Source organism: Mobula hypostoma, chromosome 30, assembly GCF_963921235.1.
Source record: "Mobula hypostoma chromosome 30, sMobHyp1.1, whole genome shotgun sequence".
In the NCBI taxonomy this organism is placed as follows: Eukaryota; Metazoa; Chordata; class Chondrichthyes; order Myliobatiformes; family Myliobatidae; genus Mobula; species Mobula hypostoma.
In genome coordinates this window covers 10,622-154,800 of record NC_086126.1, presented here as the reverse complement: position 1 = coordinate 154,800, position 144,179 = coordinate 10,622, and positions in this window count along the sequence as shown.

Sequence of the window (144,179 nt, the reverse complement as noted above, 5' to 3'; positions counted from 1 at the left end):
GTTAAAATCACCTGCTATAACAACCTTACATTTCTTGCAACAGTCTGCGATCTCTTTACAAATTTGTTCCTCTAAATCCCTAGGACGGTTGGGTGGTCTGTAAAATTTACATGGTCATACCTTACTTATTTTTACAGTTCCACCCATAACGCCTCACTAGCCGAGCTCTCCAGTTTGTTCTGACTGAGCACTGTTGTGACATTTTCCCTGACTGGTAACACCACCCCTCCTTTCATCCCTCCCTCTCCGTCACGTCTAAAACAACAGAACCCCAGAATACTGAGCTGCCAGTCCCGTCCCTCCTGCAACCAGCTCTCACTAATGGCTACAACATCATAATCCAGGTGCTGATCTGCCCTGAGCTCACCTGCCTTTCCTAGGATATTTCTTGCACTGAAGCTGAGGGGTGACGGGTGGTGTTCCTACAGGACTGCTGATGTTACCAAGCCGAGGATGTCACTAGCGTCTGGCGTTTCATTAGTGCCCTGGATCTCACTAGTGCTGGGGTTGATATAGAGAGGCTCAGGGGTGACAGGTGATGGTACCAGAGGACTGGGATGTCACTAGCAGTGAGGGGTGACAGGTGGAGGTAGAAATGGACTGGGATGTCACTAGCGGTAGGGGTGATATAGAGAGGCTGAGGGTGACAGGTGATGGTACCAGAGGTCTGAGATGTCACTAGCAGTGGGGGTGATATAGAGAGGGTGAGGGTGACAGGTGGAAGTAGCAATGGACTGGGATGTCACTAGCGGTGGGGGTGATATCGAGAGGCTGAGGGGGTAACAGGTGATGGTACCAGAGGACTGGATGTCACAAGTAGTGAGGGTGATAACGAGAGCGAGAGGGGGTGACAGGAGATGGAACCAGAGGACTGGGATGTCACTAGCAGTGGGGGTGATATCGAGAGGGTGAGGGGTGACAAGAGATGGTACCAGGGGACTGGGATGTCACTAGCGGTGGGGGTGATATAAAGAGGGTGAAGGGTGACAGGTGATGATACCAGAGGACCTGGGATGTCACGAGTGCTGGGGATAATTATATCGAGAGGCTGAGGGGTGACATGTGATGGTACCAGGGGACTGGGACGTCACTAGCGGTGGGGGTGATATAAAGAGGCTGAGGGGTGACATGTGATGGTACCAGAGGACTGGGATGTCACGAGTGCTGGGGATAATTATATCGAGAAGCTGAGGGGTGACATGTGATGGTACCAGGGGACTGGGATGTCACGAGTGCTGGGGATAATTATATCGAGAGGCTGAGGGGTGACATGTGATGATACCAGAGGACTGGGATGTCACTAGCAGTGGGGGTGATAGCGAGAGGGTGAGGGGTGACAAGAGATGGTACCAGGGGACTGGGACGTCACTAGTGGTGGGGGTGATATAAAGAGGGTGAAGGGTGACAGGTGATGATACCAGAGGACTGGGATGTCACGAGTGCTAGGGATAATTATATCGAGAGGCTGAGGGGTGACAGGTGATGGTACCAGGGGACTGGGATGTCACTAGCAGTGGGGGTGATATCGAGAGGGTGAGGGGTGACAAGAGATGGTACCAGGGGACTGGGATGTCACTATCACCCAAGGGTGCCACTCATTCAGCAGTGACCAAGTAACAATTTCAATACATTGAAATCAGCTCTAAAACGTTTAAACAGGATGATGAGGAAGACTGTGTTCTCTTGCCCAGAGAGGACTTTAACAAGAAGGGAATTAATGTGAACATAAATTTGAAAAACTGCAGATGTTGGAAATCTGAAATAAAAGTAATGAAGACCATTAATGTCCTTGGTAGAAAAGGGGGTGTAAGGATAATCTTTAGCTGAGCAGTGGGGATTTGGAGAAGAAACGTTCATCACATTAGGAAGCTATCTACATCTGCATGAACTTAGATTCCATAATCAACACAAAACTGCCCAAGAGGAGGGATAGAGGAAGGCTTTAGAATATAGAACAGTGAAGCAATGGACAGGTCCTTTCACCCATTGAGAACAAACAGTACAGCCCACAGCCTTTGGCCCATAATACAGTACCGAACCAATCAATTTAGTGATCAAATAGACAGCTGAACTAATCATCTCTGCCTACACATTGTCCAAATCTTTCCATTTTCCTCACATCCATGTGCCAATCTAAACTTTTCCTAAACTTTCTCTTTTATAATCGTGGATACAACAGTGTGAATGGCCTCAGACTGTGCTGTAAATTCCAGCTGAGATTGTCCAAGTTCATCACAATCTTTGCAGTACTCTGCTAAATCCCATTTTTAACCTCAGCTATCATCACTCACAGACAGTCTCTTCCCAGGTGCACAAGGAGGGAACTGCCTGCACCTTTCTCCTGGTAAGTACAACCACCTGCAGGGGCAAGGTTTACCTTGGCATCAGGCTACCTTACCAGCCAAAATGTCTGGGGAGATTTACAGTGGACAAATAACTGACCATCCCACACGTCTGGGTGATTTACAGTGGGCAAATACCTCACCAACTCACACGTCTGGGAGATCTACAGTGGACAAATACCTCATCAACTCTCACAAAAGACCATAAGACATAGGAGCATAATTAGGCCATTTGGCCCATTGAGTCTATGCCATCATTCAATCATGGCTGATCCTTTTTTTTCCCTCTTCAGCCCCATTCCCCGGCCTTCACCCCATATCCTTGCTGTGTCCAATCTACAACATAAATCTCTGCCTTAAATACACCCAACAGCCTGGCCTCCACACCAGCCTGAGGTAACAAATTCCATTAATTTACCACCCTCTGGCTAAAGAAATTTCTCTGCAACTCTGTTTTAAATGTACACCACTCTATACTGATGCTGTGCCCTCTTGTCCTTGGCTTCCCCAACAAGGGAAACATCCTTTGTACATTTACTCTGTCCACACCTTCCAATATTCAAAAGGTTTTAATTAGATCCCCCCCTCATCCTTCTAAATTCCAGTGAGTACAGACCCAGAGCCATCAAAGTTCCTCATATGATAACCCTTTTATTCCCGGAATCATCCTTGTGAACCTCCTCTGAACCCTCTCCAATGCCAGAAATCTTTTCTCAGATGAGAATCTCAAAACTGTCACAGTACGCAAGGTGAGGCCTCACCAGTGCCTTTAAAGCCTCAGCATCACATCCCAGCTCTTGTATTTAAAACCTCTTGAAATGAATGCTAACATTGTATTTGCCTTCCTCACCACCAACTCTACCTGCAAGTTAACGTTTAAGGTGTTCTGCACAAGGACTCCCAAGTCCCTTTGCATCTCAGGTTTTTGGATTTCTTCCCCATTGAGAAAATAGTCTGCACATTTATTTCTACTGCCAAAGAGCACACATTTTCCAACATTGTATTTCATTTGTCACTTTCTTGCCCATTCTCATAATCTGTCTAAATCCTTCTGTAGCCTAGCTGCTTCCTCAACACTACCTGCCCCTCCACCAATCTTCACGTCATCTGCAAACTTGGCATCAAAGCTATCTATTTCATCATCTACAGCATAAAAAGAAGTGGTCCCAACACCAACCCCTGCAGGACACCACTAGTCACTGGCAGCCAACCAGAAAAGGATCCTTTTATTCCCACTCACTGCCTCCTATCTATCCCTCAATGCTTGAACCATGCCAGTAACTTTCTTTAACTTGTTAAGCAGCATCACGTATGGCACCTTATCAAAGGCCTTCTGAAAGTCCAAATATACAACATCCACTACAGCCCCTTTATCTATCCTACGTGTAATGTCCTCAAAGAATTCCAACAGGTTTGCCAGGCAAGACCTTTGAGGAAACCATGCTGACTTTGTCCTGTCTTGTCCTGTGTCACCACGTACTCCATCACCTCATCCTTAACATCTTTCCTGCCACGGAGGTCAGGCTAACTGGTCTACCATTCCCTTTCTGCTGCCTTCCTCCTTTCCTAAAGACTGGAGTCACATTTGCAATTTTCCAGTCCTTTGGCAACATGCCAGAGTCCAATAATTTTTGAAAGATCATTACTAATGCCTCCATAATCTCTACTGCTACCTCTTTCAGAACCCGAGGGTGCAGTTCATCTGGTCCGGGTGACTTATGTGACGTTAGGTCTTTCAGCTTTTTGAGCACGTTCCCCCACGTAATAGTAACTGCATCCACCTCTCTTCCCTCACACCCCTCAACATCTGGCACACTGATAGTGTCTTCCACAGTGAAGGCTGATGCAAAGTACTCATTTAGTTCATCTGCCACCTCCTTGTCCTCTGTTATTATTTCTCCGGCCTCATTTTCTAGCAGTCCTATATCCACTCTCACTGCTTTTTTATCTTGCATACTTGAAGAAGATTTTACTATCCTTCTAAACCTTCAAAGCGATTGTGCAACCTCCAACTGCGACTTGAACTCCAGGCCGGGTCTTCACGTGCTGCTATTGTGACTCCCATCTCCCCTTCCCCCACCACCGGCTCTCATCCGTGCCGGGTCTTTACCATCCCCTCCGACCTTCCACTCTCTGAGGCAGAGTGCTCTGTCCTCAGTAAGGGCCTCACCTTTATCCCTCTTCGCCCACACCTCAGCGAGTTCCGTGTTCGCCATGACACGGAACTCTTCTTCTGCCAGCTCCGTCTTCGAGCCTACTTCTTCGGCAAGGACTCTTCCACCCCCACCGATGACCCCTTCTCCCATCTTCAACCCTCCTCTTCTTCATGGACACCCTGCTCTGGTCTTCTGCCTGCTCTGGATCTCTTTATCGCTAACTGCCGACGGGACATCAACCCTCTCAACTTCACCGCACCTTGTCCCCATTCCAACCTCACTCCTTCGGAACGCTCTGCTCTCCACTCCCTCCGCACTAATCCTAACCTTATTATTAAACCCGCTGATAAGGCGGGTGCTGTTGTAGTCTGGCGTACTGACTTGTACTTTGCCAAGGCACAGCGACAACTCGCGGATACCTCCTCTTATTTACCCCTCGATCGTGACACCGCTAAGGTACAGCAGGCTACTGTCTCCCAGACCATCACCGACCTTATCAGCTCTGGGGATCTCCCATTCACTGCCACCAACCTCATAGTTCCCACACTTCGCACTTCCCGTTTCTACCTCCTACCCAAGATCCACAAACCTGCCTGTCCAGGTAGACCCATTATCTCAGCTTGCTCCTGCCCCACCAAACTCATTTCTGCATACCTCGACAATGTTTTATCCCCCCTTGTTCAATCTCTTCCCACCTATGTTCGTGACACTTCTCATGCTCTGATTTTTTTCAATGATTTTAAGTTCTCTGGCCCCCACCGCCTTATTTTCACCATGGATGTCCAGTTCCTATATACTTCGTCCCCCACCAGGAAGGTCTCAAAGCTCTCCGCTTCTTTTTGGATTCCAGACCTAACCAGTTCCCCCCTACCACGACTCTCCTCCGTCTAGCGGAATTAGTTCTTACTCTTAATAATTTCTCCTTTGGCTCCTCCCACTTCCTCCAAACTAAAGGTGTAGCCATGGGCACCCGTATGGGTCCCAGCTATGCCTGCCTTTTTGTTGGCTTTGTGGAACAGTCCATGTTCCAAGCCTATACCGGTATCTGTCCCCCACTTTTCCTTCACTATATCGACGACTGCATTGGCACTGCTTCCTGCACGCATGCTGAGCTCGTTGACTTCATTAACTTTGCCTCCAACTTTCACCCTGCCCTCAAATTTACCTGGTCCATTTCCAACACCTCCCTCCCCTTTCTTGATCTTTCTGTCTCTATCTCTGGAGACAGCTTATCTACTAATGTCTACTATAAGCCTACGGACTCTCACAGCTACCTGGACTATTCCTCTTCTCATCTTGCCTCTTGCAAAAATGCCATCCCCTTCTCGCAATTCCTCCATCTCCACCGCATCTGCTGTCAGGATGAGGCTTTTCATTCCAGGACGAGGGAGATGCCCTCCTTTTTTAAAGAAAGGGGCTTCCCTTCCTCCACCATCAACTCTGCTCTCAAACGCATCTCTCCCATTTCACGCACATCTGCTCTCACCCCATCCTCCTGCCACCCCACTAGGGACAGGGTTCCCCTGGTCCTCACCTACCACCCTACCAGCCTCCAGGTCCAACATATTATTCTCCGTAACTTCCACCACCTCCAACGGGATCCCACGACTAAGCACATCTTTCCCTCCCCCCCTCTCTCTGCTTTCCGCAGGGATCGCTCCCTACGCGACTCCCTTGTCCATTCGTCTCCCCCATCCCTTCCCACCAATCTCCCTCCTGGCACTTATCCTTGTAAGCGGAACAAGTGCTACACATGCCCTTACACTTCCTCCCTCACCACCATTCAGAGCCCCAGACAGTCCTTCCAGGTGAGGCAACACTTCACCTGTGAGTCGGCTGGGGTGATATACTGCGTCCGGTGCTCCTGATGTGGCCTTCTATATATTGGTGAGACCCGATATAGGCTGGGAGACCGTTTCGTTGAACACCTACGCTCTGTCCGCCAGAGAAAGCAGGATCTCCCAGTAGCCACACATTTTAATTCCACATCCCAGTCCCATTCTGACATGTCTATCCACGGCCTCCTCTACTGTAAAGATGAAGCCACACTCAGGTTGGAGGAACAACACCTTATATTCCGTCTGGGTAGCCTCCAACCTGATGGCATGAACATTGACTTCTCTAACTTCCATTAATATCTCTCCTCCCCTTCTTACCCCATCCCTTATTTATCTATTTATTTATTTATTTATTTATTTATTTTCTTTCCCCCCCCCCCCTCTTTTTTTCACTCTCTGTCCCTCTCACAATTACTCCTTGCCGCCTCTCCATCTTCCTCTGGGCTCCCCTCCCCCTTTCTTTCTCCCCAGGCCTCCCATCCCATGATCCTCTCCCTTCTCCAGCCTTGTATCCCTTTTGCCAATCACCTGTCCAGCTCTTGGCTCCATCCCTCCCCCTCCTGTCTTCTCCTATCATTTCAGATCCCCCCCTCCCCCTCCCACTTTCAAATCTCTTACTATCTCTTCCTTCAGTTAGTCCTGACGAAGGGTCTCGGCCTGAAACGTCGACTGTACCTCTTCCTAGAGATGCTGCCTGGCCTGCTGCGTTCACCAGCATTTTGTGTGTGTTGCTTGAATTTCCAGCATCTGCAGATTTCCTCGTGTTTGATATTGTTTGCAAGCTTGCTTTCATATTTCATCTTTTCCCTTTCTGTAGGTTTTTAAAAGCTTCCCAATCCTCTGTCTTCCCACGAACTTTTTCTTTGTTCTATGCCCTCTCTATTGTTTTTACATTAGCTTTGAGTTCCCTTGTTAGGCACGGTTGTACTATTTTGCCATTTGAGTATTTCTTCATTTTTGGAACACATCTATCCTGCACCTTCCTCATTTTCCCAGAAATACGCCATTGCTGCCCTGCTGTCATCCCTGCCAGCAGCTCCTTCCAATTTACTTTGGCCAACTCACTCTCATACCACTGTAATTTCCTTTACTCCACTGATATACTACTACGTCAGACTTTACTTTCTCCCTATCAAATTTCAAGTTGAACTCAATCATATTGTAAACATGAGGAATTCTGCAGATGCTGGAAATTCAAGCAACACACGTCAAAGTTGCTGGTGAACGCAGCAGGCCAGGCAGCATCTCTAGGAAGAGGTACAGTCGACGTTTCGGGCCGAGACCCTTCGTCAGGACTAACTGAAGGTTACTACTCTTCCTAGCTCTTACTAGCTCTTCCTTCAGTTAGTCCTGACGCAGGGTGGCGGCCCGAAACGTCAACTGTACCACTTCCTAGAGATGCTACCTGACCTGCTGCATTCACCAGCAACTTTGATGTGTGTGGCCTCAATCATATTGTGATCACTGCCTTCTAAGGGTTCTTTTATCTAAAGATCCCTGATCGCCTCTGGGTCATTTCAAAACACCCAATCCAGTATAGCTGATCCCCTAGTGGGCTCAATAACAAACTGTTCTGAAAGCTATCTTGTAGGCATTCAACAAACTTACTCGCTTGAGATTCATTACCAACTTGATTTTCCCCAAACAACTTGCATGTTAAAATCTCCCATGACTACCATAGCATTGCCCTTTTGACATGCCTTATCTAATTCCTGTTGTAATCTGTGGTCCACATCCCAGCTACTGTTGGAAGGTGTTGCGCAGAAGGTATTACTCAGACACGAAGGGAGATCACCTTTGAAAGTCTTTATTTCAACATGATACGCATCGTGGAGAGTTCAACCTCTTAAAGCAGATTTCTTGAGACTGCCTGAGTACACAGACTTTTCTCATTATAGAGACATAGTGTACGTTATCAAAAGCTTCTAAGCATGTTTGTGAAATACAGCATGCAAGCAGATAATTCCTTTACTCAATAATCTTGCTTTAGCACAGTACAGAAAAAGGTATAATTAGGTTACTATTTCCTTATCTGTTCGAAGGCTCCTTCTGCCTGCAGCCTTGAAGCAAGGACAATTACACGGTACAACTAAAGAAAAACAGAACATCACGTGAATATGCTTTGATTACTCTTTCTCAGGCTAGTTAGTCATTTAGCAGCCCTCCAGGAGATTGGTCAGTATGACGTTGTTGTAATCACTGAGTTGTGGATGACAGAAAGCCATAGTTAGATATATTTTGTATCGCGAGGACAGGCAGGAAGGCATAGACAGTGTTGGTAAGAGATGGAATTACAGCTTTAGGAAGAGGTGACATAGGGTCAGAGAATGTTGAATTTTTGTGGGTGGAGTTAAGCAACTGCAAGGGTGAAAAAGCCATTATGGGGGTCATATGTCAGCTTCCAAATAGTAGTCAAGATGTAGGGTTGAGATTGCAAAGGGTGCTGGAAAAGGCATGTAATAAGGGTAATGTCACAATCATAATGGGGGGCTTCATTATGCAAGGGAATTAGGAAAATCAGGTTGGTGTCAGATCGCAAAAGAGAGAATTCGTTGAATGTATACAGGATAGTTTTTTAGGGCAGCTAGGGTCTTTTAAGAGACTCCTGGATAGATTCATGGAGCTTAGAAAAATAGAGGACTGTGGGTAACCCTAGGTAATTTCTAAGGTAAGAGTATGTTTGGCCTTTATAAATCAGAGCATTGAGTATAGGAGTTGGGATGTAATGTTGAAATTGTACAAGGCATTGGTGAAGCCAAATTTGGAGTATTGTGTACAATTTTGGTCACTGAATTATAGGAAAGATGTCAACAAAATAGAGAGAGTACAGAGATTTACTAGAATGTTGCCTGGGTTTCATCACCTAAGTTACAGAACAAGTTGTGTCTTTATTCTTTGGATCGTAGAAGGTTGAGGGGGGACTTGATAGAGGTATTTAAAATTATGAGGGGGATTGATAGAGTTGACATGGATAGGCTTTTTCCATTGAGAGAAGGGGAGATTCAAACAAGAGGACATGAGTTGAGAGTTAAAGGGCAAAAGTTTAGGGGTAACATGAGGGGGAACTTCTTTACTCAGTGAGTGGTGTTACGTACCCCGTAACTGGGTTGCCAAACCAGCAGAAATGGATCACTCAGTTGGAGTCTGGATTACTAGAACTAAGAAAGTTTTATTAAAGAAACAAGCAACACAGTAATCGAAAGGATAATAAATGCAACAGTTCAGCAATGATAAACACACATGTGCACAGAATTAAGATAACAGCATCAATCAAGCTCTATCGTTGTCTAGGGGTAAATGACCAATTTCAAAGTGACACAAAGTTCAGTCCAATTTAGTTCAGTTCGCATTAATCATTGCCATGGCGATGGACAACGTGGGGGGAGGGAGAGAGAGAGAACGAGAATGACTGATCATTCAGAACGGCTTCCACTTACAGACCGACGATATTGCTCACAAGCAGCTTTCGGGCGGGTCCTTTGTGATGTCACCTGAGGTCACCGACTGTGACCCCTCCTCCAGATGCGGTCGATCCTCTGCAGTGAACCCGGCACTCAAGCAAGGGTGGACACACACCGGGTTCCCGCTGATCGTACCTTTCCACCCTGTGTGTTTAAGGCTGATCCCCCGATCAGCCGGCCAAGAGCTTCCCACCGACTCATGAGAGGCGCACCGCTTCCAGGGTCTCGTTACCTCGAGTGTCGTGTGTGTCCTGCCTTAGCGAACCGGTCCCTTTTTATCCCCCTGCTGGGGTATCGCCTGTCCATCACTTCAAACAGTTCAGGGTTCAAAGGGGGAGCCGCTGTAGACATCTCTCTCTCCCGTCCCTTCATTACACATCTCCAGATGCTGCTTCATTGTGTGCCTTATCTCTCCCTCCCCTGAGGACAGGTGGCAGACCAACTGCTAATGCCACTGGTGCTATCCCAGGCCAGCAAACATCTTAATTTATGTGTATTCTCGTCACAGTGGTGGCTGTGTGGAACGAGCTTCCAGCAGAAGTGGTTGAGGCAGGTTCAATATTGTCATTTAAAGTTAAATTGGACAACTATATGGACAGGAAAGGAATGGAGAGTTATGGGCTGAGTGCAGGTCGGTGGGACTAGGTGAGGGTAAGAGTTCGGCACAGACTAGAAGGGCCAAGATGGCCTGTTTCCATGCTGTAATTGTTATATTCATTCGTAAGGCCAGTGATGTTGTGGGGATGGAACTGGACTCTCTGACGGTGCTGTCTGACAAGAGGATGCTGTCTAAGTTGCATGCCATCTTGGAAAATGTCTCCCATCCACTACATAATGTACTGGTTGGGCACAGGAGTACATTCAGCCAGAGACTCATTCCACCGAGATGCAGCACAGAGCGTCATAGGAAGTCATTCCTGCCTGTGGCCATCAAACTTTACAACTCCTCCCTTGGAGGGTCAGACACCCTGAGCCAATAGGCTGGTCCTGGTCTTATTTCATAATTTACTGGCATAATTTACATATTACTACTTAACTATTTATTATTTATGGTGCAACTGTAACGAAAACCAATTTCCCCCGGGATCAATAAAGTATGACTATGACTCTGACTATATGGTTATATGTTCGGCACAGCTTTGTGGGCCGAAGGGCCTGTATTGTGCTGTAGGTTTTCTATGTTTCTATATTTTCATCTTTAGACTATCTTTAATCTCAGCATATCCCGACTGGAATACTTTTCTAGCCATCTCATATGTGTCTTGTTACAGAACCATATTGCAAACTGATAGAACATTGATTGATACATCATTTGAACACATAGATGTTCTAATTAATTTACATCTCAAGGCAGTAAAATGAACAAAGACTCTCAACCAAACTTGTGACCCTAGTTTGCCTAATGTACACGATAATGTAACTTGCTGTTGAGTCCTTTGCTGGAAAGTTGCCAAGCATGACATTATATGTGCCAACTACTTCACCAATTATTTTGCATAACATCAGCTACAATCAAACAAGTGATTTGGTTTCACTTGCTTTGATCCGTCCTCATCCATGTAAAAACATGTATGTTGTCTTCGTATCACCAATGCTGACATGATTCAAATAATAAAGCCACTCTACTCTCCTCCAGTAACATTCTTTCCTGAGACTCGCTGTGAGGGCATGTGTTTCAAGATTTACAGATATCTATGTCCATTATTTGTGCACGTTTATAAAGGTGGAAACCTTCGTACAGGTTTATAAAGGTGGAAAACAGCAATAAAAAGTGGGGTTTCAGAGGGTAATTTTTGGATCAATTATAATTCATTATTTCAAGTCTCTCCTTTAGCAACAGTAAAATATTCACATTATCACACACTAAAGGTGTTGACGATCAGCTTGAGGAACTGTTAGAACAGGAAATCAGAGTGCAAAATATTCTTCAGATGCCGCGAGATTATTGAATGCTGGTGTACAGGGAGATCTGGGCATTGTTACTCAATGGTTCAGCTGCATACACACATGTAACCAGCCTGGTAATTAAACTTTTTGATGTTGACTGCAGGTAGGATAGAGTACGACTTGCTGTAACAGCACAGATTTGCTGTGACTTCGTCCCTTTTTCTCACAAAGTCCAATTCAGCAGATCCAGTGCCGTATTGTTGGAGACAGCAACTTTGTGGCTCCCACAAAGTCCAATCCAGCAGATCAGTGCAGTATAAGACCATATGACCATACGACATAGGAGCAGAATTTGGCCGTTTTGCCCATTGGGTCTGCTCTGCCATTCAATCATGGCTGATCCTTTTTTCCCTTCTTCAACCCCATTATCTGTTCTTCTCCCTGTAACCTTTGGTGTCATGTCCAATCAAGAACCTATCAAGCTCTGCCTTAAATACACCGAACAACCTGGCCTCCACACTGCCTGTGGTAACAAATTCCACAAATTCACTACCCTCTGGCTAAAGAAACTTCTCCGTATCTCTGTTTTAAATGGACACCCCTCTACCCTGAGGCTGTGCCCCCTTGTCCTAGACTCTCCTAGCATGGAAAACATCCTTCCCACATCTACTCTGACTAGGCTTTTCAACATTTGGAAGGTTTGGCAAGTACAGACCCAGAGCCATCAAACATCCCTCATATGATAACCCTTTCATTCCCAGAAAAATCCTTGTGAATGGCCTCTGGACCCTCCCTAATGCCAGCACATCTTTTCTAAAATGAGGGGCTCAAAACTGTTCACAATACTCAAGGTGAAGCCACAGCAGTGTTTTATAAAGCCTCAGCATCACATCCCTGCTCTGGTATTCAAGACTTCTTGAAATGAATGCTAACATGGCATTTGCCTTCCTCACCACCAACTCAGCCTGCAAGTTAACCTTTAGGGTGTTCTGCACAAGGACCCCCAAGACCTGTTGCATCTCAGATTTTTGGATTTTCTCCCTGTTTAGAAAATAGTCTACATATTTATTTCTTCCACCAAAGTGCATGACCATGCATTTTCCAACATCGTATTTCATTTGCCACTTTCTTGCCCATTCTCCTAATCTAAGTCCTTCTGCTGCCTACCCATTTCCTCAACACTACCTGCCCCTCCTCTAATCTTCGTATCATCTCCAAACTTAGCAACAAAGCCATCTATTCCATCTTCTAAATCATTGATATACAGCATAAAAAGAAATGGTCCCGATACTGACCCCTGAAGAACGCCACTTGTCACCCGATTCGGATATGGCCCAAGTGCAGAGTGGTAGACGCTGAAGCGGGTCGATAGTTCACAGACTTTCATGTGAACAATGTTAAAGGGAAAGAAAACAATAAATGCTAGGCCAACCAGGGCTGTTAACTAAAACTCTCAAATAGAAAACAAAGCCTACACTGTGGCTGAAGGGAACAACTAAATATAGTCTTCAGAGTCAGTTGACTGACAGTCCAATTTCTCAGGCAAGGCCAAATGCAAACAGGCAGCAAAGCGTTGTTGTGCTGTATCCAAGTCTTGACAACAACTACGACAAAATGAATGGTGTTAAATACTGTCACAATGAAATTTTAATTAGCTGACATGTGCATATTCACGAGCACAATTGCCGTATTAGCTGTGCTGCCGAATCCGTGGTTGTGACACCACTAGTCACTGGCAGCCAACCAGAAAAAGATCTTTTTATTCCCACTCACTGCCTCCTACCAATCAGCCAATGCTCTGATTATGCCAGTAACTTTCCTGTAAGCAGGTACAGAGGAGATGTCAGGGGTAAGTTTTTTTTATATATAAACGCAGAGAGTGGTGAGTGCGTGGAATGGGCTACCGGCAACGGTGGTGGAGGCAGACACGATAGGGTCTTTTAAGAGACTCCTGGATAGGTACATGGAGCTTAGAAAAATAGAGGGCTATAGGTAACCCTAGGTAATTTCTATGGTAAGGACATGTTCGGCACAGCTTTGTGGGCTGAAGGGCCTGTATTGTGCTGTAGGTTTTCTAATACTTTTAAAGCAGCCTCACATGTGGCACCTTGTCAAAGACCTTCTGAAAGTCCAAATATACAACATTCACTGCATCCCCTTTTGTAATCTCCTCAAAGAATTCCAACAGGTTTGCCAGGCAAGACCTTTAAGGAAACCATGCTGACTTTGTCCTGTCTTGTCCTGTGTCACCAAGAACTCCATAACCTCATCCTTAATGATTGACTCGAACACCTTCAACTTTGTGTCTCTCACCAAGTCTGATCCAGGAGTTTCAGTGCCACATTGTTGGAGACAGCAGCTTCCAAACAGATCCTGATGGGAGTTACATAACAACTCCAAACTCTAGCCAGGGTATGTGGTTCAAACTACAACAGGAGAGAGAAAAGGTATGTGAAAAGGGCAATGTTACAATGGGCTTGGGGGATTTTAATATGCAGGTTGATTGGGAAAATTGGATTGGTGCTGGATCCCAAGAGAGGAATTTGGAGAATACCACCGAGATGGATTTCGGGCAGCTTATGGCCAAACCAGGAAGGAAAAGTCAATTCTCGATTGGGTGCTGTGAATGAATTAGATTTGATAGGTGTCTTGAGGTTAAACCCTAAGAGCATAACGTATGAAAAATGTAGGAGAAGAATTAGGCCATTCGGCCCATTCAGTCTGCTCTGCCATTCCATCATGGCTGATTTAATATCCTTCTCAGCCCCATTCCCCTGCCTTCTCCCTGTAACCTTTAATAATCAAGAACCTAACAACCTTCACTTTAAATATACCCAAAGACTGGTCTTCCACGACCATCTGTGGCAATGATTTTCACAGATTCACTACCCTCTGGCTAAAGAAATTTTTCCTTATTTCTGTTCTAAATGGTCACCCCTCATTGTCGTCTGTGTCGTCTGGTCCTAGGCGTTCCCACCATAGGAAGCATTCTCTCCAAACCCACTCGATCAATGCCTTTCAATATTTGATAAGTTTCAGTGATATTCCCCTCATTCTCTAAACTCCAGTGAGTACAGACCCAGAGTCATCAAACACTCCCCATATATTAAGCTTTTCGTTCCTAGGATCATTCTCGTGATTCTCCTCTGGGCCTTTTCAATGTCAGTACATTGCTTCTTAGATAAAGGGCCCAAAACGGCTCACAACACCCCAAGTGTGGTCTGACCAATGCCTTAAAGCCTCAGCATTACTTCCTTGCTCTCTCGAAATGAATGCTAACATTGCAGTTTCCTTCCTTACCACCCACCCAACCTGCAAGTTAACCTTTAGGGAATCCTGCACATGGACTCTCAGATCCCTTTGCATCTCTGATTTTTGAACACACACCAAATGCTGGAGGAATTCAGCAGGCCAGGCAGCATCTATGGAAAAGAGTATTTCAACATCTGCAGATTTTCTCGTTTCTGATTTTTGAATTTTCTTTCTGTTTAGAAGATGGTCTCGGTTTTTATTCTTTCTACCAAAGTGCATGACCATTTACTTCCCTTCACCATTTTCCATTTGCCACTTCTTTGCCCTTTCTCCCAGTCTAGCCATATCATTCTGCAGACTTCCTGCATTTTCAACACATCCTACCCCTCCACCTATCTTCGTATCATCCCCAAACTTAGCCTCAAAGCCATCAATTCCATCATCCAAATCTTTGATGTATAACATGAAAAGCACAGTCTCCTACAGAACACCACTAGTCACTGGCAGTAAAGCAGTAAAGGCTCTTTTTATTCCCACGCTTTGACTCTTGCCAACCAGTCAATGTTCTATCCATGCTAGTATCTTTCCTGTAATACCATGGGCTCTTATCTTGTTAAGTAGCCTCATATGCAGTACCTTGCCAACGGCCTTCTGAAAATCCAAATAAACAATGTCTACTGACTCTCCTTTGTCTGCTTGTTAATTCCTCAAAAATTCTAATTGATTTGTGAGGCAAGATTTTCGCTTAAGGAATCCATGCTGACTTTGCCATAACCTCAGCTTTAACAATTGACTCCAACATTTTCCCAACCAATGAGGTCAGGCTAGCTGGTCTATAACTTCCTTTCTTCTGCCTCCCTCCCTCCTTAAAGAATGGAGTGACATATTCAATTTTCCATTCCTCTGGAACAATGCCCGAATCCATTGAGCCTTGAAAGATCATTACTAATACATCCACAATCACTTCAGCTACCTCTTTCAGAATCTTAGGGTGTACAACATCTGGTCCAGGTGAGTTATTTGCCTTGACTCCTTTCAGTTTCCCAAGAACCATCTCCCTAGTAATGGCAGCTTCACACACTTCTGACCCCTGGTACTCTTGACCTTCCACCATACCGCTAGCGTCTTCCACAGTGAAGAATGATGCAAAATACTTGTTCTGTTCTTCCTCTATTTCTTTGTCCCCCATTACTACTTCCTCAGCATCATTTACCAGCATCCAATATTCACTCTAATCTCTCTTTTACTCTTTATATATCTGAAAAAAAATTTGTATCCTCTTTTATATTAATGGCTAGCCTAACTTCATATTTCATCTTTTCTCTCTTTATGGCTTATTAGTTGCCTTTGGTTGGTTTTTAAAACCTTTTTCTAATCCTCCAACTTCTCACTATTTTTTTCTCTATTGTATGCCATCTTTTCCTTTTATGCTGTCCTTGACATCTCTAGTCATCCATGGTTGTGTTGTCCTGCCTTTTGAATACTTCATCTTTAGGATGCATCTTTTCTAACCCTTCTGAATTTTCCCTAGAAACACCAGTCACTGCTATTCTGTCATCATCTCTGCTAGTGTCCCCTTCCAATCAACTTTGGTCAGCTCCTCTCTCATGATTCTGTAATTCCCTTTACTCCACTGTAATACTGATGCATTTGACTTAAGCTCCTCTCTCTCAAACTGCAGGGTGAATTCTATCATTTTATGATCACTGCTTTAAGATTCCTTTACCTTAAACTTACTAATCAAATCTGGGTCATTACATAACACCCAATCCAGAATTATCATTCCCTTAGTGGGCTGAAGCACTCTGCTCTAAAAAGCTATTTCATATGCACTCTACAAATTCTTCCTCTTGAGATTCAGCACCATCCTGATGTTCCCAATCACATTGAAAACTCCATGAGTATCATAACATTACCCTTTGACACGCATTGTCTATCTCCCATTGTAATTTGTACCCCACATGCTGGTTACTGTTTGGAGGCCTGTATGTAACATCTATCGGAGTCTTTATACTCTTGCAGTTTCTTAGCTCTACCCACAAGCATTCCATATTTTCTGATCCCATGTCACCTCTTTCTAAGGATTTGATCTCAGTTTTTTTTAACCCTCAGAGCAACCTCACCACTTCTGCCTACCTGTCTGTTCTTTTAGTATGACATACATCCTTGGATGTTAAGCTGCCATCTACAATCTTCTTTCAGCCATGGCTCAGGGATGCCCACAACATCATACCTGCCATCTCTAATTGTGCTCAAGATCACCTAATTTATTCTGTATACTGTGTGCATTCAGAGACGCAGTAATGGGGAATAAAGAAATGGCAGATGAACAGAATAAGTATTTTGCATCGTTCTTCACTTTGGAAGACACTAGCAGAATGCCAGAAATTCGGAATTGTCGGGGGGGACAGATGCACCTAGCTGGTATTACTGTTTGGAAAACTGAAAGGGCTGAAGACCAGATGGACAACACTCCAGGTTTCTGAAAGAGATAGTTAAAGAGACTGGAGTAATGATTCTTCAAGAATCAATTGATTCTGGAATTGTTCCAGAGGACTGGACAATTTCAAATGTCACTCCATGCTTTAAGAAAGGAGGGTGGCAGAAGGGAGGACATTATTGGCCAATTAGCCTGACTTCAGTGGCTGGGAAGATGTTGGAGTCCATTATTAAGAATCAGGTTTCAGTGCGTTGGAAGCACATAATAAAATAGGCCAAATTCAGTACAGTATGGTTTCCTTGAGGGAAAATTTTGCCTGACAAATCTTGTTTGAAATAGTAACAGGCAGGATAGTAAAATGAGAAACGGTTGATGTTGTGTATTTGGATTTTCAGAAGTCCTATGACAAGGTGCCACACATGAGACTGCTTAACAAGATAAGAGCCCATGGTGTTACAGGAAAGATACTAGCATGGATAGAGCATTGGCTAAATGGCACGAGTCAAAGACTGTGAAATAAGGAACATAATGCAGTTGGCTGCCAGTGACTAGTGGTGTGCTGTAGGGACCGGTGTTGTGTCTGCAAGTTTTCACATTAATGATTTGAATGACGGAATTGATGGTTTTGTGGATAAAGGAAAGATAGGTGGAGGGCCAGGTAGTGTTGAGGAATTAGAGAATCTGGAGTAGGATTTGAACAGGTTGAATGGGCAAAGGAAGTGGTAGATGTAATGTAGTGTAGGGAACTGGTCACACACTTTGGTAGAAGGAAGAAAGGTGTAGACTATTTTCTAAATGGGGAGAAAATTCAGAAATCAAAGTTGGAAAGGGACTTGGAGACCTAAATGTTGACTTGTAGTAAGGAAAGCAAATGCACTATTAGCATTCATTGCAGGAGATCCAGAATATAAGGCCATAAGACCGTAAGATATAGAAACATTGAGTCTGCTCCATCATTCCAATGCCAGCACACCGTTTAAGGTAAGGGGCCCAGATAAAAACAAGGATGTAATGCTAAAGTTTATAAGGTATTGGTCAAACCATATTTGGACTATTGTGAGCAGTTTTGGGCCCAATGCCTAAGAAAGGATCTGCTGGCATTGGAGAGGGTGCAGAAGGGTTTCGAAAGAATGATTCCAGGACTGTATCAAAGATTAACGTGTGATAAACAGGAGAAAGTCTGCAGCTGCTGGAAATCCAGAGCAACTTACAAACTGCTGGAGGAACTCAGCAGTTCAAACAGCATCTATGGAAATAAATAGAAAGTTGACATTTCGGTCCGAGACCCTTCTTCAGGACACATATGAGGAGTATCTGACGGCTTTGGGCCTGTACTCACCGGAGTTTGGAAGAATGAAGTGGCGGGGATCTCTTTGAAACCCATCAAACATTGAAAGGTGTAGTTGACATGGAGAGGATATGTCCAATAATGGAGGAGTGTAGGACAAGAGGGCACATCCTTGGAATAGATGACGTCCATTTAGAATAGAGATGAGAAGGAATCACTTTAGCTAGAGCATGGTAAATCTCTGTAATTCATAACAATGGATGGCCCCGGAGGCCAAATCAGTGGGTATATTTGAAGCAAAGGTTGTTAAGTTTTTGACTAGTAAGGGTGTTAAAGGTTATGGAGAAGGCAGGAGACAGGGGTAGAGAGGGATAATAAATCAGCCATGACAGATTGACGGAGCAGACTGAATGGATGAATCTTGCTCCTAACAACACACTCCAACTCAGCTGGTCGGGCAGCATCTAAGGAAAAGAATTAATAGTCAATGTTTTGGGCTGAGGCCCTTCATCAGTACTGCAGGAAATAGATGAGGTCAGAGTTTGAAGGTGGGGGGAGGGGAGAGGAGGAAGAAATTCGAGGTAGTAGGTGATAGGTGAAACCGGGAGAGGGAAAGGGGTGAAGTAAAAAGATGGGAAGTTGGTTGGTGAAAGAGAGAAAGGGCTGGAGAAGGGAGAATCTAATAGGACAGCACAGAAGGCCATGGAAGAAAAGGAGGGGGGAGGAGAACCAGAGGGAGGAAATGGACAGGAATGGAGACAAGATGAGAAAGGGAAATGGGAAGGGGAAATGGTGAGGGAGGCGGGGGGGGGGCTGCAATTATCGAACATTCAAGAAATTGATGTTCATGCCATCATTTGGAGGACGTCCAGATGGAGTATAAGGTGTTGCTCCTCCAGCCTGAGTGTAGCCTCATCGTGGCAGTGGACTGACATGTCGGAATGAGAATGGTGGCCACTGGGAGATCCTGCTTTTTGCTGGCGGATGGGGCGTAGGTGCCTGGCAAAGCAGTCTCGTATTCTACGTCGGTTCGCTCCAATATGGAGAAAGCCGGATAGCATGAATATCGATTTCTCAAGCTTCCGTTAATTGCCATCCTCCCATCCTTCTCTGTTTCCCTCTCACACCATACCTCCTTCCCTGCCCACCACCTCCCACCGGTCGCCCTGCCTCTTCCCTTACTTCCATGGCCTTCTCGCCTCTCCTATTAGATTCCCCTTCCTTCAGCCCTGTATCTCTTTCACAAATCAACTTCACCCCTCCCACTCCCGGTTTCACCTATCACCTACTGCCTTGTATTTCTTCCTCCCGTCTCCCCACCTTCTTATTCTGACATCTCATATTTTCTCTCCAGTCCTGATGAAGGGGCTCGGTCTGAGGTCTTGACTGTTCACCCTTTTCCACAGGTACTACCTGACCTCCTGAGTTCCTCCAGCATTTTGTGTGTGTTGTTTGGATTTCCAATGTCGGCAGCTCTTGCTTGTTTGTAGTTTTGCTCCTTATCTCTTCTGCCTTATGCTCTGATCAGCCAGATAAACCAAAGGTGAGTGGCCTCCTTGATAAAGGATTTCATTCAGATGGAAGTGAAATCGTTCGATCCAAAACTGCAAAACCAAATCTCAAAAAGGATTACACTGGACAGACCAGGTGAAGGAAAGTTGTTCCCAATAGCTGAGAATTCAGGGGCAGGGACTGGGAAAGAATTGTGTTGGGCCGTTTTAGACATTGGTATGAATCGTGGCTGAAAGAAGATTATAGCTGGGAGCTTCACATCCAAGGGTACACATTGTATCAGAAGGACAGGCAGGTAGACAGAGGGGGTGGCGTGGATTTGTGGTAAAAAAAAATCAAATCAAATCATTAGAGGTCTCGTAGGGTCAGAAGGTGTTAGAAACATAGAAACATAGAAAACCTACAGCATAATATAGACCCTTATGTTAGAAATTACCTCCACCACCGTCGCTGGCAGCCCATTCCACACACTCACCACCCTCTGCGTAAAAAACTTACCCCTGACATCTCCTCTGTACCTACTTCCAAGCACCTTAAACCTGTGTCCTCTTGTGTTAGCCATTTCAGCCCTGGGAAAAAGCCTCTGACTATCCGCGTGGAATGGGCTGCCGGCAATGGTGGTGGAGGTGGATATGATAGGGTCTTTTAAGAAACTCCTGGACAGGTACATGGAGCTTAGAAAAATAGAGGGCTATGGGTAACCCTCGGTAATTTCTCAGGGAAGGACATGTTCAGTACAGCTCTGTGGGCTGAAGGGCCTGTATTGTGCTGTAGGTTTTCTATGTTTCTATATCCACACGATCAATGCCCCTCATAATCTTACACACCTCTCTCAGGGTCACCTGTCATCCTCCGTCACTCCAAGGAGAAAAGGCCAAGTTCACTCATCCTATTCTCATAAGACATGCTCCCCAATCCAGGCAACATCCTTGTAAATCTCCTCTGCACCCTTTCTATAGTTTCCACATCCTTCCTGTAGTGAGGTGACCAGAACTGAGCACAGTACTCCAAGTGGGGTCTGACCAGGGTCCTATATAGCTGTAACATTACCTCTCGGCTCTTAAACTTCATCCCACGGTTGATGAAGGCCAATACACCGTATGCCTTCTTAACCACAGAGTCAACCTGTGCAGCAGCTTTGAGTGTCCTATGGACTCGGACCCCAAAATCGGTCTGATCTTCCACACTGCCAAGCGTCTTACCATTAATACTATATTCTGTCATCATATTTGACCTATCAAAATGAACCACTTCACACTTATCTGGGTTGAACTCCATCTACCACTTCTCAGCCCAGTTTTGCATCCTATCAATGTCCCGCTGTAACCTCTGACAGCCCTCCACACTATCCACAACACCCCCAACCTTTGTGTCATTCAACCTTGTGTTGAATTACTGTGGGAAGAGCTGAGGAACTGCAAGAGTAAAAGGACCCTGATGGGAGTTATACACAGACCTCAGAGAGTAGTAAGGATGTGGTTTACAAATCACTGTGGGAGATAGAAAATATATGCAAAAGTGACAATGTTACAATAGTCATGGGGGATTTCAATACGCAGGTAGATTGGGAAGATCATGTTGGTGCTGGATCCCTAGAAGGAGAGTTTCTAGAGTGCCCATGAGATGCTGTTTTAGAGCAGTTCATGGATGAACCATATAGGAATCAGGTATTCTGGACTGGACGTTTGGAAAGGAACTGGCGTTGATTAGAGAGCTTAAGGTAAAAGGACGCTTCGGGGAGAGTGATCATAATATGATAGAATTCACCCTGCAATTTGAGCACGAGAAGCTAATGTCAGATGTATTACAGTGGAGTAGTGGGAAATGTAGAGACATGAGAGAGGATTGGCCAGAATTGATTGGAAAAGTACACTGGCAGGGATGGCGACAGAGCAGCAAAGGCTGGAATTTTTGGAAGCAATTTGGGAGATTCAGGATATGGAACCTAGAATAGTACAGCACAGTACAGGCCCTTCGGCCCACATTGTTGTGCTGACCCTCAAACCCTGCCTCCCATATAACCCCCCACCTTAAATTCCTCCATATACCTGTCTAGTAGTCTCTTAAATTTCAGAAGCTTTTTCCCAGGGCTGAAATGGTTGCCACAAGAGGACACAGGAGGACACAGGTTTAAGGTGCTGGGGAGTAGGTACAGAGGAGATATCAGGGGTAAGTTTTTTTACTCAGAGTGGTGAGTGCGTGGAATGGGCTGCTGGCAACGGTGGTGGAGGCGGATACGATAGGGTCTTTTAAGAGATTTTTGGATAGGTACATGGAGCTTAGTAAAATAGAGGGCTATAGGTGAGCCTAGTAATTTCTAAGGTAGGGACATGTTCGGCACAACTCTGTGGGCCGAAGGGCCTGTATTGTGCTGTAGGTTTTCTATATTCTATGTTTCTATATACATCCCCAAAACAAGGAAGTGTTTCAAAGGCAAGATGACACACTGTGGCTAACAAGAGAAGCCAAAGGACTTCATAGAATGCTTTCTTGAGCAGCATGTTAGTGAACCTACAAGGGAAAATGCTATCTTAGATCTAGTCCTGTGCAATGAGACAGGTAAGATTAACGATCTTGTAGTCAGGGATCCTCTTGGAAAGAGTGATCATAGTATGATTGAATTTTGCATACAGATGGAGGATGAAATAGATCTAAAACTAGTTTATTATGCTTGAACGAGGGAGACTACAATGGGATGAGGGAGGACTTGGCTAATGTGGATTGGGAGCACAGGCTGTTTGGTAGGACAGTTGAGGAATAGTGGAATACTTCTTCACAGTGCTCAACAAAAGTATATTCCAGTCAAAAGTAAGGACAGTAAGTGTGGGGAGAGCCTGCCTTGAATAACTAAGGAAATAAAAGATAGTATCAAATTAAAAGCTTGTGTACAAAGTCACAAAGAGTAGTGGGAGACTGGAGGATTGGGAAAACTTTAAAAAGCAACAGAGAACAACTAAGAAATAAGGAAAGAGAAGATAGAGTATGAAAGTAAATTAGCACAAAATATAAAAACAGATAAAAAAATATAGATTTTATATTAAATCTATAAAGCGGAAGAGGGTGGCTGAAGTCAACGTAGGTCCCTTGGAAGACGAGAAGGGGAAATTGATATTGGGTGATAAGGAAATAGCTGAGGCATTGAACAATTATTTTGTGTCAGTCTTCACGGTGGAGGACATGTCTAATACGACAAAGAATGATGTTATGGATGAAATGGGAAGTGAGGACCTCGATAAAATCACTGTTACTAAAGAGATACTGATGAGCAAACTAGAGGGCCTGAAGGTAGATAAGTCCCCTGGTCCTGATGGGATGCATCCCAGGGTGCTGAGGGAATTGGCAGAGGTTATAGTAGATGTGTTGGTAATCGTTCACCAAAGTTCTCTAGACTCTGGGCAGGTCCCAGCAGATTGGGAGACAGCAAATGTCACGCCACTTTTTAAAAAAGGATGTAGGCAAAAGATGGGCAACTATAGGCCAGTTAGCTTAACATCAGTAGTCGGAAAAATGCTTGAATCTGTCGTTAAGGAAGAAATAATGAAACATTTAGAAAGGAGTGGTTCCATTAGACAGACGCAGCATGGATTCAGAAAGGGCAGGTCCTGTGTGACAAACTTACTGGAGTTCATATACTTGGATTTCCAGAAGGCGTTCAATAAGGTGCCACACAAGAGACTTATAAATAAGATATGGATGCATGGAGTCGGAGGAAGTGTATTGGCATGGATAGTAGATTGGTTAACCAATAGAAGGCACAGAGTTGGTATAAATGGGTGTTTCTCCAGTTGGCAGTCAGTGGTGAGTGGGGTGCCACAGGGGTCGGTGCTGGGCCTGCAGCTGTTTACCATTTACAGTGATGGTTTGGAAGACGGGACTGAGTGTAGTGTAGCAAAATTTACTGATGACACTAAACTGAGTGGAAAAGCAAATTGTACAGAGGATGTGGAGAGTCTGCAGAGGGATGGGTAAGTGAGTGGGCCAAGGTCTGGCAGATGGAATACAACATTGGAGATAAATTTGAGATAATCCACTTTGGAAGGAATAATAGAAGAGCAGATTATTATTTAAATGGTGAAAGATTGCAGCATGCTGTTGTGCAGAGGGACTTGGGAGTGCTTGTGCATGAATCGCAAAAAGTTGGCTTACAGGTACAACAGGTTATTAAGAAGGCAAACAGAATTTTGGCCTTCATTGCTAGAGGGATTGAATTCAAGAGCAGGGAGGTCACATTGCAACTATATAGGGTACTGGTGAGGCCACACCTGGAGTACTGTGTGCAGTTCTGGTCTCCATACTTGAGGAAGGATATACCGGTTTTGGAATCAGTGCAGAGGAGGTTCACCAGGTTGATTCCAGAGATGAAGGGGTTAACCTATGAGGAGAGATTGAGTCACCTGGGACTATACTCTCTGGAGTTGAGAAGAATGAGAGGGGATCTTATAGAAACATACAAGATTTTGAAAGGGATATATAAGATAGAAGTAGGAAAGTTGTTTCCATTGGTAGGTGAGACTAGAACTAGGGGACATTGTCTCAAGATTCAGGGGAGAAGGTTTAGGACGGAGATGAGGAGAAACTGTTTTTCCCAGAGAGTGGTGAATCTGTGGAATTGTCTGCCCAGGGAAGCAGTTGAGACTTTTTCACTCAATATATTTAAGATGCAGTTAGATAGGTTTTTAGATAGTAAGGGTATTAAGGGTTATGGGCAAAAGGCAGGTAGATGGAGCTGAGTTTAAGGACAGATCAGCCATGATCTTATTGAGTGGCGGGGCAGGCTCGATGGGCCGGATGGCCGACTCCTGCTCCTATTTCTTATGTTCTTATGTTCAAAGCCAACACAAAAGCCAAAGAGAGGGTATATAATAGAGCAAAAATTAGTGGTAAGTCTGAGGATTGGGAAGTTTTAAAAACCAACAGAAGGTAACTAAAAATGTCATTAAGGAGGAAAAGATGGAATATGAAGGTAAGATAATAATTTTAAAGAGGATATCAAAAGATCCTTCGGGTACATAAAGTGTAAAAGAGGGGCAAGAGTGGATATCCGAAAATGATGCTGGACAGGCAATAATGGGGGATAAAGAAATGGCAGGTGAACTGAATAAGTATCTTGCATCAGTCTTCACTGTGGAAGACACTAGCAGTATGTCAGAAATTCGAGACTGCCAGGTGCAGAAGTGTGTGAAGTTGGCTTCACTAGGGAGAAGGTTCTTGGGAAACGGAAATATCTGAATATAGATAAGCCACCTGGACAGATGGTGTACACCCTAGGGTTCTGAAAGAGGTGGCTGAAGAGATTGTGGAGGTATTAGTATTGATTGTTCTAGAATCACTGGATTCTGGCATGATTCCAATAGACTGGAAGATTGCAAGTGTCATTCCACATGCAGAGGGGTAGAAGAAAGAAAATTGTAGGCCAGTTGGTCTGACCTCAGAGGTTACGAAGATGTTGGAGTGGTTTGTTAAGGATGAGGTATCAGGGTACTTGGACGCACATGATAAAATAGGCCATTGTTTCCTCAAGAGAAAATCTTGCCTAACAAATCTGTTGGAATTCTTTGAAGAAACACCAAGCAGGATAGACAAAGAAGAATCGTTGATGTTGTATACTTGGATTTTCAGAAGGCCTAGAAGGTGCCACACATGAGGCTACTATGCAAGCAATGAGCCCATGGTTGAGCTGGAAAGATACTAGCATGGATAAAGCAGTGGCTGATTGGCAGGAAGCAAAGTGTGAGAAAACACACTGGTTGGCTGCCAGTGACTGGTGGTGTTCTACATGCGTCTGATTCTTTTATGTTATTTATCAATGACTTGGATAATGGAATTGATAGCTTTATGGTGAAGTTTGCAGATGTTATGAAGACGAGTGGAGGGGCAGGTAGTTTTGAGGAATTAGAGAGGCTGCAAAAGGACAGACAGATTGGGAAAATGGGCAAAGAAAATGCAGATGGAATACTGTGTATGGTCTTTGTTAGAAGAAATAAAAGGGTAGATTATTTTCAAATGGAAAGAAAATGCAAAAAATTGAGGCTCAAAGTGACTGGGGATTTTTTCTGTAGGATTTCCTAAAGGTTGATTTGTAAGTTGTGTTGGTGGTGAGGAAGGCAAATACAATGTTAGCATTCATTTCGATAGGATTAGAACATAAAAGCAAGGATGTAATATTGAGACTTTATAAAGCACTGGTGAGGCCTCTGTTGGAGTATTGTGAGCAGTTTTGGGTCCCTTATCATGGAAAGGATGTACTGAAACTGGAGAGGGTTCAAAGGAGGTTCAGGATTAAACAGCTTGTCATACAATATAAAGAGCGTTTGATGGCTCTGGGCCAGTACTCACTGGAATTCAGAAGAATGAGGGGTGACCTCATTGAAACCTATTGAATGGTGAAAGGCCTTGATAGAGTGGATGTAGAGAGGATGTTCCTATGGTGGGAGAGTCTAAGACCAGAGCACACAGCCTCAGAATTGAGAGGCATTCTTTTAGAATGGAGATGAGGAGGAATTTTCTTAGCCAGAGAGTGCAGAATCTGTGGAATTCATTGCCCCAGGCAGATGTGGAGGCCAAACCATTGGGCATATTTAAGGTAGAGGTTGATAGATTCTTGATTAGTCAAGGCGTGAAGGGATATGGGGAGAAGACAGGAGATTTGGGCTGAGAAGAGAAATGGTGAGGCAGACCCTATGGATCAAATGGCTTCATTCTGCTCTTATATATTATGGTTTTATTGACTTATTTAGGCTTGAGATGAAGTGAAACTTCTTTCAAATCAAGTCTAGTCAAGTCAAGCTTATTGTCATTTAACTATATACACGTATATAACCATATAATGTATACAGAAACGAGACAATGTTTCTTTGAACCAGGGTGTTAAGCACAGTAGTACACATAACACACAATAATTTATGAAGGTAAGGATAAAATCTACAGATGAATCACACATAAACAGCAACAAACTAAAGTGCATTAACATTAAATATTGTAAGGTACAGAACAAATTAACCAGTGACACTTTGAATACGATATGGCAGGGAGTTCAGAAGCCTAATATTCTGCGGGAAGAAGCTGGTTCCCATCCTGACCGTTCTTGTTTTTACGCATCGGAGTCTCCTGCCCGATGGTAGGAAGTCAAAGAGGATGCTGGATGGATGGGTGGGATCCTTAAAACTCCTAAGGGCCCTGCGTACACAGAATTACTGATAAATGCCCCGATAGATGGTAGGGAGACCCTTATGGTCCTCTCAGCGGTTCTCGCAGTCCTTTGTAGGGACTTCAGGTCCGATGCCTGACTGGTCCCATACCAGATGGAGATGCAACTTGTCAGACGTTCTCCATGATGCACCTGTAAAAACACAGTTAAGATGGGGGTTTGGAGCCTTGCTTGCCTCAATATTCTTAGGAGGTGTTGCTGTGCCTTCTTGTTCAGGGGGGTGATATTAAAGGACCAAGTGAGGTAATCCGTGATGTGAACTCCCGGGAACTTGGTGCACTTAACCCTTTCTATGGAGGAGCCATGTATTCGGAAGGGGAATGGTACATCTGCAACCTTGCTGATGTCCACAATGATATCTTTTGTCTTCTCCATGTTCAGGCTAAGGCTGTTCTTCTCACACCAATCTACCAGCCACTCCACTTTCTTTCTACACTCCGTATTGTCGTTGCATCTTACACTCTTGTTTCTTAACCATCTCCTTATCCTTCTCATATCTCCACCATCTCTTCAACCTTTTCTCTCTTAACCAAGACTAATCATTTCTCTTCTCCATCTTTGTTCTCTCCCCTGAAAAATGTATCAGTCTCATTTCCTCCCCCTCTTCTTGCTTTCTGCTTCTTTCACTCTCCCCCTACCCTGTATCCTTGCTGTCTACAGCCTTACACCACCATTTTTCTCACTTTCAGTTTTCTCCCGCCAGTAGACCCTTCCCCAACTTCCCATCACTTGCAGTTCTCTGCCTGTTGCCTAAGATGACTCTGCAACCCCTGCAGAACCGGTAAGGTCCAGCAGACGGCGATACTGTGCCGCCTGCTGAGTAACGGCCACCAGGTGGCGGCATTGTCCACCCATTCGATAGACGACATCACCCAACCCTGGGCACCTGGACTGAGGAATTTTCAAATGTTTGCAGAGACCAGCACTGATCACATGGATAAATTTATCGCAGACTTTTCTTTCTCCAGATATTCTCACATTGATTTGAATAGATTTGAATCTTGCCATAGAGGGAGTACAAAGAAGGTTCCCCAGAATGATTCCTGGGATGGCAGGACTTTCATATGATGAAAGACTGGATCGACTAGGCTTATACTCGTTGGAATTTAGAAGATTGAGGGGGGATCTGATTGAAACGTATAAAATTCTAAAGGGATTGGACAGGCTGGATGCAGGAAGATTGTTCCCGATGTTGGGGAAGTCCAGAACAAGGGGTCACAGTTTGAGGATAAAGGACCGAGATGAGGAAAAACTTCTTCACACAGAGAGTGGTGAATCTGTGGAATTCTCTGCCACAAGAAACAGTTGAGGCGAGTTCATTGGCTATATTTAAGAGGGAGTTAGATATGGCCCTTGTGGCTAAAGGGATCAGGGGGTATGGAGGGAAGGCAGGTACAGGGTTCTGAGTTGGATGATCAGCCATGATCATACTGAATGGCAGTGCAGGCTCCAAGGGCCGAATGGCCTACTCCTGCACCTATTTTGTATGTTTCTAATAGGTTAGGTCTTGGTGCGTTCTACACTATCTAAAATGATTCTCTTCTGCAGCTTCTACCTCCAGCGCCTCTCCCACCCTGTGAGAGTTACCGAACCTAATGCGATCTATGATTGGCAACTTCACAGGAGCAATCAAAAGTTTTCCCTAGAGCACAAGATAATGAGGGGTATAGTTTGGGTGAATGTTCGCAGGGTCTGGCTAGACTTGAACAATAAGTCCGAGGATAAGGGTGAAAGGTGAAATCTTTAAGGGATCCAGAGCCGGGGGGCTTCATCACTCAGAGGATGGTGAGAGTACGGAACAAGTTACGTGTGGATATGGTGGTTGCAGTTTTAATTGGAACATTTGTCAGGTTTGGGTAAGTATATGGATGGGAGATGTATGGAAGATTGTAATCCATCTGCAGGTTGATGGGACTAGGTGGATTAGCAGTTTGGCATGGACTACACTGTAGTGCTGTAAGACTATACCTTAATGGGCCAATGAGCCTAACTCAGTGCTGTAGTGTTATGTTTATGGGACTAGGTCGGACAAAAAGCCTGTCTCTGTCTGTTGTGTTCTATCTCTGTGACTCTAGTTGGGCCAAAGGGCCTGTTTCTGTCTGTTATGTTCTATCACTGTGACTCTAGATGGGCTGAAGGGCTTGTCTCTGTCTATTACATTCTGTCACTGTGACACTTGATGGACTGAAGGGCCAGTCTCTGTCTATTGTGTTCTATCACTGTGACTCTAGATGGGCCAAAGGGCCTGTTTCTGTCTGTTATGTTCTATCACTCTCAGGTCATTTTCTGTGATGTTAATTCCAACATACAAACCAGTGATCGAACAGGTCAAATGGGTTCTAACGGTGGAGAAAACCTGCCCTGGGGGTGCAATCTCTGCACTGCAGGACTGCTTTGATAATACGAACTGGAGAACATTCAGGAAGGCTGCTACCAATGACACCATCACGTGGAGTGAGCTGAAGATGTTACCATCGCGAAACACCTCTGGATATGGGCAAATCAGGAGCCAGGGATTACCGCTGTGGTTTGGGTATGGCTGAGGTGTCGTCATGAAGCCACAAGACATATTAGCAGAATTAGGCTATTTGGCCCATCAACCCTGCTCCTATCCTCAGCCCCACACCCCGACCTTCTCCCTGTAACCTTTGATACCGTGTCCAATAGGAACATAACAAACTCTGCTTTAAATGCACCCACTGTCCTGGCCTCTGGAGCTGCCTCTGGTATCATCTTCAACAAATTCACCACCCTCTGCTAACAATGTATTTGCCTTCCTCACCACCAACTCTACCTGCAAGTTAACCTTAAGGGTGTTCTGCACAAGGACCCCCAAGTCCCTTTGCATCTCAGATTTTTGGATTTTCTCCCTGTTTGAAAAATAAACTCCACATTTATTTCTACTACCAAAGCGCATGACCATGCATTTTCCAACATTGTATTTCATTTGCCACTTTCTTGCCCATTCTCCAAATCTGTCTAAGTCCTTCTGCATCCCACCTGTTTCCTCAACACTACCTGCCCCTCCACCAATCTTCGTATCATCTGCAAACATGGCAACAAAGTCATCTATTCCATCATTTAAATCATTCATATACAGCATAAAAAGTAGTCCCAACACAACCCCTGCAGAACACCACTAGTCACTGGCAGCCAACCAGAAAAGGATCTTTTTATTCCCACTCGCTGCCTCCTATCAATCAGCCAATGCTCTAACCATGCTAGGATCTTTCCTGTAATACCACGGGTTCTTAACTTGGTAAGTAGCCTCGTGTGGCACCTTGTCAAAGGCCTTCTGAAAGTCTAAATACACAACATCCACTTCATCCCCTTTATCTATCCTACTTGTAATCTCCTCAAAGAATTCCAACAGGTTCATCAGGCAGGATTTTCCCTAAAGGAAACCATTCTGAATTCATCCCATCTTGTCCTGTGTCACCAAGTGCTCCACCACCTCATCCTTAACAATTGACTCCAACATCTTCCCAACCACTGAGGTCAGGCTAACTGGCCTGCAATTTCCTTTCTGCTGCCTTCCTCATTTCTTGAAGAGTGAAGTAAGATTGGCAATTTTCCAGTCCTCTGGCGCCATGCCAGAGTCCAATGATTTTTGAAAGATCATTACTAATGCTTCCACAATCTCTACCGTTACCTCTTTCAGAACCCGAGGGTTTAGTTCTTCTGGTCCAGGTGACTTACGTACTCTTCAGTCTTTCAGCTTTTTGAGCACCTTCTCTTGTAATATTAACCACACTCACTTCTTTTCCCTCACACCCTTCAACATCTAGCACACTGCCAGCGTCTTCCATAGCGAAAACTGATGCAAAATACTCATTTATTTCATCTGCCATCTCCTTGTCCCCCGGTATTATTTCTCCCTCCTCATTTTCTAGTGGTCCTATATCCACTCTCATCTCTCTTAATTTTTACATACTTGAAAAGCTTTTATAAAACACTTTGATATTGTTTGCTGGCTCACTTTCATATTTCATCTTTTCCCTCCGAATGATTCTTTTAGTTGCTCTCTGTAGGGTTTTAAAAGCTTCCCAATCCTCTGTCTTCCCATTAACTTTTACCTTGTTGTCTGCCCTCTTGTTTGCTTTTACATTGGCTTTGATTTCCCTTGTCAGCCTCGGTTGTACTATTTTACTATTTGAGTATCTCTTTGCTTTTGGAATGCATCTATCCTGATCCTTCCTCATTTTTCCCAGATACTCAATCTTTGCTGCTCTGCTGTCGTCCCTGCCAGCATCTCCCAGTTGACTTTGGCCAACTCCTCTCTCATACCACTGTAATTTCCTTTACTCCACTGAAATACTGCTACATCAGACTTTACTTTCTCCCTATCAAATTTAAAGTTGTACTCAATTATACTGTGATCACTGCCTCTGAAGGTATTATACGGTGGGCGTTGATGGCAGACCCAAATGCAAGACACAGACACCAAAGTACTAGGAACAGGACTAGGTGGGTCAAGAAAGCAAGGGGAGTGGGGAAGAAACGACGCTGGACAAGACACAGGCCCTGGATGAGACTAGGATACAGGACCTGGGCTAGGACTAGACTAGGAAAGCGGGACCTGGATGAGGAACAAGGAACTTGAAACCTGGAGGAAGGACACCGAGCCAGAGACTGGACAGGAACCTGGGTCTTGACTTAGGCTTGGACTCCAGATCTAGGCGAGGACAAGACGTGGGGGCAGGGCACAGGACCCCAGAGCAGGACTGGATGAGGACATGAAGCTCAGACTTGGTCTTGGGAGACAGGAACGCAGAACACAGAGCCAGGACCCCTCCTTGGGAACAGGACATAGGGCTGGGACTCATACACAGAATACTGAACACGACAAGACAGTTCCCAACACAAGGTAGTGGCAAACTGCTGGACCTACCTAGTGAAGGCATGGACAAGAGACAGTTCGCAACACAAGGTAGTGGCAAACGACCGGACCTACCTAGCAAAGGCGTCGACACAGAGATGGTTCCCAACACAAGGTTGCAGCAAACGGTTGGACCAACCTAGCGAAGGCATGGACACAGGGACAGTTCCAAGCAATGATAGTTCCTTATCTGGACACAGCAAGGCTCCGGTCTTGCTCTGGCAATAGATCTTGACGGCAAGAATAGGTGAGGACACAGGCAAGGCTTCAGGCGAGGGCTGCAGAAGGAAGAGGAAGGGAAGGGAACAGTCCATAAAATGAAGCTCTCTCTCTCCATCTTGTTTTATGGTGGTTGCCACCCAGCTTAATGGTGAATCGCCACCACCTTCTGCTCCAGAGTGTGCAATAGACTTACATTCTAAATCCTTTCACCAAATCACATACCCTAAAGCAAATTAAGCTGAACCAAGGAGCTATTTATGTAGCCAGCCCAAAATGTGAATCAGGTGCCACAATTAGAGCACCCAACAGAACAAGGGAAAACCATAAAACCTGGAATAAGGAATGATGGGCCGGACTGTGAACCGGAATGCGGATGTCACGGACCGGACCATACCATGACAGAAAGGTTCTTTTACCTGCGGTTCATTACGGAGGATTACTTGCTACAAGTCTACCCAGTGCATCAGTGACCAGGATGCTTCACTCCTGCTTGTAAGGAAGACAACCCTGCTCTCGGGAGCAGACATTCTGTCTGGCTGAGGATGAGGGAAGGAAGACAATGGCCAGAGTCAACCAATGCAAAGCCGAGGGGCCCAATAATATATTCAGTTGGGTTCTGAAAGACGGCACAGCCCAGCTGATGGAAATGCTGGTAGATATATTCAACATCGCTCTGGATGTTCCAGCGCCAAAGAAGGCCACAGTAACCTGCCTAAATGACTATAGTCCCGTGGCATTAACATCAACCATTATGAAATGCTTTGAGCAGCTGGCCATGGAGCACATTAAAGCCTTTCTCCCAGCTACACTGGACCCTTTCCAGTTCACTTATCACAAAAATCGATTCACTGCTGATGCAATAGCCTCTGCCCTCCACTCTGTCCTGTCCCATCTGGAAAATGGAAAATGCCAGACCTCTGTTTATAGACTTCGGATTGGCGTTCAGCACCATCATAACCCAGAAACTGGTGGGGAAACTGTCCTTGCTGGGTCTCAACACCTGTCTCTGAAATTGGATACTGGACTTAACAGTAAGGCCACAGTCAGTCTATGTGGGCAGAAACGTCTCTTGTCCCATTACACTAAGCACTGGCGCTCCCCAGGGTTGTGTGCTCAGTCCGCTGCTGATCATACTGCTGACGCACAACTGTGTCGCAGGACCCAGCTCAAAACACGTCATCAAGTTGGTCTCATCACGAACGATGATGAGACGGAGTACAGGGAGGAGGTGGAGTGGCTGGTGGACTGGTGTGAGAAGAACACCCTAAGCCTGAAAGTGGAGAAGACAGAGGAAATCATTGTGGACTTCAGGAAGGCAGACAAACCACCCCCCTCTGCAAATACATGGCTCCTCCATGGAGAGGGTTAAGTGCAGAGAGTTCCTGGGAGATCACATCATGGATGACCTCACCTGCTCCTTTAATATCACCTCCCTGAACAAGAAGGCACAGCAACGCCTCCACTTACTAAGAAGATTGAGACAAGCAAGTCTCCCGCCCCCCACCTTAACTGCATTTCACAGGAGCAGCATAGCGAACATCCTCACAAGTTGCATCTCCGTGTGCTAAGTGAGATAAAACGCTACGGCATTACAGGAAAGATACTGGTATGGACAGAGGAATGGCTGACAGGCAGGGGGCAGCAAGTAGGAATAAAAGGGGCCTTTTCTGGTTGGCTGCCGGTGACTAGTGGTGTTCCTCAGGGGTCAGCACTGGGACCATTACTTTTCACATTGTTTATCAATGATTTAGATAATGGAATTGATGGCTTTGTGGCAAAGTTTGCAGATGATAGGTGGAGGGGTAGGTAGTGCTGAGGAAGCAATGCGATCGCAACAGGACTTAGTCAAATTGGACGGATGGGAAAAAAGTGGCAGATGGAACACACTGTTGGGAAATGTATGATAATGCATTTTGGTAAAAGGAACAATAGTGCGGACTGTTATCTAAATGGGGAAAAAATTCAAACATCAGAGGTGCTGAGGGACTTAGGAGTCCTTGTGCAAGACAAGAAGGTTAATTTACAGGTTGTGTCTGTGGTAAAGAAGGCAAATGCAATGTTGGCATTTATTTCAAGGGGAATAGAATATAAAAGCAAGGAGATAATGCTGAGCCTTCATAAGACACTAGTCAGGTCTCCCTTGGGGTATTGGAATACTCCTAGCAGGAAGGAGCTTAAGAATGAAATTAGGAGAGCCAGAAGGGGCCATGAGAAGGCCTTGGTGAGCAGGATTAAAGAAAACCCCAAGGCATTCTACAAGTGTGTGAAGAGCAAGAGGATAAGACGTGAGAGAATAGGACCAATCAAGTGTGACAGTGGAAAAGTGTGTATGGAACTGGAGCGAAGATACTCAATGAATACTTTGCTTCAGTAGCCACTACAGAAAAGGACATTGGCGATTGTAGGAATGACTTACAGTGGACTGAAAAGCTTGAACATATAGACATTAAGAAAGAGGATATGCTGGAACTTTTGGAAAGCATCAAGTTGGATATGTCACTGGGACCGGATGAGATGTACCCGAGGCTACTGTAAGAGGCAAGGGAGGAAATTGCTGAGCCTCTGGCGATGATCTTTGCATCATCAATGGGGCAGGAGAGATTCTGGAGGATTGGAGGGTTGCAGATGTTGTTCTCTTATTCAAGAAAGGGAATAGAGATAGGCCAGGAAATTATAGACCAGTGAGTCTTACTTCAGTAGCTGGTAAGTTAATGGAGAATATCCTGAGAGGCAGGATTTATGAACACTTGGAGAGGCATAATATGATTAGAAATAGACAGCATGGCTTTGTGAAAGTCAGTTCGTGCCTTACAAGCCTGAATGAATTTTTTGAGGATGTGACTAAAGACATTGATGAGTTTAAGAGCTGAGAGGTAATGTTGCAGCTACATAGGACCCTGGTCAGACCCCACTTGGAGTACTGTGCTTAGTTCTGGTCACCTCACTACAGGAAGGATGTGGAAACTATAGAAAGGGTGCAGAGGAGATCTACAAGGATGTTGCCTGGATTGGGGAACATGCCTTATGAGAATACGTTGAGTGAACTCAGCCTTTTCTCCTTGGAGCGACTGAGGATGAGGGGTGGCCTGATAGAGGTGTATAAGATGATGAGAGACATTGATCGTGTGGATAGTCAGAGTTTTTTTCCCAGGGCTAAAATGGCTGCCACAAGAGGGCACAGGTTTAAGGTGCTTTGAAGTGGGTACAAAGGAGATGCCGGGATAAGTTTTTTATGTGGAGGGTGGTGAGTGCGTGGAATGGGCCGGTGATGGTGGTGAAGGCGAGTACAGTAGGGTCTTTTAGAGATTCCTGGGTAGATACATGGAGCTTAGAAAAATAGAGGGCTATGGGTAACCCTAGGTAACTTCTAAAGTAAGTACATGTTCAGCACAACATCATCGGTCGAAGGGCCTGTATTGTGCTGTAGGTTTTCTATGTTTCTATTGTCAACAGTTTTGAGCCCCATATCTCAGAAAGGATATGTTGTCATTCGACAGAGTCCAGGAGAGGTTCATGAGGGTGATCCCAGGAATGAAGGGGTTAAAATATGAAATGTGTTTGCAGCCTTGAACCTGTACTCACTGGAAGCTAGAAGAATGTTGGGGGGGCGGTTTTCATTGAAAGCTCTTCTTGTTGGTCCGCCATTAAGCTGATGTGACCAAACACATTGATAAAGGTAGAGCAGTAGATGTAGTGTATATGGATTTCAGCAAGGCATTTGACAATGTACCCCATGCAAGCCTTATTGAGAAAGTAAGGAGGCATGGGATCCAAGGGGACATTGCTTTGTGGGTCCAGAACTGGCTTGCAATCAGAAGGCAAAGAGTGGTTGTAGACTGGTCATATTCTGCATGGAGGTCGGTGACCAGTGGTGTGCCTCAGGGATTTGTGCTGGGACCCCTACTCTTTGTGATTTTTATAAATGACCTGGATGGGGAAGTGGAGGGATGGGTTAGTAAATTTGCTGATGATACAAAGGTTGGGGGTGTTGTGGATAGTCTGGAGGGCTGTCAGAGGTTACAATGGGACATTGATAGAATGCAAAACTGGGCTGAGAAGTGGTAGATGGAGTTCAACCCAGACAAGTGTGAGGTGATTCATTTTGGTAGGTCAAATATGGTGAGAAAATATAGTATTAATGGTAAGACTCTTGGCAGTGAGGAGGATCAGAGGAATCTTGGGGTCCTTGTCCATAGGACGCTCAAAGCTACTGTGCAGGTTGACTCTGTGGTTAAGAAGGCATACGGTACATTGGCCTTCATCAACCGTGGGATTGAGTTTAGGAGCCGAGAGGTAACGTTGCAGCTATATAGGACCGTGGTCAGACCCCACTTGGAGTACTGTGCTCAGTTCTGGTCGCCGCTCTGCAGGAAAGACATGGAAACCATAGAAAGGATGCAGAGGAGGTTTACAAGGATGTTGCCTGGATTGGGGAGCATGCCTTATGAAAACAGGTTGAGTGAACTCGGCCTTTTCTCCTTGGAGCGACGAAGGATGAGAGGTGACCTGATAGAGGTGTACAAGATAATGAGAGGCATTGATCGTGTGGATAGTCAGAGGCTTTTCCCCAGGACTGAAATTGCTAGCACAAGAGGGCATAGTTTTAAGGTGCTTGGAAGTAGGTACAGAGGAGATGTCAGTGGTAAGTTTTTTACGCAGAGAGTAGTGAGTGCGTGGAATGGGCTGCCGGTGACTGTAGTGGAGGTGGAAACAATTGGGACTTTTAAGAGACTCCTGGATGGCTACATGGAGCTTAGAAAAATATAGGGCTATGGATAAAGCCTAGGCAGTTCAAAGGTAGGGACATGTTCAGCATAGCTTTGTGTGCCGAAGGGCCTGTATTGTGCTGTATATGTTTTCTATGTTTCTAACCCTTATCATTACATCAGTTCAGCAACACTGTGAGCACTTTGATCACCTTGCACTAAAATAGACTTTGGTTAACTTCTTGTTCTAATTGTGTTCTTTCGTGTAAAAAAATGTTTTTTTAACCCTAAGCCCAACCCTGATGCTGTTTCTCAGTGCATCTTTGCACACATGGACCTGTGCACCTAACAATTAACTCAACACTGACTGGGGCCTTCAGTGAGTGATCAAACCCGTAGAGTTCGTTGGTGATTCAAAGAGTGAGTGAGCTCCATCGGGAGAACCGTAAATTCTCCAGAGGTTAAAGTGCTCCACCTTCAAGTGGCTCATCATATCGATCGCACCTTTGATAAAAGGTGCTTCGAAAGAACACTGGACTCTGATCTCCACTGGATGAAACTAAAACAGGTGGACTAAACCGTCCAAGACCACTGAGGTGGACGCAGAACTGTGGTCGATGGGACTTGGCGGATTAATAAGTTAGTGCCAACTTGATGGGCCAAAGGGCCAGTTTCAGTGCTGCTGTTTTCAATGACTCTTTGAGTTCCATTTGTAGGAAAGGGAGATGGAGAGGTTAAGAGCAGAAACTCTAAATATCAGCGTCTTTTGCTGACCATAGTGGTATCATTAAATTTAGAGGTGTATGGAGATCAGGATTAGATGATAGACCATAAGACATGGGAGCAGAGCTAGGCCATTTGGCCCGTCGAGTCTACTCCACCATTCGTTCATGGCTGATCCTTTTCTCCCCTCCTCAGCCCCACTCCCCGGCCTTCTCCCTGTAACCTTCGATGCCATGTCCAATCAGGCACCTATCAATATCCCCCTCAAGTACACCCAACGACCTGGCCTCCACAGTTGCCTGTGGTAACAAATTCCACAAATTCACCATCTTCTGGCTGAAGAAATTTCTCCACATCTCTGTTTTAAATGACCACCCCTCTATCCTGAGGCTGTGCTCTCTAGTCCTAGACTCCCCCCACCGTAGGAAACATCCTTTCAACATCTACTCTGCCTAGGCCTTTCAGTATTCAGAAGGTTTCAATGAGATCCACCCTCATCCTTCTGAATGCCAGTGAGTACAGATGCAAAGCCATCAGATGTTTGTATGATAACCTTTTCATTCCCAGAATCATCCTTGTGAAGGCATACGGTGCATTATCCTTCATCAATCGTGGGATTGAATTTAAGAGCTGAGAGGTAATGTTGCAGCTATACAGGACCCTGGTCAGACCCCACTTGGAGTACTGTGCTCAGTTCTGGTTGCCTCACTACAGGAAGGATGTGGAAGCCATAGAAAGGGTGCAGAGGAGATTTACAAGGATATTGCCTGGATTGGGGAGCATGCCTTATGAGAATAGGTTGAGTGAACTTGGCCTTTTCTCCTTGGAGTGATGGAGGATGAAAGGTGACCTGATAGAGGTGTACAAGATAATGAGAAGCATTGTTCGTGTGGATAGTCAGAGGCTTTTCCCCAGGGCTGAAATGGCTAGTATGAGAGGACATAGTTTTAAGGTGCTTGGAAGTAGGTACAGAGGAGATGTCAGGGGTAAGTTTGTTACGCAGAGAGTGGAGAGTGCGTGGAATGGGCTGCCGGCAGCGGTGGTGGAGGTGGAAATGATAGGGTCTTTAAAGAGACTCCTGGATGGTTACATGGAGCTCAGAAAAATAGAGGGCTATTGGTGAAGCCTAGGTAGTTCTAAGGTAGGGACATGTTCGGCACAGCTTTGTGGGCAAAGGGCCTGTATTGTGCTGCATGTTTTCTATGTGTCTATGAACCTCCTCTGAACCCTCTCCAATGCCAGCACATTCTTTCTTTGATGAGGAACCCATCCGTATCTGTTCACAATACTCAAGGTGAGGCCTCACCAGTGCCTTATAAAGTCTCAGCATCACATCCCTGCTCTTCTATTCTAGACCTCTTGAAATAAATGCTAACATTGTATTTGCCTTCCTCACCATGGACTCTACCTGCAAGCTAACCTTTGGGGTGTACTGCACAAGGTTTCCCTAGTTCCTTTGTATCTCAGATTTTTGGATTTTCTCCCTGTTTAGAAAATAGTCTGCACAATTATTTCTACTACCAAAGTGCATGGCCATGCGATTTCCAAAACTGTATTCATTTGCCAATTCTCCTAATCTGTCTAAGTCCTTCTGCAGCCTACCATTTCCTCAACACTACCTGCCCCTCTACCAATCTTCATATCACCTGCAAACTTGGCAACAAAGCCATCTATTCCATCATCTAAATCATTGATATACAACATAAAAAGAAGTGGTTCCAGCACCGACCCCTGCAGAACACCACTAGTCAACTCAAAAAAGATACTTTCATTCCCACTCATTGCCTCCTAACAATCAGCTCATGCTCTAACCATACTGATAGCTTTCCTATAATACTTGGCAAGCAGCCTCATGTGTGGCACCTTGTCAAAGGCCTTCCGAAAGTCCGAATATACAACATCCACTGCATCCCCTTTATCTATCCTACTTGTAGTTTCCTCAAAGAATTTCATCAGGTTCATCATGCAAGATTTTCCCTTAAGGAAACCATGCTGTCTGTGTCCTACCTTGTCCTGTGTCACCAAGTACTGTATAACTTCACGCTTAACAATTGATTCCAACATCTTCCCAACCACTGACATCAGGCTAACAGGTCTGCCTTCCTCCTTTCTTAAAGACTGAAGGGACATTTGCAATTTTCCAGTCCTCTGGCACAATGCCAGAGTCCAATGCTTTTTGAAAGATTATTACTAATGCCACCACAATCTCTATCATTACCCCTTTCAGAACCTTATGCTGCAGTTCATCTGGTCCATATGGTTTATGTACCCTTTTTGAGCATCTTCTCCATTGCAATAGTAGCTGCACTGGCTTAGAGGACTGCAGATACTTGAGAGGAGCATGGGAGAGATCACACAGAACTGGGAAACACACATGTGAATTTTACACTGTGATAGTGTTCCTGCAGCAGCCACAAATTTCAGGGACAGACAAAGTAGAATATGCAGATCCAGACAAAGTAAACTGAAGTGGTCAATTTGACCCTGAAAATTCAAGCCATAGACTTGAATTTTCATTTGATTTAATGAAGGTCATGTTAGTTATCAGAGGAAAGTGATATAATCAGCCAGAGCGACTTTCGACATTTGCTCACAGACAGATTCAAGGGATTCAAGGAATTCAACTACTCACATTATTTGCAGAATGTTCCTTTTCATAATGAGTAGACAAAATATGAACATGTTATCAGGACACAAAAGGATATTATTGACAAAGACACAAACTGTAAGATAAGCTTAGTTGCAGTGGGAAGAAGCGTTTTGGGAAAAAGGCAGAGATACATAACCCCCCAGTCCAGTTCTGTATTTCTTCTGGCCGACCCTCTTCAGAGGGAACAGGTAAAGGAAAAATTTACTCCTTTCCCTTTATGTCAAGCCCATGTCTGTCTCAGAAATGTTTGGGAATCCTCTTCGTGTCATAAAGGAATTAGCTCATAGGTCAGTTGCTGCAATGGTGAAATAGGTACAGAGTTCAAGGAGACCCATGATGATATTAACCACTGTTGCCCCTCCTCTTGGGGCAGTGAAGATAGAGCTTTTCTCTGAGTCTAAGCCATTTAATTATAAAATGTCTGCTTCTCCTATCATCTCAGAGTTGAGTCACATCCAGCTGAACCACAGAGATGTTCACATCACATTTCATGAGACGTCTCTATTTATAATTCAGGTCAATTTGACAAGAACGATATCTTTGCTGAACTCTCTGAAGAATTGTCAGAAAGTCATGTCAGCCCAACGAGCCTGTGCTGACTTCAGCCATACATTTACATTAATCCAATGTTTTAAAAATATGGCCCCCACTCCTCCAGAGTCTGACCTTCGCCCTCACCTGAGGCCAGTTAACCTTTTGGTGGTATTACCAATCAATTAAGTAATATTTCAATGCTATCATCCCCTCAAAACTGATCAATAAGCTTCAAGACCTTGGCCTCCTTGTGCAACTGGATCCTCGATTTCCTCACTTGCAGACCCTAGTTAGTTTGGATTGGCGACAACATCTCCTCCACAATAACATCTTCTCCTCGCTGACGATCAACACTGGTGCACCTCAGGGGTGTGTGCTAAGCCCACTGCTCTACTCTCTATATACCTGTAACACTCAGTTATATTGGCTCGTATATGTCCAGGGGAAATCCCACCCAGCACCTGCCTCAACGCTTCCCACTGAGTCGGTTGCCGCCCGAATCAATCCCAAACATCAATCATCAGCCAGCACACCCAATACGTTTTACCAAGTACACTTTATAGATATCACTAATTCTATGACATTGATATAAATTTGATACAGAAAAGGAAGTAATGGGAAAAAAAGGCGCCAAACTTATCAAAGTCCAAGTTCTTCGCACGCTACCGTTGGAGCTCAATCGATTCCCGATGACCACCCGGATCCTGTCGACTCACGGCTCGGGATCACCCGGAGTGATCGACCGGAGCCTTTCCGCACGTCTGCCGTCCTCCCCGTCTCTCCTCCGACTCCCCGCCAAAAACCCCGTCCACCGTCCTCCTCGTCTCTCTTCCGACTCCCCGTCTCTCCTCCGACTCCCCATCTCTCCCCGACCCCTGTCTCTCCCCCGACCCCCGTCTCTCCACTGACTCCCCGTCTCTCCTCCGACTCCCCGTCTCTCCTCCGTCTCCCCGTCTCTCCTCCGACTCCCCACCAAAAACCCCGTCCACCGTCCTCCCCGTCTCTCTTCCGACTCCTCGTCTCTCCTCTGACTCCCCGTCTCTCCTCCGACTCCCCGTCTCTCCTCCGACTCCCCGTCTCTCCTCCGACTCCCCGCCAAAAACCCCGTCCACCGTCCTCCTCGTCTCTCTTCCGACTCCCCGTCTCTCCCCCGACCCCCCGTCTCTCCACTGACTCCCCATCTCTCCTCTGACTCCCCGTCTCTCCCCCGACTCCCCGTCTCTCCACCGACTCCCCGTCTCTCCACCGTCCTCCCCGTCTCTCCTCCGACTCCCCGTCTCTCCCCCGACTCCCCGTCTCTCCACCGTCCTCCCCGTCTCTCCTCCGACTCCCCGTCTCTCCTCCGACTCCCTGTCTCTCCTCCATCTCCCCGTCTCTCCTCCGACTCCCCGCCAAAAACCCCGTCCACCGTCCTCCCCGTCTCTCCTCCGACTCCCCGTCTCTCCTCTGACTCTCCGTCTCTCCTCCGACTCCCCGTCTCTCCTCCGACTCCCCGCCAAAAACCCCGTCCACCGTCCTCCTCGTCTCTCTTCCGACTCCCCGTCTCTCCTCTGACTCCCCGTCTCTCCCCCGACTCCCCGTCTCTCCACCGACTCCCCGTCTCTCCACCGTCCTCCCCGTCTCTCCTCCGACTCCCCGTCTCTCCCCCGACTCCCCGTCTCTCCACTGTCCTCCCCGTCTCTCATCTGACTCCCCATCTCTCCCCCGACCCCCGTCTCTCCTCTGACCACCCCGTCCCTCCTCTGACTCCCCGTCTCTCCACTGTCCTCCCCGTCTCTCGTCCGACTCCCCATATCTCCACCGTCCGCCATCCTTCCCGTCTCTCCTCTGACTCCCCGTCTCTCCCCAACCCCCGTCTCTCCTCTGACCCCCCCGTCTCTCCTCCGACTCCCCGTCTCTCCCCCGACCCCCGACTCTCCTGCAACCCCCCCGTCTCTCCTCCGACTCCCTGTCTCTCCCCCGACCCCCCGTCTCTCCACCGTCTCCCCGTCTCTCCCCCGACCCCCGTCTCTCCTCCGTCTCCCCGTCTCTCCTCCGACTCCCCACCAAAAACCCCGTCCACCGTCCTCCTCATCTCTCCTCCGACTCCCCATCTCTCCTCTGACTCCCCGTCTCTCCCCCGACACCCCGTCTCTCCACCGACTCCCCGTCTCTCCTCCGACTCCCCGTCTCTCCTCCGACTCCTCGTCTCTCCTCCGACTCCCCGTCTCTCCCCTAACTCCCCGTCAAGAACCCTGTCCACCGTCCTCCCCGTCTCTCCCCTGGCTCCCCATCAAAAACCCCGTCCACCATCCTCCCCGTCTCTCCTCCGACTCCCCGCCAAAAACCCCGTCCACCATCCTCCTCGTCTCTCCTCCGACTCCCCGCCAAAACCCCGTCCACAGTTATATGATACAGCATTGTCATCCGAAAACAAAACGATACATGACCATCCATTGGCTAATAGCACCCTGCTGTCTGTGTTAACCCAAGCAAATGTCTAGCTCGAGACTTTCTCAGCATTTAACATAACATAGAAGCATTCCCCAGTATAACTTAACAAAGAAGCCATTTTAAATTTAACATACAAAAAAAAGACCCCGTACATACACATGACTGTGTGGCTCAAATGCCATCTATAAATTTGCTGATGATACAACCATTGTTGGTAGAATCTCAGATGGTGACGAGAGGGCGTACAGGAGTGAGATATGCCAACTAGTGGAGTGGTGTCACAGCAACAACCTGGCACTCAACGTCAGTAAGACGAAGGAGCTGATAGTGGACTTCAGGAGGGGTAAGACGAAAGAGCACATACCAGTCTGGAGTTCTTTGAGGACATAATGAGTGCATTGGATAGAGGGGAACAAGTGGATGTCGTATACTTAGATTTCCAGAAGGCGTTCGATAAGGTGCCGCACAAAAGACTTATTATTAAGATATAGATGCATGGAGTCGGAAGAAGTGTATTGGCATGGATAGTGGATTGGTTAACTAATAGAAGGCAGTGAGTTGGTATAAATGGGTGCTTCTCTGGTTAGCAGTCAGTGGTGAGTGGGGTGCTGGGCCCACAGCTGTTTACCATTTACATGGCAGAGGGGACAGAGTGTAGTGTAGCAAAATTGGCTGATGACACTAAACTGAGTGGAAAAGCAAATTGTACAGAGGATGTGGACAGTCTGCAGAGGGATATAGATAGGTTAAGTGAGTGGGCCAAGGTCTGGCAGATGGAATACAATGTTGGTAAATAAGAGATCATCCACTTTAGAAGGAATAATAGAAGAGCAGATAATTATTTAAATGGTGAAGGATTGCAGCATGCTGTTGTGTAGAGTGACTTGGGAGTGCTTGTGCATGAATCGCAAAAATTTGGCTTGCAGGTACAATAGGTTATTAAGAAGGCAAGCAGAATGTTGGCCTTCATTGTTAGAGGGATTGAATTCAAGAGCAGGGAGGTCATGCTGCAACTGTCCAGGGTACCGGTGAGGACACACCTGGAGTACTGTGTGCAGTTCTGGTCTCCAAACTTGAGGAAGGATATACTGGCTTTGGAGGCAGTGCAGAGGAGGTTCACCAGGTTAATTCCAGGGATAAAGGGGTTAACTTTTGAGGAGACATTGAGTCGCCTGCGACTATATCCTCTGGAATTCAGAAGAATGAGAGGGGATCTTCTAGAAACATACAACATTTTGACAGGGTAGAAGTAGGAAAGTTGTTTCCATTGGTAGGTGAGACTAGAACTAGGGGACATTGCCTCAAGATTCAGGGGAGAAGATTTAGGACGGAGATGAGGAGAAACTGTTTTTTCCAGAGAGTGGTGAATCTGTGGAATTCTCTGCCCAGGGAAGCAGTTGAGGCTTCTTCACTAAATATATTTAAGAAACAGTTCGATAGGTTTTTACACAGTAGGGGAATTAAGGGTTATGGGGAAAAGGCAGGTAGATGGAGCTGAGTTTACGGACAGATCAGCCAAGATATTATTGAATGGCGGGGCAGGCTCGATGGGCGACTCCTGCTCCTATTTCTTATGTTCTTATGTAATCGTCATATAGGGAGCAGAAGTGGAGAGAGTGAGCAGCTTCAAGTTCCTGGGTGTCAAGATTTCTGAGGATCTAATCTGTTTCCAACATATCGATATAGTTATAAAGAAGGCAAGACAGCAGCTATACTTTATTAGGAGTTTGAAGAGATTTGGCATGTCAACAAATACACTCAAAAATTTCTATAGATGTACCATGGAGAGCATTCTGACAGGCTGCATCACTGTCTGGTATGGAGGGGCTACTGCACAGGACCGAAAGAAGCTACAGAAGGTTGTAAATCTAGTCAGCTCCACCTTGGGCACTAGCCTACAAAGTACTCAGGACATTTTCAGGGAACGATGTCTCAGAAAGGCAGCGTCCATTATTAAGGACCTCCAGCACCCAGGACATGCCCTTTTCTCACTGTTACCATCAGGTAGGAGATACAGAAGCCTGAAGGCTCACACTCAGTGATTCAGGAACAGCTTCTTCCCCTCTGCCATCCGATTCCTAAATGGACTTTGAAGCTTTGGACACCACCTCACTTTTTTAATATACAGTATTTCTGTTTTTGCACATTTTTCAAATCTATTCAATATACGTAATTGATTTACTTGTTTATTTATTATTATGTTTTATTTTATTTATTTATTATTTCTCTCTCTGCTACATTATGTATTACATTGAACAGCTGCTGCAAAGTTAACACATTTCATGTCACATGCCGGTGATAATAAATCTGATTCTGATTCCATCATCACAGGTTCACCACGAGGCAGTGTGCTTAGCACCTTGTTCTACTCGCTGTGCACATATGACTGTGAAGATAAGCACATCTCTGATGCCATATTTAAGTTTGCTGACAGCACCACAATCATAGGCCAAATCTGGGTGGTGATAAATCAGCATATAGGAGAGAGATTGAAAATCTGGCTGCCTGGAGCCCCAACACCAACCTCTCACTCAATGTCAACAAGACCAAGGAGCTGATTATTGACTTCAGGAGGAGGAAATCAAAGGTTCTCATTGGAGGATCAGAGGTAGAGTGGGTTAGCAATTTTAAAATCCTTGATGTTATCATTTCTCTGCTTCCTTGGGAATTTGTGAAGATTCAGGATGACGTCTAAAGCTTTGACTAACTTCTATATATGTGTGGTGGAGAGTATATTGACTCGTTGCATCATAGCTTAGTATGAAACACCAAAGCCCTTGAATGGAAAATCCTACAAAAAGTAATGGATATGGCCCAGTCCATCACAGGTAAAGCACTCCCCATCAGGAAGAAGGTACAGGACCCACACCACTAGGTTGAGGGACAGTTATTACCTCTCAACCATTAGGCTATTGAACCAGTGGGAATAATTTCACTCAACTTCACTTGCCCCATTATTGTTCGCACAACCTATGGATTCACTTTTACAAGGACTGTTCATCTCATGTCCTCTATTTATTGCTTATTTATTATGTTTTACTCAGCTCAGGCTTGTAGACACTCATTTACCAAAGAACCATAGAACCATAGAAACTACAGCACAGAAACAGGCCTTTTGGCCCTTCTTGGCTGTGCCAAACCATTTTCTGCCTAGTCCCACTGACCTGCACACGGACCATATCCCTCCATACACCTCCCATCCATGTATCTGTCCAATTTATTCTTAAATGTTAAAAAAGAACCCGCATTTACCACCTCGTCTGGCAGCTCATTCCATACTCCCACCACTCTCTGTGTGAAGAAGCCCCCCCAATGTTCCCTTTAAACTTTTCCCCCCTCATCCTTAACCCATGTCCTCTGGTTTTTTCTCCCCTTGCCTCAGTGGAAAAAGCCTGCTTGCATTCACTCTATCTATACCCATCATAATTTTATATACCTCTATCAAATCTCCCCTCATTCTTCTACACTCCAGGGAATAAAGTCCTAACCTATTCAACCTTTCTCTGTAACTGAGTTTCTCAAGTCCCGGCAACAACCTTGTAAACCTTCTCTGCACTCTTTCAACCTTATTTATATCCTTCCTGTAATTTGGTGACCAAAACTGAACACAATACTCCAGATTCGGCCTCACCAATGCCTTATACAACCTCATCATAACATTCCAGCTCTTATACTCAATACTTCGATTAATAAAGGCCAATGTACCAAAAGCTCTCTTTACAACCCTATCTCTCAGTCGTTAGGAACTTTTAGAGTATTCTATTGTGCCTTCCTGGAATTTACATAAATATTGCAGTGTAAGCACAATTATTTAATGCTATTGTGCAGTGACCTTGGGACAATACCAGTTTTAGATATTGCTGTTGGGATATATCTTGTTCATGTTCTATAGTCTTTCAATTTCCTCTTTGAATTCAGCACATTTCTGGTGTTTTCACATATTGATTCCTGTAGGTTATGTGTGTTTGGAATGGCTATACTTGTGAAGTAAGTGGCTCTTGCTTTTTTTTTCCTGCATTATTATATCTGGATGGTTATTCTGGATTGTCCCATCTCTAATAACGGATTTATAGAAACATCGAAACGTAGAAAACCTACAGCACAATACAGGCCCTTCAGACCACAATGCTGTGCCAAACATGTACTTACTTTAGAAAATACCCATAGCCCTCTAAGCTCCATGTACCTATCCAGGAGCCTCTTAAAAGACCCTATTGTATCCACCTCCAGCACAGTCGCCAGCAGCCCATTCCACGCACTCACCACACTCTGCGTAAAAAAAGCTTCCCCCTGACATCTCCTCTGTACCTACTTCCAAGCATCCTAAAACTGTGCCCTCTCGTGTTAGCCGTTTCAGCCCTGGGAAAAAGCCTCTGATTGTCCACACAATCAATGCATCTTATCATCTTATACACCTCTATCAGGTCACCTCTCATCCTCCGTCACTCCAATGAGAAAAGACCAAACTCACTCAGCCTGTTCTCATAAGGCATGCTCTTAATCCAGGCAACATCCTTGTAAATCTCCTCTGCACCATTTCTATGGTTTCCACATCCTTCCTGTAGTGAGGTGACCAGAACTGAGCACAGTACTCCAAGTGGGGTCTGAGCAGGCTCCTACATGGCTGCAACATTACTTCTCGGCTTCTAAACTCAATTCCACGATTGATGAAGGCCAATACACCGTATGCCTTCTTAACCACAGAGTCAACCTGCGCAGCTGCTTTGAGTGTCCTATGGACTTGGACCCCAGGATCTGTCTGATCATTATATAATATATAATAAGGTTGGATCAGGGTTGTACTTGTAGTAAGATACGGTTTCCTTTATGCGTTTGTATATATTAAAGCAAGATTTTGGTGAATGATATTTGCCTCTTGATTCTCCCAGTGTAAGCGATCAGATTGAGCTAAATTACTGCTGTAATGTGTTGGATTGTTTCTGTTTTTTCTTGGCATTTTCTGCATTTATCACCTTGAATTTGTTGGTCTTTTATTATGAATTTCAGGTATTTTTGCACTAAAAGCCTGATCCTGTACTGCCACAAGAAGTCCTTCTACTTCTGGGAAGATGTCTCCAACTCTGAGCCAGACATTTGGCTTGCTTGTAGACACCTAGTCTGCTCAGACTGTGGGGTTTCTTCCATGGAGGATCTGCTCTTCCATTGGCTAACTTTTTCTTCAACAGTGATAATTTCTACATTTTTCTGGGTTGTGCTTTCATTTTAAGTTTAGTGGTGTGTACCTCTTATCAGAATTGCACACGCTTGCATGGAGTGCTGAGCCCTGTTTTTGTTGATGAAAATATATCCGGACAAGTTTTATCTGACTACTGTGTAAATTTTTTATGTCTGTTAATCCTCTTCCTCCTTCTGTCCTAGGCAGCAGTAAATTCAGTGTATTTGAGGGTACATAGTGTTTTCTAAATTTGTCATTACAATTCTTATTTTTCTTTGTAAATTTTCCAGATTGGTTTCGGACCAGGATATTATGCCAAAAGATACACTAATTGCCTTTGTTACCCATGCAAAACACTGGAGGAACCCAGCAGGCCAGGCAGCATCCATGGAAAAGAGTATGGTCAACATTTCCTTTGTTATATTTTCACTACTGAGCACAGTTTGGCAGATTTCCTTAAGCTTTGAAGTGAATATTGTTGGAAGTTTTCCCTTTATCACACTGTAATATATTCTTCATAAAATATTTGTAATTAAAAAATAAATATTATTATTGTTGTATTATTTTTCTCGGCTCAAGCTGGTAAAACCTGAGGTACGGGCATAGCCAAGCACAGTCATTTCTCAACTTTTCTAGTGATGTTAGTATTGTGGCTCCCTGGAGGTTTACATAGATATTGCTAGGTATGCCTAATAGTTTAGTGCTGTTTTGTACTGACTTTGGGATGATACCAAATGTATACATTACAATTGGGATATGATTAATATTTATTTTTCATAGCTCGAGCAGGTAAAACCTGAACTACGGGCATAGCCAGCGCACTCATTTGCTAAGAACAATGATAATAATAACATTATTTCTTCTTTCGCTTTGTATTTGCACAGATTGTTGCCTTTTGCTCAAAGACCACCTTGCTTGTGCGGTCTTTCACTGATTGTATTCAGTTTATTGGATTTATAGTGTATACCTACGGCAAGAAGAATCTCAGCATTGTATGTGGTGACATAAATGAACAGAAAGAATAATTTTACTTTGAACTTTGAACCTAACGATCTGGATGTATTTGAGGTACACAGGAAACAAGAGCATCCACGGCAAAACCTTCAGGACCACAGGGAGAATGTGTAAAATCCAGAATGTCAGCGTAAATTGTCATTCACTGTAACAGCGACGCACCCCACATCCCTCAGTAAAACGACACACCCCACACGCCTCACTGTAACATTGACACACCAAAAACCTCTCACTGTGACAACGACCCACCCCACACCCCTCACTGTGACACCGACACACCCCACAACCCTCACTGTGACACTGACACACCCCACACCCCTCACTGTAACACTGACACACCCCACACCCCTCACTGTGATACCGACACACCCCACACCCCTCACTGTAACACTGACACACCCCACACCCCTCACTGTGACACTGACACACCCCACACCCCTCACTGTAAAAACGACTCACCCCACAACCCTCACTGTAACGACACACCCCACACCCCTCACTGTAACACTGACACACCCCACACCCGTCACTGTGACACTGACACACCCCACACCCCTCACTGTGACACTGACACACCCCACACCCCTCACTGTAAAAACGACTCACCCCACAACCCTCACTGTAACGACACACCCCACACCCCTCACTGTAACACTGACACACCCCACACCCGTCACTGTGACACTGACACACCCCACACCCTTCACTGTGACACCGACACACCCCACACCGTGACACCGACACACTCCACACCCCTCACTGTGACACTGACACACTCCACACCCCTCACTGTAACACTGACACACCCCACACCCCTCACTGTGACATTGACACACCCCACACGCCTCACTGTGACACTGACACACCCCTCACCCCTCACTGTGATACCGACACAACCCACACCCATCACTGTAACACTGACGCAACCCACACCCCTCACTGTAACACTGACACAACCCACACCCCTCACTGTGACACTGACACACCCCACACCCCTCACTGTGACACTGACACACCCCTCACCCCTCACTGTGATACCGACACAACCCACACCCATCACTGTAACACTGACGCACCCCACACCCCTCACCGTGACACCGACACAACCCACACCCCTCACTGTGACACTGACACACTCCACACCCCTCACTGTGACACCGACACACCTCACATCCCTCACTGTAACACTGACACACCCCACACCCCTCACTGTAACACCGACACACCCCACACCCGTCACTGTGACACTGACACACCCCACACCCCTCACTGTGACACCGACACACTCCACACCCCTCACTGTGACACTGACACACCCCACACCCCTCACTGTGACACTGACTCACCCCACACCCCTCACTGTGACACTGACACACCCCACACCCCTCACTGTGACACTGACTCACCCCACACCCCTCACTGTGACAACGACACACCCCACACCCGCAGTGCAACACTGACACACCCCACACCCCTCACCATGACGCAGACACAACCCACACCCCTCACTGTGATACCGACACACTCCACACCCCTCACTGTGACACTGACACACCCCACACCCTCACTGTGACACTGACAGACCCCACACCCCTCACTGTAACACCGACCCATCCCACACCCCTCACTGTGACACCGACACAACCCACACCCCTCACTGTGACACCGACACACCCCACACCCGTCACTGTGACACTGACACACCCCACACCCCTCACTGTGACAACGACACACCCCACACCCGCAGTGCAACACTGACACACCCCACACCCCTCACCATGACGCAGACACAACCCACACCCCTCACTGTGACACTGACAGACCCCACACCCCTCACTGTAACACTGACCCATCCCACACCCCTCACTGTCACACCGACACACCCCACACCCGTCACTGTGACACTGACACACCCCACACCCCTCACCGTGACACTGACACACCCCACACCCCTCACTGTAACAATGACACACTCCACACCCCTCACTGTGACACTGACACACTGCACTCCCCACACACCTCACTGTGACACCGACACACCCCACACCCCTCACTGTGACACTGACAAACCCCACACCCCTCACTGTGACACTGAGACACCTCACACCCCTCACTGTAAAAACGACTCACCACACACCCCTCACTGTAACAACGACACACCCCACACCCCTCACTGTGACACTGGCACACCCCACACCCCCTACTGTGACAACGACCCATCCCACACCCCTCACTGTAACACCGACACACCCCACACCCCTCACCGTAACACCGACACAACCCACACCCCTCACCGTAACACCGACACACCCCCCACTCCTTACTGTGACATTGACACACCCCTCACCCCTCACCGTAACACCGACACACTCCTCACCCCTCACCGTGACACTGATACACCCCACACTCCTCCATAATGCAGTGTGATAAATCTGCACACCTCACTTTAATATTTCCTCAGCTTCCGTTTGACAGAAGTCACACAGCTTTTCGCTGTTGTGTTCTGCTCCTGAAGTGGGATTCAGTTGTTTGTTAATAAAATTTATGTATATCCTTATGTACAAAGTGAGACTTGGCGTGTTATCTGTTGTGCACCACAGAAGAGTAGGCGTTTGGAGTGAAGCTGGTTCAATAACTGGCCCCACAACTTTGACTGACGTTGCCCTTTTAAGAGGCTGTACAAAGACCGGGGATGATGAAGTGTTTTTTCGGAACGATTTGAGTTGACAGAAGCCATCACTGAGAGTGCAGTGGAATCGGCAGGGTCTTGGATATATCACCACAAGTCAACGATACTGAGCCGGATCCACATTTATCCAGTAGCAATTTCTGTCGGAAAACTTTTACTGAGGTTATGGGAAGCTCTCGTGCCTGGAATCAATCAATTTTACTCCTGGGGTAAGACTCTACTGCGTCCGCTTACAATCCAACCAATGTTACTGCAATGCGTTTGGTTAACTGGTGGCTTCTGGTTTACTGTTTTTTCAATATTTTGTTTAAAAATATTTTTGACAGTCTTGTGTAAGGCCTTCATCTTTCGGGGCATTTCGAGTTGGGATGTTATGCTGCAGTGAGACCACGCCGAGAGTACTGTTGTACCGGTTTGGCTGCCCTGGTATAGGGAGGACACCATTGAACTAGAATACATGCAGAAAGATTTAGTAAGGTGTTGACAGGACTGAGTTGCAGAGAGAGCTTGGGCAGGGTAGGGCATTATTCTTCTGAATGCCGGTGACCTTATAGAAATGTACCAAACCTTGAGGGCTACCCAGAAGGTGAATGCACATGCAGGCTTTTCCCGGGGAAGGCGAACAAAAACTAGCGGGCACAAGTTTTAAGGTGAGAAGGGTAAGAGTTAGAAAGGGACCCGTGATGCAACTTCTTCCCCAGGGGATTGTCCGTATATGGCAGGAGCTGCCAGAGGAAGTGGCTAAGGCAGGTGTATTAACATTTAAAAGACATTTTGATAATCACGTGGAGAGGGAAGATTGAGAGGGGTAGGGAGTAACCGCATGTAAATGGGGCTATCTGGGTGGGCATCCTGGTCGCTGTGGACTAGTTGGCACAAGCTATGACTTGTGTTTCTGTATCGTCATTCAGGATCTCGGGAAATTTCAAAGAAATCCACTTCTCAGTGATTTATGTAGTGAGGTCACTGTTGTAATGAAGAGCTGGTGGTAGCCAGTTCTTGAACCGAAAACTCCCATAATAGCGACCTAATCAAGTACCTGTCCACCACACAGCGATGTCACCCTGGGTCTCAGAGCTCTATCTCCGGGGGCGACTCACACATTCCAGCTGATGTCGCTTCCTTCTCCCCACACTCAGGGGCAACAGATCAGTGGTCGAGCAAAAGATTCAAAGACGCTCTGGGCTCAAACAACGGCACATAGTAAAAGAAAATATAAAAGTATTTGTTAATCAGGATGTGGTTATTCAGTGTGAGAGAGCTAAGGCCTTGCATTTGCAAAGCAGTTTGACTTTGCTGTGAAGAGAGCATTATTTAAAAAGGGCTGAGTAGTCTCTCCATTCATGATGTCTGCAAGCTAATGAAAGCATTCACAAGCTCCACATTAACACTTGTCCATCCTTCCCATGGTCCCGCACTGGGGTTACACAGGAAACAACCCAGCCACTGGTATGGTGTACCGACTGAAAGCTGGCACTGACAGAGGCTCAGATGAGATGTAAACTGAGGTCCTCTGCACATTAATGATCTAGTGACAGCATTATTGAATTTTGCCTGGTGTAGGACGTAGAAGTGCCCACTGTGGTGTGCTACCCATGACACTCTATCGGCTGGTGTTCAGAAGAATGATGGGTGAAATCTCATTGAAGCCTATCAAATATTGAAAGCACTAGATAGAGTGGAGGTGGAGAGGATGTTTCCTATGGTGCTGGAGTTTAGGACCAAGAGTAGCAGGAAGCCAGTTTAAAATGGAGATGAGAAGGAATTTCTTTAGTCTGTGGAACTGGTTGCCATGGACAGCTGTGAAGGCCAAGTCCATAAGACCATAAGATAAAAGAACAGAATTAGGCCATCGAGTCTGCTCCGCCATTCAATTGTGGCTCATCCTTTTTTCCCCCTATCATCCCCACACCCTGGCCTTTTCCCTGTAAGCTTTGATGCCATGGCCAATCAATAGTGAGAGGATTCGAGTACAGGAGCAGGGAGGTTCTACTGCAGTTGTACAAGGCCTTGGGGAGACCACACCTGGAGTATTGTGTGCAGTTTTGGTCCCCTAATCTGAGGAAAGACATTCTTGCCATAGAAGGAGTACAAAGAAGGTTCTCCAGATTGATTCCTGGGATGGCAGGGCTTTCATATGATGAAAGACTGGATCGACTAGGCTGGTACTCGCTGGAATTTTGAAGATTGATGGGGGATCTGATTGAAACGTATAAAATTCTAAAGGGATTAGACAGGCCAGATGCAGGAAGATTGTTCCCGATGTTGGGGAAGTCCAGAACGAGGGATCACAGTTTGAAGATAAAGGGGAAGCCTTTTAGGACTGAGATGAGGAAAAACTTCTTCACACAGAGAGTGGTGAACCTGTGGAATTCTCTGCCACAGGAAACAGTTGAGGCCAGTTTATTGGCTATATTTAAGAGGGAGTTAGATATGGCCCTTGTGGCTAAAGGGATCAGGGGTATGGAGAGAAGGCAGGTACAGGGTTCTGAGTTGGATGATCAGCGGTGCAGGCTCGAAGGGCCGAATGGCCTACTCTTGCACCTATTTTCTATATTTCTATGTTTCTAAGAACCCATCAATCTCCACCTTAAATACATCTAACAACCTGCCTGTAGTAACAAATTCCACAAATTCACCAACCTCTGGCTAGAGAAATTTCTCTGCATCTCTGTTTTAAATGGTTCCCCCTCTACCCTGAGGCTGTGCCCTCTTGCCCTAGACTCCCCCACCATGGGAAACATCCTTTCCACATCTAATCTGTCTTTGCCTTTCAATATTAGAAAGGTTTCAATGAGATTCCCCCACCTCATCATTCTAAATTCCAGCAAATACAGGCCCAGAGCATTCAAATATTCCTCATATGATAACCCTTTCATTCCCAGAATCATCCTTGTGAACTTCCTCTGGACCTTCAATGCTAGCACATTTTTTCTTAGATGAGCAACCCATAACTGTTCACGATACTCAAGGTGAGGCCTTACCAGTGCCTTATAAAGCCTCAGCATTGCATCCCTGCTCCTGTATTCTAGACCTCTTGAAATGAATGCTAACATTGCATTTGCCTTCCTCACCACCAACTCTACCCACAAGCTAAGCTTTAGGATGTTCTGCACAAGGAGCTCCAAGCCCCTTTGCATCTCAGATTTTTTGATTTTCTCCCTGTTTAGAAAATAGTGGGGTATTCAACAATGGACCAAATGACCTACTTCTGCTCCTATGTGTTATGGTCATAGAATCTTCCTCTATTCACTGCCTGAGCACATATTTGTCTAACTGCTTCTTAAGTGCTGTTATCAGATCTGCTTTCTACACTTTTCCTGACAGCGATGTCCAGGTACCCATGAACATGTGTGTGTACATAAAAACTTGCCATGTTCATATTCTTTAAACTTTTCCTTGATAACTTAAATTTGATATTTCCATGCTGGGAGGAAGGCTCTACTCTATCGTGTTTCGGTCAGGTCACTCCAGAGAACTCTCTGACATCTGGGCAGCACCCTGATGAACCTCTGCAGAGCTTCCATAATGGGGCAGCCAGAATTACACAAATGCCCTCTCTCCAGTCATTTGTACGGCTGCAACATGACTTCTATACGCAGCACCCCAGCTGCTGAAGGGTGACCTGCCATATGTCTTTACTGTCACCGTATCCACTTTCACAAAGCCTCTTACACCCTCGCCCCTTTCACAAAGTTGCAGACCTACACTCTGGGGTCCCTCTTGCATTAATGTTCCCAAGCATCCAGCCATGTATTGTTAACTTTCCTTTTCTATTTAATGTCCCAAAGTGACCTCAGCTGTCTCTTTGGAGTGAAGGAGGATGAGAGGTGACTTGATAGAGCTGTACAAGGTGATAAGAGGCATTAGATCAAATGGGCAGCCAGAGACTCATTCCCCAGGGTGGAAATGGCTAATAGGAAAGGGCTTAATTTTAAGGTGATTGGAGGAAAGTTTAGGGGTGGTGTCAGAGGTAGGTGCTTACACACAGAGTGATGTGTGTGTGGAATGCACTGTCGGGGCGCTGGTAGAGGCAGATATATTGGGGACATTTAAGAGACTCTTAGATAGGCACATGGATGATAGAAAATAGATGGTTGTGTGGGAGAGAAGGGTTAGATTGATTGGGAATAGGTGAAAAGGCATGGAATAGGCAGCATGGTAGCACAACACTTTACGATACCTGCAAGTGGGGTTCAGAATCAGAATCAGGCTTATTATCACGGGCATGTGACGTGAAACTTGTTAACTTAGCAGCAGCAGTTCAATGCAAATCATAATCTAGCAGAGAGAGAAAATAATAAATAAAATAAAACAAGTAAATAAATTATGTATATTGAATAGATTTTTTTTAAACGTTCAAAAACAGAAATACTGTATATTTGAAAAAAAGTGAGGTAGTGTCCAAAGCTTCAATTTACATTCAGGAATCGGATGGCAGAGGGGAAGAAGCTGTTTCTGAATCGCTGAGTGTGAGCCTTCAGGCTTCTGTACCTCCTCCCTGATGGTAACAGTGAGAAAAGGGCATGCCCTGGGTGCTGGAGGTCTTTAGTAATGGACGCTACCTTTCTGAGACACCGCTCCCTAAAGATGTCCTGTGTACTTTGTAGGCTAGTGCCCAAGATGGAGCTGACTAGATTCACAACCTTCTGCAGCTTCTTTCGGTCCTGTGTAGTAGCCCCTCCATACCAGACAGTGATGCAGCCTGTCAGAATGCTCTCCACGGTACAACTATAGAAGTTTTTGAGTGTACTTGTTGACATGCCAAATTGCCATCGCTGTCTGTAAGGAGTCTGCATGCGCTCCCCATGACTGCATGGGTTTCCTCTGGATGCTCTGCTTTCCCCCCACAGTCCAAAGAAGTACAGGTTGCCATGTTAATTGGTCATTGTAAATTGTCAGTGATTAGGCTAAGGTTAAATCGGAGTACTGCTGAGAGGCGTGAGTCGAATGACCAGGAGGGACTATTCCACACAAATGAAAAAAAAGATAAAAATGTTGAGCTGAAACACCTGTACTGGTCTATGTTCTAAACCCAATCTGCCATCTGTCTGTTCCAATCCAGCTGGTCCATACCCTGCTCTGATTTCCAGCTGGTCCATACCCTGTTCTGATTTCCAGCTGGTCCGTGTCCTGCTCCAACTTCCAGCTGGTCTGTGCCCTGCTCTGATTTCCAGCTGGTCCATATCCTGCTGTATTTGGCTGCTCCAATCCAGCTGGTCTGTGACCTTCTCTGATTTCCAGCCGGTCCGTGCCCTGCTCCAATTTCCAGTTAGTCTGTGACCTATTCCGATTCCAGCCGGTCCGTGCCCTGCTCCAATTTCCAGCTGGTCTGTGATCTGTTCCGATTTCCAGCCGGTCTGTGCCCTGCTCCAATTTCCAGTTAGTCTGTGACCTATTCCGATTCCAGCCGGTCCGTGCCCTGCTCCAATTTCCAGCTGGTCTGTGATCTGTTCCGATTTCCAGCCGGTCTGTGCCCTGCTCCAATTTCCAGCCGGATTGTGATCTGTTCCGATTTCCAGCCAGTCCGTGCCCTGCTCCGATTTCCAGCTGGTTTGTGATCTGTTCCGATTTCCAGCTGGTCCACATCCTGCTGTATTTGGCTGCTCCGATCCAGCTGGTCTGATTTCCAGCCGGTCCATGCCCTGCTCCAATTTCCAGCCAGTCTGTGTCCTGCTCCGATTTCCAGCCGGTCCATGTCCTACTCTGATTTCCAGCCGGTCTGCGTCTTGCTGTATCTTAACATCCTTCCCTGCTGTTCATAATTCTGCCAATGTTGGTGAAGACACGGAGTCGGAGAGTGATAAACCCTGGTGGTCGTTATCCATTTGGTACAGCCAACGCAGTTTGTCCCAATTTACTGTGTTCAGTCCATACCTCTCTTACACATCTTAAAGACATTCATCATCATTGTTTGCCGTGCCATATGACGTGAGCGATTATGGTCTTCACCGTGATTGTTTTTGGCAAATATTTCTACAGAAGTGGTTTGCCATTGCCGCCTTCTGGGCAGTGTCTTTACCAGACGGGTGACCCCAGCCATTATCAATACCCTTCAGAGACTGTCTGCCTGGTGTCAGTGGTCGCATAACCAGGACTTGTGATGCGACCATCCACCACCTGATCCTACTGCTTCATGCGACCGTGATCGGGGTGCTACGGAGGGCCAAGAGTAACCTGAAGGCTAGTGGAGGGAGCGAGTGCCCTACACCTCCTTTGGTAGAGATGTATCACATCCCACCAATCAAAGACAGACCAGCTAATTCAGCCACCTACATTTAATTCCAACATATTCAAATAACAGAGGTCCAGCACTGTTACCACCACAGGTCATGGATGTGCAGTCACAATATCACCCCTCCATCCGTGGCCTCTGTCTTCCATGACCAAGCCAGCTGCCAAAAGTCACAAAGGTTCTGTTACAATAACACCTCTCTATCCTCCTATGACAAAGGCAGTGCATTGTGGATCCTGCGTCTCAATCTTTTGGATCAGTCTAGCATGAGGGACTCAAATGCTTTACTCTGACCAATATTCACTCTTCAGTTAATGTCACTGTAACAGTCCACTGTAACACTGTGACACTGTCACACGGTGTTGGTTATGTCACTGTAACACTGTGACACTGTCACACGGTGTTGGTTATGACACTGTAACACTGTGATGCTGTCACATAGGTGTTGGTTATGTCACTGTAACAGTCCACTGTAACACTGTGACACTGTCACACGGTGTTGGTTATGACACTGTAACACTGTGACACTGTCACACGGTGTTGGTTATGTCACTGTAACACTGTGATGCTGTCACATAGGTGTTGGTTATGTCACTGTAACAGTCCACTGTAACACTGTGACACTGTCACACGGTGTTGGTTATGTCACTGTAACACTGTGACACTGTCACACAGTGTTGGTTATGACACTGTAACACTGTGATGCTGTCACATAGGTGTTGGTTAGTGTCACTGTAACTGTCTATGATAACACTGTGACCCTGAACACAGGTGCTGGGTCTAACAGTCTACTGTTGGTTCTAACAGTCTATTGTAACAATATGACACTGTCACACAGGTGTCAGTTATGTCACTGTAACAGTCTACTGTAACACTGTGACACAGGTGCTGGTTAGTGTCACTGTAACAGTCTACTGTAACACTGTCACAAAGGAGTTGGTTATATCACTGTAACACTGTGACATATGTATTGGTCGAATTAGCCCCATTTACTCCCACTATTATCAAGGCTGTTCTTCAAGAAATACAAATAGTTTGAAAAATGACAGGTGAAATTTAATACATACAAGTGCAAGGTGTTACACTTTGGTGGGGTCGACCAGTGTTGGTCTCACACAGTGAATGGCAGGGCACTAAAACAAAGGGACCTGGGACCTTCATTGAGAATGGCATCGCAGGTGGATAAGATCATAAGAAAAATTTTGGATACCGAGTACAGGAGATGGGATGTTATGGAAGTTGCATAAGACATTGGTGAGGCCTATTTTGGAGTATGGTGTGCAGTTCTGGTCACCTACCTACAAGAATCTTTCTTTTTTTTTATAAACAAAGTTGAAGGACTGCAGAGAAAGTTTACAAGGATATTGCCGAGTCTGGAGGACCTAAGTTATAAGGAAAGATTGAATAGGTTAGGACTGTATTCCTTAGAACATAGAAGAATGAGAGGAAATTTAATAGAGATATGCAACAGACATAATTCCCTATTCTACTGGTACTGTGGGGCGTCTTCTCCACTGAAAAGTGATGGTTAAAGGAATTAGAGAATTGCCCCCTCATATGACCTTCGCGTTAACTGGAGAGCTTTCCTAAATCCTGTTGCAGAAATCTCTCTAGTTGGCAGCATCTTCCATTTAGTTAAGGGCAGCCATTTCTTCCTTAAGGCTGAGATATGTAGTTACAATCTTTCCATGCTTTGTCACTGATGGCAGAACTTGCTTCAAAATTCTCTCGGAATCATGATAGACTTTCAACACGGGAGAGATTTCATAGAACATAGAAATCTCCAACACATTACAGGCTCTTCAGCCCACAATGTTGTGCAGACCATGTAACCTACTCTAGAAACTGCCTAGAATTTCCGTACCGCATAGCCCTCTATTTTTCTAAGCTCCATTCACCTATCTTAAAAGACCCTATTGTATCTGCCTCCATCACTGTCACTGGTAGTGCATTCTACTCTCTGTGTGAAAAACTTGCCCTTCTTACGCCCTCCTAACGTCGGTGGTGGGGAAACTGCTGGAGTCAGTTATTAAAGATGTGCTAACAGCACATTTGGAAAGCGGTGAAATCATCGGACAATGTCAGCATGGATTTGTGAAAGGAAAATCATGTCTGACGAAACTCATAGAATTTTTTGTGGATGTAACTAGTAGAGTGGATAGGGGAGAACCAGTGGATGTGGTATATTTGGATTTTCAAAAGGCTTTTGACAAGGTCCCACACGGGAGATTAGTGTGCAAACTTAAAGCACACGGTATTGGGGGTAAGGTATTGGTGTGGGTGGAGAATTGGTTAGCAGACAGGAAGCAAAGAGTGGGAATAAACGGGACCTTTTCAGAATGGCAGGCAGTGACTAGTGGGGTACCGCAAGGCTCAGTGCTGGGACCCCAGTTGTTTACAATATATATTAATGACTTGGATGAGGGAATTAAATGCAGCATCTCCAAGTTTGCGGATGACACGAAGCTGGGCGGCAGTGTTAGCTGTGAGGAGGATGCTAAGAGGATGCAGGGTGACTTGGATAGGTTGGGTGAGTGGGCAAATTCATGGCAGATGCAATTTAATGTGGATAAATGTGAAGTTATCCACTTTGGTGGCAAAAATAGGAAAACAGATTATTATCTGAATGGTGGCCGATTAGGAAAAGGGGAGGTGCAACAAGACCTGGGTGTCATTATACACCAGTCATTGAAAGTGTGCATGCAGGTACAGCAGGCGGTGAAAAAGACAAATGGTATGCTGGCATTCATAGCAAGAGGATTCGAGTACAGGAGCAGGGAGGTACTACTGCAGTTGTACAAGGCCTTGGTGAGACCACACCTGGAGTATTGTGTGCAGTTTTGGTCCCCTAATCTGAGGAAAGACATTCTTGCCATAGAGGGAGTACAAAGAAGGTTCACCAGATTGATTCCTGGGATGGCAGGACTTTCATATGATGAAAGACTGGATCGACTAGGCTTATACTCGCTGGAATTTAGAAGATTGATGGGGGATCTGATTGAAACGTATAAAATCCCAAAGGGATTGGACAGGCTAGATGCAGGATGATTGTTCCCGATGTTGGGGAAGTCCAGAACGAGGGGTCACAGTTTGAGGATAAAGGCGAAGCCTTTTAGGACTGAGATTAGGAAAAACTTCTTCACAGAGACAGTGGTGAATTTGTGGAATTCTCTGCCACAGGAAACAGTTGAGGCCAGTTCATTGGCTATATTTAAGAGGGAGTTAGATATGGCCCTTGTGGCTATGGGGATCAGGGGGTATGGAGGGAAGGCTGGTGCAGGGTTCTGAGATGGATGATCAGCCATGATCATAATAAATGGCGGAGCAGGCTCGAAGGGCCGAATGGCCTACTCCTGCACCTATTTTCTATGTTTTCTATGTCTATGTTACCTACTTCCAAGCACCTTAAAACTATGTCTCCTTGTGCTAGCCATTTCAGCCCTGGGAGAAAGCCTCTGACTATCCACACGATCAATGCCACATCATCTTATACACCTCTATCAGGCCATCTTTCATCCTCTGTCACTCCAAGGAGAAAAGGCCGAGTTCACTCAGCGTATTCTCATAGGGCATGCTCCCCAATCCAGGCAACATCATTGTAAATCTCCTGTGCACTCTGTCTGTCGTATCAACATCCTTCCTGTAGCGAGGTGACTGGAGCTGAACACAGTACTCCAAGTGGGGTCTGACCAGTTTCAAACCATCACGTTCACGCTGCCTTTAACTGACTCTCATGTTTTTTCTGCAATTATTCTCAACGGCAGCCACCTATCGCCCCACCATCTCCCTAACTCTCCCTCTCCTTCACCACCTCACAGGCATTAAGGGAAGCAAGGGAGGAGCTGACAAGGCAGTGGTCAATCCTCAACGTCTACAGGAAGAGTGTCAGACAACTGGGTGATTGTAACGTAGCAATGGAGGCAAGAAAATACAGTCGAGTTAATTTCACTGTGGCAAACGGTAAATATAGCAGGGCAGTGTAAACCTTCAGGAAAAAGCAGCAGTTAATCAGGGGCACGCAACTTCACTTGCCCATCACTGAATAAACTATGGAGTCACTTTCAAGGACTCTTATTATGATTATGATTATGAGGACACGCAGTTCCCTTTTATTGTCATTTAGTAATGCATGCATTAAGAAACGATACAATGTTTTTCCAGAATGATATCACGAAAGCACATGACAAACCCACTTAAAAACAAACAAAAACCACATAATTATAACATATAGTTACAACACTGCAAAGCAATACCGTAATTTGATAAGAACAGACCATGGCACAGTCAAAGTCTTTCGAAAGTCCCATCATCTCACGCAGACGCCAACTTGCCGATGCAGCATCCGACCACAGGCCGACTCCGAGTCCGTCCGAAAAACTCCGAGCCTCCGACCAGCTCTCTGACACTGATGAACTGAGCGCCATCTCTGCCGAGCGCTTCGACCCCGGCCCCAGCAACAGGCAATAGGCAAAGCCGAGGATTTGGGGCCCTCGTCTCCGGAGAGTCTCGATCGCACAGTAGCAGCGGCAGTGAAGCGGGCATTTCAGAAGTTTCTCCAGGTGTTCCGCCGCGCTTCACAGCTGTCCCCATCATATCTGGATTGTGCACGGCATCCTAGTTTCACATAATCGATATTCATTCGGAACGGCCGCGCGCGCTGCGTCATGCCGCCATCTTCTCCTCCCTCCTCTCCTCTTCATCCCACGTCCTCGATATTTATTACCTATTTGTTATTATTCTTACTTTTTTTCTTTTGTATTTGCAGAGTTTGTCGCCTTTTGCACACTGGTTGATTTGGCCGTGGTTATTACTCCATTATGGATTCATTGAGTTTCCCACAATGAAATGAATCTCAGGGTTCTATACGGTGACATATTTGTATATTGATAATAAATCAATCAAACCTTGACACTTGAATGGACCTTACATGGGAAAGTCATACTTGACAAACTCGGCTGAGTATTCCGCAGTGGTATCCAGAACCTGGGCAATATATTTGATGTGACATTTGACAAAGTCCCACATGATTTTAGGCCACAGAAGTAAAGCCCTCGCATCCAAGTGAATGCGGCAAAAGGTTAACCCCAAGCTTGGCTCAGTGCAGAAGACACACAGGATAATGAGGGTTAGGTGTGTTAGTGACCTACAGGTTATTCCACCATCGGGTTCCATAGAACTCGATTCTTTACGGTTTGCAGAATGTTTCCAATGTAGGGGCACGGTGAAGAAGTTTAAAAGTTATACAGTGATCACGTCACTGCTCATGAAGGGAAATGCTGAGACTTCCGAGAGATAATGATGGTCTGGTCAGCTGTGTGGAAAAGTGGCAAATGGAACTTAATCCAGGGAAGGTGAGCGAACATAACTGAGAATATAAGACTATAAGACACAGGAGCAGAATTTGGCCATTTATCCCATCGAGTCTGCTCCACCATTCAATCATGGCTGATCCTTTTTTTCCCCTCCGCAGCCCCATTTCACGGACTTCTCCCCATAACCTTTGATGCCATGTCCAAACAAGAACTTATCAATCTCTGCCTTATATACACCCAACGACCTGGCCTCTACAGCCGCATGTGGCAACAAATTCCACAAATTCACCACCCTTTGGCTAAAGAAATTTCTCTGCATCTCTGTTTTAAATGGATGCCCCTCTAACCTGAGGCTGTGCCCTCTTGTGCTAGAATCTCCCACCATGTGAAACATTCTTTCCACATCTACTCTGTCTCAGCCTTTCACCATTCAAAAGGTTTCAATGAAATTCCCCTTCATCCTTCTAAATTCCAGGGAGTACAGACCCAGAGTCATCAAACATTCCTTGTATGATAACCCTTTCACTCCTGGAATCACCTTGTCAACTGCCTCTGAAATCCCTCTAATACCAGCAGATCTTTTCTTAGATGAGGAGCCCAAAACTGTTCATTATTCTCAAGGTGAGGTCTCACCGGTGCCTTATAAAGCCTCAGTATCACATCCCTGCTCTTGTATGCGCTTTTGAAATGAATGCTAACATTGCATTTGCTTCCTCACCACTGACTCAACCTGCAAGTGATGTTCTGCACAAGGACACCCAAGTTCCTTTGCATCTCCTAATCTGTCTAGGTCCTTCTGCAGTTGACCTGTTTCCTCAACACTAAAAGCCCCTCCACCAATCTTTGGATGATCTGCAAACTTGGCAAAATTCCATAATCTAAACCATTGATATACAGCATAAAAAGAAGCGGTCCCAATACCGACACTTGTGGAACACCAGTAGTCACTGGCAGCCAACCAGAAAATGACCCATTTGTTCCCACTCGCTGCCTCCTATCAATCGGCCAATGCTCTAACCATGTTAGTAACTTTCCTGTAATACCATGGGCTCATAACTTAGTAAGCAGCCTCATGTGTGGCACCTTGTTAAAGGCCTTCTGAAAGTCCAAATATACAACATCCACTGCATCCTCTTTATCTATCCTACGTAATCTCCTCAAAGAATTCCAGCAGGTTCTTCAGGCAGGGTTTTTCCTTAAGGAAACCATGCTGATTTTGTCCTATCTTGTCACCAAGTACTCCATAACCTCATCCTTGACTCCAACATCTTCCCAACCAATGAGGTCAGGCTAACTGGTCTATAATTTCCTTTCTGCTGCCTTCCTCCTTTCTTTAAGAGTGGAGTGACATTTGCGATTTTCCAGTCCTCTAGCACCATGTCAGAGTCCAATGATTTTTTGAAAGATCATTTCTAATGCCTCCACAATCTCTAACACTACCTCTTTCAGAACCCTATGGTGCAGCTCATCTCCTCCGGTGACTTATGTACCTTTAGGTCTTTCAGCTTTTTGAGCACCTTCTCCCATGTAACAGTGACTGCACCCACTTCTCTTCCTTCACACACGACAACATCAGGCATACTGCTGGTGTCTTCCACAGCGAAGACTGGTGTAAAATACTCATTTAGTTCATCAGCCATCTTCTTGTCCCCCATTATTGTTTCTCTGGCCTCATTTTCTAGTGGTCCTATATCCACTCTCAACTCTTTTATTTTTTGCATACTTGAAAAAGCTTTTTACTATCCGGTTTGATATTGCTTGCTTTCATATTTCATCTTCTTTCCTAATGATTATCTTACTTGCTCTCTCTAGGTTTTTGAAAGCTTCCCAATCCTCTATCTTCCTGCTAATTTTTGCTTTGTTGTATGCTCTCTCTTTTACTTTTTACATTAGCTTTGATTTCCCTTGTCAGCTGCGGTTATACTCTTTTACTATTTGAGTATTTCTTTGTTTTTGGAAAACATCTATACTACACCTTTCTCATTTTCCTCAGAAAATCACACATTGCTGCTCTCCTGTCATCTCCTTCCAATTTACTTTGGCCAACTCCCCTCTCATACCACTGCAATTTCCTTTACCCTACTGAAATACTGCTATGTCAGACTTTACTTTCTCCCTATCAAATTTCAAGTTGAACTCAATCACGTTGTGATCTCTGGATCCTAAGGGTTCTTTTACCTTAAGCTCCCTAACTGCCCCCAGTTCATTACATAACACCCAACCCAGTATCGCTGATCCCCTAGTCGTTTCAACAACAGACTGCTCTAAGAAGCCATCTCTTTGGCATTCAACAAACTCTCCCTCTTGAGATCCATTGCCAACCTGACGTGTCAAAATGTCCCATGACTTTATAGAATAATATCCTCAGATCAGATCTCTCTGCTCTCAATTTAATTTATTATGCATAATAAGTTGAATATATTATTGTGTATAAATGGAACAGGAATATAAATACTGTGCAGAAGCCTGAATCTCATATACATTAAGCTCGGGTGCCTAGGACTTTACACAATACTGTATTAGTCAACATGGAGTGGAAAGCGAGTTTGTGAATCTGGCCGGTTGGGAATAGCGATGGTGGAGCACCGCGGGAGGTGTGGGGGAGAGGTGGCAGAAAAGGTAGGGTAAATACAAACAGGCTTTATCCTCTGAGGTTGGGTGGGACTACAACCAGAGGTCATGAGTTCAGGGTGAAAGATGAAAATCTTAAGGGGAATATGTGGTGAAACTGATTCACTCAGAGGGTTGTGAGAGCATGGAATGATCTGCCAGCACAAGTGGTACGGATGGGCTCATTTTCAATGGCTAAGAGCAGTTTGGATGGGTCCAGGGATGGTAGGCGTGTGGAGGGCTCTGATCCCGGTGCAGGTCGATGGGAGTAGGCAGTTTCAATGGTTCGGCATGGACTTGATGGACCGAAGGGCCTGATCCTGTGTCTATTTTCAGTCTATGACTCGATGACACCCTAGCTATGTATATGTGCTCAAGACTTTTGCGCAGTTCGCTCATTTGTGATGCGCAATGTGTATGACGAAGGCAGTCACAAGATCACAAGACAAAGGAGCAGAAGTAGGCCATTCGGCCCATTGAGTCTGCTCCTCAGCTTCCCCATGAGCTGAACTATTCACCCATCCGATTTCCGGCTTTTTCCCCATATCCCTTGATACCCTGACTAATTAGATACCTGTGAATCTCCTCCTTAAACACCCTCAATGATCGGGCCTCCACAGCTGTATGTGGTAATGAATTCCACAAATCCACGACCCTCTGGCTAAAAAAATTTCTCCTCATCTCTGTTCTAAGACCATGACTTCTTGTCCTGGACTCACCCACCAAGGGAAACAACCTTTCCACATCTACTTTGTCCAACCCTTTCAACATTTGAAATGTTTCTATGAGATCCCCTCTCACTCTTCTATACTCTAATGAATACAGTCCAAGGGCCGACAAACACTCCTCATATGTTAGCCCCTGCATTCCAGGAATCATTCTCGTAAATCTTCTCTGAACTCTCTCCAACATCAGTACATCCTTTCTAAGATAGGGGGCCCAAAACTGCACACGGTATTCCAAATGAGGTCTCACTAATGCCAGCCGTGTCCATTCCACACCTATGACTGCTTGTGACAAATTTTTCTGCAGAAGTGTTTTGCTATTGTCGCCTTCTGGGCAGTGTCTTTACCAGACGGGTGGCCCCAGCCATTATCAATACTCCTCTGATATTGTCTGCCTGGCATCAGTGCTCACGTAAACAGGACTTGTGATATGCACCAGCTGCTAGTACGACCATTTGCCTCTCCCATGGCTATACATGGCCCTGATCGGTGGTGAGGGGGGGTGGAACTAAGCAGAGGGAAGAAACCTTGCACCGCCTTTGGTAGACGCACACCTCCACCCCGCCACGACACTACAGACTGCTCTAAGAAGCCATCTCTTTGGGGTACCGCAAGGCTCAGTGCTGGGACCCCAGTTGTTTACAATATATATTAATGACTTGGATGAGGGAATTAAATGCAGCATCTCCAAGTTTGCGGATGACACGAAGCTGGGTGGCAGTGTTAGCTGTGAGGAGGATGCTAAGAGGATGCAGGGTGACTTGGATAGGTTAGGTGAGTGGGCAAATTCATGGCAGATGCAATTTAATGTGGATAAATGTGAAGTTATCCACTTTGGTGGCAAAAATAGGTAAACAGATTATTATCTGAATGGTGGCCGATTAGGAAAAGGGGAGGTGCAACGAGACCTGGGTGTCATTATACACTAGTCATTGAAAGTGGGCATGCAGGTACAGCAGGCGGTGAAAAAGGCGAATGGTATGCTGGCATTTATAGCGAGAGGATTCGAGTACAGGAGCAGGGAGGTACTACTGCAGTTGTACAAGGCCTTGGTGAGACCACACCTGGAGTATTGTGTGCAGTTTTGGTCCCCTAATCTGAGGAAAGTCATTTTTGCCATAGAGGGAGTACAAAGAAGGTTCACCAGATTGATTCCTGGGATGGCAGGACTTTCATATGAAGAAAGACTGGATGAACTGGGCTTGTACTCGTTGGAATTTAGAAGATTGAGGGGGGATCTGATTGAAACGTATAAAATCCTAAAGGGATTGATGCAGGAAGATTGTTCCCGATGTTGGGGAAGTCCAGAACGAAGGGCCACAGTTTGAGGATAGAGGGGAAGCCTTTTAGGACCGAGATTAGGAAAAACTTCTTCACACAGAGAGTGGTGAATCTGTGGAATTCTCTGCCACAGGAAACTGTTGAGGCCAGTTCATTGGCTATATTTAAGAGGGAGTTAGATATGGCCCTTGTGGCTACGAGGATCAGGGGGTATGGAGGGAAGGCTGGGGCGGGGTTCTGAGTTGGATGATCAGCCATGATCATAATAAATGGCGGTGCAGGCTCGAAGGGCCAAATGGCCTACTCCTGCACCTATTTTCTATGTTCCTATGTTTCTACATATTAAATAGAGTGCAGAGCAGAGAGACCGTAGAATGTGCACCCACAGATTTTTAAGAGTGACAGAACTTGTCAAAAATGTGGTTAAAAACCACAGGGTGTTTCATTTATTAGCCAAGGCAGAGCATTTAAAAGCAGGAGATTACGTTCAAACTGTAAACAACATTAAATTAACCACAGCAGGAGCAGGTTACAGTTATCGCAACAGAGGAGAGATGCAATTCCCCTGGAGGGAACGCGGGGAAGTTATGAGGATTTGCCTGGACTGGAAAACTGAGGCAATACAGAAAAATTGGATGTAGGAATTGTTTTCCTATAAACAGAGGAGGCCGAGGGGAGACTTAATGCAGGTGATGACAGTCTAGAGAGGGGAGCTGTGACCCTGAGCAGTGGAGCTTAAGACCGAGCTGTTCTGGTTAAATGTCTGGAGTGGAGCTGAGAAAGATGTGTATTTCACCCAAAGGGTAGATTCCGGGAGGTGGGATCTGAAACTTACTGCCCGAGAGGGTGGCGGAGACAGAGAGCGTGCTACATTGAAAGAAGCGCATTTGATGGCCGTAGGTCAATGGGGGAGATCGGGAAGTAGGGTTTAAGCCGCATGGGATGACTATCTTGCTACGACTTTGTTAATATTTAATGATACTGTTTCCAGGAGCTGAGGGTGCAGACGAAACCAGTTTAACGTCTTATCTCAGTGTCCTGTTCCTATGGGACAACCACTGGTCTATAAGCCTTTAAAGCCAAGGCACCGTGAGCAGACTCACAACTGTGATCGCCGGAGGAAAATGCCAGCTCAGCTGCTATGCCTGAGTCCCTGTGCAACACCACAGATCTTTACGCAATGGTGCACAGATTGAATCCTCGGTCTATAGGAGAGAGTGCGGCGGTGCCGGTGAATTCCATCATTAAAGCTGCAAATCTCGATCTCAGTTGGAATCATGGAAGGCCACGTGGGTGGGTTGAAGGCCATGGGCAAAAATCCATTGCCATTTAGGCTGAGGTGTCTCCCCAAGCTGCACATTTTAGAACCAGTGATATAGCACAGGGTAACAGTTCAGCATGGACTAGATGGGCCAAACGGTCTGTTTCTGTGCATTGGTGCTCTATGATTCTGAGTGTAGATAAGCCGCATAGCCTGTTTCTGTACGGTAGTACCCTGTGACTCCAGGTGGGCCAAAGGTCTTATTTTTATGCTGTAGAGCTCTGCGTCTTTGACTATCTCTAGGTGGGCGGTTTCTGTGCTCTGTTGTTCTATGAGTCAATGACTCCCATTGAGCCATAGTACTCTGTCTGGATGGGCTGTCGGGCCTGTTTCTGTGCTGTACTGTTCTATAACGAGAGGGCTGAATGGCCTTTTTCTGTGTTGTTCTGTTCTATGACTCTGGCTCCAGATGGGCTGAACGGCCTATTTATTTGCTGCAGTTCTCTGTGACTATGTCTCTATGAACAGGTATCAGAGAGGTTGGGATATTTCCTCAGCCTGACACTCACTCACAGTTCGAGCGGACCACTGACCAAACACAGGCAAGTGGGACTAGCATCAATTGACACCTTGGTCAGCATCGATGAGTTGAACTGAAAGGCCTGTTTCAGAGCTGTATAAATCTTTGAATCTATACATAAATGAACATTCAAGTCTGTTTACTTAGTCCCGTCAAACAGATCCCTTGTCTTTGTGTCAGCGTGTTTGAAAACCAGACAATTTGTTGTCTTCCCCTTTTGGCTTCCGTTTCAAGCCCGTCTTCCCATAAATATTGCAAGAAACTGCTCTTGCAAAAGACTGCCTCTTGACTCAGCTGTATTAGCCAGTTTCCGGAGGCTGCAATTATAAATAGATGAACAGAGTGAGTGGGGAAAGGGGACTGCAGCTATGGGTGAACTGTAAATTGGAGGAATATCCTTAATCGCCACCAAATGCCTAGAATTGCTCCCTGCGCCCTATGCGCAAGTCCCTGCACTCCCATCAGTTAGTCTAGCTCGATTATTTATAAATGATGCCAATGTTGACCCTGTTCCGGATGTTAATATTCAAATTTAGAATGGGAATATCCTTTGTGTAATTGCAGGGTGATGAGCTTTGCATTGTGAATTTCCATAACTGTGGAGGTAGGAATTCCTGATTTCAAATCAGATTTAGACCTCAGGTCATGGATGACTTTAACTCATTAACTCTGTAACAAAGGAACATTGTTTACTCAACAGTACTGCCATAAGATAGGTTTAGACTATTTTTTAAAAGATTGTACATCAAAATATCGAAATGTACAGTGAAATGCATCATTTGTATCAACTACAAGTGCAGTCCGAGGATGTGCTGGGACAGCCTATAAATGCCACCACACTCTGGCACTAATATGGCACGCGTACAGCTTTAGAATGGGGGAAGAAACTCCCATGGTCATGGGGAGAATATACAAACTCCTTACAGACAAAAGGGGGAATCGAAATCCAAACAGTGGTCACTGCCGCTATAAAGTGATCACGCTAATCACTAAGCCGCCCTTGGCCCGGGTAATTCATTCTCCCCCTTCCCTTGACTAAATGTCTCCTCCAGCTCGCCCGCCTTATTGACGTGAGGGCTCTGTCCTTTATCCTAGGGAACTGCACCCTGCTTGCACGAAAGCAGTGAGGGTGAGACTCCGAGCAGCCGTGGGAATTTATGCTGACTGTGCAAAAGTGTTCTTGCAATAATAAAGAATTAAAGTACAATGTTAGAGAGAGTCGTAGAATCAGAGAGCTGTGGAGGGCATTAACAGGCCTTTCAACTATCACGTTTTCTGTGAAAGGTTTGATCAAAAATCCCTGTTCTCATTTAACCCTTCTCACACGTCCCCACTAACTTTGATCTTTGTTTGCTCTTTACCTACACTTGAGGAATTTTCTACCAGTTAGACTACCACCACATCTTTGGGATGTGGGGGGAATGGGGAACAGCCTGGGGGAGATCCTGCACGGTCCCTGATTCTCACCCAAGGTCAGGCTGAAACCGCCAACAGCAGCACCTACAACTGCATTGTACCAGCCGATCTTCGGTGCAGTAACATTTCTGCTGTGATGTTGTGAACAAATCTGTACACAACAGGAAAGCTGTGGCTTGCTTTTGAAGGTTGGCTGGTAGGGAGGCAAAATTGATCATATTGAAGATCCTCAGGGAGTCAGGCAGCACTTGTGGAGGGAGAAAATGAGTTGTCATCGCAAGGCTTTTGCCTTCCACAAGGACAAAACAGAGTTAGAAAGGAAGTGTGTTTTCAATTGCAGTAAAGGGTGAGAAGTGGCAGGACAGAGGGAGCACCTGATGATACAATGCAGACCAGCTAATATTAGTGGTCAACACTGCTCTACACTCTGTGCATTGGCTAATGAAGGGTCTGTCCTGATAGTGGGATCTGCAGGTAACTTACTCGGGAGGACAGAGATGTTAACGTGCCATGGTTTTTACAGAAAACTTCGTCACATGAGTTTTTTCAACTGTAGTGTTGACATTTAATGGTAGTTACTGTTAGGCTAATCGAGATAACGCAGCAGGTGCCTGAGGTTGAAGCTGGGGACCCACCTCCTGGTGCTGACAACACACTGGGCGTTGCCTTTTGTAATTAAGCCACAAAGTGCAACGGAGCCCGCAACTGGTTTCCTGCTTATGCACACTCCCACACGCCGTGCTCTATCTCTCCAGCAACATCAGCAAGGTCAGGCTGTTGCTAAGGAAACAAAAGTTGAATGGCCTTGCCCTTCCTGCTCTGTTTCCTTCCCCACCCTTCCTTGTCAACCTGTTGGCCAGCCTGTCTTGCGACAGCCAGACAGGATCTTGCAGATGGGTCTCCCCACGTCTCCCAAGCTCAGAAGTTGAAATACTCAGCCCTAGGCCTGCGAATTTTTGGACGTGAGGCGCAGAGGTGAAGGCCCAGACCCCAGTGCTTCCTCCCCTTTGTCCAGGAAATGCCCAGGGAGGGGAGTCAGGGAGATGCTGGTGTGAGTGTTGAGGAGTGCTTGCGGATGAGCAGTGCAAGAGAATGGGTAGTTGCATATTCAAGTATGGCAGTGCAGTCACTCATGTCTGTCAGTTTGAGTGTGCTCGGGTCCTGGTCTGTGTGTTCTGGGAACAAAGCAAGACAATAAAGACATGAGGCAGTGATGCAGACCTTAGACTGAGCCAACAGAAATGTACACTTATCAGTACAGAAATGTCACTCAGTGAAATAACAACAGCTAGAGTACAGGAACTGAGAAAACGCTACACTCCTGATAAGGCTTGAATTGAAATCTGCTGCTGGGACTTTCAGAACAAAAAACAGGAAAGAGCCCTGCTGTTGATCAATCTTGTGTCATGGTATTTCAAGCTCCCTTTACACTGTCCCCTCACACACTCCCAGGCTGAGACAGAGTGAAACCTCATCTAAACTGCCCTGTCACACACTCCCAGGAGAGGACAGAATAGTTTTAATATGGAGTATCACACACTGTCAAGGCAGAGACAGCATGGTTTAGATTTGGATTATAGATGATTTAGAAGCAGAAGCTAAAGTCAGATGTATCCGTATTGCAGTGGAATAAAGGGAATTACAGAGGCAAGAGAGAGGAATTGGTCAGAACTGACTGGAAAATAACACCGGCAGGGAAGATGACAGAGCAGCAATGGCTGGAATATCTGGAAACAATTCAGAAGGTACAGGATATATACATCCCGAAGAGGAAGAAGTATTTGAAAGGCAAGAAGACACAACTTTGGCTAACGAGAGAAGTCAAAACCAAACATAAGAGCCAAAGACAGGGCATATAATAGAGCAAAAATTAGTGGGAAGTTAGAGAATTGGGAAGCTTTTAAAATCCAACAGAAGGCAACTAAAAATATCAATAAGAAGGCAAAGATGGAATACAAAAGTAAGGTAGCCAATAATTTTAAAGAGGATACAAAAAGTTTTGTCAGATACATAATATGTAAAAGAGAGGTGAGACTGGATTTTGGACTGCTGGAAAACAATGCTGGAGAGATAGTAATGGTGGACAAGGAAATATCGGATAATATCGGATGAAGTATTTTACACCAGTCTTCACTGTGGAAGACACCAGCAGTATGGTGGGAGAGTCTAAGCCCAGAGGACACAGCCTCAGAATAGAAGGTCATCCTTCTAGAATGCAGTTGAAATTTCTTTACCAGAGAGTGGTGAATCTGTGGAATTCTTCGCCACAGGCAGCTGTATATGTTTACTTAAGGCAGAGGTTGATAGATTCTTGATTGGTCAGGGCATGAAGGGATGCATAGAGAAGGCAGGAGAAAATTGGACCAGCACTGATGAAATGGTGGAGTAGATTCGATGTTGCTCCTGTATCTTATGGTCTTATTATCATACACTAAGGTAGGAACAGGATGGATTAGGCACAGAGTGAAGATCCTTTAATCTCGTCCAATCAAAGACTCTCAGGAGAGGCACAACACATGTTCACATCTGCTCGAACTCTCATTTATTTGAAAAATGTGATGGTGAGTTTAGACAGGACAAAGATGGGGCAGGAATTTGAAAAGGTCACATTTAAAAATTGGGCTCCTACAAGACAGATGTTCATGTCAAGGGTGGTTGAGGGGAGGATTATTGGGGTCCCAGGGGACGGTAGAGTCACTGACATTTTGTGTGCAGCTGTGAGGCGTGGGAGAAGACGTTCTCACAGAAGAACAATGCTACTGTCTTGTGAACATTACATTCTGGTTATTTTAATCTCTATGGCGATTAAAATTATTTATTTTTTTATTCCAATAACTTTTGATTGAACATACAGTATGTCCTGGCCTTCAAGCGCACTGTCTAGCTGTGCTAAATTCAGCTCTGGGCTCTGAGACACCCCAGAACTGATGCAACTGACTGATGAAATCCTTATGGCCTTTTTCTGATTGGGTTCCCTCTGACTTCAAAGTTCAAAGTGAATTTATTGTCGAAGTACATATATGTCACCATATATCACTCTGAGATTCGTTTTCTTGTGGGCGTAGGCAGTAAGTCCAAGAAACGCAATAGAATCAATGGAAGACCATACTCAAAACGATGGACAAACAACCTATGTGCAAAAAGCAACAAACTCGGCAAATGCAAAAGGAAAATAGAAATAATAATAAATAAATATTGACAACATCAACCTAGATAGGTGTGAGGTGGTTTTCTTTTATTTAGCCAGAGGGTGGTGAATCTATGGAATTTGTTGCCATGGGCGGCAGTGGAGGCCAAGTCATTGGGTGTATTTAAGGCAGAGATTGATAGGTATCTGAGTAGCCAGGGCATCAAAGGTTATGGTGAGAGGGCGGGGGAGTGGACTAAATGGGAGAATGGATCAGCTCATGATAAAATGGCGGAGCAGACTCGAAGGGCCGAATGGCTGACTTCTGCTCCTTTGTCTTATGGTCTTATGCTCTTTTGGTAGGTCAAATATAATGGCAAAATATAGTATTAATGGTAAGACTCTTGGCAGTGTGGAGAATCAAAGGGATCTTGGGGTCCAAGTCCATAGGGCACTCAATGTCACAATGGGGGGGCATTGGGAGCAAGGGTGGACCCAAATGCAAGACACATCTTGTGAGGTTAAATAAATTTAGTTTATTGTTCAATATCAGGAGAGCAAGGCAGGAGCAGGAGTAGTGAACTGGACAATGACTCAGGACTATGACTAGGCTGGGACTAGGGGTCTGGGCTAGGACTCAGAATCGGATCCCAAAACTAGAGGCGACATGAAGAGGCTGCGGTATGGACTCCAAGCCAGGGACTGGGCAATGACCCAGTACCTGGGTCTTGCCCCGGGCTCGGACCCCAGAACTAGGCATGGACGTGACATGGGCTAGGGAGAAGAGGAACATGGAAAAACAGAGCCTCGGTCTCGGGAGAGCAGGTACATGGAACCATGGACACATACACAGAACACAGAGTCGGGACCCCTCCTTGGGTACAGGACATGGGGCCGGGACTCATGACCTCTCAGTGGGGCAACGGCAAGACGGCCTGACTTACCCCACGGAGGCGAGGACAAGACAAGACCAACACGAAAGAACACCAGACAGTACCTATCTAGCTCCGGCGATAGAACTAGACCGAAGTGCAGGCGAGGGCTGCAGACGAGGGCTAGAGGCGAGAGGGGCAGAGAAGGGATTCAGACGGTGGCGGGGGGGGGGGGCGTAGGACAGGAATCACAGACCGCCAGGGCTAGGACTTGACTTGAAACTTGTCCCAGTGTAGTCACTGGGATGATGTAGGGTCGTTGGACATGTCAGTGTCCCAGTGTAGTCATTGTGGTGATGAAGGGACGTTGGACATGTTGTCCCAGTGTAGTCACTGAGGTGATGTAAAGACATTGGACATGTCAGTGTCACAGTGTAGAAACTTTGGTGATGAAGGGATGTTGGACATGTTGTCCCAGTGTAGTCACTGTGGTGATGTAGGGACGTTGGACATGTCACTGTCACAGTGTAGTCACTGTGGTGATGTAGGCTCGTTGGACATGTCACTGTCACAGTGTAGAAACTTTGGCGATGTAGGGACGTTGGACATGTCACTGTGATGATGTACAGACATTGGATATGTCAGTGTCCCAGTGTCATCACTGTGATGATGTAGGGACATTGGACATGTCACTGTCACAGTGTAGAAACTTTGCTGATGAAGGGACGTTAGACATGTTGTCCCAATGTAGTCACTGTGGTAATGTAGGGACTTTTGTTGCATGAGTGAGTGAGTGGGCCAGTGAAGGAGTGAAGCTTTGAGGCTTTAACTCGAGAGATTCTGGCAGTTTTGGCAGTTGGACTGTGCAATCAAGTCAATCAAGATTTGAATAGCTCAGCAGAAAGCAGTTGATTAGACAATCAAGATTTAAATAGCTCAGACTCAGCAGAAAGTAGCTGATTGGACATTCGAGGTCAGGTTTGAACTGAGAGCTTGGATACATACATGGAATTATGATCTAGTGGCCATTAGGACCCAGAGAGCAGTAGGGCAGGATTTCAGATGTATGTGTCTCAACTTGGAGTCATGGTTGGTCACCAGGTTTCAGATGGTGTTTCTGTCTTTGCAACAGAATTATTAGCAATCCTCTGGACCTTATGGTGGATAGAAGACTCTCGACCACGTGGGGTTATCATCTGTTCGGATTCTGCTCCTGCCTTAGAGGCTATAAAAAGGAATAAATCAAAAGCACGTCCTGACAGAGTTACTGAGATTCTCTTAGTGTTGTTTAGAGTAGGGAAGATGGGTTGTGCAGTTAGATTTTCATGGATACCTGGGCATGCTGGGGTGGAGGGAAATGAAATTGTAGATGGCCTTGCAAAGTCTTCCTTACAGAGCAGGCAAGTAGAAATTAGAGTTTCCCTAGGCAGAGCAGAATTGAGAAGTAGGATTAAAAAAGGTATAGAGAAGAAGAGGCAGGAGGAATGGAAAAATGAAGTAAGGAGCAGGCATTATTTTTCTAGTCACCCACTAGTTAAAAAGGTCTCAGACTGTTACCTTTTAAGTCATAGAGATATGGTGAAATTTACAAGACTTAGGTTGGGACATTGTGGGCTAAACTATTATTTAAAGATAATAGGAAAACATCCTGGATTATGTGACTGTGGTAGTCCAGAGACAGTCCAGCATGCTGTTCATGAGGCTATCTGGCTTAAATTTATTTTGTTTTTTTATTCAGTCTTTGTTTGGCCATCAAGAGAATCAACATCTGATTGAAGTGTCTATCATTCAGTTTATACGTGAGACTAGGTTGTATTCGAGAATTTGAGTTCCTTGAAGTTCTATAATTAATTATACATCCTGCGGAGGGCTGTAATACACCTAGATGCGTCTAAACAGCCGGAAATAGAAGAAGAAGAAGAAGAAGAAGTGGCCATTACAGAGACTTGGCTGGCACCAGGGCAGGAATGGATTCTCAATATTCCTGGATTTCAGTGCTTTAAAAGGGATAGAGAGGGCGGAAAAAGGGGAGGAGGGGTGGCATTACTGGTCAGGGATACTATTACAGCTACAGAAAGGGTGGGTAATGTAGCAGGATCCTCTTCTGAGTCAGTATGGGTGGAAGTCAGGAACAGGAAGGGAGCAGTTACTCTACTGGGGGTATTCTATAGGCCCCCTGGTAGCAGCGGAGATACAGAGGAGCAGATTGGGAGGCAGATTTTGGAAAGGTGCAAAAATAACAGGGTTGTTATTATGGGTGCCTTTAACTTCCCCAATATTGATTGGCACCTGAATAGTGCCAACCGTTTAGATGGGGCAGAGTTTGTTAAATGTGTCCAGGACGGATTCCTGTCACCGTATGTGGACAGGCCGACCAGAGGGAATGCCATACCAGATCTAGTACTAGGTAATGAACCAGGTCAGGTCACAGATCTCTCAGTGGGTGAGCATCTGGGGGACAGTGACCACCGCTCCCTGACCTTTAGCATTATCGTGGAAAAGGACAGAATCAAAGAGAACAGGAAAATTTTTAATTGGGGAAAGGCAAATTACGAGGCTACAAGGCTAGAACTTGCGGATGTGAATTAGGATGATGTTTTTACAGGGAAATGTACTATGGACATGTGGTTGATGTTTAGGGATCTCTTGCAGGATGTTAGGGATAAATTTGTCCCGGTGAGGAAGATAAAGAATGGTAGGGTGAAGGAACCATGGGTGACAAGTGAGGTGGAGAATCTAGTCAGGTGGAAAAAGGCAGCATACATGAGGTTTAGGAAGCAAGGATCAGATGGGTCTATTGATGAATATAGGGTAGGAAGAAAGGAGCTTAAGAAGGGGCTGAGAAGAGCAAGAACAGGGCATGAGAAGGCCTTGGCGAGTGGGTAAAGGAAAACCCCAAGGCATTCTTCAATTATGTGAAGAACAAAAGGATGAAGGTAGGACCGATTAGAGATAAAGGTGGGAAGATGTGCCTGGAGGCTGTGGAAGTGAGCGAGGTCCTCAATGAATACTTCTCTTCGGTATTCACCAATGAGAGGGAACTTGATGACGGTGAGGACAATGAGTGAGGTTGATGTTCTGGAGCATGTTGATATTAAGGGAGAGGAGGTGTTGGAGTTGTTAGAATGCATTAGGACGAATAAGTCCCCGGGGCCTGACGGAATATTCCCCAGGCTGCTCCACGAGGTGAGGGAAGAGATTGCTGAGCCTCTGGCTAGGATCTTTATGTCCTCATTGTCCACAGGAATAGTACCGGAGGATTGGAGGGAGGCGAATGTTGTCCCCTCGTTCTAAAAAGGTAGTAGGGATAGTCCATGTAATTATAGACCAGTGAGCCTTACGTCTGTGGTGGGAAAGCTGTTGGAAAAGATTCTTAGAGATAGGGAATCTGGGCATTTAGAGAATCATGGTCTGATCAGGGACAGTCAGCATGGCTTTGTGAAGGGCAGATCGTGTCTAACAAGCCTGATAGAGTTCTTTGAGCAGGTGACCAAGCATATAGATGAAGGTAGTGCAGTGGATGTGATCCATATGGATTTTAGTAAGGCATTTGACAAGGTTCCACACGGTAGGCTTATTCAGAAAGTCAGAAGGCATGGGATCCAGGGAAGTTTGGCCAGGTGGATTCAGAATTGGCTTGCCTGCAGAAGGCAGAGGGTGGTGGTGGAGGGAGTACATTCAGATTGGAGGATTGTGACTAGTGGTGTCCCACAAGGATCTGTTCTTGGACCTCTACTTTTTGTGATTTTTATTAACGACCTGGATGTGGGGGTAGAAGGGTGAGTTGGCAAGTTTGCAGATGACACAAAGGTTGGTGGTGTTGTAGATAGTGTATAGGATTGTTGAAGATTGCAGAGAGACATTGATGGGATGCAGAAGTGGGCTGAGAAGTGGCAGATGGAGTTCAACATGGAGAAGTGTGAGGTGGTACACTTTGGAAGGACAAACTACAAGGCAGAGTACAAAGTAAATGGCAGGATACTTGGCAGTGTGGAGGAGCAGAGGGATCTCGGGGTACATGTTCGCAGATCCCTGGAAGTTGCCTCACAGGTTGATAGGGTAATTAAGAAAGCTTATGAAGAAACTTTCATAAGTCGAAGGATGGAGTTTAAGAGTCGTGAGGTAATGATGCAGCTCTATAAAGCTCTGGATAGGCCACACTTGGAGTACACTGTCCACTTCTGGTCGTCTCACTATAGGAAGGATGTGGAAGCATTGGAAAGGGTACAGAGGAGATTTACCAGGATGCTGCCTGGTTTAGAGAGTATGCATTATGATCAGAGATTAAGGGAGCTAGGGCTTTACTCTTTGGAGAGAAGGAGGATGAGAGGAGACATGATAGAGGTGTACAAGATAATAAGAGGAATAGATAGAGTGGACAGTCAGCACCTCTTCCCCAGGGCACCACTGCTCAATACAAGAGGACATGGCTTTAAGGTAAGGGGTGGGAAGTTCAAGGGGGATATTAGAGGAAGGTTTTTTACTCAGAGAGTGGTTGGTGCGTGGAATGCACTGCCTGAGTCAGTGGTGGAGGCAGATACACTAGTGAAGTTTAAGAGACTACTAGACAGGTATATGGAGGAATTTAAGGTGGGGGGTTATATGGGAGGCAGGGTTTAAGGGTCGGCACAAGCCTGACCCGAAGGGCCTGTACTTTGCTGTACTATTCTATGTTCTATGAATGAAGCCACCAGATAAAAGTACAAAGCAGCTTCTTTATTCGACAAAATAAGGCACAGCAGGCATCACATGGTGACGCTCTCATTGGAAGGGCCTTGCTGGCCCAGGGGCGGGCTCGGTATTTTATGTGCTAAACATCAAAGAAAGTTCCATATTAACAAAGTATGAACAATGCTTTCTTTGAAACTACACAGAAACTTCATACTCGCATGCGCACCTCAGATATCCAAATGAATTTTAATCAGGCAACACAATTCAAAGTTGCTGGTGAACGCAGCAGGCCAGGCAGCATCTCTAGGAAGAGGTACAGTTGACGCTTCGGGCCGAGACCCTTTGTCAGGACCAACTGAAGGAAGAGTTAGTAAGAGATTTGGAAGTGGGAGGGGGAGGGAGAGATCCGAAATGATAGGAGAAGACAGGAGGGGGAAGGATGGAGCCAAGTGCTGGACAGGTGATTGGCAAAAGGGATATGAGAGGATCATGGGATAGGAGGCCCAGGGAAAAAGAAAAGGGGGAGGGGGGGAAAAAGCCAGAGGATGGGCAAGGGGCATAGTCAGAGGGACAGAGGGAGAAAAAGAAAAAAGAGAGAAAGAATGTGTGTATATAAATAAATAACGGATGAGGTACGAGGGGGAGGTGGGGCATTAGCGGAAGTTAGAGAAGTCAATGTTCATGCCATCAGGTTGGAGGCTACCCAGATGGAATATAAGGGGTTGTTCCTCCAACCTGAGTGTGGCTTCATCTTGACAGTAGAGGAGGCCGTGGATAGACATATCAGAATGGGAATGAGATGTGGAATTAAAATGTGTGGCCACTGGGAGATCCTGCTTTCTCTGGTGGACAGAGCATAGGTGTTCAGCAAAACTAAATTTACAACCCTATGCAGCTTCTTCAGTCTTGTGCAGTAACCCCTTCATACCAGACCGTGATACAGCCTGTCAGAATGCTCTCCACAGTACATCTATAGAAGTTTTTGAGTGAATTTGTTGACATATCAAATCGCTTCAAATTCCTAATGAAGTATAGATGATGTCTTGCCTTCTTTATAACTGCATCAGTATGTTGGGACCAGGTTAGGTCCTCAGAGATTTTGACATCCGGGAACTTGAAACTGCTCACTCTCTCCTTTTCTGATCCCTCTGTGAGGATTGGTATGTGTTCCTTCGTCTTACCCTTCCTGAAGTCCACAATTAGCTCTTTCATTTTACTGAAGTTGAATGCTGGGTTGATACTGCCGCACCATTTCCATAGTTGGCACATCTCGCTCCTGTACGCACTCTCATCACCACCTGAGATTCTACCAACAATGGTTGTATCATCAGCAAATTTATAGATGGTATTAGAGCTATGCCCAGCCACACAGTCATGTGTATATAGAGAGTAGAGCAGTGGGCTAAGCACACACCCCTGAGGCGCACCAGTGTTGATCGTCAGCGAGGAGGAGATGTTATCACTAATTGACAAAGATTGTGGTCTTCTGGTTAGGAAGTCAAGGATCCAATTGCAGATGGAGGCACAGAGGCCCAGGTTCCGTAACTTCTCAATCAGGATTGTGGGAATGATGGTATTAAATGCTGAGCTGTAGTCCATGAACAGCATTCTGACTTAGGTGTTTGTGTTGACAAGAAGATCAGAGACCTCGGTCTGCATCCCGTCTTGTGCATCTGGATTCTAGACTTCCTATCAGTTTGCCAACAGGTGGTAAGGATAGGCTCCCTCACATCCGCCCCTGACCCTCAACACAAGTGCCCCTCCCCAGGGTTGTGTCCTGAGTTCTTTCCTCTGTTCCCTTCACACCCACGAAAGTGCTGCCACACACAGCCTCAATCCGCTGATCAGATTTGCAGATGACACAATGTTGATCAGCCTTATCTCTAGCAGTGACGAGACAGCCTACAGAGGAGAGTTTAACACCCTGACACAGTGGTGCCAAGATAACAGCCTCTCCCTCAATGTTCAAAAAGCAGACGAGCTGATCATGGATTACAGGAGGAACGGTGACAGACTCGCTCCGATCAACATCAATGGTTCTGCAGTTGGGAGGGTGAGTAGTTTCAAGTTCCTCGGTATACAAGTCTAGGAAGATCTCACCCGGACTGTTCACACCGGCTGTGAGGCAAAATAAAAAGCACTACAGTGTCTCCTCCACCTCAGGCGACTGAAGAAGACATAGGGGGGAGTGGAGGTATTATTTGCCCATCACCCCATCCTTGACGAAGCTGTTCCACCGTGAACACCATCTGTTATGAGTCAACATGATGCTTTCAGATCAGGTCATGCATAGCACATACCTCTGCCACACTGCTCAGGTGTGTTTCTGGGGTACAAGGGCTAGGGAGCCTTGTGCCTGTTTTGTGTTCTGTTGCTGAGCAGCAGTGAACCATCTGATTGGCCTGTCGGTGTTCTCTTTGGGAACTCGTTGACCTGATCAGCATTTCTCATCTGGCTATTGTTCACGATTGCACTTAATAAAAAAAAACCTCGAACGAGCCCCCTGATCCTCAAGACCTTCTACAGGGGCACCATTGAAAGCATCCTGACTGGCTGTATCACTGCCGTGTATGGGAAATGCACCAACCTTGATCTCTGGGTGCTGCAGAAAATGGTACAGACAGCCCCATCTCATCTGTGGACGTGAACTTCCCTCCATTGAGGACACTTGCAGCAGTAGGTGCAGAAAGAGGGCCTGGAAGATCATCAGGGACACCAGTCACCCCCACCATAAACTGTTTCAGCTGCTTCCATCTGGGGAGCGGTACCGCAGCGTGCAAATCTGGACCAACAGGCTATGGGGCAGCTTCTTTCTACAAACCATTAGACTTATAACTTCACATGTCTGTACATTGCAAAGATTTTTACTCCCTCACGTTGTGGAATGGATTTTTTTTTAGATTAGATTATGAAAACACTCAGACCTCTTTTATTGTCATTTAGAAATGCATACATGCATTAAGAAATGATACAATGTTTCTCCGGAGTTATATCACAGAAAACAGGACAAACCAAAGACTAACACTGATAGAACCACATAATTATAACATATAGTTACAGCCATGCAGATCAATACCATAATTTGATGAAGAAGAAATCATGGGCACGGTAAATAAAGTCTCAAAAGTCCCCAGGTCGATCGACTCCCGAGTCCCCGATAGCAGGCGGCAAAAGGGAGAAACTCCCTGCCATAAACCTCCAGGCACCGTCAACTTGCCGATGCCTTGGAAGCAGCCGACCACAGCTGACACTGAGTCCGTCCATCCGAAAACTTCGAGCCTCCGACCAGCCTCTCCGATACAGCCTCCCGAGCGCCATCCTCTGCCGAGCGCCTTCGACCTCGCCCCGGCCGCTGAAGCAAGCAAAGCCGAGGATTTCGGGGCCTTCTGCTCCGGAGATTCCGGTTACCACACAGTAGCAGCGGCAGCGAAGCGGGCATTTCAGAAGTTTTCCAGATGTTCCTCCGCACTCTCATGTCCGTCTCCATCAAATCAGAAATTGTGCACGGTCCCCTACTTGACAGATAACAGACATCACCACCGAAGTGGCCGCGCGCACTGCCGTCGCGCCGCCATCTTATCCTCCTCCATCTTTCTAAATAAATTCAATTCGATACTCATCTAATCATCAACGTTCAGCAGCCTTCATTACAGAGTACATTCACCATCATACTTTAGCCTAATATTCACAGGTTTCTGTCATGCTCTCGGTGTCTTCTGCTTTTGCCTTTCCTGCGGGAATGTTTTCATCAGCTGTGGTCAGGTCCGGTGTGGCCGGTTGGTGTTCACCTCTTAAGTTCTCTATAATTACCCAGGATTACTGGGTACACTTGATTCCCCCCCCCACCGCTCTGTCTGTGGGAGCACCAAGACGATGAGTCGTACGGTTTAACCTGGTCCAGTGTTTCCACTGGCTGCCTTGTCGAGTCTGCACACAGATATATGTGTCACTTGTGGTCCTATCCATCTGGGAGCAACCCCTGCCCTTTCAGACAGCTCACTCACCATGACCTGGTCACTGCGCTGTAGCATGACTACCTCCTTTCCTACCGGTTCTCTCTGACCAGCAATATGCTGCTGTTGTTTTGCTCGGTCCTTCAACACTTGGTTACAAAAGTCTTTCACAATCTGTGTCGTTCTATCCCTGGAAGCCCCAGGCTTACCGCAACCCGTATTTACCCCATAAGGGAGTCACATTGCTCGCCCCGTCAATTAATTCATAGGAGCTGAGACTCAGCGTGTAGCTTGGTGTTGTTCATAATCTCATCAGGATCCCTGGTAATACATCATTCCATGTCTTTCCCATCTCAGCTATAGCTTTGGCTAAGGTATTTTTGATTGTTCGTTTCTTTCTATCTACCATTCCTGAACTCTGAGAGTGTGTGGAACCGTTGTTGAATCCCTAACAATCAGCACATTTCCTTCATCACTTTCCCTGTGAAATGTGCTCCATGATCCGAGTCCACCGGAACTGGTGTTCCCCACCTTGGGAGGGGGTTTCCTGAGCTGGAGTCTGTGCAGCAGTGTGGGCAGTGCGGTCGCTTGTTGGGAAAGCCTCTACCCACCGGGTGAAGTGATCCGCTTTCGTGTAGGGGCCTCGAGGCCCATCTGGATGTTTTCCCCAGGATCCTCTCGGCTGTGGCTGATCTGCCTTTATGCCTTTACCAGGGTTAAGATGGACACCGAATTTCTCAACATCCCCGCCCATCCCTGGCCATCATCAGTCCTGCCGGAGGGTCGTGACCATGGTCCGTCTTCCCTGATGCATCACCCCGCAATATAACTCCAGTAGTATCTTCCTGATACATGGCGGTGCCATGAGTCTTTCCTCCGTGTGTGTCCAGCTCCCAGCTGGTCTCCCCTTCGCTCTCTTTTTCCTCCACTTCTCCTTCTCTTCTGCCTTTATGTAATTGTATAAATTTTACTGGTTTCTGTTGTTTCTTCCTGCACACTTGCAATTTCAATTGCCTCTTGTTTCTTTGCTGCCTGCTTTGCGGCAATGTCTGCCCACTCATTTCCTTTCTGCGCCTTTCTGGTGAGCTTTAACTCTAATTGCCGCCACCTCTGATGGCAGACTCACTGCTTCCAGCAGTTGTTGTGTTAGGTGCCCGGGCTGAATACCTGCCCTTCTGCCGTCGGTGACTCAGGAGCTCTACAATGGCATGGGGTGAGTTCATTTACTCGCACTGCCCATGGGACGCAGTCTAAAGCTGCTACCCAGCGGGGAAGTCTGTTTTCTTGAATAATATGTGTCCCCACTACTGTGTTGTAGCGACCTCCTTCATTGCTGCAGTATAGATGAAAGGGGTGAGCTGTATCTGTAATCCAAGTGCAGGTGCAGAGACCAGGGCTTTCTTGATTTTGTAAAAGCCTTTCTCTCATCTGCCCACCCCCCCCCCATCTTACCTCCTCCAGAGGAGGCTTCCTTCCTTTAATCAAGGCCTGTAGCAGGGCCACTCGTGAAGAGAACCCCGGTATGGAATTGCGGCAGTAATTAAATGGACCCATTACTTTCCTCACCATCCTAAATGTTTACTGGATAGGGCATGAAGCTGACTGCCAAATGTCTGTCATCTGACATGTCTTTCCTCCCCCTGGGGAGGCCTCAATGCCTTGTCGTAGAATTCAACACCTTCTATGCCCACATCAAAAGGGAGAATATAACTGCAGCTGTGAAGATCCCTGCTTCACCCGGTGACCCTGTGATCGCTGTCTCGGCGGCTGATGTGCCTAAGAAGAATAATGTGAGCTGCCTTAATGACTATCGCCCAGTAGAGCTCACATCTATGTGATGAAATGCTTTGATTGGTTGGTCAGGAACTCCTGCCTCAGCCAGGACTTTGACCCACTGCAATTTGTCTATCACCACAATAGGTCAACAGCAGACACAATCTTAATTGCTCTTCATGTGGCCTTAAACCACCTAAACAATACAAACACCTACGTCAGGATGCTGTTAATCAACTACAACTCAGCATTTAACACTATCATTCCCACCATCCTGATTGAGAAGTTGCAGAACCTGGGCCTCTGTACCTCCCTCTGCAATTGGATCCTCGACTTCCTAACCGAAAGACCACGATCAGTGCGGATTGGTGATAACATCTCCTCCTCGCTGACTATCAACTCCGGTGCACTTCAAGTATGAGTGCTTAGCCCACTGCCCTTCTCTCTATACCCATGACTGTGTGGCTTGGATTACTCAAATACCAGCTCTAAATTTGCTGATGATACAATCACTGTTAGTAGAATTTCAGATGGAGACGAAAGGGCGTGCAGAAATGAAATATGCCAACTAGTAGAATGGTGTGCAGCAACAACCTGGCACTCATTGTGGACTCATTGTGAGCTGATTGTGGACTTCAGGAAGGGTAAAATGAAGGAACACATACCAATCCTCATAGAGAGATCAGAAGTGGAGAGAGTGAGCAGTTTCAAGTTCCTGGGTGTCAAAATCTCTGAGGACCTAACCTGGTCCCAACATATCGATGCATACTTCATTAAGAGATTTGGTATATCAACAAAAACACTCAAAGACTTCTATAGACGTACCGTGGAGAGCATTCTGACAGGCTGCATCACTGTCTGGTATGCGGAGGGGGCTACTGCACAGGACCAAAAGAAGCTGCAGAAGATTGTAAATTTAGTTGGCTCCATCTTGGGTACTAGCACCCAGGACATCTTCAGAGACCGTTGTCTCAGAAAGGCAGCGTCCATTATTAAGGACCCCAATCACCCAGGACATGCCCTTTTCTCACTGTTACCATCAGGTAGGAGATACAGAAGCCTGAAGGCTCACACTCAGTGATTCAGGAACAGCTTCTTCCCCTCTGCCATCCGATTCTTGAATGGATATTGAACCCGTGAACACTACCTCACTTTTTAAATACATATTATTTCTGTTTTGGCACAATTTTTGATCTATTCCATATATGCATCATGTAATTGATTGACCTATTTATTTATTTATTTTTCTATATTATGTATTGCATTGAACTGCTGCTGCTAAGTGACAAATTTCACGACACATGCTGTTTGGGACTCAGGTGCTAAGGGGAGCCCCCGAAATCCATTAGCAATATCTAGGACTGAGAAAAGCCTTTACTTTTTGGGGACCGGCCTTTCAGTATTGTTGCAGGGCTCGCCACGGTGGAGTGCAATCTTGGCATGGTCTTACTAAGGGCGGTTAGTCTATTGTTAACCGATATGATCCATCTTTACTGGCCATATAGGCGAGTTAATAGTTGCTGCAGTATATTCCCTAGTTTCTTCACTATACCCTGGACAACAGTCAGTGAGTCAGTGTTTATAGGGTACTGTTTATGGGGGTTATACAGGCCCCCCTCTATTTTAACTGAGTTTATCTTTACTCAGCTATAATGCATGTGTGTAGCTCACACTGCTGGGATCTGCTGGCTCCAGTCTCTGATGACCGGGGCAGCTACAACTATGCTAGCCAGGTTGTGTGTTCTGTTGGTTGTACATGTTCCCTCCCACTGACTTGTCCATATTATTGCTCCCTTTCCCAAATCTATAATAACCCTTCATCAGAAGCAGAAAGGAAGTGGGCAGAAGCCAGAGTAAGAAGATGGGGGACTTAAAGGACTACAACCTGATAGGTGATAGGTGAGAGCAGGTGAGGGGACCATATGTGGGTGGGGAAAGGGTGATGGTAAGGAATGTTATCTTACAGGTGGAAGAGGCTGAAGTAGATGTATCTGATAGTTGAGGAGAGTGGACCATGGAATAATGGGGTGAAGGAGGGGCACTAGAGAGAGGAAGATGTGGGTGATGATGGTAAGGAAGAGGGAAAAATGGTTGAGGGGGCAACTGGAATGAGAGAAAAAAATGGGACAAAGTGAAAGGAAAACAGAGAGGAGCGATTACTGAAAGTTAGAAAAATTTCTGTTGATGTCGTCATGTTTTAGACTGCTAAGATGGAAAAGAAACCATAGAAACTACAGCACAGAAACAGGCCTTTTGGCCCTTCTTGGCTGTGCCGAACCATTTTCTGCCTAGTCCCACTGACCTGCACACGGACCATATCCCTCTATACACCTCCCATCCATGTATCTGTCCAATTTATTCTTAAATGTTAAAAAAGAACCTGCATTTACCACCTCGTCTGGCTGCTCATTCCATACTCCCACCACTCTCTGTGTGAAGAAGCCCCCCCTAATGTTCCCTTTAAACTTTTCCCCCCTCACCCTTAACCCATGTCCTCTGGTTTTTTTCTCCCCTTGCCTCCGTGGAAAAAGCCTGCTTGCATTCACTCTATCTATACCCATCATAATTTTATATACCTCTATCAAATCTCCCCTCATTCTTCTACGCTCTAGGGAATAAAGTCCTAACCTATTCAACCTTTCTCTGTAACTGAGTTTCTCAAGTCCCGGCAACATCCTTGTAAACCTTCTCTGCACTCTTTCAACCTTATTTATATCCTTCCTGTAATTTGGTGACCAAAACTGAACACAATACTCCAGATTCGGCCTCACCAATGCCTTATACAACCTCATCATAACATTCCAGCTCTTATACTCAATACTTCAATTAGTAAAGGCCAATGTACCAAAAGCTCTCTTTACAACCCTATCTACCTGTGACGACACTTTTAGGCAATTTTGTATCTGTATTCCCAGATCCCTCTATTCCACTGCACTCCTCAGTGCCTTACCATTAACCCTGTATGTTCTACATTGGTTTGTCCTTCCAACGTGCAATACCTCACACTTGTCAGTGTTAAACTCCATCTGGTTTTGTTCCTCCAACCTACGTCTGGCATCAAGTTGGCAGTAGGGGAAGCCCTGGGCAGACATGTCAGTATGGAAATGGAAATTGGAATTGGAATGGGTGACCACCGGGAGTTCCTGATTGTTGAAGATGGCATAGTAAAGCTTTATTTGCTTTAGACAATAAGACCATAACACATAGGAGCAGAATTAGACCATTCACCCCATCAAGTCTTCACCACTCAACCCCATACACCTGCCTTCTAGCCATATCCTTCGATATCCTGACCAACCAGGGGACGATCAATTCCACCTTAAATACACCCACAGAAAAAATCCTCCTGACCTCTGTTCTAAAAAGTTGAGGCTGTGCTCTCTTGTTCTGGATACTCCCAAGATAGGAAACATCCTCTCCACAACCATTCTATCTAGTCTTTAAACACTCAGTAGTTTTCAATGAGATCCCCACACATTCTTCTAAATTCCAGTGAGTACAGGTCCAAAACTGCCAAATGCACCTCATATGTTAACCCCTTCATTCCCATAATCATCCTCGTGAACCTCCTCTGGACTCTCTCCAAAGACAACACATTATTTCTGAGATATGGGGCCCAAAACTGTTGACAATACTCCACGTTGGCCCTGATTATTGTCTTATTGGCCACTTTTTCATGGAACAACGGAGAATTAAAGGTGACATGTGAGATCAAATGGAGTGTGTGGATGGCATCCAGTGAAATCAAATGGAGTGTGTGGATGGCATCCAGTGAAATCAAATGGAGTGTGTGGATGGCATCCAGTGAAATCAAATGGAGTGTGGGGATGGGATCCAGTGAGATCAAATGGAATGTATTGATGAACTCCAGTGATATCAAATAGAATGTGAGGGTGGCATCCAGTGAGATCAAATAGAGTGTGGTGATGGGATCCAGTGATATCAAATGGAGTTTGGGGATGGGATCCAGAGAAATCAAAGGGAGTGTGGGGATGGGATCCAGTGAAATCAAAGGGAGTGTGGGGATGGGATCCAGTGAAATCAGAGGGAGTGTGGGGATGGGATCTAGTGAGATCAAAGGGAGTGTGGGGATGGGATCCAGTGAAATCAAAAAGAGTGTGGGGATGGGATCCAGTGAAATCAAAAGGAGTGCGGGGATGGGATCCAGTGAAATCAAAGGGAGTGTGGGGATGTGATCCAGTGAGATCAAAGGGAGTGTGGGGATGGGATCCAGTGAAATCAAAGGGAGTGTGGGGATGGGATCCAGTGAGATCAAATAGAATGTGGGGATGGGTCACAGTGAAATTGAAGGGACTGTGGGGATGCTGCCTGACCTTCTGAGTTCCTCCAACATTTGTGTGTGTTGCTTGGATTTCCAGCATCTGCAGATTTTCTCTTGTTTGAGTTCAAAATGAGTATGAGGATGGGACCTTGTATGTTCTATAGGCTCAAGTGAGATCAACAGGATTGTGAGATGTTCCCTGGTGGGTTTAAAGGGAGGGAGGAAAGCTGGTAAGTCAGATATTGATGCATGAGCAGTTGGAGCATAAGATATTGGAGCATTGGGTCCTCTCCGCCATTTCATCATGGCTGATCCATTTTCCCTTTCAACTCCAATCTCCTGACTTCTCTCTGTATCCCTTTATGCCCTGACTAATCAAGAATCTATCAACCTTTGCCTTAAACATACCCTGTGCCTGTGGCAACAAATTTGATAGATTCTGGCTAAAGAATTCTTCCTCATCTCCTTTCTACAGGAAAGCCCCTCAATTCTGAGGTTGTGTCCTCTGACCTTAGACTCCCCCACCACAGGAAACATCCTCTTCACTCTGTTGAGACCTTTCAACATTCAATACGTTTCAATGATGTCACCTCTCATTTTTCTGAATTCCACTGAGTAGACACCTGGAGCGATCAGATGCTTCTGATATGATATTTTTGTGAACCTCCTTTGAACCCTCTCCAATGTTGGCACATCCTTTTTAGATAAGGGGCCAAAACTGCTCACAATACTTCAAGTGAGGCTTTATAAACAATAGTATAGCAAATTATCAAGTATTACTGCATTGGGGTGGGTGACCAAATTCTTGGTAAAAGCTTGATTTGAGGAATGTCTGTGAAGTTTAGAGAGGACAATTCCTAGTTCAACAGGCTGAACTCATAGTGGAGCAATTGGAATTTAAGAGGGAGAATAAGAAGAGCATTTTAGGGCTGGAGGAGGTCACATAGATGGAGGTTGGTGAGACAATAGAAAGATTTGAAATAAGGGTGAGAGTTTTAAAGTTAGGCTGCTGCTTAAGCAGAAACCAAAATGGAAGGGGCAGTGGGTGAAAGGTTTTTGGATGACCTCAAGTTTCTGTATTGTAGAACAATGGAGTCTGTCCAGGAGATCATGGGGTGTTCAGTGTGGAGATAACTAAGGATGTTAGAGATGGATGAGCTAAGTTGGGTAAAGAACTGGCTGATGTAAAGATGCAGAAAGGTGGTGTGGATGGTTGGTATCAAATATCCATAGATTGTGGATGGTTTTACCAGTGTAGAGTGGGACCCAGTAAGTTCCATGCAGATCTGATATTGGTGACTAGTTCACTATTCACATTTGGCCCATCATTTATGCTGTCTGCTGGGCACCCATCTGTATTAATCTAATCTTCCAGCACTTGGTCCATGGCCTCTAGGATTCAAGTGCTCATCTAGACACCTCTTAAACACTGTCAGCAACTCTGCTTCCGCCACTCTCCCGCAATGTGTATTCAAGATACTTGGCACTCTCTGAATGGAGAAGGTGTCCTTTAGGCTCCATCTAAATTTTTACACCTTATCTTAAATTTGTGTCCTCTAATTTTATTAATCTCAGATATTCAGGAAAGATTCTTGTGGTCCACACTATATATACTTATCGTAATTTTATGTACTTCAACCATAGTATCTTAATCTTGTCCACCCCAGTAAAAACTGACACGGCCTTTCCAACCATTCCTCATAAATGAAAGAGTCCATCCCAGGTAACTTCCTGGTGAATCACCTCTGCATCCAACTATACTATAACTATAATGACATGAGTAGATCTCCAACTGATTTAGAGCTCTGGCCAACATTTTTTATAGCTGAGGCCTCTTGTCCTCAGTTCCCTGATTAAAGGCTACCATCCTATTGTCTTCTTCATCTTCTTAACCATATTAACCATGTGAAGATGAGGTAGTTGGTTTACAAACAGAGGCAATGTGTAGTGAGGAGAGGCTGTTGGTAGGGTAAAATTGCAGTTAACAGGATGAGTTGAAACATAAAAGGCCGATAAAATCGAAAAGGGTGAATATAGGACTGAAGGTGTTATATTTGAATATGCACAGCATATGGAAAAAGGTAGATGTACTTGCAGAACTGTTACAGATTGGCATGTGTGATGTTGTAGGCATCACTGAATCATGGCTAAAAGAAAGTTATAGCTGGGAGCTTAGTGTCCAAGGACGCACACTGGACAGGCAAGTAGTCAGGGGGTGTGGTATGGATCTGTTGGTGAAAAATAAAATCGAATCATTGGAAAGAGGTGACATAGAGTCAGAAGGTATTCAACCATTGTGAATAGAGTTAAGAAACTGCAAAGATAGAACAACCCTGATGGGAGTTGTATACAGACCTCCAAACAGTAGTAAAGATGTGGTCTACAAATTACAATGCGAGATAGAAAATGCATGTCAAAAGGACAATGTTACAATAGTCATCGGGTCTTCAATATGCAGGTAGATTGGGAAAATCAGGTTCATGCTGGATTCCAAAAGAGGGAATATCTGGATTGACTATGAGAGGTTTTTAGAGCAGCTCATTCATGGTTGAGCCTACTAAGGGATCAGCTACTCTGGGTTGGGTGTTGTGCAATGAACCGGAATTGTTAGAGAGCTTAAGGTAAAAGAACCCTTAAGGGAAAGTGATCATAATATAATTAAATTCACCCTGAAATTTGAGAAGGAGAAGCTAAAGTCAGATGTAACAGAATTACAGTGGAGTAAAGGAAATTACAGAGGCATGAGAGAAGAGTTGGCCAGAATTGATTGGAAAAGAACACTGGCAGGGATGACAGCACAGCAGCAATGGCTGGAATTTCTGGAAGCAATTCGGAAGGCACAGGATTTATACATCTCAAAGAGGAAGAAGTATTCTAAAGAAAAGATAACACAACTGTTGGAAATAAAAGAAATCAAGGTCAACATAAAAGCAAATGAGAGGGCATAAAATTGAGCAAAAATTAGCGGGAAGTTAGAGGATTGGGAAGCTTTTAAAAACCAACAGAAGGCAACTAAAACGTCATTAAGAAGGTAAATATGGAATACAAAAGTATTGAATAAAATGGACTTTATTACTTAATCCTTCTTATAAATGAGGAGTAAAAATCTTTACTTTACATCTCCGTCTAAATGTGCAATGTGTAATTTATAGTAATTTATAATAAATAGTATGTACAACAGGATAGTCAATATAACATAGAAATACAGTTGTGTCAGCATGAATTAAGCAGTCTGATGGCTTGGTGGGAGAAGCCTGTTGGTCCTGGCTTTTATACTGTGATACCATTTCCCAAATGGTAGTAGCTGGAACAATTTGTGGTTGGAGTGACTCAGGTCCCCAATGATCCTTTGGGCCCTTTTTACACACCTGTCATTGTAAATGTCCTGAATAGTGGGAAGTTCACATCTACAGGTGCGCTGGGCTGTCTGTAACACTCTCTGCGGAGTCCTGCGATTGAGGGAAGTACAGTTCCCATACCAGGTAGTGACACAGCCAAGTCAGGATGCTCTCAATTGTGCCCCTGTGGAAAGTTCTTAGGATTTGAGGGCCCACACCAAACTTCCTCAACCGTCTGAGGTGAAAGAGGCACTGTTGTGTCTTTTTCACCACACAGACGGTATGTACAGACCACGTGAGGTCCTCGGTGATGTTTATGCTGAGGAACTTAAAGCTGTTCATCCTCTCAGCCCCAGATCCATTGATGTCAATAGGGGTTAGCCTGTCTCCCTTCCTCCTGTCGTCCACAACCAGCTCCTTTGTTTTTGCGACATTGAGGGAGAGGTTGTTTTCTTGACACCACTGTGTCAGGGTGATGACTTCTTCTCTGTAGGCTGCCTCATTATTATTTGAGATTGGCCAATTAGTGTAGTGCTGTCAGCAAATTTAATTAACAGATTGTAGCTGTGGGTGGCGACACAGTCATGGGTATACAGCGAGTAAAGGAGGGGACTCAGTACACAGCCCTGAGGGGCACCTGTGTTGAGGGTCAGAGGGGCAGAGGTGAGGGAGCTCACTCTTACCACCTTCTGGTGATTTGACAGGAAGTCTAGGAGTCTTCCTGCTACACAGGGCAGGGTGAAGGCTGAGGTCTCAGAGCTGATTGTCGAGCCTGGACGGAATTATGGTGTTGAATGCTGAACTGTAGTCCAAGAACAGCATTCTCACATTAGCATCCTTCTTCTCCAGATGCGTAAAGCTGGTGTGTAGAGCTAGACAATAATATTAAAGAGGATATTAAAGGTTTCTTCCAGGGCTGGATTTAGTGGGGCCTGGGCTGGAGGCCCTGATGGGCCCCTGCCAACACCATAAAATGCTGCTATAACAAAGGAAAGAACAAGAGCAAAGGTCGGACATCAAAGCTGTGGACCGAGACATTGGTTCAGTACAATACGAAGGCTATAAACTTATAGGCCTTAAGAGGGAGGACAGAAAGTAATGCAGATTCTTAGTTTGAAGGACAGCATCTAAAGGACTCAAAAATTGACCTAGGCTTAGCTGGCTTAGTAAAGTTATGAGGGAGACGAAGTATGATGTACCCAATCTTGAATCTTTATTTAGCTATTCCTGCACATACCATAGGTCTTATTTCTCAAACAATGCCAAAGCATTTTTATCTCGGTATTTTTCTCAACCGTGTGTTCTGAGAAAGTAGAATGGAAATGAGAGACAAAAAGGCCAAGAGAGATGACACTATGGCAACCTGGGAAACTTGACAATACTCCAACAATCTTTTTGAAAAATGAGACCTAGCACATACTAACCTATTGCTGTGCTGTGTGGCTTGCAAAGTAAAGACCACTTATTACTTACTAGGTTTGTCACTGGAGCCTCGGATCGCCAGTCCCCTCTCGACCAAAAACTTCACAGCCGCCACCGCTCTTCTCAATACGTCGGTCCAGTAGACACACTCTGACTCGAACTGGTTTTGCAGATCTGTATCTATTCTTCCGCTGTCAGACGCTAGTGTAACGTAGGTCAGTATCGTTTTCCTACGTTGTTCGCTATTTTCATGCTCTCCGATGTGCTCAGCGGCATGTTTCCAGTCGCAAAAGCCAGTTTTGAAGATGTACTGACAGTTACCATCACTGAAGATGCAGCATTCAAAATAAAACACACAGCCGGTGGAAGGGGAGTATAAGAGCCATTGCCTTATATTTGTCCACCGGTCTCAGACTGTGACAAAAGGAATGGTACTGCTGCATCATCGAGAACAGGTTTAAAAAATTCTCTCAATTTCAATGTCTTTTTTAATGCTTCTTTCTCACAGTCCTCTTTTTCCTGTTTCTTTTTTCGTTTCTGTGCTCCACTCTTTTATTTTTGTTTGTCCGCCATGATGATAGCTGCCTATTTTGGGCCCCTCTGCAGCTTTGGCCCCTGGGCTGCAGCCCAGTCTAGCCCTGCCTAAAGTCTGGCCCTGGTTTCTTCAGATTCATAAAGTGTAAAAGAGAGACAAGAGGGGACATTGGACCACTGGAGAGCCAGTAATGGGAGACAAGGAGATGGTGAATGAACTAAACAAGTATTTTGCATCAGTCTTCACTGTGGAAGACACTAGCAGTATAGTGGAAATTCTAGGTGTCGGGGTCATGAAGTGTGTGAAGTTACCATTACTAGAGAAAAGGTTCTAGAGAAACTGAAAGGTCTGAAGGTAGATAAGTCACCTGGACCAGATGGTGTACACCCCAGAGTGCTGAAAGAGGTGGCTGAAGAGATTGTGGAGGTATTAGTAACGATCATTCAAGAAAAACTAGGTTCTGGATTTTCCACTCTGGAAGAAAATAGGAAAAACTGAGGCACAAAGGGACTTGGGAGTCCCTGTGCAGAATTCCCTAAATGTTAATTTGCAGGTTGCATCTGAGGTGAGGAAGGCAAATGTAAGAGGACTAGAATAGGTGGTACGGTAGTGTAGTGGTTATTTCAACGCTTTACTGTGCAGGCAACCCAGCTTCGATTTTCACCTCTGCCTGTAAGGAATTTGTACATTCTCCCTGTGATCACGTGGGTTTCCTCCTGATGCTCTGCTTTCCTCCCACCCCTCAGAGACTGGTCATTGTAAATTGTCCTGTGATTAGTCTCAGATTAAATCGAGTGAGCATCAACGGGACGGAAAAGCCTATTTTGCACTGTATCTCAATAAATAAATAAAAACAAGGATGTAATATTGAGACTTTATAAAGCACTAGTGAGGCTTCGCTTCGAGTATTGTGAGTAGGTTTGTGCCTTTGATCTTAGAAAGTTTGCGCTGAAACTGGAGAGGGTTCAAAGAAGGTTCACAAAAATGATTCCAGGATTAAACAGTTTGTCATATGAGGAGCATTTGACGCTGTGGGCCTATATTCACCAGAATTCGGAAGAATGAGGGGTGACTTCATTGAAACCTATCAAATGGCGAAAGGCCTTGATGGAATGGATGTGGTGGCAGAGTCCACAGAGGACACAGTCTCAGAATAGAGGGGCTTCCTATTAGAACAGAGAAGAGGAGGAATATCTTTAGCCAGAGAGTGGTGAATCTGTGGAATTCTTTGCCACAGGTGGCTGTGGAGGCCAAGTCTTTATGTGTATTTAAGGCGGAGGTTGATAGATTCTTGATTGGTCAGAGCATGAAGGGATACGGGGAAATGGCTGGAGACTGGGGCTGAGAGGAAAAATTGGATCAGCCATGATGAAATGGCAGAGAAGATGATGGGCTAAATGGCCTAATTCTGCTCTTATATATTATGGTCTTATGGTCTTATATTGTCTGTCTGTGCTTCCACCTACAAAGATGTTTGGACCTGCACACCCAGCTCCCCTTGTAGCTCATGTCTCCCCAGGACCTTAGTCCTAACCCCATTTATGCTTCCCAGCACATCAATAGCCGAAGTCTACCCTTCACATTGTCAGCAATTTCAGTCATCTGAAAATTTACTGATTGTAAACACAAGAGATTCAGCAGATGCTGGAAATCCTGCGTAACACACACAAAATGCTAGAGGAATGTAGCAGATCAGGCAACATCCATGGAAATGAAACGACGCTCTGGGATGAATCCCATCTTCAGGACTTACGAAGTGTGCCTCCTACATCCACATTTGAGAATAGTACAATCAGCAGGGGTACCAGTATTAGTCCCTGTGGAACACCGTAAGTCACAGGCATCACAGACATACCCGATCAAAACTTTTCCATGGACGGCTTCCAGACCGTTCGGGCTGACCAGAAGTGCACTGAGAGCGGTAAGCGTAAAGGAATTGGGGGCTTACTGTTCTGGTTAACAACAGATGGTGCAATCCGGGTCATATTACGATCGAGGAACGAGGACTCTGGTCATATTCCACCGAGATACAACACTGGGCGTCACGGGAGGTTGTTCCTGCCTGTGGCCATCGAACTTTGTAGCTCCTCCCGTGGAGGGTCAGACACCCTGAGCCAATAGGCTGGTCCTGGACTTATTTCCATCTGGCATAGTTTGCATTTTGTTCTTTGATTTTTGTGGTTTTTGTATTGCTATATTTATGCTCTATTCTTGGTTGGTGCAGCTGTAACGAAACCCAATTTCCCTCAAGATCAATAAAGTATATCTATCTATCTATCTATCTATCTATCTATCTATTTATCTACCTATCTATCTACCTATCTACCTAACCACATAGCCCATCAACATCTGCCTCTGATTGTGGTGTGCATATGAAATTCATGTCCTTGTGGTATCTATAGACTCCATTGTTTCACTGCTTACATAAGTAAATAAACAAAAGAGGAACTATGAACAGGGAGGAAGACCCCCTATAGAAAGCTGTAACTCTCAAATAAACACGGTATCTTGTTACACAGCACATTGCATTCCCTTTAAAAAGGAACTAAATTCACCTATTCAGCTAAACCCTTTGCACCAAGGGTGTTGTTCTGATGGAGCGTATATACACAGATGTAGCCTGACCTATTGACTATTTCCAGCTTTTATGTTTTCACTTTGCAGCTATATTTGATTTTCATTATAAATTATAAACTGTGTAGTTGTGATGCTTACAAGTTCAATGAACCATCAATTTGATTCATTCCTTAGTCCCCTTCAGTTTCCCCATTTCCTTCACTGTCTAAATACATAAGGAACACACAATGAACCAATAATAACTGTAGTTACACTTGTCAAGTTCAACAATTCAAAGATTCAAAGCACATTAATTGTCAAAGTATGTATGCAGTATACAACCCGAGAATTGTCTTCCCGCAGACAGCCTCAAAGCAAAGAAACATCTGTTCAAAGAAAACATCAAACGCCCAAAATGTGGAAAAAAAAACAAATCACGCAGACAGCAAAAAACAAGCAAATAACACACAGAACATTCAACATCAAACCACAGAATCATTGGAACGGTCCAGGAAAGTTCAGTTCATTTCAATTTAGCGCCGTGTCGTTTGTTGACTGCAGGTTGCTCAGCCAGTCCACCCTGATCAAAATCACACAAAATAGCAATAAAAAGGGAGTAACCAGAAACATGGATAATATGAACTGCAGAATCCTCTAGAAACGAGTCCAATTCACAAATCGCACTGACGAAACATTGCTCACGACTCCTGATCTTTTCTCCAGCAGCAGAGAGTGAGAGGGAGACTGGATCAAACACACCCACTCTCCTTCTGTTCTCATCCTTATTGATTTTAATCTTGCTCACTGCTTTAACTGGCGAGTCAGTGGAGAATTGGATCCAATCATGGGTTGGTGCTTCACTGTTAGACCCCGCACATGGTTTTCAACCTCGCTCTCAACCACATGGAATTCCTTCGGAGACAGCAAAAACACCTGATTGCCCAATCGTCCCCAAAACACATGATCAAAATGTAATTACAGGCTCCAATCAGACACAGTAATAGGAGAATCTTGAAAAGAGGAAGGAGAGGCAGAAGTAGTTTTATGAACTATCTGCAGGATTTCACTGTTAGTCACGTCGGTCACTGCCGTCGTCTTGCAAGGATGCAAGTCTATTAACATCGGCAGCCATGCATAGGGGATACAGAGCCTACAAAAAGTATTCACCCCGCCCCCCCCGGAAGCTTTCATGTCTTATTGTTTTACAACGTTGAGTCACAGTACACTTAGCTCAGATTTTTTTGACACTGATCAACAGAAAAAGACTCTTCCATGTCAAAGTGAAAACAGACCTCTATAAAAGTGATCTAAATTAATTACAAATATAAAACACAAAATAATTGAGGGGGGACTTGATAGAGGTATTTAAAATTATGAGGGAGATAGATAGAGTTGATGTGAATAGGCTTTTTCCATTGAGAGTGGGGGAGATTCAAACAAGAGGACATGAATTGAGAGTTAGAGGACAAAAGTTTAGGGGTAACATGAGGGGGAACTTCTTTACTCAGAGAGTGGTAGCTGTGTGGAACGAGCTTCCAGCAGAAGTGGTTGAGGCAGGTTCGATGTTGCCGTTTAAAGTTAAATTGGATAGATATTTGGACAGGAAAGGAATGGAGAGTTATTGGCTGAGCGCAGGTCGGTGGGACTGGGTGAGAGTAAGAGTTTGGCACGGACTAGAAGGTCCGAGATGGCCTTTTTCCGTGCTGTAATTGTTATATGGTTATAAGTATTCACCCCAAATCATCACTGGTGCAGCCATTTGGTTTTAGGAGTCACATAATTAGTCTCTGTTTATGGAGACCTGTGTGCAGTTAGGTACTTCAATTGATTGTAGTAAAAATACACCTCTTTCTGAAAGGTCTAACTGATGGTAAGTCAGTATCCTGGCAAAAACTGCACCATGAAGACAGAAGAACACTTCAAGCAGCTCTGTGGGAAGGCTATTGAAAAGCAAAAGTCAGAAAATGTCAGCATTCATTTCAAGAAGTTTAGAATACAAGAGCAGGGATGTGATGCTCAGGCTTTATAAAGCACTGGTGAGGCCTCACCTTGAGTACTCTGAACACTTTTGGGCTCCTCATGCTGGCATTGGAGAGGGTCCAGAGGAGGTTCACAAGGATGATTCCGGGAATGAAAGGGTTATCATACGAGGAATATTTGATGGCTGTGGGTCTGTACAGAATTCAGGGCATTCTGAAAGGGGAGGGTGAGCAGCCAGCTGTCGTGGTGCATGTAGGTACTAACGATATAGGAAGAAAGCGGGATGAGGTCCTACAAGCTGAATTTAGGGAGCTAGGAGATAAATTAAAGAGTTGGACCACAAAGGTAATCACTTCAGGATTATTAGCGGTGCCACGTGCTAACCAGAGTTGGAATAGCAGGACAGCTAGAATGAATATGTGGCGTGAGCGGTGGGGCAGGAGGGAGGGTTTCAGATACCTGGGGCATTGGAACTGCTTCTGGGGGAGGTGGGACCAGTACCGTCCAGACGGCCTACATCTGGGCAGGGGCAGGATCAATGTCCTAGGGAGATTGTTTGCTAGTGCTGTTGGGGAGGCTTTAAACTAATATTTCGGGAGAGGGGGGGACCCACACGGAAAAGAAGAGGGAAGTGATGCAGAGACCAAAGCTAGAGTGAGTGAAGAAAAAAGTGAGTAGAGTGCATAAAAGTAAAAAGCAAAAATCGAAAAGGTGACCAGATTCTGAAAGGACAATGAGTATAAGACCATAAGACCATAAGACCATAAGACAAAGGAGCAGAAGTAGGCCATTCGGCCCATCGAGTGCGCTCCGCCATTTTATCATGAGCTGACCCATTCTATCCTATTTAGTTTCACTGCCCCGCCTTCTCACCATAATCTTTGATGCCCTGGCTACTCAGATACCCATCAATCTCTGCCTTAAATACGCCCAATGACTTGGCCTCCACTGCTGCCCGTGGCAACAAATTCCATAGATTCACCACCCTCTGACTAAAAAAAATTCTTCGCATTTCTGTTCTGAAAGGGCGCCCTTCAATCCTGAAGTCATGCCCTCTCGTACTAGACTCCCCCATCATGGGAAACAACTTTGCCACATCCACTCTGTCCATGCCTTTTAACATTCAAAATGTTTCTATGAGGTCTCCCCTCATTCTTCTAAACTCCAAGGAATACAGTCCAAGAGCGGACAAACGTTCCTCATATGTTAACCCTCTCATTCCCAGAATCATTCTAGTGAATCTTCTCTGTACCCTCTCCAACGTCAGCACATCCTTTCTTAAATAAGGAGACCAAAACTGCCCACAGTACTCCAAGTGAGATCTCACCAGCGCCTTATAGAGCCTCAACATCACATCCCTGCTCCTATACTCTATTCCTCTAGAAATGAATGCCAACATTGCATTCGCCTTCTTCGCCACCGACTCAACCTGGAGGTTAACTTTAAGGGAATCCTGTACGAGGACTCCCAAGTCCCGTTGCATCTCAGAACTTTGAATTCTTTCCCCATTTAAATAATAGTCTGCCCGTTTATTTTTTCTGCCAAAGTGCATAACCATACACTTTCCAACATTGTACTTCATTTGCCACTTCTCTGCCCATTCTTCCAATCTATCCAAGTCTCTCTGCAGACTCTCCGTTTCCTCAGCACTACCGGCCCCTCCACCTATCTTCGTATCATCAGCAAATTTAGCCACAAAGCCATCTATTCCATAATCCAGATCGTTGATGTACAATGTAAAAAGAAGTGGCCCCAACACTGATGCCTGTGGAACACCACTGGTAACCGGCAGCCAACCAGAACAGGATCCCTTTATTCCCACTCTCTGTTTCCTGCCAATCAGCCAACGCTGTATCCACGTATGTAACTTTCCCGTAATTCCATGGGCTCTTATCTTGTTAAGTAGCCTCACGTGTGGCACCTTGTCAAACGCCTTCTGAAAATCCAAATATACAACATCCGCTGCATCTCCCTTGTCTAGCCTACTGGTAATTTCCTCAAAAAATTGTAATAGGTTTGTCAGGCAGGATTTACCTTTAAGGAATCCATGCTAAGTTCTGCCTATCTTGTCATATGCCTCCAGGTACTCTGTAACCTCATCCTTGACAATCGACTCCAACAACTTCCCAACCACCGACGTCAAGCTAACAGGTCTATAATTTCCTTTTTGCTTCCTTGCCCCCTTCTTAAATAGCAGAGTGACATTTGCAATCTTCCAGTCTTCCGGAACCATGCCAGAATCTATCGACTTTTGAAAGATCATCGCTAATGCCTCCGCAATCTCCACAGCTACTTCCTTCAGAACACGAGGGTGCATTCCATCTGGTCCAGGAGATTTATCGACCTTTAGCCTATTCAGCTTCCTGAGTACTTTCTCTGTCGTAATTGTGACTGCGCACACATCTCTTCCCTGCCACCCTTGAGTGTCCGGTATCCTGCTGTCTTCCTCAGTGAAGACTGATGCAAAATATTTGTTCATTTCCTCTGCCATCTCCTCATCTCCCATTACAATTTCTCCAGTATCATTTTCTATCGGTCCTATATCTACTCTCACCTGTCTTTTACTCTTTATATACTTGAAAAAGCTTTTAGTATCCTCTTTGATATTATTTGCTAGTTTCTTTTCATAGTTAATCTTTTCTCTCTTAATGACCTTCTTGGTTTCCTTTTGTAAGGTTTTAAAAACTTCCCAATCCTCTGTCTTCCCACTAATTTTTTCTTCCTTGTATGCCCTCTCCTTTGCTTTAACTTTGGCTTTGACTTCTCTTGTCAACCACGGTTGCATCCTTTTTCCACTCGAAAATTTCTTGTTTTTTGGAATATACCTGTCTTGCACATTCCTCATTTTTCGCATAAACTCCAGCCACTGCTGCTCTGCTGTCTTTCCCGCCAGTGTCTCTTTCCAGTCTACTTTGGCCAGTTCCTCTCTCATGCCACTGTAATTTCCTTTACTCCACTGAAACACCGACACATCAGATTTCGGCTTCTCTTTTTCTAATTTCACAGTGAACTCAATCATGTTATGATCACTGTCTCCTAAGGGTTCCTTCACCTCAATCTCTCTAATCACCTCCGGTTCATTACACAATACCCAATCCAGTACAGCCGATCCCCTAGTGGGCTCAACAACAAGCTGTTCTAAAAAGCCATCTCGCAGACATTCTACAAATTCTCTCTCTTGAGATCCAGTGCCGACCTGATTTTTCCAATCTACTCGCATGTTAAAATCCCCCACAATTATCTAACACTGCCCTTCTGACAAGCCTTTTCTATTTCCAGTTGTAATTTGTAGTCCACATCCCTGCAGCTGTTTGGAGGCCTATAAATAACTGCCATCAGGGTCTTTTTACCCCTGCTATTCCTTAGCTCAACCCATAAAGATTCTGCACCTCCCGATCCTATATCACCTCTTTCTAACGATTTAATATCATTTCTTACCAATAAAGCCACACCTCCCCCTCTGCCTACCTTCCTATCCTTCCGATACATTGTGTACCCTTGGACGTTCAGCTCCCAGAGACATGCATCCTTTAACCAGGTCTCAGTGATGGCCACAATATCATACCTGCCAATCTGTAGCTATACAACAAGATCATCCACCTTATTCCTTATGCTGCTTGCATTTAAGTACAACACCTTAAGACCAGTATTTGATACTTTTTGCTTTGATTTCACTGCAACTTTATTGCACTTCAACTCATCCCAATGGCTACACATTTGCCCCATCACCTGCCTGTCTTTCCTGACATCTTTATTGCTCACTATCTTAGATTTATTTCTGTTATCCCCTTCCTCTGCTCTATCATTCCGGTTCCCATCCCCCTGCCAAATTAGTTTAAACCCTCCCTAACAGCTCTATTAAACTTTCCCGCCAGGATATTGGTCCCCTTCGGGTTCAGGTGTAACCTGTCCTTTTTGAACAGGTCATACTTTCCCCAGAAGAGATCCCAATTATCCAATTGGGCACTTTATCTAAATGCCTGTAGCATTAGAAACAAGGTTAGCCTGATCTCATCCTTAAATAAGAGCACCACCCCACCTCCTTTCCCTTCCTGCCTATCTTTCCATATTACCTGATATTCTTGGGTATTAAACTCCCAGTCATCTCCACCTTGCAACCATGCTTCTGTAATGGCCACTAAATCATATGCCTTGGTACTGATCTGTGCCACAAGTTCACTAACCTTGTTCCTAATACTACTATAATACTATACCCATGACTATGTCGCCATCCACAGCTCCAATCTGCTAATTAAACTTGCTGATGACCCTGAACTGATTGGCTTAATCTCAAATAATAATGAGGCAGCCTACAGAGAAGAAGTCATCACCCTGACACAGTAGTGTCAAGAAAACAACCTCTCCCTCAATGTCACAAAAACAAAGGAGCTTTTTGTGGACTACAGGAGGAATCTAGACAGGCTAACCCCTATCGTCGTGGCTATCCCTCGAGGTCGAGGATGATGGTCTTCATTCTGAAGGGGCCCACAGAGTGAAGACACCTGTGCGTGTATTTGTTTAATGTGTACTGGATGTTCCACTCCAAGAAGCACACGATACTTCACAAATCAACCAACTGATTCCACTGGCATGGAAACCATGACGACTGGAGCTGATGGATTTGTTGCAGCCTTCATCCGTCTTCACAGCTGTTGAGTTCGAAGTAACTTCATCCACCTGTTCCACCGTTGAGGTCTTGGTTGGATTGTTCTTTGTCAGGGACCTCACCCTCGACCTTACCACCATGAGTGACTACATCTACTGCTCTTCCTTCATCAATGTGTTTAGTCACATCCTCAAAAAATTCAATCAGGCTCGTAAGGCACGACCTGCCTTTGACAAAGCCATGCTGACTATTCCTAATCATATTATGCCTCTGCAAATGTTTATAAATCCTGCCTCTCAGGATCTTCTCCGTCAACTTACCAAGCACTGAAGTAAGACTCATTGGTCTATAATTTCCTGGGCTATGTCTACTCCCTTTCTTGAATAATGTAACAACATTTGCAACTCTCCAATCCTCCAGAACCTCATTGATGATGCAAAGATCATCGCTGGAGGCTCAGCAATCTCCTCCCTCACCTCTCACGGTAGCCAGGGGTACACCTCATCCGTCCTGGTGACTTATCCAACTTGATGCTTTCCAAAAGCTCCAGCACATCCTCTTTCTTAACATCTACATGTTCAAGCTTTTCAGTCCACTGTAAGTCATCCCTACAATCGTCAAGATCCTTTTCCATAGTGAATACTGAAGCAGAGTACTCATTAAGTACCTCTGCTATCTCCTCCGGTTCCTTACATACTTTTCCACTGTCATACTTGATTGGTCCTATTCTCTCACATCTTATCATCTTGCTTTTAACATACTTGTAGAATGCCTTGGGGTTTTCCTTAATCCTGTCCGCCAAGGCCTTATCATGGCGCCTTCTGGCTCTCCTAACTTCATTCTTGAGCTCCTTCCTGCTAGCCTTATAATCTTATAGCTCTCTATCATTACCTAGCTTTTTGAACCTTTCGTAAGCTCTTCTTTACTTCTTGACTTGATTTACACCAACCTTTGTACAACACGGTTCCAGTACGCTAACATCCTTTCCCTGTCTCATTGGGACATACCTATGCAGAACTCCACACAAATATCCCCTGAACATTTGCCACATTTCTTCCGTACATTTCCCCGAGAACATCTGTTTCCAATTTATGCTTCCAAGTTCCTGCCTGATATCCTCATATTTCCCCTTACTCCAATTAAACGCTTTCCTAACTTGTCTGTTCCTATCCCTCTCCAATGCTATGGTAAAGGAGATAGAATTGTGATTACTATCCCCAAAATGCTCTCCCACTGAGAGATCTGACACCTGACCAGGTTCATTTCCCAATACCAGATCAAGTACAGCCTTTCCTCTTGTAGGCTGCTCTACATATTGTGTCAAGAAACCTTCTTGAACACACCTAGCAAACTTCACCCCATCAGAACCCTTCGCTCTAGGGACATGCCAATCGATATCTGGGAAATTAAAATCTCCCACCACGACAACCCTGTTATTATTGCACCTTTGCAGAATCTGTTTCCCTACCTGCTCCTCGATGTCCCTGTTACTATTGGATGATCTATAAAAAACACCCTTTCGAGTTATTGACCCCTTCCTGTTCTTAACTTCCACCCACAGAGACTCTGTAGACAATCCCTCCATAACTTCCTCTTTTTCTATGGCCATGACACTATCTCTAATCAACAGTACCACACCCCACCTCTTTTGCCTCCCTCCCTGTCCTTTCTGAAACATCTAAAGACTGGTACTCGAAGAAACCATTCTTCCCCCTGAGCCAGCCAAGTCTCTGTAATGGCCACAACATCATAGCTCCAAGTCCACTCTAAGCTCATCCACTTTGTTCATAATATCCTTGCATTAAAATAGACACATCTCAAACCATCAGTCTGAGTGTGTCCCTTCTCTATCACCTGCCTACTGTCCCTCTCACACTGTCTCCAAGCTTTCTCTATTTGTGAGCCAACCGCCTCTTCCTCTGTCTCTTCAGTTCAGTTCCCACCCCCCAGCAATCCTAGTTTAAACTCTCCCCAATAACCTTAGCAAACCTCCCTGCCAGGATATTGGTCCCCCTGGGATTCAAGTGCAACCCATCCTTTTTGTACAGGTCACTCCTGTAGGGTACAGGAACTATGGTGTACAAATGCTGTTGAAAATCTAGTCAAGAAGAAAAGCAAAGCTTACGAAGGGTTCAAAAAACTAGGCAATGATAGAGATCTAGAAGATTATAAGGCTAGCCAGAAGGAGCTTAAGAATGAAATTAGGAGAGCCATAAGGGGCCATGAGAAGGCCTTGGTGAGCAGGATTAAGGAAAACCCCAAGGCATTCTACAAGTATGTGAAGAGCAAGAGGACAGGGTGTGAGAGAATAAGACCAATCAAGTGTGACAGTGGAGAAGTGTGTATGGAACTGGTGGAAATAGCAGAGGTACTTAATGACTACTTCGCTTCGGTATTCACTACAGGAAAGGATCTTGGCGATTGTAGGAGTGACTTACAGTGGATTGAGAAGCTTGAGCATATAGACACTAAGAAAGAGGATGTGCTGGAGCTTCTGGAGAGCATCAAGTTGGATAAGTCGCCGGGACCGGATGAGATGTACCCGAGGCTACTGTGGGAGGTGAGGGAGGAGATTGCTGAGCATTTGGCAATGATCTTTAATCATCAATGAGGACGGGAGAGTTTCCAGAAGATTGGAGGATTGCAGATGTTGTTCCCTTATTCAAGAAAGGGAGTAGAGAGAGCCCAGGAAATTATAGACCAATGAGTCTTACTTCAGTGGTTGGTAAGTTGATGGAAAAGGTCTTGAGAGGCAGGATCTATGAACATTTGAAGATGCATAATATGATTAGGAAGAGTCAGCATGGCTTTGTCAAAGGCAAGTCGTGCCTTACGAGCCTCAATAAATTTTTGAGAATGTGACTAAACACATTGATGAATGTAGAGCAATAGGTGTAGTGTATAGGGATGTCAGCAAGGCATTCGATAAGGTTCCCCATGCAAGGCTTATTGAGAAAAGTAAGGAGGCATGGGATCCATGGGGACATCGCTTTGTGGATCCAGAATTGACTTGCAATAGGCAAAGAGCGGTTGTAGACAGGGCATATTCACTTGGAGGCCGGTGACCAGAGGTGTTCCTCAGGCTATTCTGGGACCCCTTCTCTTTGTGATTTTTATAAGTAACCTGGATGAGGAAGTGGATGGATGGGTTAGCAAATTTGCTGATGACACAAAGGCAGGAGGTGTTGTGGATAGTGTGGAGGACTGTCAGAGGTAACAGCAAAACATTGATAGGATTCAAAAATGGGCTGATAAGCAGATGGAGTTCAACCCAGATAGTTTGAGGTTGTTCATTTTGGTTGGATAGGTCAAATATGATGGCAGAATATAGTATTAATGATAAGACTCTTGGCAGTGTGGAGGATCAGAGGGATCTTGGGGTCTGAGTCCATAGGACACTCAAAGCTGCTGTGCAGGTTGACGCTGTGGTTAAGAAGGCATACCATGCATTGGCCATCAACCGTGGGATTGAGTTTAAGAGCTGAGAGGTAATGTTGCAGCTATATAGGACCCTGGTCAGACCCCAGTTGGAGTACTGTGCTCAGTTCTGGTCGCCTCACTACAGGAAGGATGTGGAAACCATAGAAAGGGTGCAGAGGAGATTCACAAGGATGTTTCCTGGATTGGGGAGCATGCCTTATGAGAATAGATTGAGTGAACTCAGCCTTTTCTCCTTGGAGCGGCAGAGGATGAGAGGTGACTTAATCGAGGTGTATAAGATGATGAGAGGCATTGATCATGTGGATAGCCGGAGGCTTTTTCCCAGAGCTGAAATGGTTAACATGAGAGGGCATAGTTTTAAGGTTCTTGGAAGCAGGTACAAAGGAGATGTCAGGGATAAGTTTCTTATGCAGAAAGTGATGAGTGCATGGAATGGGCTGCGGGCGATGATGGTGGAGGCAGATACGATAGGGTCTTTTAAGAGACTCCTGGATAGATACATGAAGCTTAGAAAAATAGAGGGCTATGGGTAACCTTAGGTAATTTCTCAGGTAGGTACATGTTCGGCACAGCATTTTTTCTATGTTTCTATATTTCTATAGGTGCTAGGGGATTGATGGGAGTAGGCAGCTTAAATGTTTCCGACATGGACCAGATGGATCGAAGGGCCTGTTTCTGCGCTGCACTTTTCTATGACCCTATGATCTTTTACACTTAACCCATGACCTCTAAACGTCGCCCCCCCCACCTCAGTGGAAATAGCATGCTTGCATTTACCCTATCTATACCCCTCATAATTTTGTATACGTCTAACAAATCATCTCTCAATCTTCTATGTTCCAAGGCATAAAGTCCTACCCCTTTCAATCTTTCCTTATAACTCAGGTCGTTGTTCTAAATAGCCCTAGCCTCTCTAATCCACCATTGTATCTATAGTCCAAGAACAACTTTCATAAGTCTTTCCTGGGCCTTCTCAAACGGCCTTACATCCTTCCTGCAAAGAGGTGACCAGAAACAAACACAATACCTCATCTGTGACTGGACCAGTATTCTACAACCTTTCAGCATAGCTTCCATCTTTTATACTTGCGTATGCCTTATTAACCCTAATTACAGGAGGGGCAAGACTGGCAGCACAATATTCCGGGGTTCTGTTTGTTCAGACGTGTCAGAGTGGGAGAGATTAAAGAAGGAGGGGTTACTAGTCAAGGAAAATTTCACAACAGTGCTCCATCAGGACAGACTGGAAAACCCGTCTGGTGAGGTACTATGGATGGAACTGAGTTATGAGAAAGTATGACCACATTAATGGGGCTATATTACAGACCATCCAGCAAACCTAGCGATTTAGAGGAGCAAGATTGTACAGATTGCTGACTGTTGCACGAAACATAAGGTTGTCAGAGTATGTGATTTTAAAATTCCACAGATTGACTGGGACTCCAATACTGGAACAGAGTTTGTCAAATGTGTTTATTGAAAGTGGGTACGAGGAAACCTGCAGATGCTGGAAATTCAAGCAAGACACACAAAAAATGCTGGTGAACGCAGCAGGCCAGGCAGCATCTATAGGAAGGGGTACAGTCGATGTTTCGGGCCGGGACCCTTCGTCAGGACTAACTGAAGGAAGAGATAGTAAGAGATTTGAAAGTGGGAGGGGGAGGGGGAGATCTGAAATGATAGGAGAAGACAGGAGGGGGAGGGCTGGAGCCAAGAGCTGGACAAGTGATTGGCAAAAGGGATATCAGACTGGAGAAGGAAGAGGATTGTGGGACAGGAAGCCTGGGGAGAAAGAGAAGCGGGAGGGGAGCCCAGAGGATGGAGAGAAGGCAAGGAGTTATAGTGAAAGGGACAGAGGGAGAAAAAAGAGAGAGGGGAAAAAAAAGGGGAAAAATAAAAAATATATTAAAATATATTAAATAAATAAATAAGGGATGGTGTGTGAAGGCGAGAAGGTTGATAGGGTGTAAAGAAAGCTTTTGGCACATTCACTTTCATAAATCAATGTATTCAGTACAGTAGTGGATGTTATGTTGAAGTTGTGTTAGACATTGGTGAGGTCTAATTTGGAGTATTGTGTGAAGTTCTGGTCACCTACCTACAGGAAAGATGTAAATAACATTGAAAGAGTACAGAGAAAATTTACAAAAGTGCTGCTGACACTTGAAGCCCCAATTCATAGTGAAAGGTTGAATAGATGAGGCAGTTTAAATGGTTTCAGCATGGACAGGATGGGTCAAAGTGCCTGTTTTCTGTGCTGTACCCCTCTGACACAATGACACTTTCTCAACATATGCTGTTCTGTCACTGAATAATGCACTCAGACTGTGACATTCCCCTCCTCCTCCACTCATACTGTGACATTCCCCTCCTCCTCCACTCAGACTGTGACATTCCCCTCCTCCTCCACTCAGACTGTGACATCCGCCTCCTCCTCCACTCAGACTGTGACATTCCCCTCCTCCTCCACTCAGACTGTGACATTCCCCTCCTCCTCCACTCACACTGTGACATTCCCCTCCTCCACCACTCAGACTGTGACATTCCCCTCCTCCTCCACTCAGACTGTGACATTCCTCTCCTACTCCACCCAGACTGTGACATTCCCCTCCTCCACCACTCACTGTGACATTCCCCTCCTCCTCCACCCAGACTGTGACATTCCCCTCCTCCACCACCCAAACTGTGACATTCCCCTCCTCCACCACTCAGACTGTGACATTCCCCTCCTCCACCACCCAAACTGTGACATACCCCTCCTCCTCCACTCAGACAGTGACATCCCCCTCCTCCTCCACTCAGACTGTGACATTCCCCTCCTCCTCCACTCAGACTGTGACATTCCCCTCCTCCTCCACTCACACTGTGACATTCCCCTCCTCCACCACTCAGACTGTGACATTCCTCTCCTACTCCACCCAGACTGTGACATTCCCCTCCTCCACCACTCACTGTGACATTCCCCTCCTCCACCACTCAGACTGTGACATTCCCCTCCTCCACCACCCAAACTGTGACATACCCCTCCTCCTCCACTCAGACTGTGACATTCCCCTCCTACTCCACCCAGACTGTGACATCCCCTCCTCCTCCACTCAGACTGTGACATTCTCCTCCTCCTCCACTCAGACTGTGACATTCCCCTCATCCACCACCCAGACTGTGACATTCCCCTCCTCCTCCACTCAGACTGTGACATTCCCCTCTTCCACCACTCAGACTGTGACATTCCCCTCCTCCTCCACTCAGACTGTGACATTCCCCTCTTCCACCACTCAGACTGTGACATTCCCCTCCTCCACCACTCAGACTGTGACATTCCCCTCCTCCACCACCCAGACTGTGACATTCCCCTCCTCCTCCACTCAGACTCTGACATTCCCCTCCTCCTCCACCCAGACTGTGACATTCCCCTCCTCCTCCACTCACACTGTGACATTCCCCTCATCCACCACCCAGACTGTGACATTCCCCTCCTCCTCCACTCAGACAGTGACATTCCCCTCCTCCTCCACTCAGACTGTGACATTCCCCTCATCCACCACCCAGACTGTGACATTCCCCTCCTCCTCCACTCAGACTGTGACATTCCCCTCCTCCACCACTCAGACTGTGACATTCCTCTCCTACTCCACCCAGACTGTGACATTCCCCTCCTCCACCACTCACTGTGACATTCCCCTCCTCCACCACTCAGACTGTGACATTCCCCTCCTCCACCACCCAAACTGTGACATACCCCTCCTCCTCCACTCAGACTGTGACATTCCCCTCCTACTCCACCCAGACTGTGACATCCCCTCCTCCTCCACTCAGACTGTGACATTCTCCTCCTCCTCCACTCAGACTGTGACATTCCCCTCATCCACCACCCAGACTGTGACATTCCCCTCCTCCTCCACTCAGACTGTGACATTCCCCTCCTCCACCACCCAAACTGTGACATTCCCCTCCTCCTCCACTCAGACTGTGACATTCCCCTCCTCCTCCACCCAGACTGTAACATTCCCCTCCTCCACCACCCAGACTGTGACATTCCCCTCCTCCTCCACTCAGACTGTGACATTCCCCTCCTCCACCACCCAAACTGTGACATACCCCTCCTCCTCCACTCAGACTGTGACATTCCCCTCCTACTCCACCCAGACTGTGACATCCCCTCCTCCTCCACTCAGACTGTGACATTCTCCTCCTCCTCCACTCAGACTGTGACATTCCCCTCATCCACCACCCAGACTGTGACATTCCCCTCCTCCTCCACTCAGACTGTGACATTCCCCTCTTCCACCACTCAGACTGTGACATTCCCCTCCTCCTCCACTCAGACTGTGACATTCCCCTCCTCCACCACTCAGACTGTGACATTCCCCTCCTCCACCACCCAGACTGTGACATTCCCCTCCTCCTCCACTCAGACTCTGACATTCCCCTCCTCCTCCACCCAGACTGTGACATTCCCCTCCTCCTCCACTCACACTGTGACATTCCCCTCATCCACCACCCAGACTGTGACATTCCCCTCCTCCACCACTCAGACTGTGACATTCCCATCCTCCTCCACCACTCAGACTGTGACATTCCCCTCCTCCTCCACCCAGACTGTGACATTCCCCTCCTCCTCCACTCAGACTGTGACATTCCCCTCCTCCTCCACTCAGACTGTGACATTCCCCTCATCCACCACCCAGACTGTGACATTCCCCTCCTCCTCCACTCAGACTGTGACATTCCCCTCTTCCACCACTCAGACTGTGACATTCCCCTCCTCCTCCACTCAGACTGTGACATTCCCCTCCTCCTCCACCCAGACTGTGACATTCCCCTCCTCCTCCACTCACACTGTGACATTCCCCTCCTCCTCCACTCAGACTGTGACATTCCCCTCCTCCTCCACTCAGACTGTGACATTCCCCTCCTCCTCCACTCACACTGTGACATTCCCCTCCTCCTCCACTCAGACTGTGACATTCCCCTCCTCCTCCACCCAGACTGTGACATTCCCCTCCTCCTCCACTCAGACTGTGACATTCCCCTCCTCCTCCACTCAGACTGTGACATTCCCCTCCTCCTCCACCCAGACTGTGACATTCCCCTCATCCACCACCCAGACTGTGACATTCCCCTCCTCCTCCACTCAGACTGTGACATTCCCCTCTTCCACCACTCAGACTGTGACATTCCCCTCCTCCTCCACTCAGACTGTGACATTCCCCTCCTCCTCCACCCAGACTGTGACATTCCCCTCCTCCTCCACTCACACTGTGACATTCCCCTCCTCCTCCACTCAGACTGTGACATTCTCCTCCTCCACCACCCAGACTGTGACATTCCCCTCCTCCTCCACTCAGACTGTGACATTCCCCTCCTCCTCCACTCACACTGTGACATTCCCCTCCTCCTCCACTCAGACTGTGACATTCCCCTCCTCCTCCACCCAGACTGTGACATTCCCCTCCTCCTCCACTCAGACTGTGACATTCCCCTCCTCCTCCACTCAGACTGTGACATTCTCCTCCTCCACCACTCAGACTGTGACATTCCCCTCCTCCTCCACTCAGACTGTGACATTCCCCTCCTCCTCCACTCAGACTGTGACATTCCCCTCTTCCTCCACTCAGACTGTGACATTCCCCCCTCCTCCACTCAGACTGTGACATTTCCCTCCTCCTCGACTCAGTCTCTGACATTCCCCTCTTCCACCACTCAGACTGTGACATTCCCCTCTTCCACCACTCAGACTGTGACATTCCCCTCATCCACCACCCAGACTGTGACATTCCCCTCCTCCTCCACTCAGACTGTGACATTCCCCTCTTCCTCCACTCAGATTGTGACATTCCCCTCTTCCACCACTCAGACTGTGACATTCCCCTCCTCCTCCACTCAGACTGTGACATTCCCCTCCTCCACCACTCACACTGTGACATTCCCCTCATCCACCACTCAGACTGTGACATTCCCCTCCTCCTCCACTCAGACTGTGACATTCCCCTCCTCCACCACTCAGACTGTGACATTCCCCTCCTCCACCACTCACTGTGACATTCCCCTCTTCCTCTACTCAGACTCTGACATTCCCCTCCTCCTCCACTCACTGTGACATTCCCCTCCTCCACCACTCAGACTGTGACATTCCCCTCCTCCTCCACTCAGACTGTGACATTCCCCCCTCCACCACTCAGACTGTGACATTCCCCTCCTCCACCACTCAGACTGTGACATTCCCCTCCTCTTCCACTCAGACTGTGACGTTCCCCTCCTACACCACTCAGACTGTGACATTCCCCTCCTCCTCCACTCAGACTGTGACATTCCCCTCATCCACCACTCAGACTGTGACATTCCCCTCCTCCACCACTCAGACTGTGACATTCCCATCCTCCTCCACTCAGACTGTGACATCCCCTCCTCTTCCACTCAGACTGTGACATTCCCCTGCTCCTCCACCCAGACTGTAACATTCCCATGCTCCTTCAGCGCTCATAATACGACATTCCCCTCCTTCTACCTCGCTTGTACTGTGTTGCCTCTCCTTATTCTTCCTGCCAAACCAGTATTCCACATAGTTTAACATTAGACCATATTAAACAGGGATCTGCCATCTCCACCAGCCTATTTATATCTACTACAATTTATTAGCACTTTCTCATTCCCTGTCATCTTCAAAATTAGAAATTGCGTCTCACACACTCCCAAGTCATTAACGTAGATCAAAGAATCAATGAGCCACGCACTGATCGCTGGGAAAGGCCACTTTTCAATTTCCTCCAGTCCAAGAAATGCCTTTTCACAGTGCTTTTATTCAAATACAAACAAGAGAAAATCTGCAGATGCTGAAATTCAGAGCAACGCTCATAGAGTGCTAGAGGAAATCCGAGTTTTTCCAGCATTTTGTGTGTATTGACATGAGCTTCAAATTGGTAGATAACTGGGTGTTAATTTGTCAAAAACTTTTTGCAATTTTTTTGCCTTCATCAACTCTGTCCACTGCTTCATCAAAGAATTAATCTATCGTGTTGGGTAACCTTGTTCTGCCCTTTAGCAACTCAAGGCTGCAATGCTCTAAGTGATCTATTTTCCTCTACGTTACTCTGTTTGATGTTTCTAAAACTTTCCCATCACTTGTTAAGCTGACTGATGTGTGGTCGCTGTATTTATCCTTTTCCCCCAGTTTTTAAGTGTGAAGTAAAATTTGTTACAATATAAGCATTCTGAAAAATATACTCAGTACCTCCACAATTTTGACCCATATTTCTCTCAAAATCCAAGGATGCATCCTATCCAGACTTCGTGATTGATCAGATTTACTTTGAACCAACTTTCCTCATATTTTCATGTTATTAACTTTTAGCACGTCTAGCCTTTCAACTGTATCTTCTAACATGATTACTTTTCCAGCAGGCATTTCCCTGGTGAAGACAGCTGTTCAGTATTCATTTTGTAGCTTAACAGTGCTCTCAGCAGCCAAGTACAGAATCTGGTTTTACAGTTAGAAGACCTTACTCATCCATGCATTACCATTTTACCATACTTGTGCCTATTAAAGTTCAATGTAAATTTATTATCAAAGTACACTGAGATTCATTTTGGTTCAGTATTGTGGAAGTTCCAGGTGTTGTGGTGGCGAAGTGTGTGAAGTTACTAAAACTAGAGATAAGGTTTTTTGAGAAACTGAAAGGTCTGAGATAGGTAAGTCACCTGGAATAGATGGTGTACACCCCAGAATTCTGAAAGAGGTAGCTGAAGAGATCATGGAGGCATTAATAATGACCTTTAAAGAATCGCTAGATTCTGGAATGGTTCCAGAAGACTGGAAAATTGAAAATGTCACTCCACTCTTCAAGAAGGGAGAGAGGCAGAAGAAAGGAAACTATAGGCCAGTTAGTCTGACCTCAGTGGTTGGGAAGATGTTGGAATTGATTATTAAGGATGAGGTCTCAGAGTACTTGTCGGTATATGATAAAATAGGCCATAGTCAGCATGGTTTCCTCAAGGAAATCTGTTGGGAATCCTTTGAAGAAATAACAAGCAGAATAGACAAAGGAGAATCAGTTGATTTTGTGTCCTTGGATTTTCAAAGGCTTTTGACAAGGTGCCATAAATGAGGCTGCTTAACAAGCTCATGGAAGATTTTAGCATGGATAGAGCATTGGCTGATTCGCAGGAGGCAGAGAGTGGGAAAAAAGGGAGCTTTTTAAATAAGTAAAGGGTTAGATTTTTGCATAGCAGGGAAATTAAGGGTTATGGGAAAAAGGCAGGTAGGTGGAGATGAGTTCATGGTCAGATCAGCCATGATCTTATTGAATGGTGGAGCAGGTTCAAAGGGCCAGATGGTGTACTCCTGCTTCTATTTCTTACGTTCTGATGTTATGTTCTGATGTTCTTTTCTGGCTGGCTGCCAGTGACCACTGGTGTTCCACAGGGGTTTGTGTTGGGACCGATTCTTTTTACGCTATATGTTAATGTTCTGGGTGATGGAATTGATGGCTTGATGGTAAGTTTACATACGATATGAAGATAGGTGGAGGGGCAAGTAGTTTTGGGGAAGTAGAGAGGCTACAGAACGACTTAGAAAGGTTAGGAGAATTGGCAAAGAAAGGGCAGATAGAATACAGCATCAGGAAATGTATGGTCATGCACTTTGGTAGAAGAAATGAAATGGTTGACTATTTTCTAAATAGCGAGAAACTGCTAAAAAAACTGAAATGCAAAGGGACTTGGGAGCCCTTGTGCAGGATTCCTAAAGGTTAGTTTGCAGGTTGAGTCTGTGGTGAGGAAGGTAAATGTGATGTTAGCATTCATTTCAAGAGGACTAGAATATAAAAGCAAGGATGTAATGTTGAGACTTTATAAAGGACTGGTGAGGCCTCTTTTGAGTATTGCGAGCAGTTTTGGGCCTCTTATCTTAGAAAGGATGTGCTGAAACTGGAGAGGTTTCAAATGAGGTTCACAAAAATGATCCCAGGATTAAATTGCTTGTCATATGAAGAGCATTTGGTGGCCCTGGGCCTGTATTCGCTAGAATTCAGAAGAATGAGGGATGACCTCATTGAAACCTATCAAGCAAGCAGTGAAAGGCCTTGATGGAGTGGATGCGGAGAGGATGTTTCCTATGGTGGGAGAGTCTAAGACCAGAGCTGACAGCCTCAGAATAGAGGTTGTCCTGTAGAACAGAGACGAGGAGGAGTACCTTTAGCCAGAAATTGGTGAATCTGTGGAATACTTTGCCACAATCAGGTATGGAAGCCAAGTCTTTATGTATATTTAAAGCAGACTTTGATAGATTCTTGATTGGCCAGGGCATAAGGGGATACAGGGAAAAGGCAGGAGATTGGGGCTGAGAGGACAATTGGATCAGCCATGATGAAATCTCCTAGATCTTATGGTCTTATGGTCTATTTTCACAGTAAATGGTTTATTTAAGTCAGCAGCAAAATCCCTTTGCTCTGTTCTCTTTTCCTCTCTTATTTTTATCTTCTCTCTGACTGAATCAGCCTGGTTCTTATTAGTATCTCCAACCGAATGTAATCAATCTGTTTCTCACTAGTATCTCTAACCCAGTGTAATGAGCCTGGTTCTCGTTAGTATCTCTAACCCAGTGTAATGAGCTTGGTTCTCGTTAGTATCCCCAACCCAATGTAAACAGCCTCATTCCCACTGGTATCTTCAACCCAGCTCACTGCATGAGCAATCTTTCATTGCTTCATCTTCTTCTGTATTTCTTTCATCATCTCGGCGGCCGAGGATGTACTTGTTGTTCTTTTGCAAATGTGTCTCAGCTGAACTTGAGCTATCTCTTCCTTTAATCCCTGGTTCTCATTTCCCATTGATATCTGCCTTCATCTTATTAAATACCTTACTCTGGGGATTGCATATTCTCTTTTTCAGTAACTAACCCAAGTCTAATCATGTTATGAAACCTTGTGCACCCACCTTATTCCCCAGAACCAGATACAGTATTGCTTCCGTCTTTGTTTCACCACAGACAGGGTGAATGAACACAGTGTTTTCCCCAGGGTTGTGGAGTCAAAAGCTAGAAGGCAATAGTTTAAAGGAAACCTGAGGGGCAACTTCATCATTCAGAAGGCTTTGGTTCATTGGGTGAGCAGCTAGACAATGTGTTGGGGCAGGTACAATATCAATTGTAGAACACAGAACAGCACACCACAGGAACAGGCCATTCATGTTGTGCTGAACCAGCAAAATAGCAAATCAAAAACACCCAAACAGTAATCCTTTCTACCAACTCCATATCCATCTCTCTCAATCTTCCTTACATCCCTGTGCCTATCCAAATTCCTCTTTAATACTTCTAATGTGTTTGTCTCTACCACCGTAGCAGGCAACACATTCCAGGCATCCACGACTCTCTGAGTAAAAAACTTACCCCTCACATCCCCACTGAATCTACCCCCTCTCACCTTCAATGCATGCCCTCTGGAATTAGACATTTCAACTCTGGGAAACAGGTACTCCCTGTCTACTCTGCCTATGCCTCTCATAATCTTATAAACTTCCATCAGATCTCCCCTCAGCCTCCAGTGCTGCAGAGAAAAGGCATTTGGAGCAGTACGTGGCTAGGAAGGCTCAGATAGATTCGGGTCAAACTGGGCAAATGGAACAAGCAAAGATGGGTATCATAATCTTTGTGGAGGAGTTGGGACAAAGGGCCTGTTTCAGTGCTCTATGACTCCAAAGATAGTTCTAGAAAACTCAATAAGGTTGACAATTTCGCTGTAGGAAGTTTGGTAAATTAGAATTTTGTCAGTCTCTTTTGTAGAGATTTTGTGCTGAAGAGCAAGTGCTGAGAAGAATGAAATTCTGGTAAAGATATTGGATGCATGTTAAGACACCCAGCACTGGATTTGGTTTCATTTTCCCTAGACTGGAGGAGGCCAAGGGGGAACCAAACAGAGATGGATCGATATCAGAGGCCTAGCTAGGTAGAAGTAAGAATCTTTTCCCCATGGCAGAAGTGCTTAAGGCCAAGTTTAAATTGAATTGAATTGACTTCATTACTTACATCCTTCATATATGTGAGGAGTAAAAATCTTTACATTATGTCTGTTTAAATGTGTAATTTATAGTGATTTGTAATAAATAGTATGTACAACAAGACAGTCAATATAACACAAAAATACAATTGTATCAGTGTTAATTAATCAGTTAGATAGCCTGTGGAAGAAGCTGCTCCTGGCTTTTATACTGTGGTACCGTTCCCTGATGGTAGCAGCTGGAACAGTTTGTGATTGGGTTGACTCGGGCCCTTTTTACACACTCGTCATTGTAAATGCCCTGAATAGTGGGAAGTTCACATCTACAGGTGCGCTGGGCTGTCTGTAACACTCTCTGCAGAGTCCTGCGATTGAGGGAAGTACAGTTCCCATACCAGACAGTGATGCAGCCAGTCAGGATGCTCTCAATCGTGCCCCTATAGAAAGTTCTTAGGATCTGGGGGCCCACACCAAACTTCTTCAACTGTCTGAGGAGAAAGAGGCACAGTTGTGCCTTTTTCACCACACAATCGGAATGTACAGATCACGTGAGGTCCTCGGTGATGTTTATGCCAAGGAACTTAAAGCCATTCACCCTCTCAGCCCCAGATTTATTGATGTCAATAGGGGTTAGCCCGTCTCCATTCCTCCTGTAGTCCACAACTAGCTCCTTTGTTTTTGCAACATTGAGGGAGAGGTTGTTTTCTTGACACCACTGTGTCAGGGTGATGACTTCCTCTCTGTGGGCTGCCTCATTATTATTTGAGATTAGGCCAATTAGTGTAGTGTAATTAGCAAATTTAATTAGCAGATTGGAGTTGTGGGTGGCGACACAGTCATGGGTATATAGAGAGTAGAGGAGGGGACTCAGTACACAGCCCTGAGGGGCTCCTGTGTTGAGGATCAGATGGGCAGAGGTGGAGCCCACTCCTACCCATGCCGGCGATCTGACAGGAAGTCCAAGATCCAGCTACACAAGGCAGGGTGAAGGCCGAGGTCTCTGAGCTTCTTGTCGAGCCTGGAGGGAATTATGGTGTTGAATGCTGAACTGTAGTCCAAGAATAGTATTCTCACATAAGCATCTTCTTCTCCAGATGTGTAAGGGTGGTGTGTAGGGCTGTGGCTATTGCATCATCTGTCGATCTGTTGTGTCTGTAGGCGAATTGTAGGGGGTCCAGTGTGGGTGGTAGCAAGCTGCAGATGTAATCCTTGACCAGCCTCTCAAAGCATTTGTTTATTATTGAGGTGAGTGCGACAGGACACCAGTCATTCAGACACGTTACCTTGGTCTTTTTAGGCACAGGGACAATGGTGGATGGTTTGAAGCAGGAGGGTACTCTACACTGGGAGAGGGAGAGATTAAGAACGTCTGTAAACACACCTGTCAGTTGTGCTGTGCACATCCTGAGTACTCACCGTGGGATGCTGTCTGGTTCTGCAGCCTTGCGACTGTCCACTCGTTGGAAACGCCTGTGTATTTCATCCTCAGAGATGACCACGGTGCAGGCTGCATCGGTGGCTCTCCTCAGGGGCTCAGTGTCGGCTGTATCGAATCAAGAGTAAAAAAGATTTAGCTCAAACAACAGGAATTCTGCAGATGCTGGAAATTCAAGCAACACACATCAAAGTTGCTGGTGAATGCAGCAGGCCAGGCAGCATCTCTAGGAAGAGGTACAGTCGACGTTTCAGGTCGAGACCCTTCATCAGGACTTTCCTGAACACCTACGCTCTGTCCGTCAGAGAAAGCAGGATCTCCCAGTGGCCACACATTTTAATTCCACATCCCATACCCATTCTGACATGTCTATCCACGGCCTCCTCTACTGTAAAGATGAAGCCACACTCAGGTTGGAGGAACAACACCTTATATTCCGTCTGGGTAGCCTCCAACCTGATGGCATGAACATCGACTTCTCTAACTTCCGCTAATACCCCACCTCCCCCTCGTACCCCATCCGTTATTTATTTTTAAACAGACATTCTTTCTCTCTCTCTCCTTTTTCTCCCTCTGTCCCTCTGACTATACCCCCTGCCCATCCTCTGGTTCCCCCCCCACCCCATCTTTCTCCCTTGGCCTCCTGTCCCATGATCCTCTCATATCCCCTTTGCCAATCACCTGTCCAGCTCTTGGCTCCATCCCTCCCCCTCCTGTCTTCTCCTATCATTTTGGATTTCCCCCTCCCCCTCGCACTTTCAAATCTCTTACTAACTCTTCCTTCAGTTAGTCCTGACGAAGGGTCTCGGCCTGAAACGTCGACTGTACCTCTTCCACAAGATTTAGCTCATCTGGGAGAAAGGCGGTGATGTTGGATACACCACTGCGTTTAGCTTTGAAGTCTGCGAAGGTGTGCAGACCTTGCCATAAGCTGCGTGTGTTGTTGGTCTGGATGAAGAATAAGTTATTCAGACGGCATCCGAGGGAGATTTTTTCTTCAGAGAGTAGTTGGAATTTGGGTCGCACTGCCTGATTGGGTGGTAGAGGCAGAGACAGTCACAACACTGTAGAAGTATCTAGACAAACCCTTGATTGAGCGCGGTAAGAAGGCTACAGGTAGACAAATGGTAAGTGGCATTAGTATAGTTCCATCATGTAGATTAATGACCTGAATGAGAAGTAAATTTGCTGAAGGTGCCAACATTGGTGATTCAATGGACAGTGAAGTGGGTTGTCCATGGTTACAACCACATTTAGATCACATGGAAAAGTAGGCCAATGAAAGGCAGGTGGACCTCAACTCTTAACAAGTGTAAAACAATGCACTTTGGAACACTATCCTGCTCCGGCTTATACATAGTGTACAACAGAGACCAGGAGGAGCTCACATTCTGTGTCAGCCAGACCAAGGGATTGATTATGGATTTTCAGGAAGGCAAAGTCGGAAGAACACACAGTTATCCTGGAAGAGTTAGCGGTGGAACGGGTGACTAGCTTCAAGTTCCTGGGTGTTATCATCTCAGAGGTTCTATCCTGGGTCCAATACGTTGATGCAATTGCAAAGAAAGTATGTCAGCAGAACGCTTCATTGGAAGTTTGAGGAGATTCAGTATGTCATCAAAGACTCAAGAAGATCTATCACAGGCATAACCCTCCCCACCATCGAGAACATCTCCAAAAGCCTCAAGAAGGTGGTATCTATCAGTAATGACCCTCATCATCCAGAATATGCCCTCTTCTCATTGCTACCATCAGGGAGGAAATACAGGAGCCTGAAGACCCACACTCAACAATTCAGAAACAGCTTCTTCACCTCTGCCATCAAATTTTTGAATGATTCATGAACCCATAAGTGCTATCTTGTGATTCCTTTTGTTGCCATTATTTATTTTGTAACTTATAGTAATTTTATAACTTTGATATATACTGCTGTTATAAAACAATAAGTTTTATATCATGTGAGACAGTGATATTCAAAACGATTCTGAAAGTGGTAACAAAGTGATGAGGAAGGAACTACAGCAAATTGCCTTCATTGGAGAGGACATCGAGTACAAGAGCTGGCACATCGTGTTATTGTTGTTCTAGACATTGCTGAGACCATGAGCATTATGTGCAGATCTGAGACCATATTGTAGGAAGGATGTGACTAAACTACAGAGGGGGAAGAAAAGATTTGCAAGGATGTTGCCAGGCGTGGACAGCATGATGCATAAGGAGAGACTGGATAGGCTGGGACTGTTTTCCATGAGGTGAATTTATTTATTAAAGTTAGGATATAGTGGATGGTCATATACTTCTTCCCAGTCTGAAACTGGAGGGCCTCCGCGGGCAAGGGAGTGAATGCAGGAACCAGGATTCTAGGGCCCAGGTCTGGTTCAGAAGCCTTGCTGACAGTTTCTGTTTGCATTTAAGTGGGACACGGTTCCCAGGTGGTCTGGGTGTGTGTGCGAGGATTACGATGAACTAAGCTTGCTTGATCAGAAGGAAACTGCACATCAGGAGTCAGACATTCAGCTATTTTCAAGGTCTTCACCTTTTACTGTGACTTGCAGCGGTAAACACTGTGAAATTCCTACATCCTGATGTAACCTTTCCATGTGTTTTTGTGTGGTATGGAAAGATTGTATGTCTGTGTGTGTAGGTGTGTGAGTGTAAGAGAGTGTGTGAGTGTGAGAGAGTGTGTGAGAGGATGTCTGTTTGTGTGTGTGAGTGTGAGAGAGTGTGTGTGAGTGGATGTGTGTTTGTGTGTGTATATGTGTGAGTGTGAGAGAGTGTGTGAGTGGATGTGTTTGTGTGTGTACTAATGCGAGAGAGTGTGTGTGAGTGGATGTGTATGAGTGTGAGAGAGCGTGTGTGAGCAGATGTGTGTTTGTGTGTGTGTGACTGGGTGTGTGCTTACGTGTATGTGTGTGAGTGTGAGAGAATGTTTGAGAGTTTCTGTGAGTGTGTGTGTGACTGTAAGAGTTTCTGTGAGAATGTGTGTGTCTCTGACAGTGTATGTGAATGTGTGTCAGTGTGAGAATTTCTGTGAGTGAGTGTGTGTGTGTCTGACAGTGTATCTGAATGTGAGCGTGTGTGTCTGACAGTGTATGTGAATGTGTGTGAGTGTGAAAGTTTCTGTGAGTGTGTGTGTCTGACAGTGTATGTGAATGTGTGAGAGTGTGATAGTTTCAGTGAGTGTGCGAGTGTCTGACTGTATGTGAATGTGTGTTAGTGTGAGAGTTTCTGTGAGTGAGTGTGTGTGTCTGTCAGTGTATGTGAATGTGTGTGTGTGTCTGACAGTGTATGTGAATGTGTGAGAGTGTGAGAGTTTCTGTGAGTGAGTGTGTGTGTGTCTGACAGTGTATCTGAATGTGAGTGTGTGTATCAGTGTATGTGAATGTGTGTGAGTGTGAGAGTTTCTGTGAGTGAGTGTGTGTGTCTGTCAGTGTATCTGAATGTGTGTGAGTGTCTGACAGTGTATGTGAATGTGTGAGAGTGTGAGAGTTTCTGTGAGTGAGTGTGTGTGTGTGTCTGACAGTGTATCTGAATGTGAGTGTGTGTGCCAGTGTATGTGAATGTGTGTGAGTGTGAGAGTTTCTGTGAGTGAGTGTGTGTGTCTGTCAGTGTATCTGAATGTGTGTGAGTGTCTGACAGTGTATGTGAATGTGTGAGAGTGTGAGAGTTTCTGTGAGTGAGTGTGTGTGTGTGTCTGACAGTGTATCTGAATGTGAGTGTGTGTGCCAGTGTATGTGAATATGTGTGTGAGTGTGAGAGTTTCTGTGAGTGAGTGTGTGTGTCTGTCAGTGTATCTGAATGTGTGTGAGTGTCTGACAGTGTATGTGAATTTGTGAGAGTGTGAGAGTTTCTGTGAGTGAGTGTGTGTGTCTGACAGTGTATCTGAATGTGAGTGTGTGTGCCAGTGTATGTGAATGTGTGTGAGTGTGAGAGTTTCTGTGAGTGTGTGTGTGTGACAGTGTATGTGAATGTGAATGTGTGTGTGAGTGAGTGCAATCCAGAATCAGAGTGTGTACTGCCCCTGGGTTTTCATGAATGGCAGCATGGGCCTTGCCCCAGCAATCAAAGGGTTTGCAATTATTTGATTGCATCCATCAGAAGTATGTCAATGTGCCTGGTGTTCACAGATATTCATTTTCAGAAACAACCAGTATCTGTAACGCTTTCTCGCTTTGGATCTTGCTGTGGGGACTTGAAATCCCTGAAGTGGCTGCACACCTGCACTTGGCAGCATCTGAGAAAGCCTCTCACTACTGGTCTCAGCCCCTGGGTCTCGGTCCTGGTCTCAGCCCCTGGGTCTCACTCCTGGTCTCCGCCCCTGGGTTTAGGTCCTGGTCTCAGCCCCTGGGTCTCACTCCTGGTCTCAGCCCCTGGGCCTCGGTCCTGGTCTCAGCCCCTGGGTCTCACTCCTGGTCTCAGCCCCTGGGTCTCGGTCCTGGTCTCAGCTCCTGGGTCTCACTCCTGGTCTCAGCCCCTGGGCCTCGGTCCTGGTCTCAGCCCCTGGGTCTCACTCCTTGTCTCAGCCCCTGGGTCTCGGTCCTGCACTCAGCCCCGGGGTCTCACTCCTGGTCTCAGCCCCTGTGTCTTGGTCCTGCACTCAGCCCCGGGGTCTCGGTCCTGGTCTCAGCCCCTGGGTCTCGGTCCTGCACTCAGCCCCTGGGTCATGATACCAATGTGTCTTTTGTTACCTCCGTTTGCTTTTTTGCTTTCTAGAGGTTGTATTTTTGCAGAACCTTTCACAGCATGGGGTTATCTGAAACTGTTTTTGGCAATGTGATGCTATGTTGAGGTTTCATGGTTGTGGAAATAGAGCAGCCAATCTATGTGCATCAGAGGTGGCAGATGGCACAGCTGGTAGGCTGTTTGCTTCACAGTGCCATTGACATGCGTTGAATGCTGACCTCCGGTCCTATCAGTGACTGCACACATTTCTCCGTTTCCTCTCCAATCCCAACAACGTGCAGGTCAGTGGGTTAATTGGCTGCCCCGAATATGCAGTGAAGTGTCAAACCTAGCCAGAGTAACTGAGAGTGTGAGAAGAATTGAAAATATTTGAATATTGTAAATAGGCCATAGATGTTCAGCACAGATTTTGTGGGATGAAGAACATGTTGCACTTTTAGAAGCAGGAGGATAACCAGGAGAAGAGTAAGTGTATTCAAGGAGCGAAAGTGAATCTGTATGGAGCCGAGCGATAGAAGGAGAATGCGAAGAGATTAAATCTGATGGCTGCTCACCAAGGAGAAGGATGTGGTGGATGGAGAGATAGGGGAGAAACGTGCAGATATACTGAATCATGTCCATGTCAGAAAGGAGGAAATGTGAAAGGCATTAAGGAGGTTAAATACATAGGGCCAATGAGTTGGCATCAGTGGGAAAAATATTCTGTTCATTGTGAAAGGATTTAAGTGTATATAGAAAGATGGAAATGATTCAAAGGAGACAACATGGTTTTGTGCAAGGAAAATTGTGTACCACAAGTCCGATTCAGTTTTCTCAAGGTAACTAAGTAAAATGATGAAGGCAGGAGAGTAGACAAAGTTTAAAGCTTAGCAAGGTTTTTAATAATGTCCATAAGACCATAAGACCATAAGACAAAGGAGCAGAAGTAGGCCATTCGGCCCATCGAGTCTGCTCCGCCATTTTATCATGAGCTGATCCATTCTCCCATTTAGCCCCACTCTCCTGCCTTCTCACCATAACCTTTGATGCCCTGGCTACTCAGATACCTATCAATCTCTGCCTTAAATACACCCAATGACTTGGCTTCCACTGCCGCTCGTGGCAACAAATTCAATATGTCCCATATAGTAAGCTTGTCGAGAAGGTTACATCACCTGGGATCCAACATTGAAGGCAAATAGGCTGGTTCATGGGAGGGAGAGGCCACTAGTTGAGAGGTGCTTTTCGACTAGAAGTCTATAACCAGTGGTACTCCACAATGATTGGTGCTAGGACATTTGTTGCTTGTCATGTATATGAATGATTGGATGAGAAATTAAATGCACTGAGGAGTATGTTTGCAAATGGCGCAAGAACTGGTGGAGTAGTAGAAGTTTAGATAAGTACGTGGATGAGGGGGGTATGGAGGGTGATTGTCGAGCTGTTTTTGGTGGGACAAGACAGAGTAACGATTCAGCACAGACTAGATGGGCTAAGGGGCCTGTTCTTGTGCTGTGGTCTCTCTGACTCGATTCAGAAACACGGTTGTGGAAGGATTCAGAGAGACAGAAAACTGCTGGGAAGTTGGACAGAGAGGTGACAGCTGGAATTGGAACTATACAGAGTGAGGTGATGCATTTTGGAACATCAATGACTAACTGGACCAGTACAGTCATAGCAGGGATCTCAGGACTGTTCACTTCGAGAGGAATATTCGAGTACAAGTTCATACCCTCTTGAAAATTGAGTAACAAGCAATTAGATAAGTCGCTGGGACCAGACGAGATATATTCTGGGCTACTGTGGGAAGTGAGGGAGGAGACTGCTGAGCCTCTGGCGATGATTTTTCCATCATCAATAGGGACAGGAGAAGTACCAGAGAATTGGAAGGTTGCAAATGTTGTTCCCTGTTCAAGAAAGGGAGCAGAGATAACCCAGGAAATTATAGACCCATGAGTCTGACTTCAGTGGTGGGCAAGTTGTTGGAGAAGATCCTGAGAGGCAGGATTTATGAGCATTTGGAGAGACATAATCTGATTAAGGATAGTCAGCGTGGCTTTGTCAAGGGCAGGTCGTGCCTTATGAGTCGGATTGAATTCTTTGAGGATGTAGCAAAAAACATTGAAGGTCGAGTAGTGGATGTAGTGTAAATGGATTTCAGTAAGGCATTGCATAAGGCTTCCCATGCAAGGCTCATTCAGAAAGTAAGGAGGCATGGGATCAAAGGGGACCCTGCTTTGTGGATCCAGAATTGGCAAAAGGCGGTTGTAGATGGTTCGTATTCTGCACAGAGGACAGTGATCAGTGGTATTTGCAGGGATCTGTTCTAGGAACACTCATCTTGATGATTTTTATAAATGATCTGGAAGAAGAAGTGGAAGGGTGGCTAATGACATAAAAGTTGGGGGTGTTGTGGATAGTCTGGAGGGTTGTCAGGGGTTACAGAACTAGACTAAGAACTGGCAGATGGAGTTCAACCCAGATAAGTGTGGAGTGGTTCATTTCAGTAGGTCAAATTTGAACACAGAATATAATATTAATGGTAAGACTCTTAGCAACGTGGAGGATCAGTGAGATCTTGGAGTCTGTGTCCATGGGACACTCAAAGCTGCTGCGTGGTTTGACAGTGTTGTTAAGAAGGCATGTGGTGTAATGACCTTCATCAACCATGGGACTGAGTTCAACAGCCGTGATGTAATGTTAAAGCTATATAAGACCTTAGCTAGACCCCTCTTGGAGTAATGTGTTCAGTTCTGGTCACCTCACTACAGGAAGTATGTGGATACTATAGAGAGAGTGCAGAGGAAATTTACAAGGATGTTGCCTGGATTGGAGGGTGTGCCTTATGAGAATAGGTTGAGTGAATTTGGCCTTTTCTCCTTGGAGTGATGGAGGGTGAGAGGTGATTAGTTGTGTGGATAGCCAGAGGCTATTTCCTAGGACTGAAATGGCTAACACGATGGGACATCATTTTAAGGTGCTTAGAAGTAGACACAAGAGGGATGTTAGAGGTAAGTTTCCACACGGAGAGTAGTGAGTGCATGGAATGCACTACCAGTGATGGTAATAGAGACGGATACAATAGTCTCTTAAGAGACTTTTAGATAGGTCCATAGAGCTTTGTAAAATAAGGGGCTATCCGGTAGGGAAATTCTAGGCAGTTTCTGGAGTAGGTTACGTGCTCGGTACAGCATCATGGGTCAAAGGGACTGTAATGTGCTGTAACTTATTAATGTAGTGAAGGAGCTGTTGAAAATGGTGTCACAAGTGATTAGTTTAGTGAATGAAGCTATTGAAAATTGTATCACAATTGACTAATCTAGTGAACAAGGTGTTGAACATTGTGTCACAAGTGAATAGTCTGGTGAACAAGGCTGTTGAAAATTGTGACACAAGTGATTAGTTTGGTGAATGAGGTTATTGAAAGTGGTGTCACAAGTGATTAGTCTAGTGAATAAGACTGTTGAAAATGGTGACAGAAGTGAGTCTAGTGAATAAGGCTATTGAAAATTGTGTCACAATTAATTAATCTAGTGAATGAGGCTGTTGAAAATTATGTCACAAGTGATCAGTCCAGTGAATGAGGCTGTTGAAAATGGTATCACAAGTGATTAGTCTGGTGAATGAGGTGTTGAAAATTGTGTAACAAGTGATTAGTCTAGTGAACAAAGCTGTTGAAAATTGTGACATAAATGATTCATCTAATGAACAAGGCTGTTCAAAATTGTGACACAAGTGATTAGTCTAGGGAAGGAGCTGTTGAAAATTGTGACACAAATGACTAGTCTAGTGAACAAGGCTGTTGAAAATTGTGACACAAGTGATTAGTCTGGTGAATGAGGTGTTAAAAGTGGTGTCACAGTGATTAGTCTAGTGAGTGAGGCTATTGGCATGTTTCTCCTTCTAGGCCAATACATTGAATGTAAATGGTTAGATGCCGTGGAACAGCTGTAGAAATCATTGATCGGGCTGCACTTAGAGCATTACGTGTGGTTTTGGCTGTCATGTTGCAGGAAAAAGAGAGTAGAACCAGAGGAGAGTCACCAGATTATTATCTGGAATGGAGGGCTGTAGTTATAATGAGAGATTGAGCAGGCTGATCCTGTTCCATCTGTAGCTGAGGACTGACGTCATTGAGGTTTATAAAATTATTAGATAGGGGATATAATCAGAATCTTTTTCAAAGAGTTGGGTACCTGAAACTGCAGGCTGTAGTTTTAAGATTTTGAGGGGTGGGGGAGCTGAGGGGATGTTTGTCACACAGAGGATAGTGGTTGTAATGAACGAGTTACCTGAGGTAATGGTGGACAAAGACGCAATGACACTGTGTAAAAATTTTGGACAGGTACTTGGATGGACAAGCAATGGAGCAATACAGGTCCAATAGGATTAGCATTGATTGGCTTTGTGGATGGCATGGTTGAGATGTGCTGAAGGGCCTTTTCTGGTGCTCTATAACTCAATAACTCTAACGGAGCATTCATTTCTAGAGTTGGGAAGTTATGTTACAGTTTTATAAAACAACAGTTCACCCCCATCTGGAATATTGCATCTAATTCAGCCCCATTATCGGAACCATGTTAGGGCTTTGGAGAAGGTACAGAAGAGGTTTATCTGGGTTACAGGACGTGAGCTCTGAGGAGAGGGTGACGAAATTTGGGTTATTTTCACTGGAAGCCAGAGGCTGAAGGGAGATTGGATAGAGATTTGTAAGTTTATGAGAAGCACAGAAAGACGGACGATATCTTTTTTCCAGGGTTGGAATGTCTAAAGGGGGCGTGCACTTATGTGAAGGAGAAAATTCAAAGGAGATGGTTAGGCAAAGGGCAAGTTTATTACATTAAGAGTGATGGGTGCTCAGAGTGTGCTACCAAGAGAGACACGGGAGGCATTTAAAATGGTTCAGGCACTTGGATGTAGTATACGACTATAACTGTATCTCTGAATATCCCTGTAACTGTGATTTCACACAGACACTAATGTCACAATGGATAGCAAAAGTGATGTTGTTTGTGGAAATCTATTAAGGTAAGGCAAGACCTTCTTTGAATAAGGCTAGTGAGATATTTATGTTCAATGGAAAGACTTCTATTCCTGCTCTGGGAGTGTATGGCCACAATTTGACTTAAACTCATGGCAGTTTGACTCAAAGGTTCAGGAGGGTCCTCACTGAGAATTGTGGGGAATTTGGTTTTCTGATGCATTTATATCACCATACACTACCCCGAGATTCATTTTTATGCTGGCATTCACAGTAACTACAAAGAATACAGCAGAATCAATTAAAAATACACAGAAATATAGACTGACAAACAACCAATGTGTAAAAGAAGACACACGGTGCAAATAAACAAATTAATAATACTGAGAAAATGAGTTGTACATGCCTTAAATGTGAGTCCATAGGTTGTGGAATCGGTTCAGAATTAAGGTGTTTGAAGTTATCCACACTGGTCAGGAGACTGATGGGTGAGGGGTAATAACTGTTCCTGAACCTGGTGGTATGAGACCTAAGTCTCCTGTACCTCCTTCTTGTTATAAGGAGCAAAAAGAGATCATGGCCTGGATGGTGGAGGTCCTTGATGATGGATGCTGATTTCTTGCAGCAGTGCTCCTTGTAGATGTGCTCAATGATTGGGAGGGATTTACCAGTAATGGACGGGGGTGAACCCACCATTTTCTCTTGACTTCTCTGTTCTTGGACTTTGGTGTTTGCATACCAGATCATGATGCAACTCGTCAGGATCCTCTCCATTCTGCATCTATAGAAGTTGTTAAAGTTTTAGATGACATGATGAATCTACACAAACTCTAAGAAATCTAAGAAAGCAGAGGCACTGTTGTGTCTTCTTTGTGATGGCACTTACATGCTGACTCCCAGAAAGATCCTCTGATATGATAGCACCGAAGAGTTTGGAGTTACTGAGCCTCTCTGCCTCTGCTCTAATTTCCTGCTCCTGAAGTCAGTAATCAGCTTTTTGGTTCTGCGGATGTTTATTGAAAGGTTGTTCTTGTGGCACTACTCAAGCAGATTTCCAATCTCTCTCCTCTGCGCCCATTTGTCACCACCTTTGATTCCGCCAACAGCAGCGAAGTCATCAGCAAACTAAAATATGACATTGGAGCTGTACTTAGCCATACAGACCTATAGGCATAAAGTGAGCAGAACAGGGATAAGCGCCCATCCTTGTGGTGCTTGTGTGCTGATGGTGATCATGGAGAAGATGTTGTTGCCAATCTGTACTGAGGTCTGCAAGTAAGGAAATCGAGGATCTAGTTGTACAAGGAGGTATTGAGGGCTCAGTTTAGAGGGTATAATAGTTTTGAAAACTGAGCTGTAGTCAATGAAGAGCATCCTAATATGTGCATCTTCGATGTTTAGAACGGGGTCCCTAACTTTTTTTTATGCCATAGACCCCATGTTGTGAAACCATATTCTAGATGTTCCAGAGCTGTGAACAGTCAGTGAAATGGTATCTACCGTTGACCTTTGATGATAGCAAGCAAATTGGATTGGATCCAACTCACTCCTCAGGCAGGAGTTGATATGTCCTGACGAAGGGTCTCGGCCTGAAACGTCGACTGCACCTCTTCCTACAGATGCTGCCTGGCCTGCTGCGTTCACCAGCAACTTTTATGTGTGTTGCAGGAGTTGATATGCTTTGTCACCAACCTCTCAAACCACTTTATCCCAGTGGGTATAAGTACAACTGGATGATAATCATTGAGACATTCTTTTTGTGCCTCCTCATACCCCTCCTGCTCACACGGACTCCTAGTCTCTGGTCTTTGACTGTGGATCTCCTTCACCACCCTACCACATCACTGGATTTCAAACTCAGAGCATGGAGCCGAGGTCTGATGTCTAACTCCTCTACACCCGTCCTTAACCCCTAATCTGACCTCTGACATCCCACATCACTATCCCTAATCACTATCTTGACCTCTGACTCTCCTCTCTGTCCCCAAAACCCATCTCTATGTCTGAGCCACTTTATCAATGAAGACCACAGATCAGCGTTATCTTGACAAAAAATAAGAGCTATTATTCCGCTTTTGTCTCCACATGAGCAATTCAGAATAGATCAGTGTGATTGAACACGCACTTCTGAGACATCAGCAAACAAACTTCCTGCTGGTACCTGAAGCAGCAAACAACCTGAAAAACTCAGCAGGTCAGGCAGCACCTGTGAGCACGATGGTGGAGAGTGAAAGGACTTAACGCCATTTTGGGTCAAAACAAAATGTTTTGACCCAAAATTCACTGGCCTGGTTGTTCTAATCCTGGCTTCTGGACCAAAGGGTTGACAATTCCTTTCTTCCCCCAGGGATGCTGCTTGATCTGTTGAGATCCTCCAGAAGATTGCCTGTTGCTCCAGATTCAAGCATCTGCGGTCTCTCACGTCTCCACTTCTGAGACCTTAGCGTGCTAACTGGGTTAGCACTATCAAAGAGTTCGCTCTGTGGCACACTGATGGGGAGACAGCAGAAGCTGTTGGAGGAAAATGGTTCTCCATACGAAGGTACTTCGCAGATGGTGACAGTGTCAAAGCTTTGGAGAATGTGAGAGCTCAGTAACCCCAAACTGTGTGCAGCAATGAGATTTTTAAAGTGCTAACATGACTGGAGGGGAATTTGTAAAGCATAGAGCAAAATCCCAGTTGGATTACTTTAAATAAAGCAGGATTCATTGTGAAAGGTGAATCTCCGCATCTGCAGTCTGTTTTACTGACTCTGGTTTCTATCAGTGGGTAATTAATGGTTGCTCATATGGTGGTGGTGTATGCACCAAGTACGAGAGAGTTGTTGCCAGTATTGGGGTCATTCGTAGTACGCAGTTCCTGACAGGTCTATTCAGCAAGAATTGGGTTCAGATGCTTGACACAAAGTGGGAAATGCTGTTAGGGTATGAGGTATGGATAAAATACAGGATGTACAAGGACTTTACCTGATGATAGAGGAATTTGATCAAGCAGTTTGAGTTGGAAAGAGTTGTGAAAGTGCTTTTAGTTGAGCAGATATTGGTAAAATGTTTTTAGCACTGATCCTGCACGCATCTGGTTACCAAGCAATCCCTACCAACTGAAAACACAATGTTAGTGCTGTGAGGCCAATAGCAATGAGAAGAACAACAAACCAAATTCCGCTGGGATTAGTCTACGGTCCAATGGTATGACCACTGTTTTCCAGGTTCAGGTCCTCACACCTGTAGGTTCATTTTCTACTCCCATCAGTCCATCAGGTTCTCTCCCAAAGGAGTCCTGAAGAAGGGTCTTGGCCTGAGACTTCGACTGTTTATTCACTTTGGTAGATGCTGCCTGACCCGCAGAGCTCCTCCAGCATTTTATGTGTGTTACATTCTCACTTTGTTCACCTTTCCATCTCTCCCTTGCTTATTACCTTGATTTCAACAGCCTATCTCTCCACCTGGACTTCTTCCTTATTTCAACTTTCCTATCTGCTCTCCCAACCTGCACTCATTGTCCATTAACCCCTGCTTACCTGGTTCTACATAGAATATAGAACATAGAATAGTACAGCACAGTACAGGCCCTTCGGCCCACAATGTTGTGCCGACCCTCAAACCCTGCCTCCCATATAAGCCCCCACCTTAAATTCCTTCATATACCTGTCTAGTAGTCTCTTAAACTTCACTAGTGTATCTGCCTCCACCACTGACTCAGGCAGTGCACTACCTATCAACTGCCAGTCTCTGTCTCTATGCTTCCTCATTTGGCTCCATCTTCATAATATTTTCCCTCTGTATATCGATGTCATTACTTAAATTGACATCATGGGCACTGTTGGCATGGTGGGCCATAGTGTTTGTTCCTCATAACTATAAAGTCATACATTATTGAAACAGGACTTTTTGGCCCAACCTGTCCATGCTGATGACGTTGCTCAGCAACCTGGTCTCACCTGCTCACGTTTGGCCTACAGTCCTCAAAACTTCTCCTATCCATGGACTTATCTGATGACTTTTAAATCTTAATAATGTGCCCACCTCAACTACTATTTCTGGTAGCTCATTCCAAATACAGCTACCAGCCTCTGTCTCATCCTTCGTTTTCACTTTGATTTCCAAAAAACAAAGGAGCAAAATGAGATCATCCAGCCCATGGACACTCCTGCTATGCTCTCATGATCTTGGCCCCACACTTTGGCCACTCCTTTGCCCCCATACATGCTCCTTGACCCCTTAAGTTCTTCTAGATATTCCAGAACATCTCCCTTTCCAGGATTCTGTAGTCATGTCCACTCCATCCCAACTCACTTCTTGGTGTAAGAATGGATTAGTTACAACATGGAAATGCCATCAAGCTCTGAAACCTCATTTCCAGTTTAAGGTGAGGAATGGAGAGGTAAATGTCAGCTAAGCTATCAGAGGGGATTACCTTCTAGTTTGCATTTTCTTTTTGCATTCCTTTGTTTAAATTTGGTTAAAAAAATTTTTTTGCAGGACTCTAAAGCTGAAGTGAAGGAACATTGAACCTGGTCCTGCCTTCCAACTGTCTGGATTCCAGACGTCTGGCTTCTGACACTTTTGGGATAAACAGCTGAGATGTCTGGGAAAGAGGAGAAGCTGCCAGAGTTCCTGAAGACGGTGAAGTCAGCCACTATTGATGAGTTGATTGAGGAGTGCATCAAAGAGTTTGGTAAAGTGCAGGATCGATTAAAACATCCACCTCTTTGACATCATGACTTCTGAGCACTTCCTCTCTATGCCCCTCCAGTTCCCTAGTGTGTTACTCCTCCAGTTCTCTCGAATGTTACCCCTCCTGTCCACCAGTGTGTTACCCCTCCTGTCCACTAGTGTATTACTCCTCCAGATCCCCAGTATGTTACTCTGCTGTCCACCAGTGTGTTACTCCTCCAGTTCCCTGTTGTGTTACTCCTCCAGTTCCATTGTGTGTTACCACTCCTGTCCACTACTGTGTTATACCTCCAGTACTCTAGAATGTTACCCCTCCTGTCCACTAGTGTGCTACTGCTCCAGTTCTCTTGTGTGTTACCCCTCCAGTTCCCTAGTGTGTTACCCTCCTGTCCACTAGTGTGTCACCCCTCCAGTTCCCTGTTGCGTTATTCCTCCAGTTCCATTGTGTGTTACCCCTCCTTTCCACTACTGTGTTACTCCTCCTGTTCCCTAGATTGTTACTCCACTTGTGTGTTACCCCTCCAGTTCCCTAGTGTGTTCCACCTCCAGTACTCAGTTATGGGTGATGTAGTATAGTGATGGGTGAAGTAGTGTAGTGGTGGGTGATGTAGTGTAGGGATGGATGATGTAGTGTAATGATATGGTGATGTAGTGTAGTGATGGGTGATGTAGTGTAATGATATGATGTAGTGTAGTGTAATGATATGATGTAGTGTAGTGATGGGTGATGTAGTGTAGTGATGGGTGACAGTGTAATGATATGGTGATGTAGTGTAGTGATGGGTGATGTAGTGTAGTGATGGGTGACATAGTGTAATGATATGGTGGTGTAGTGTAGTGATGGGTGATGTAGTGTAGTGATGGGTGATGTAGTGTAATGATATGATGTAGTGTAGTGTAATGATATGATGTAGTGTAGTGATGGGTGATGTAGTGTAGTGATGGGTGATGTAGTGTAGTGATGGGTGATGTAGTGTAATGATATGGTGATGTAGTGTAGTGATGGGTGATGTAGTGGGTGATGTAGTGTAGTGATGGGTAACGTAGTGTAATGATATGGTGGTGTAGTGTAGTGATGGGTGATGTAGTATAGTGATGGGTGATGTAGTGTAGTGATGGGTGACATAGTGTAATGATATGGTGGTGTAGTGTAGTGATGGGTGATGTAGTGTAGTGATGGGTGATGTAGTGTAATGATATGATGTAGTGTAGTGTAATGATATGATGTAGTGTAGTGATGGGTGATGTAGTGTAGTGATGGGTGACATAGTGTAATGATATGGTGATGTAGTGTAGTGATGGGTGATGTAGTGTAGTGATGGGTGACATAGTGTAATGATATGGTGGTGTAGTGTAGTGATGGGTGATGTAGTGTAGTGCTGGGTGATGTAGTGTAATGATATGATGTAGTGTAGTGTAATGATATGATGTAGTGTAATGATGGGTGATGTAGTGTAGTGATGGGTGATGTAGTGTAGTGATGGGTGATGTAGTGTAGTGATGGGTGACGTAGTGTAATGATATGGTGATGTAGTGTAGCGATGGGTGATGTAGTGTAGTGATGGGTGACATAGTGTAATGATATGGTGACGTAGTGTAGTGATGGGTGACGTAGTGTAATGATATGGTGATGTAGTGTAGCGATGGGTGATGTAGTGTAGTGATGGGTGACGTAGTGTAATGATATGGTGATGTAGTGTAGCGATGGGTGATGTGTAGTGATGGGTGACGTAGTGTAATGATATGGTGATGTAGTGTAGTGATGGGTGTAGTGTAATGATATGATGTAGTGTAGTGATGGGTGTAGTGTAGTGATGGGTGTAGTGTAGTGATGGGTGACGTAGTGTAATGATATGGTGATGTAGTGTAGTGATGGGTGATGTAGTGTAGTGATGGGTGACGTAGTGTAATGATATGGTGACGTAGTGTAGTGATGGGTGACGTAGTGTAATGATATGGTGATGTAGTGTAGCGATGGGTGATGTAGTGTAGTGATGGGTGACGTAGTGTAATGATATGGTGATGTAGTGTAGCGATGGGTGATGTGTAGTGATGGGTGACGTAGTGTAATGATATGGTGATGTAGTGTAGTGATGGGTGTAGTGTAATGATATGATGTAGTGTAGTGATGGGTGTAGTGTAGTGATGGGTGACGTAGTGTAATGATATGGTGATGTAGTGTAGTGATGGGTGATGTAGTGTAGTGATGGGTGATGTAGTGTGATGATGTAGTGTAGTGATGGGTGATGTAGTGTAGTGATGGGTGACATAGTGTAGTGATGGGTGATGTAGTGTGATGATGTAGTGTAGTGATGGGTGACGTAGTGTAGTGATGGGTGACATAGTGTAGTGATGGGTGACGTAGTGTAATGATATGGTGGTGTAGTGTAGTGGGGTGATGTAGTGTAATGATATGATGTAGGGTAGTGATGGGTGATGTAGTGTAGTGATGGGTGACGTAGTGTAATGATATGGTGATGTAGTGTAGCGATGGGTGATGTGTAGTGATGGGTGACGTAGTGTAATGATATGGTGATGTAGTGTAGTGATGGGTGTAGTGTAATGATATGATGTAGTGTAGTGATGGGTGTAGTGTAGTGATGGGTGACGTAGTGTAATGATATGGGGTAGTGTAGCGATGGGTGACGTAGTGTAGTGATGGGTGACGTAGTGTAATGATATGGTGATGTAGTGTAGTGATGGGTGATGTAGTGTAGTGATGTGGTGATGTAGTGTAGTGATGGGTGATGTAGTGTAATGATATGGTGATGTAGTGTAGTGATGGGTGACGTAGTGTAATGATATGGTGATGTAGTGTAGTGATGGGTGATGTAGTGTAGTGATGGGTGACGTAGTGTAATGATATGGTGACGTAGTGTAGTGATGGGTGACGTAGTGTAATGATATGGTGATGTAGTGTAGCGATGGGTGATGTAGTGTAGTGATGGGTGACGTAGTGTAATGATATGGTGATGTAGTGTAGCGATGGGTGATGTGTAGTGATGGGTGACGTAGTGTAATGATATGGTGATGTAGTGTAGTGATGGGTGTAGTGTAATGATATGATGTAGTGTAGTGATGGGTGTAGTGTAGTGATGGGTGACGTAGTGTAATGATATGGTGATGTAGTGTAGTGATGGGTGATGTAGTGTAGTGATGGGTGATGTAGTGTGATGATGTAGTGTAGTGATGGGTGATGTAGTGTAGTGATGGGTGACATAGTGTAGTGATGGGTGATGTAGTGTAATGATGTAGTGTAGTGATGGGTGACGTAGTGTAGTGATGGGTGACATAGTGTAGTGATGGGTGACGTAGTGTAATGATATGGTGGTGTAGTGTAGTGGGGTGATGTAGTGTAATGATATGATGTAGGGTAGTGATGGGTGATGTAGTGTAGTGATGGGTGACGTAGTGTAATGATATGGTGATGTAGTGTAGCGATGGGTGATGTGTAGTGATGGGTGACGTAGTGTAATGATATGGTGATGTAGTGTAGTGATGGGTGTAGTGTAATGATATGATGTAGTGTAGTGATGGGTGTAGTGTAGTGATGGGTGACGTAGTGTAGTGATGGGTGACGTAGTGTAATGATATGGTGATGTAGTGTAGTGATGGGTGATGTAGTGTAGTGATGTGGTGATGTAGTGTAGTGATGGGTGATGTAGTGTAATGATATGGTGATGTAGTGTAGTGATGGGTGACGTAGTGTAGTGATGGGTGACGTAGTGTAATGATATGGGGTAGTGTAGCGATGGGTGACGTAGTGTAGTGATGGATGACGTAGTGTAATGATATGGTGATGTAGTGTAGTGATGGGTGATGTAGTGTAGTGATGTGGTGATGTAGTGTAGTGATGGGTGATGTAGTGTAGTGATGGGTGATGTAGTGTAGTGATGTGGTGATGTAGTGTAGTGATGGGTGACGTAGTGTAGTGATGGGTGACGTAGTGTAGTGATGGGTGACATAGTGTAATGATATGGTGATGTAGTGTAGTGATGGGTGATGTAGTGTAGTGATGGGTGACGTAGTGTAATGATATGGTGATGTAGTGTAGTGATGGGTGACATAGTGTAATGATATGGTGATGTAGTGTAGTGATGGGTGATGTAGTGTAGTGATGGGTGACGTAGTGTAGTGATGGGTGATGTAGTGTAGTGATGGGTGACATAGTGTAATGATATGGTGACGTAGTGTAGTGATGGGTGACGTAGTGTAATGATATGGTGATGTAGTGTAGTGATGGGTGATGTAGTGTAGTGATGGGTGACATAGTGTAATGATATGGTGATGTAGTGTAGTGATGGGTGATGTAGTGTGATAATGTAGTGTAGTGATGGGTGATGTAGTGTAGTGATGGGTGACGTAGTGTAGCGATGGGTGATGTAGTGTAGTGATGGGTGACGTAGTGTAGTGATGGGTGACGTAGTGTAGCGATGGGTGATGTAGTGTAGTGATGGGTGATGTAGTGTAGTGATGGGTGACGTAGTGTAGTGATGGGTGATGTAGTGTAATGATATGGTGACGTAGTGTAATGATATGGTGATGTAGTGTAGTGATGGGTGATGTAGTGTAGTGATGGGTGACGTAGTGTAGTGGGTGATGTAGTGTAGTGATGGATGACATAGTGTAATGATATGGTGATGTAGTGTAGTGATGGGTGATGTAGTGTAGTGATGGGTGACATAGTGTAATGATATGGTGATGTAGTGTAGTGATGGGTGATGTAGTGTAGTGATGGGTGACGTAGTGTATTGATATTGTAGTGTAGTGATGGGTGATGTAGTGTAGTGATGGGTGACATAGTGTAATGATATGGTGATGTAGTGTAGTGATGGGTGATGTAGTGTAGTGATGGGTGACATAGTGTAATGATATGGTGATGTAGTGTAGTGATGGGTGATGTAGTGTAGTGATGGGTGACATAGTGTAATGATATGGTGATGTAGTGTAGTGATGGGTGACGTAGTGTATTGATATTGTAGTGTAGTGATGGGTGATGTAGTGTAGTGATGGGTGATGTAGTGTGATAATGTAGTGTAGTGATGGGTGATGTAGTGTAGTGATGGGTGACGTAGTGTAGTGATGGGTGATGTAGTGTAGTGATGGGTGACATAGTGTAATGATATGGTGATGTAGTGTAGTGATGGGTGATGTAGTGTAGTGATGGGTGACATAGTGTAATGATATGGTGATGTAGTGTAGTGATGGGTGATGTAGTGTAGTGATGGGTGACGTAGTGTATTGATATTGTAGTGTAGTGATGGGTGATGTAGTGTAGTGATGGGTGACGTAGTGTAATGATATGGTGATGTAGTGTAGTGATGTGTGATGTAGTGTAGTTATGGGTGACATAGTGTAATGATATGGTGATGTAGTGTAGTGATGGGTGTAGTGTAATGATATGGTGATGTAGTGTAGTGATGGGTGATGTAGTGTAGTGATGGATGACATAGTGTAATGATATGGTGATGTAGTGTAGTGATGGGTGACATAGTGTAATGATATGGTGACGTAGTGTAGTGATGGGTGATGTAGTGTAGTGATGGGTGACGTAGTGTATTGATATTGTAGTGTAGTGATGGGTGATGTAGTGTAGTGATGGGTGACATAGTGTAATGATATGGTGATGTAGTGTAGTGATGGGTGATGTAGTGTAGTGATGGGTGACATAGTGTAATGATATGGTGATGTAGTGTAGTGATGGGTGATGTAGTGTAGTGATGGGTGACATAGTGTAATGATATGGTGATGTAGTGTAGTGATGGGTGATGTAGTGTAGTGATGGGTGACGTAGTGTATTGATATTGTAGTGTAGTGTTGGGTGATGTAGTGTAGTGATGGGTGATGTAGTGTAATGATATGGTGATGTAGTGTAGTGATGGGTGATGTAGTGTAGTGATGGGTGACGTAGTGTATTGATATTGTAGTGTAGTGATGGGTGATGTAGTGTAGTGATGGGTGACGTAGTGTATTGATAATGTAGTGTAGTGATGGGTGATGTAGTGTAGTGATGGGTGACATAGTGTAATGATATGGTGATGTAGTGTAGTGATGGGTGATGTAGTGTAGTGATGGGTGATGTAGTGTAGTGATGGGTGATGTAGTGTATTGATATTGGTGTAGTGTAGTGATGGGTGATGTAGTGTAGTGATGGGTGATGTAGTGTATTGATATTGGTGTAGTGTAGTGATGGGTGATGTAGTGTAGTGATGGGTGATGTAGTGTAGTGATGGGTGACGTAGTGTATTGATATTGTAGTGTAGTGATGGGTGATGTAGTGTAGTGATGGGTGACGTAGTGTATTGATAATGTAGTGTAGTGATGGGTGATGTAGTGTAGTGATGGGTGACATAGTGTAATGATATGGTGATGTAGTGTAGTGATGGGTGATGTAGTGTAGTGATGGGTGACATAGTGTAATGATATGGTGATGTAGTGTAGTGATGGGTGACATAGTGTAATGATATGGTGACGTAGTGTAGTGATGGGTGATGTAGTGTAGTGATGGGTGACGTAGTGTATTGATATTGTAGTGTAGTGATGGGTGATGTAGTGTAGTGATGGGTGACATAGTGTAATGATATGGTGATGTAGTGTAGTGATGGGTGATGTAGTGTAGTGATGGGTGACATAGTGTAATGATATGGTGATGTAGTGTAGTGATGGGTGATGTAGTGTAGTGATGGGTGACATAGTGTAATGATATGGTGATGTAGTGTAGTGATGGGTGATGTAGTGTAGTGATGGGTGACGTAGTGTATTGATATTGTAGTGTAGTGATGGGTGATGTAGTGTAGTGATGGGTGATGTAGTGTAATGATATGGTGATGTAGTGTAGTGATGGGTGATGTAGTGTAGTGATGGGTGACGTAGTGTATTGATATTGTAGTGTAGTGATGGGTGATGTAGTGTAGTGATGGGTGACGTAGTGTATTGATAATGTAGTGTAGTGATGGGTGATGTAGTGTAGTGATGGGTGACATAGTGTAATGATATGGTGATGTAGTGTAGTGATGGGTGATGTAGTGTAGTGATGGGTGATGTAGTGTATTGATATTGGTGTAGTGTAGTGATGGGTGATGTAGTGTAGTGATGGGTGATGTAGTGTATTGATATTGGTGTAGTGTAGTGATGGGTGATGTAGTGTAGTGATGGGTGATGTAGTGTAGTGATGGGTGACGTAGTGTATTGATATTGTAGTGTAGTGATGGGTGATGTAGTGTAGTGATGGGTGACGTAGTGTATTGATAATGTAGTGTAGTGATGGGTGATGTAGTGTAGTGATGGGTGACATAGTGTAATGATATGGTGATGTAGTGTAGTGATGGGTGATGTAGTGTAGTGATGGGTGATGTAGTGTATTGATATTGGTGTAGTGTAGTGATGGGTGATGTAGTGTAGTGATGGGTGATGTAGTGTAGTGATGGGTGATGTAGTGTATTGATATTGTAGTGTAGTGATGGGTGATGTAGTGTAGTGATGGGTGATGTAGTGTAGTGATGGGTGATGTAGTGTATTGATATTGGTGTAGTGTAGTGATGGGTGATGTAGTGTAGTGATGGGTGATGTAGTGTATTGATATTGGTGTAGTGTAGTGATGGGTGATGTAGTGTAGTGATGGGTGATGTAGTGTAGTGATGGGTGACGTAGTGTATTGATATTGTAGTGTAGTGATGGGTGATGTAGTGTAGTGATGGGTGACGTAGTGTATTGATAATGTAGTGTAGTGATGGGTGATGTAGTGTAGTGATGGGTGACATAGTGTAATGATATGGTGATGTAGTGTAGTGATGGGTGATGTAGTGTAGTGATGGGTGACATAGTGTAATGATATGGTGATGTAGTGTAGTGATGGGTGACATAGTGTAATGATATGGTGACGTAGTGTAGTGATGGGTGATGTAGTGTAGTGATGGGTGACGTAGTGTATTGATATTGTAGTGTAGTGATGGGTGATGTAGTGTAGTGATGGGTGACATAGTGTAATGATATGGTGATGTAGTGTAGTGATGGGTGATGTAGTGTAGTGATGGGTGACATAGTGTAATGATATGGTGATGTAGTGTAGTGATGGGTGATGTAGTGTAGTGATGGGTGACATAGTGTAATGATATGGTGATGTAGTGTAGTGATGGGTGATGTAGTGTAGTGATGGGTGACGTAGTGTATTGATATTGTAGTGTAGTGATGGGTGATGTAGTGTAGTGATGGGTGAGGTAGTGTAATGATATGGTGATGTAGTGTAGTGAGGGGTGATGTAGTGTAGTGATGGGTGACGTAGTGTATTGATATTTTAGTGTAGTTATTGGTGATGTAGTGTAGTGATGGGTGACGTAGTGTATTGATAATGTAGTGTAGTGATGGGTGATGTAGTGTAGTGATGGGTGACATAGTGTAATGATATGGTGATGTAGTGTAGTGATGGGTGATGTAGTGTAGTGATGGGTGATGTAGTGTAGTGATGGGTGATGTAGTGTATTGATATTGGTGTAGTGTAGTGATGGGTGATGTAGTGTAGTGATGGGTGATGTAGTGTATTGATATTGGTGTAGTGTAGTGATGGGTGATGTAGTGTAGTGATGGGTGATGTAGTGTAGTGATGGGTGACGTAGTGTATTGATATTGTAGTGTAGTGATGGGTGATGTAGTGTAGTGATGGGTGACGTAGTGTATTGATAATGTAGTGTAGTGATGGGTGATGTAGTGTAGTGATGGGTGACATAGTGTAATGATATGGTGATGTAGTGTAGTGATGGGTGATGTAGTGTAGTGATGGGTGATGTAGTGTATTGATATTGGTGTAGTGTAGTGATGGGTGATGTAGTGTAGTGATGGGTGATGTAGTGTAGTGATGGGTGATGTAGTGTATTGATATTGTAGTGTAGTGATGGGTGATGTAGTGTAGTGATGGGTGACGTAGTGTATTGATATTGTAGTGTAGTGATGGGTGATGTAGTGTAGTGATGGGTGACGTAGTGTATTGATATTGTAGTGTAGTGATGGGTGACGTAGTGTATTGATATTGTAGTGTAGTGATGGGTGATG